Below are 132,750 nucleotides of genomic sequence, written 5' to 3' on the forward strand. Positions count from 1 at the left end.
GTGCACTGGGGGCAGACACCAAAGAAAAAAAAGGAAACTATGAACCTGCAGCCTGTGAAAAGGAGACCCCAAACACAGTAAGTTAAGAAAAGTAAGAAGACAGAGAAATACACAGCAGATGAAGGAGCAAGGTAAAAACCCACCAGACCAAACAAATGAAGAGGAAATACGCAGTCTACCTGAAAAAGCATCCAGAGTAATGATAGTAAACATGATCCAAAATCTTGGAAATAGAATGGAGAAAATGCAAGAAATGTTTAACAAGGACCGAGAAGAATTAAAGAGCAAACAATGATGAAAAATGAAATAAATGAAATTAAAAATTCTCTGGAGGGGGGCTTCCCTTGTGGCGCAGTGGTTGAGAGTCTGCCTGCCGATGCAGGGAACATGGGTTCGTGCCCCAGTCTGGGAGGATCCCACATGCCGCGGAGCAGCTAGACCCGTGAGCCATGGCTGCTGAGCCTGCACGTCCGGAGCCTGTGCTCTGCAATGGGAGAGGCCACAACAGTGAGAGGCCCGCAAACCACCAAAAAAAAAAAAAAAATTCTCTAGAGGGAATCAATAGTAGAATAACTGAGGCAGAAGAACGGATAAGTGACCTGGAAGACAAAATGGTGGAAATAACTACTGCAGAGCAGAATAAAGAAAACAGAATGAAAAGAATTGAGGACAGTCTCAGAGACCTCTGGGACAACATTAAATGCGCCAACATTCAAATTATAGGGGTCCCAGAAGAAGAGAAAAAGAAAGGAACTGAGAAAATATTTGAAGAGATTATAGTTGAAAAATTCCCTAACGTGGAAAAAGAAATAGTCAGTCAAGTCCAGGAAGTGCAGAGAGTCTCATACAGGATAAATCCAAGGAGAAACACACCAAGACATATATTAATCAAACTATCAAAAATTAAATTCAAAGAAAAAATATTAAAAGCAGCAAGGGAAAAGCAACAAATAATATACAACGGAATCCACATAAGGTAAACAGCTGACCTTTCAGCAGAAACTCTGCAAGCCAGAAGGGAGCGGCAGGATATATTTAAAGTGATGAAAGGGAAAAACCTAAAATCAAGATTACTCTACCCAGCAAGGATCTCATTCAGATTCAACAGAGAAATTAAAACTTTTACAGACAAGCAAAATCTAAGAGAATTCAGCACCACCAAACCAGTTTTACAACAAATGCTAAAGGAAATTCTCTAGACAGAAAACACAAGAAAAGGAAAAGACCTATAATAACAAACCCTAATGATTAAGAAAATGGTAATAGGAACATACATATTGATAATTACCTTAAATGTAAATGGATTAAATGCTCCAACCAAAAGACATAGACTGGCTGAATAGATACAAAAACAAGACCCATATATATGCTGTCTAAAGAGATCCACTTCAGACCTAGGGACACATACAGATTGAAAGTGGGGGGATGAAAAAAGATATTCCATGCAAATGGAAATCTAAAGAAAGCTGGAGTAGCTATACTCATATCAGATAAAATAGACTTTAAAATAAAGACTATTACAAGAGACAAAGAAGGACACTACATAATGATCAAGGGATCAATCCAAGAAGAAGATATAACAATTATAAATATATATGCACCCAAATTAGGAGCACCTCAATACATAAGGCAAATGCTAACAGCCATAAAAGGGGAAATCAACAGTAACACAATCATAGTAGGGGACTTTTAACATCCCACTTTCACCAATGGACAGATCATCTAAAATGAAAATAAATAAGGAAACACAAGCTTTAAATGATACATTAAACAAGATGGACTTAATTGATATTTATAGGACATTCCACCCAAAAACAACAGAATACACTTTCTTCTTAAGTACTCATGGAACATTTTCCAGGATAGATCATATCTTGGGTCACAAATCAAGCCTTGGTAAATATAAGAAAACTGAAATTGTATCAAGTATCTTTTCTGACCACAACGCTATGAGACTAGATATCAATTACAGGAAAAAAACTGTAATAAATACAAACACATGGAGGCTAAACAATACGCTACTAAACAACCAAGAGATCACTGAAGAAATCAAAGAGAAAACCAAAAAATACCTAGAAACAAATGACAATGAAAACACGACCACCCAAAATCTATGGGATGCAGCAAAAGCAGTTCTAAGAAGAAAGTTTATAGCAATACAATCCTACCTCAAGAAACAAGAAACAGGGCTTCCCTGGTGGTGCAGTGGTTGAGAGTCCACCTGCCAATGCAGGGGACACGGGTTCATGCCCTGGTCCAGGAGGTTCCCACACACCGCGGAGCGGCTGGGCCCGTGAGCCATGGCCGCTGAACCTGCGTATCAGGAGCCTGTGCTCTGCAACGGGAGAGGCCACAACAGTGAGAGGCCCATGTACCGCAAAAAAAAAAAAAAAAAGAAAACAAGAAACAAGAAACATCTCAAATAAACAACCTAACCTTACACATAGAGCAATTCCAAATAAGAAAAGAAGTAAAACTGTCACTGTTTGCAGATGACATGATACTATACAAAGATAATCCTAAAGATTCTACCAGAAAACTATTAGAGCTAATCAATGAATTTGGTAAAGTAGCAGGATACAAACTTAATGCACAGAAATCTCTTGCATTCTTCTACACTAATGATGAAAAATCTGAAAGAGAAATTAAGGAAACACTCCCATTTACCACTGCAACAAAAAGAATAAAATACCTAGAAATAAACCTACCTTAGGAGACAAAAGTCCTGCATGCAGAAAACTGTAAGACACTGATGAAAGAAATTAAAGATGATAAAAACAGATGGAGAGATATACTATGTTCTTGGATTGGAAGAATAAACATTGTGAAAAGAACTATATTACCCAAAGCAATCTACAGATTTGGTGCAATCTCTATCAAACTACCAATGGCATTTTTCACAGAACTAGAACAAAATATTTCATAATTTGTATGGAAACACAAAAGATCCCGAATAGCCAAAGCAATCTTGAGAACGAAAAACAGAGCTGGAGGAATCAGGCTCCCTGACTTCAGACTATACTACAAGTCTACAGTAATCAAAACAGTATGGTATGGGCACAAAAACAGAAATAGAGATCAATAGAACAGAATAGAAAGCCCAGGGATAAACCCACGCACCTATGGTCAACTAATCTATGACAAAGGAGGCAAGAATATATAATGGAGAAAAGACAGCCTCTTCAGTAAGTGGTGCTGGGAAAACTGAACAGCAACATGTAAAAGAATGAATTTAGAACACTCCCTAACACTGTACACAAAAATAAACTCAAAATAGATAAAAGACCTAAATATAAGGCCAGACATTATAAAACTCTTAGAGAAAAAAAAAGACAGAACATTCTATGACATAAATCACAGCAAGATCCTTTTTGACCCACCTCCTAGAGAAATGGAAATAAAAACAAAAATAAACAAATGGGACCTAATTAAACTTCAAAGCTTTTGCACAACAAAGGAAACCATAAACAAGACCAAAAGACAACCATCAGAATGGGAAAAAATATTTGCAAATGAAGCAACTGACAAAGGATTAATCTCCAAAATATACAAGCAGCTCATGCAGCTCAATATCAAAAAACAAACAACCCAATCCAAAAATGGGCAGAAGACCTAAATAGACATTTCTCCAAAGAAGATATACAGATTGCCAGCAAACACATGAAAAGATGCTCAACATCACTAATCATTAGAGAAATGCAAATCAAAACTACAATGAGGTATCACCTCACACTGATCAGAATGGCCATCATCAAAAAATCTAGAAACAATAAATGCTGGAGAGGGTGTGGAGAAAAGGGAACCCTCTTGCACTGTTGGTGGGAATGTAAATTGATACAGCCACTATGGAGAACAGTATGGAGTTTCCTTAAAAAACTAAAAATAGAACTACCATATGACCCAGCAATCCCACTACTGGGCTCATACCCTGAGAAAACCATAATTCAAAAAGAGTCATGTACCACAATGTTCATTGCAGCACTATTTACAACAGCCAGGACATGGAAGCAACCTAAGTTTCCATTGACAGATGAATGGATAAAGAAGATGTGGCACATATATACAATGGAATATTACTCAGCCATAAAAAGAAACAAAATTGAGTTATTTGTAGTGAGGTGGATGGGCATGGAGTCCGTCATACAGAGTGAAATAAGTCAGAAGGAGAAAAACAAATACCGTATGGTAACACATATATATGGAATCTAAAAGAAAAAAATGTTTCTGAAGAACCTAGGGCTAGGACAGGAATAAAGACGCAGACGTAGAGAATGGGCTTGAGGATATGGGGAGGGGAAAAGGTAAGCTGGGAGGATGTGAGAGAGTGGCATGGACATATATACACTACCAAATGTAAAATATATAACTAGTGGGAAGCAGCCACATAGCACAGAGAGATCAGCTCGGTGCTTTGTGTCCACATAGAGGGGTGGGATAGGGAGGGTGGGAGGAAGACACGAGAGGGAGGGGATATGGGGATATATGTATACATATAGGTGATTCACTTTGTTATGCAGCAGAAACTAATGCAACAGTGTAACGCAATTATACTCCAATAAAGATGTCAAAAAAAATTATTAGGATCCCAAATAATTTTTTTGTAGTTATATCTGTGATATATGATGTACTAGATATTAAAACTGAAGAAGTTAAAATATCTATTCATTTAAAAATAACTATAATAAACACATTTTAAATTAATATAAATAACATTATTGTGAAAAATAACTATATTTTCTAAAACAACAATTAGTGAAAAAGGTGGCATTGTTTTACATTTCTGCAAATCCCTTTCATGTCTGGCTTAATAGAAGATGCTGGATTCTCATATCAACTTCTGCAGTCAATCTGTTAGCATATCACATATGTAGCTTCTGGAAAACTGCACTGTTCTCTCATGAGAGAATGAAAATGAAAAGAGCAAATAACATTTTAGTATTGTTATGAAAAGTGCTTTGATCTCACAGACCCTCTGCATGGGTGCCTGAGACCCTTTATGGACTGTGGACTACATTTCAAGAACAGTCTTTTTATACAATAGATATTACCATATGTCCAGTTCAAAAATTTTTTGAAAATTTCAGCTTTATTGAAGTACTATTGCCAAAATTTTAAGACATTTAACGTGTACATGGGGACTTCCCTGGTGGCACAGTGGTAAAGAATCCACCTGCCAATGCAGGGGACACGGGTTCAAGCCCTGGTCGGGAAGATCCCACATGCCGCGGAGCAACTAAGCCCGTGTGCCACAACTACTGATCCTGTGCTCTAGAGCTCGCGAGCCACAACTACTGAGTCCCTGAGTGCCACAGCTATTGAGGCCTGCGTGCCTAGAGCCTGTGCTCTGCAACAAAAACAAGCCTCCACTATGAGAAGCCCGCGCACCGCAATGAAGAGTAACCTCCGGCTCACCGCAACTAGAGAAAGCCCATGCACAACAACAAAGACCCAACACAGCCAAAACAATAAATAAATAAATAAATAAATAAATAAATAATATTAAAAAAAATAAAGTGTATGTCATGGGAATTCCTTGGTTGTCCAGTGGTTAGGATTCCGCGCTTTCACTGCCGAGGGTGTGGGTTCAATCCCTGGTTGGGGAACTAAGATCCCGCAAGCTGCGCAGCGTGGCCAGAAGTAAAGTGTACATCATAGTGATTTGATACATGTTTGCACTGTGAAAGGATTTCCCACTCTAGTTAATTAATACCTCTATCACCTCAGGTATTTATTTTGTGTGTGTGAGAGAGAAAACACTTAATTTCCACTCTCTAAGCAAATTTCAAGTATACCCTACAGTGTTATCAACTATAATCACCACTATAGATCCTCAGACTTTATTCATCTTATAGTTGAAAGTTTGTACCCTTTTACCACCCTCTATATGTTTTGTTTTGTTTTTTCTTTCTAGTCTTCCCTTTAGAACAAGTAACCAGGCAGGCTCTTTGCCCCATGGTAGGGATGTGACAAGGCAAAAAAAAAAAAGAAGAAAGAAAAAAAGCTTTCATTTCTAAAAGCATATGCCTAAATCCTCTAAGGAGCTTATATGATGTGCATCAGAGGTAACATGTCACCGTAGTGCAGCTGCCCAACCTCGTACTTGTTTTGACATACACAGGAAACTACAGCATTTGTAGGGCACTCTAGGGAAAGCTAGTGCTTTGGAGGGAGTCTATATATACTTGGTGAAAAATCATTCCATTTTGTATATTATATAATTATGATAAGAAAAGTAAAATACAGAGCATATGCTTCTTAAATATTTGATTTGTACACAACTTCCAAATAGTGTCTCTTCCATTTTCTTAACAAAAGACTTGAGCTTGATTCCATGAACAGAAATTTTTAACATCCAATGTTGTACTTGAAATGGCTGACCACCATCTTGGTCAAAAGCTTTAAATGATGATCTCTTCAAATTCTTGAGAAAAACTTTACTCACACAGTATATAATAAAAAAAAAATTTTTTTTACTAGTTGTAATTCTATTACGAGAATCTTACAGCAATTCCTTTTCTTTCATGACAAAGATAATGTTGAAATTTCCTGTGATAAAGTGAATAGATTTTTAGATATAATTTAACTTTTCATAGTAAGTATTTCAAAATACTGATGAACCTGTAATTGTCAGAAAGGGCTTGCTGATGACCAAGAGGCAGATGGGCCAGTAGACGTTCCAGCTGACACCAGAGTGGACGGATGCCCAGAACCTCAGTCCCATCCATCACTTGCCTGCTCCCTCCAAATACCACACCTTGGCACTGTGCAAGCATCCCCAAACTCAGAATAATCCTACAGAAGAGGGAAAATTCTTTTTTTATTTTTCTTTTCCATTATGGTTTATTACAAGATTTTGAATATAGTTCCCTCTGCTATACAATAGGACCTTGCTGTTTATTCATTCTCTATATAATAGTCTGCATCTGCTCACCCCAAACTCCCTCCCCCTCACCCCACCCCACCCTACCAACCTCAAGTCTGTTTCCTGTGTCTGTGAGTCTGTTTCTGTTTCATAGATATGTTCATTCATGTCATATTTTAGATTCCATGGATAAGTGATATCATATCGTATTTGTCTTCCTCTTTCTGACTTGCTTTGCTTAGTATGATGATCTCTAGGTCCATCCATGTAGCTGCAAATGGCATTATTTCATTCTTTTTATGGCTGAGTAATATTCCACTGTACCACATCTTTTTTAAAAAATGCCATTTATTCTATGAGTATTATTTTTTTGTTTTGTTTTTTGGCCGCGTGGCATGTGGGATATTAGTTCCCTACCAGGGATCAAACCTGCACTCCCTGCATTGGAAGCATGAGTCTTAACCACTGGACCACTTGGGATGTCCCACCACATCTTTATCCATTCATCTGTCAGTGGACATTTAGGTTGCTTCCACATCTTGGCTGTTGTAAATAGTGCTGCTATGAACATAGGGGTGCATGTATTTTTTGAATTATAGTTTTGTTTGGATATTTGCACAGGAGTGGGATTGCTGGATCATATGGTAACTCTATTTTTAGTTTTTCGAGGAATCTCCATACTGTTCTCCATAGCTGCTGCACCAATTTACATTCCCACCAACAGTGTAGGAGGATTCTCTTTTCTCCACACCTGAAGAGGGAAAGTTCTTAATTGACTGAGATTGTGTCTACCCTTCCTATGGAATGGGCTCAAAACAAAAATTAAGTTGTCATAGAAAATGTGTTTAAAGTTTTTTGTGTTTTTTTTAAGGTGGAACTCTATTCTCCCATGTTCTTTTTTTTAAATCTTTATTGGGGTATAATTGCTTTACAATGTTGTGTTATTTTCTGATGTATAACAAAGTGAATCAACTATATGTATGCATATATCCCCATATCCCTCCCTCTTGAGCCTCCCTCCCACCCTCCCTATCCCACCCCTCTAGGTCATCACAAAGCATCGAGCTGATCTCCCTGTGCTATGCAGCAGCTTCCCACTAGCCATCCATTTTACATTTGGTAGTGTATGTATGTCAGTACTATGTTTAAAGTTTTATACTTAAGGCACACCTCAGTTTGTGCTCTGAGATTCATTTCTGTCACAGTATTTGTTTAGTATATTTCCAAGTGTTTTGCTATGATAAACAACACTTTGGGAAACTTCTTTCCACATACATTTTTTTCAGTTAAGATATGATTATTTCCTTAGATTAAGTTGCTGAACAGACTTGCTGGGTCTAAGGTTTGTGGTATCTATCTATCACCTATCATCTATTTATACTGTTTTTTTATTTTTTAAAATGTCCTTGATATATGTTGGTAAAATCATCTTAAAAGTTGAATAAATTGATCATTCGGGGTTTTTTTCATCATTTTGTTATAAAAGCTGCAAATATAAAGAAAAGTTGAAAGAATCATACAGTGAACACTCATAGCCACCACCTAAATTCTACTATTAACATTTTGCTATGTTTGTTCTATCGCGTGTCTATCCATCTAACCATCCCTCTATCCCATCCATCAATCCATTTTATTTTTCTCACTGAGGTACAATTCTCATATTATAAATTCACCCTTTTAAAGTGTACAATTCAGTGGTTTTTAATATATTCACAATGTTGTGCAACCATCATCACTATCTAATTCCAAAACATTTTCATCACCCCTAAAAGAAATCTTATACCCATGAAGCAGTCACTCTATGTTGCTATCTACTTCCTGTCTCTATGGATTTGCCTATTCTGGACATTTCATACAAAAGGAATCACAATCTGTGGCCTTTTGAGACTGGCTCCTTTCACTTAGCACGGTGTTTCCAAGGTTCTTCATTGTTGTTGCATGACTCAGTATGTTGTTCTTTTTATGGCTGAATGATATTCCATTGTATGGATATATACCACCTGTATTTATCCATTTATTGGTTGACAGACATTTATGTTTTTTCCATTTTTTAGCTATTATGTATAGTGCTCCTGTGAACATTCATGTACAAGTTTTTGTATGGACATATGTTTTCAATTTTCTTAAGTATATACCTTAGGAGTGGAATTGCTGAGTCGTATGATAACTCTGTGTTTAATATTTTGAAGAATGTTTTTCCATGGTGACTGTACCACATTACATTTCCAACAGCAATACATGAGGGTTCTAATTTTTCCACATACTTGCAAATACTTGTTATTGTCTGTCTTTTTTTTTTCATTATACTTATCCTAGGAGGTGTGAAGTGATATTTTATCGTGGTTTTCATTTGCATTTCCCTATTGAAAAATGATGCTGAACATCTTTTCATGTTCTTATTAGGCACTTGTATATTTTCTTTGAAGAAAAGTCTACTTAAATTCTTTGTCCGTCATCTTATTTTTTTGATATTGCAATGTAAGCTGCAGATAGTATACTTTAAAGACTTCAATATGCATATTATTACCTATAGTTCAATATTTGTTTATGGCTTTTTCATTTTTAGGAAAAATTTACATACAATATGTTAAAAACAACAGTCCTCAAATGGAGTCATTTAGGCTAAAACCCATGTCACTAAACCGAGATAGATATAGTTTCAGCATCTCCCAGAAACGGAATCTTCAACCAGTCAATCAGGAATCACTTGATCAGCACTAGTTAGGTAATCGGCCTGCTAGACCCCTGCCATCCCCTAAAGAAAAGTGATCTTGCAGTAACCAACCTGCTTTTTTGCCTAGTATAACTTCCTTGTTCCCACTCCCTTCTGCCTATAAAAGTCTTTCATTTTGTACAGCTCCTCGGAGCTCCTTTCTGTCTGCTAGATTGGATGCTGCCTGATTCATGAATCATTGAATAAAGCCAATAAGATCTTTAAAATTTACTCAGTTGAATTTTGTTTTTTAACAGGTGAAATGCACTAATTCTAAGTGTAACATCTGATGAGTTTTGACAATGCATGAACCCAAATCTCTATCACTCCAGAAAGTTCCTTCAAACTCTTCCCCCGTAAATCCCTTCTCCCATCCCCAAAGGCAATCACTGCTCTGACTATATTCATCAAATATTAGTTTAGCCTGCTCTAGAACTAAAAAAAGAATCACTAGAATCATACATTATGTACTCTTGTGTAATACTCCTTTCACTCAGCATAATGTTTTTTAAATTAATTCAGGTTGTTGCATGTATCAGAATTTATTCATTTTTTTTTCTAAGCAGTTTCTTTTTTTTTCTTCTTTTCTGTATGCGGGCATCTCAGTGTTGTGGCCTCTCCCATTGCGGAGCACAGGCTCCGGACGCGCAGGCTCAGCGGCCATGGCTCACGGGCCTAGCCGCTCCGCGGCATGTGGGATCCTCCCGGACCGGGGCACGAACCCACGTCCCCTGCATCAACAGGCGGACTCTCAATTACTGCGCCACCAGGGAAGCCCTAAGCAGTTTCTACTGTGTGAATATACCACAGCTTGTTTATCCATTTTTCTATTGATGGGCATTTTAGGTTGTTGCCTATTTGGGGCTATTATGAGTAAAGCTGCTTAGGACATTATCTTAGTCTTTTTGTGGACATATATTTGCATTTCTCTAGGGTACACAGCCAGGAGTGAAATTGTTGGGTCATAGGGTCATTATGAAACTGCCAAAACTTTTTTCCCAAGAGACTGTACCATTTCACACTCCCTTAAACAATGTTTGGGAGTCCTGGTTGTTCCATGCCCTCACCAACATTTAGTGTTGTCAATTTAAAAAATTGTACCCATTATATGCCCATACAGGGCGTATAATCCTATCTCACTGTGGTTTCAATTTTCATTTCTCTGATGACTAATTATGTTATTTATGTGCTTATTTGCCATTTGAATAGCTTCCTTTATGAAATGATTGCCCAAAAGTTTGTTAACTGTATAGCGTTTTAATATATGTAAGGGTTGTATGCCCTTCAAGGTAGTAACATTTTAAAAAGAACACAGAATTCTGAGAATTCAGACACATATATCTGAAGAGCCAAGGAAATGCAAAATGCATTTGGCATGAGGGGCCCATCTAGGTGGGATGTCAGAGTTCTGCAGATTGATTTAAGAATTAGGTCCTGATAGAACTCACACACAGGGAAGTGTGCTAAGTGACTAGAGTGCCATTATGACTTCATAGACTCTGGGCACTTTTGCCTTTATGGAAAAAAGATATTAAAATTTGTATTTTACTACTGCATTGGAATAAAGATGAATATAATCCACGCTTGATTTGATATATATTCATTACTGTTATACTAATATTTTTCTTCTGATTTTAAAAGATATTAAAATTAGAATATATTTGTGGGCACCTAAAAGTATTGTAGGTCCTAGACACTGTGCCACTCAGCTTAATGGATAATTCAGCCCTGTTGTTCATCGCCCCTTCCTTAAATTATGGCATAAAACACCACAGTGATTACAGATGGGAACTCAGCCTAGGCTGGGATTGTAAGAAAAGCTGGTCAGGTTGCAACTTCTGGTTGTTCTGCAACCTCTCAAGCATCTGAGAAGATAATTCCCTAAGAGTGTGGAATGACATCTTCTTTTCCTTGGTGGGTAAGCACCTCTCAAACTCAGAAAGCATTAAGTATAGGAGTTTAGGAAAATCACACCTATACATGAATATCTTTGGGTTAAAGAAATTGTACATATTTGATATTTAAGTGTTTAAGGGAATTTGGCCTCTTTTCTTAGTATTTTAGCTTTGTAACTCCCAGTTAAATGTATAACTGAGCAACTGATTTAGCTCCTGATTTTAAGTTGAGGTGTTATATAAATTTAATTTATTAGATTTTAACTCACCTAAGAACATAGGAAGGTTTTGTTTGTTTAAACAGTACGTGAAAGGTAAATCCAATATGTTAAAAGTATAAATATAGTTGGAAATATTTAAGGGAATCTACTCCATTTAAAAATCCATCTTTAAGGTGAGTGTTAAAATTGTCTAGAAATATAAAGAGAATTATATGTTTTAAAAAAACTGTGACTTCTTGTGTGGTGAATCGGGAGATTGGGATTGACATATATACGCTAATATGTATAAAATGGATAACTAATAAGAACCTGAAGTATAAATAAATAAATAAATAAAATTCAAAAACAAACTGTGACTTCTTAAAAGCTTAGGAAATAATCAGGTTTTAAATAAATGAGATACTAATTTTTTAAATGAAAATACCTTTCTGTGCACAGAAACTACCCATGAGGACATTAAAAAAAAAAAACGTGTTGACAATATATATTGCCACAGTGGAGGAAACTTGCTTTAGATGAGTGGTGAGGAGAACAGGTTGTATAAAGCGGGGGATGCCGGGAACACAGTGAGAATAAGAGCCTGCTCCTTTTACCCAGATCTCAGACTTGCCATTCTGGGGGCTTAGTCCTAAGCTCAAACATGTATCTATGAAGGCATATGTGCTAGATAATGACACCCTAATATCAAAGCCTCGTATCAATCAATTTGTATGGTCACCCTCCCACAAAACACACTTTAAATCTTTCCATCATTACCCGATCTCTCAAATATGACTTCCACCTTGGCCCAGACTGTCTGCTTTTGCTTATTTTTCTGCTTATTAATCTAGCTATTTATTCTACCCAGATTCTTCTTTGTACTCCCTGGGTGCAAATTAGAGCTTTTGGAAGCAGCCTCAAATTTTTCAGTCACTAGGGTCCTATTTACCCTCACTTCTCAGAATAATAATTCCTCAAATGGTGCCCTGGTGGCCTGAATAAATGGAGGCCCCTTCCACATGGCCTAATTTGCATCCTGAGCATGATTTAGCCACCCAGCAACATCTAGGATTCTGTTTCTATTTATCTCATTAGTTAACTTTCTACTTACTTTGATAACTATTCTCAGAGTAGCCATACCACACTGCTTGGATAAGAGAAATATTAAAGCCACAGAGCTAATCTGGGTCATTTTAAGTTGCTGTATGTGAATACACATTCATATGCAAAGAGTATCATTTTTTAAAAGTGAAGCATGATATTCCTATATGCGGGCAGTTTAAGAGTTACATCAATTCCACATTAAAGCTACAAAGTCCTTGTTCCTTGGGACATTGTTATGTACATACGACAGTGTGTTTACCTGCTCTCCATCCTCCAAGAGCTTCTCCTCCCACCCATCCACAGCGTTGATTCTGTGCAGTAAATTTGTCCTGTGTGATGGCCACTGTTTCCCGCCACAGTTGATTGACCAAGGATGGGAATGTAAACTAAACGTGGTCATTCTGGGAAATTAAGACTTAGAGAGCCAGGAAAGTGTCTACTGGTCTGCAGACGAGAGGTCCTAGGAACGAGGTTCTGAAGCTATGGCTGTGGGGCAACCATCCTGCACCACACATCTGTAGAGACCAAGGACTCTGTCTGCAGAGTGAGAGAGAGAGAGAGATGCAGAAGTGCTGAGCAAAGCAAAGGTAGATATGCGCTAGGCAGCATGGGAGAGACACAGAGCAGCTGTCTGATAGCTTTCTAGCCCCTGGTTCCGTCCCTTATGAACCTGAGGGCACATCCCGTCCTTGGAGTCTGTAAAGTGACCCTGCATTTTATAACAAATCCCCCCCCATTCACCCTACATTACTCTGCTTGGGTTTCTCTTACTTGTAACACAAAGAACTTTGACTAAGAAATAAAGGCCACTTACTGGGACTTCCTTGGTGGCACAGTGGTTAAGAGTCCATCTGCCAATGCAGGGGACACGGGTTCGAGCCCTAGTGCCAGAAGATCACACATGCCGCGGAGCAACTAAACCCGTGCACCACAGCTACTGAGCCTATGCTCTAGAGCCCATGAGCCACAACTACTGAGCCCATGAGCCACAACTACTGAGCCTGCGCTCTAGAGCCTGTGCTCCGGAACAAGAGAAGCCACCGCAATGAGAAGCCCGTGCACCGCAATGAAGAGTAGTCCCCGCTTGCCGCAACCAAGACCCAACGCAGCCAAAAATAAATAAATAAATAAATAAATAAATAAATAAATAAATAAATAAAAAAGAAAGAAAGAAAAGTCACTTACTAAATAGTAGTCACAGAATCTGAATATCATTGTAAAATTAACTTATTTGGTTAATTCAATCTTAAATGAAAGAGGTGTCACGGTTTCACCAGTTTAATTAGGTTCTACTGTGTAAGGATTTCCATTCTCAGCTTAAAGTAAATATGTGTGAATTCTGTAATACACCCTGTTCAACAGCTCAGTTCAGACCTTTAACAGACATTTGATGAGCATATAATAGATTGTGCCAATATTAGGGATACAAGATGAATAAGAATGGTCTTTTGCTTCTAGAGGAGTGTCCAACACAGAGGGACTGTCAATAAACATAAGTTCCCTTCCTTCCCCTTCTCTGCTGTCGGCTCCATGGGGAGGTGGGGCGTGATCAGCAACCCACCTTGGATCAGCTCCAACCATCCTTGGAGTCTGATCCAGCAGAAAAGCATTGAGCAGGACACCGGGTTTCAGGCTGGGCTTTACCCAAACTAACACAGCTCTGTGACACCTTCTCCTAAGCCAGTTTTCCTGTTCATTTTCACAACTGTAAATGGGAAAAGGGAGACTGAGAAAGGGGCTCCCGTGGGTAGATCACTCAAGATTCAGTTGTGGGAAACAGATGCCACTCCATGTACACTACGCTGGGCCTCTGCAATGAATCTCAAAAGCATGTTGCAGAATTGGCCCACCAGGGAATCAGAGGCTGAAGCAGGACCCATTGACTTCAAGGACACACTTCCCCTGCCTTGATCCATGACCAACTGCCTCAGGACACCTAGGAAGCTAATGATGGACACCAGACCCAGGCTGTAGAAAACCCAGGGCAGTACTTGGCAGAGAAAGTCAGTTACATAGCAGGAAGGTGGCCTGCACTGCACTTCCACCTTCAAAATAACCACCACAACAAAGATGATAATAGAGCTAACATTTATTGATACTATGTGCCAGACTAAGCAGTTTATAGGATTTAATTCACTAGTTCTCATAACAAACCTAGAGGTAGATGCTGTTATTTCTATTTCACAGACAAGGAAGCTGAGGTAGAGAGAGTAAGCATCTCCTGGTCACGCAGGTAGTAGTAACAGTAGAGGTGCGCATGCATTTTATGGTGTAACCTCTTTCATGTCTAGGACCCTAGTTGCAAAGAAGTCTAGGAAGCAAAGCATGGTTTTTGTTTTCCCACCTCTGGAGCTTTCACGATCACACTACAAGGCAGTCAGGCTATGCTGCGTCGATGTCCACGACATCCATGCCTCTGAGACAGCTGCAGACCCAGGGCTGAACTTGGTAAAAATGCTGCAGCAACAGTAATTCAGTGCAAATTGATTCAATACACCTAATCTCTTTGTCATCTGTTACCCTAAAATTATCTCACCACAAAACCCTAGCAAAGCAATACAGACAGCTTCTAGATTGTATCTGACCTGCATTCCTGTTTGAATAAGGCTTAAATTAGTGTGTTGCTTGTGTTTATTTCACTGATACAAAATTACAGCCTTAAGTTTGGTGCTTCAGATTTACACATTTTTTTGGCAAAATATGAAGTGTTTTTCTTTAAAAACAAGCAGACCAACTCTGAATAATGATTACAAGCTCATTGGGTGTCAACAATTCCCCTTTATTTTTCAGAACCAAAGTCAAAAGTCATCTCTTTTGTGAGGATTTCCATTCTGGCTTTGCATACTTTTATTAATTGTATTATTTTCTGTAAAATACCTGTACGTGTATGCGTTAGTTTGCTAGGGCTGTTGTAAAAAAGTACAACAGACTGGGTGGCTTAAACAACAGAAGTATGTTTTCTCACTATTCTGGAGGCTAGAAGCCCAAGATCAAGGTGTTGACAGTGATGGTTTCTATTGAGGCCTCTCTCCTTGGCTTGTAGATCGCTGGCTGTCTTCTCCCTGTGCCTTCAGGTGTCCTTCCCTTTGTATGTCTGTGTCCTAATCTCCTCTTCTTATAAAAACACCACTCATGTTGGATGAAGGTCCATCCTAATGGCCTCATTTTACCTTAATTACCTTTTCAAAGACTCTATCTCCAAATACAGTCATATTCTGAGGAGGAGTTAGGGCTTCAACATTTGAGTTTAGCCGGACACAATTCAGTCCATAACAAATCCTTTGCCAACTAAACTATTTTGCTCTCAGCATTTTTCATACCAAATACATTTTTTTCCAAATCTAATTTTATTCTTCCATGTAAGGGATAAAACATTTTATGTAGTCAAATATGCCCATCTTTCCTCCAATTCTTCAATTACAGTTTATTTTTTGTTCCGTTTATTTATATAACTTTAAAGTATCTTGAGCTTATTCAAGTGAGAACCTAGTTGTTATTCCTCTAAATTTTTAACTAATTATCCCACCATCACCTTCTGAATATGCCTTCCTTTACTCAGTTGAGTAATAATAACTAAATAAATAATAATAACAAATGAATAGTAAAATAAATAATAAATAAAGTTGTATTTTTATGTAACTCTGTTGTTTTGCACCCAAGACCTGTATATAGGTTCAAACCTTCACCAGAATGAATGGCAGAATGCTTCTTTATGTTTTCAGTCGGCACATCCCTCTGTCTGTCTGGAGGCAGCTGAGGATGGCCATTTGCAAGTGGCCCTACTTCCCTCCTTGCTCTGGTCTCCTCTGCTGCCCCCCTGGGGTCCAGACTCCACCTCACTTCACTGCTAGCTGCTGGGGTTGGTGAAACCATTTGCTCTTGGCATCTGAGACAGGTAGGATGGATTTTTTTCCCCATTGTCCTGGAGGGCGATGCATCCTTACAACCTTCAGAGATCTGATGGGTACGGAGGCTTGAAATAGCCGTTCTGTTGAGTGCAAGAGGGAGTTGATCAGAGAAATGCAGTGTGATTTCTGGGCAGGGCTGAGACCATTTGAGGTTGGTGATCATGAATTTAGAGTGGAAACCAGCAACTCCATCCTGTGCATCTCTTCAGTGGGGACTGGAGAGCTTTGAATTCTTTTGTGTGGGGATTGAAAACAAGCGGAGTGGAGAGGTTGAAATCAGAGGAGAGATGGAGACAGTGGACAAGAGAGAAAATACTTCACCCTCTTTGAGGAGGGAGGAGAGGAAAGGGAGTGTGCATGTACATGTGTGTACGTTTGTGTGTGTGTGTGTGTGTGTGTGTGTGTGTCGGGCAGGGGGCATGTGCAGAAACTGAGGGAGTCCCTGCCTGACATGTCACAGTGCCCTCCTTCTGACAGGGGCAGCTGAAATGGGAGGATACCTCTCTCCCATCCCTTTGCAACCAGGACCAGGTCATATGTTCCAGGCTCCCTCCATCTGATGCTGACCTGGGACTTTGAATCTGGAACAAGCAGCTGTTCTTTGCAACTGCAGTGATGTTCTGCTGAGGTGGCAACAGTGTCTGGTGTCACAGTGTCTCTCCCAATTGTTGCGGCTAAAAGATGACTTTATATACTTTCTTTTTTGTTCCCCAGAGCTGCCTTGGTTCCAGCTAATTTTCCAAGTCTGGTCCTCAGGCCTGAAGCCAATATCGTAACCCCCACTATCCTTCCGTTATAATAGTCAGTGTCAGTTTCTGTTACCTGCAACCAAGAACCCTGACTGTTGCTTGGGGGTGGGCTTTGGAACTAAGCACAAGTTTTCATCTCAGCCCTGGTACTAGCTTTGCAGCCTTGAGCAAGACACTTAAGCATTCTAAGCCCCAATTTCTCTCATTTTGTAAAATAAGAATATGTATCTTACAGAGTTGTTGTTAGATCAAATGAAACAATAAGTGTAAAATAGCCTCAAAAATACCTACATTTCGGTAAGGCCTTGATGAAGAACAGTTGTTTTTTCACAACGTGCTTTTATGTGTGTAATCTCACATGACCTTCATACAAGGCACGGTAGAAATCCCCATTTCACAGATTTGGAAACTGAGTTTCAGAGGGGCAAGGTGACACCCTCGAGCTCACACAAGGAGTGAGTGAATCTGAGGTTTGAGTCCAGGTTTTCTGATTTGTGGACCAGCTGTCTAAGAGCCCTGGCTGCAGGCTTGTAGATGGATAGGAGAGTTTCATTGGGTGTTCATGGAGACCTTTGGGCAAAGGTAATTTGGGGCTAGGAATTTGGAACTTAGGACCAGCAACAGGCATTGTAATCCTACGATTATAGTGAAGAGGGGGAGAGTGAGTTCTATCTGGTGTGCACCAGCTCAGAGGGTAAAAAGTCACAAATAGAAGGTATGGAGTAGCGCACAGAGAAAAGAATCGGCGTCTTTACAAAGCCTGAGAATAAATAAATAAGACAATGGGACTGCTTGACAGAATCAGGCATTTCAAAGAGGTCAAACAGAATGAGGACTGAGAACAGGCCATTTAACGCAGCTACCGAGACGTCACTGGTGTCCAAAGACTCCTCAATGTTCCCTAGTTTACTCACCAGACTTATCTATACCATCAGATCAACAAACGTTTTTTTAAATTGAAGTATAGGTGATTTACAATGTTTCCAGTGTACAGCAAAGTGATTCAGTCATACATGTATATTTACATATTCTTTTTAAACGGACATTTTAAAACATTTGTTTCATTCACAAAAGTAGACAGAAATAAATAGAATAACATCAGTGACATCTTTCATTAAATATACTGTATTATGGTTTTCATTAATTACCATTAATCTTCTAAATATTAATGTTCCCAGAAATGGAAGAATATAATAATAATAATTTCTAAAATCACTCCATTTGCTGATTTTCAGTACATTTTTCTATTGGTCCCTGGAAAAAAATGAATAGCTTTTCTGATACATGTAAGTGCACAATGAAAACATTTTAAAAAGCCAGCTATACAGGTAATGTAAATCTATCTCCTAGTATCTAGAAATAGGAAGTATGTAATACCAATGAGCAGTTTGGATTTTTTTTGCAAGGTTCAGGAATACAAATGAGCGCCGAGACTGACAGGTTCACTCAGCTCTAAAGTCATAAGTTAAAGACTGAGTGCAGTATTTGCAATTGAGTTTGGAGGTCAATCAACACAGACAAGCAAGAGGATGTTAAAAAAAAAACCCTTCTCTGGTGCTTCGCATTGTCTCCTCTATATCTTCTGGGGATAATAATGACACTGGTTTCTCTTTATCACTATGAAAAAGACATTATTTGGAGAATATAGTGTTATTCTATTTTCTTTTGCTAGTTTTTGAAAATCTATTTTCAAATATATTTTAATATAAAATATAAATATATTTTTACGAGAATGTATTACTCCCATGTTTGCATCATCAAAATTTACTATGTTTGGGCTTTGTTTAAGGCCAAAAGAGACATTGGCTACTTTGACAGCCTTAGACTCCAGGAAAGCCATCAACATCGCGGCCTTTGAGACCAAACACAGCAACCTAACTTCTTCGTTTTCTTCAATACAGTTCAAGCAGCCATCACTGTTAGGTCTGGTAGAATTTGGCTGTTTGGCTTCAACCCTACTTTTCCCAGCACCTCCAAAGGGCCTGGCTTTCAGGGCTGTGCCAGACGGTTTTCTTGTACTGTTTACCGTGCCACTTCTGCTCCTGTGGGTGGCTCAGAGCTTCCTAGCAGTGGGAAGACTGCAACACTGGCCCATCCTGCCAGCACTGCAGGCCTGAGCAAAAAGGCGAGGTAACGCAGGCTCTTTTGTGAATTTGAGGGTAAATATTATAAACACTCAGAAAGAACAGAGAGGGCTTCCCTAGTGGCGCAGTGGTTAAGAATCCGCCTGCCAATGCAGGGGGCACGGGTTCGAGCCCTGGTCTGGGAAGATCCCACATGCCACAAAGCAACTAAGCCCGTGTGTCATAATTACTGAGGCTGCGCTCTAGAGCCCGTGCACCACAACGAAGAGTAGCCCCCGCTCACCTCAACTAGAGAAAGCCCGCGTGCAGCAACAAAGACGCAATGCAGCCAAAAATAAATAAATAAATTTTAAAAGAAAAGGGATGGAGAAAAAGAAGAAAAGCCCAGGAAGGTTTAGTGTCCAAATGTGATCTTAGTGTGTGTGTGAGTTATCAATTTACTGCCCATCAGCTCGAAAGCTACAGTTATCTGTTCTGTGATAATGGGCTCGACCCTTGCATCACTTCTCGTTTGCAGAGTGCGCATTGTTAGGCTTTGTCAAGAAAAGACACACGGGAGGGACGCGCAGGAGGAAGGGGCTGCTCCTGGTTCTGGTTCTTCCATTTTATTTCCCCCAGTTACACATATTTGCTCACTCAGGCAGAAGCTGCCCGGACTGCAAAAGGCTTCCTGTGGTGGAGATGGCTGTGGGACCCAGATCCGCTTTGCCATCAGGTGCGCCCGCCCCCTGCTTGCTGGCAGTGGTGGCCGATAACACCCCACACTTGCTGCCTTCACCAGAGCATTGCCCTCGGCCACATAGGGCTGCCTCAGCCTGCCCAGGAGGCTCTGCTATCCTCTCACCTGCCCCTGAGCTGTCCAGTGACTGGCTGATGAAGGAGGGTACAAACGGCCTCAAAACGACGAATCCTGTGTTGCCATCTGTGCTCCCGAGCTGCTCTGTGGGATTAGACTGAGCTAGGCTCCAGTGGAGACCACATGCTTGCCTCGCTTTATTCCCCTCTCCTGCCCGGTTCCCCTCACTCTGCCTCTCCTGAGAGCGTTGCCCCCATACAGCAATTGTACGTGAATTCGCAACTGAGGTTCTGCTTCTGGAGAACCCTACAAAAGACCCACCTCCAAAGGGAGGTCAGCCCGATACCATTCACAGCCTGCAAGAGCTGAACAGGATGGAGGCTCCCTGAGGGCAGGATCATGCCAAAGAGGAAACTGAGAGAAGACAGATGTGGGATCCCAGCCCTGTTCCTTATGCCAAACTCAGCAGGGGGAAGAGTGAGTAAGGGATGGAGAAGGCAGGAGTATTCAGGAATGTTAGAATTTCAGTGCTCCCTCCTTCCACGGGAAGAGGAGACCAGGTGTGAGGAAGAAGCATCAACACCAACGTCATCAAACTATTATTTATTATTATTATTATTATTGGCCTCGCCAGGCGGTTTGTGAGATTTTAATTCCCTGACCAGGGATTGAACCGCAGCGTGGCATTGAAAGCGCCGAGCCCTAACTGCTGGACCGCCAGGGAATCCCCAAACTATTATTTTTTAAATGTTACACTGTTGTATTCGTTTCCTAGGGCTGCTGTAACTGAGTACCCCAGACTGCATGGCTTAAACCACCATAAATTTATTCTCACAATTCTGGAGGCTAGAAGTCAGAACTCAAGGTGTAGCAGGGCAATCCTTGGATTTCAGACGCATCACTCCAACGCCTCTGTCACAGCGTTCTCCCCCTGTGTCGTCACATCATCTTCTTATGAGGACATCAGTGATACTGGACTTAGGGCCCAGCCTTCTCCACTATGACCTCGTCTTAACTAGTTACTTCTGCAATAACCTATTTCCAGATGAGGTCACATTCTGAGGTACTGCAGTTAGGACTTTAGCATATCTTTTTGGAGGACACAGTTCAACCCGTAACAACTGTATAGATGCACATGAAGGCCAGATTCAGCCAGAAGGCTGATGCACATGAAGGCCAGATTCAGCCAGAAGGCTGTCAGCCAGCTGACAGGTACAGGTGTTCCTCCTCCGTGTTACTACAGCACCTGCCTGTGTGTGCAGGGTACCCGTCTCTAGCACAGCACCTGGTACACTGTACAATAATCTTCACTCTGCTTTGATTTCCTCTTACACTGCAATGCCTTGAAGGCAGGAATAATTTATTATTTGCATCCTCAGCACCAGTATGAAACCTGCCACATAGGATTCACTCACCAAATGTTTGTTGAATAGAAGAAGAATGGTTCTAAGACCCTCTAATATTACACTTTGGCTCAGATCATTGGGCCCATTACTTAACTTCTCTTAGTCTCTAGTTTGCTATTTTGTAAAATGGGATTAATCAAATCCAACTGGGTAGAACTTCTGTGAGTAAAGAACCAAGCCCAGTGCCATGATTCAGAAAGGGTTGGCGTACATCCTTTTGCTGCTTTTCCATTTCTGAAGGTGTGGGGACCCACTCAGAATGCTCAGAGTCGTTCTAAAGATTATTTTAGGCTGAAGACATTTGAGATTTAACAGATGTAGAAAGAAGCCTTCTCCAAGCTTTCCCTTATCTGACTAAAAGAAGAAACTTCTGAGAAATGAGGCTGCCCTAAAATCTTTCTTTGGCTGCATAAACAAACAGCACAAACTTTCTTATCTCCCATTTGATTTTTCTCCTAAAAATCCATTTGTCTGTCCTAAAGAAATATATTTGTTCTTCCCATAGAATCTGTTAGATATACAAGCCTCTAACTTTAACCACTTAACTAGCCAGCTGCTTCTTTTATTGGCTTCTGTGTGTATACCAATAAACCTTTTTTCTCCTGTTAATTGTCTGTCAGTTTAATTCACAAGCCCCAGGCACTAAACATAAGAGGGTAGTGAAAAAACTTTTTCCTTCCCTATAAAGGCTTTGGAAAAGAGCTATTTTTTCATTTGTGGCTGTGTGGCTTGACTATGTATAAATGCAAACATCCCAGCATATTATCTTAACAAGGATGGACGATTCTGCCAAAATAAGTGTGATCATTATTACTCTCATCAGCTTCTAGCAACTGCTAGATAATGTCTTTTTTTTAACATCTTTATTGGAGTATAATTGCTTTAAAATGGTGCGTTCGTTTCTACTTTATAACAAAGTGAATCAGCTATACATATATGTATATCCCCATATCTCCTCCCTCTTGCATCTCCCTCCCACCCTCCCTATCCCACCCCTCTAGGTGGTCGCAAAGCACGGAACTGATCTCCCTGTGCTATGCGGCTGCTTCCCACTAGCTATCTATTTTACATTTGGTAGTGTATATATGTCCATGCCACTCTCTCACTTCGTCCCAGCTTACCCTTCCCCCTCACCATGTCCTCAAGTCCATTCTCTACGTCTGCGTCTTTATTCCTGTCCTGCCCCTAGGTTCTTCAGAACCATTTTTTTTTCTTTTTCTTTTAGATTCCATATATATGTGTTAGCATACGGCATTTGTTTTTCCCTTTCTGACTTACTTCACTCTGTATGACAGACACTAGGTCCATCCACCTCACTACAAATAACTCAATTTTGTTTCTTTTTATGGCTGAGTAATATTGCATTGTATATATGTGCCACATCTTCTTTATCCATTCATCTGTCGATGGACACTTAGGTTGCTTCCATGTCCTGGCCATTGTAAATAGAGCTGCAATGAACATTGTGGTACATGACTCTTTTTGCATTATGGTTTTTCTCAGGGTATATGCCCAGTAGTGGGATTGCTGGGTCGTATGGTAGTTCTATTTTTAGTTTTTTAAGGAAACTCCTTACTGTTCTCCATAGTGGCTGTATCAATTTACATTCCCACCAACAGTGCAAAAGGGTTCCCTTTTCTCTACACCCTCTCCAGCATTTATTGTTTCTAGATTTTTTGATGATGGGCTGGACCATGTCTGAACAACAGATGTCCACAGTGACACCTCTCTCCTTTACACAGGACTAATAGGCAGCACATTCACTAACAGTGTTAAAATGTAGATGCTTGCAAGGGAAAAAGAAAAGAATACATACCAGCATGAGTTATTTCTGGATGAGACCATTTTTAAATTTCCTTTTTTGGGCTTTATTTTCTAAATTTTCAGCAATGAATATTAGTATTATAATTTTGAAAAGCTATTTTCTCCACAATAAATATTTAAAAAACAAAAGTAAGTGATCGGGACTTCCCTGGTGGGCCAGTGGTTAAGACTCTGTGATTCCACTGTAGGGGGCACGGGTTCGATCCCTGGTCAGGGAAATAAGATCCCACATGCTTCGTGATGCAGCCGAAAAAAAAAAAATGATAGTAAAATTTTATAAATAAATAAAAACAAAAATAAATGATTAAACATGTAAGATAGGCAATGTCCTCTAGATCACTCTTGTTTGCTGGTTTTTTGTTGTTGTTTTGTTTTGTTTTTGTTTTACCTTCTACCCAGATTTGACATTGTTTTTTAAGCATTTACTGCACATTCAGCACTCCTCACTCTTTGGATAGTTACATTAGTAGCAGAAGGTAAAGTCATTTCCTCTGGGATTTTGCAGTCTATGCAGAGGTTCAACATTTACCTCCCAAATCTGAAACTAGAGCTCATTTAACTTTATTTTATTTTTTTTTGCAAAAAAATACGCCAGCTAATCACTACTTCTTTCTAGAGCTCAGCTATGGGAATTATCTTTATTAAGTATAGTTCCTATTAATAAAGAAAAGGAGAAATTTTAAAAAGAAATGAATAGAATGATTTCTTGGAAAGGAATATGAAACAGTAAAACTTCCTTTTGAAACAAAGGTGATTGTAAGACCACATATAAGTTATTTGAAAATAATACTAACATTATAATTCGGTTAAGGAAAGCTTATAAGAACATTTAAACAACAGAGAACTTAATCTTGAATTGAATCAAGATGAAAAGAAAATCACAATGAATTGGTGTGAAATATCCTTATTAGAAAACCACGGAGAAATGTGTACGTCCACATGTCTGAGTTTTAAATAGTTTGCCCTTTAATCTCACTAATCAATTGGCATTTATTGGGGAAATATAATTAAAAACAAAATATCTTCACAGCCCAGAAAATCCGTCTACAAAGAAAAGGAAGAAAACAATTGTTATTATTGAATAAGCATCAACCAGAATGCGATTCACATGTCGGGCCATCCGCTAAGAGATGGAGACCGAAAGTCACCTCACATTCACAGCAGAGAGGGTGCAGCCCAGGGTGTTAGGTTGGGTTTGCAATTTGCAGTCGGGGACAGCTGACGTTAGGCCCACCTCCTCCTGGGAAAGTGGGAGATGGGGTGATATCTTCCTTGATGCAACTTTCTTAGATATGGCTCCCAGGTTCTTGGGAAATACTCCCGAGTTGTGAGACCAAGAAGAGGTTTATCTTAGCCATTAAAAGGATTTACATACAAAGTGTAGTGGAAAAACTGAGGACATGGAAAGGAGACGTGACCAATAGACCAGAACCCCTCTGCAAGGCAAGGGGCTGGCACCCCTTGGCAAACCGAGGGCGGGCGAATAAGCCAGGACTGCAGGCAGTCCTGGATACTTTGGGCACTGATGCATGAAATGACCTCAGTATAATCAGAACACAAGGAAACGTCCCTGTGCTACTTTAGTATAATCAGAATGATGGGAACACAAGGAGATGTCCTTGTGCTGCTTATGAGCTCAAGGACGAAGCATGGCATGTCTTCAAGAAAGCCCATTGTTGCTTGTATAATAAATAAAAGCATATGTTGCTGCTTTGGCATTTCTGGAATGTTAAGAAAACTAAGTCTTAAGATGTAAACATAGATAATGCTTAAATAAAAGCTACCACTGCAGGACAGACGGCGCTGTTTTGCCTGAGCGAGCGGCAGCCCTCTACTGCTGTGCTTTGGCACAGTTCATCTCGAGTGATGAGCTTGCTTTCGGAAACCCTGTCATAAGATAAACTGCAAAAACAAAGCAAGAAATTTTTAAAGAAAAGGGAAAAGTAGGGGGGTCTTTCCAGCAAGAATTAAGCCTCTTATTTGCCTTCACACATACTATGGGGTAATTTACCAACTCAATTTACATCCAGTAATGAGCAAAATTAAATAAATAAATAATTCAGTAATTCTGGTTTATAGTTTTTCCTTTCTTGGCAAAACAGAAGAAATACACTCTTTTCTGATTGCCCGGACCAGGGTTTTTAAAGTGTGGCACTATTAACATTTGGGGGGCCAGATAATTTTTTGTGGTAGGAACTGTCCTGTGCACTCTAGAATGTTTAGCAGCATCCATCCGTGGCCTCTACCCACTAGATGCCAGTAGGACATCCCCTCCCCCCAACCTATGACAACTAAAAATGTCTCCAGACAGTGGCAAATGTCCCAGGTGGCGTGGGGATGAAAACCATCCTCCATTGAAAAGTCCTGGCCTAGACAAATTATCAAGACACACAGCCCAGATAGTTGAGCCCAGACTGGGCTGGGATGCCAATTGAAGCCTTCTGCTCTCACTCCATGAGCCACACCTGTCTGATTCATGTTGCAGTAATGTTTGCTGTGGGCTGAGCACTGCAATTCTTAGAGGAACTTAGAGTCAGTCCTCTTAGTGGAAGACATCTCTGACCAGCCCAGAGTCAACCTCTTTTTTTTTTTTAATTAAAGTAAAAACAACACCTTAATTGTCTTTCTCAGTTAGTCCAGGGAGGGGGGTTATGACCCAAACCATTGTAGCTTTAGGGGTTGTCTCGTATCCAAGGCCTAGTCAATTGCTTATCCTTCTAGCCACCATGAAAAAGTGTGAAAGAGGAATTCTTTTTCTTAGCTGTGAGGATGAGCCTGACTGAGAATGGAAGCAATTCAGGGGAAAGCAGAATTAAGATAAAAGGAGACAGTATCCTGGGGAGAAATTTTGAGTCCTGGATCTAGCCATGCCTGAAGGCATCTTCTGAATTGTTTGTTTATGTGAGCCATCAAAGACATGGATTCAGTAAGCAGGTGGCACACAGCACTCACAGACTCTCCATGCTTTCCTCTTTTCCCAAATGAATCAGGGAGGTGGAGGTGGAAGAGCTTGGGTTCTTAACATCCTCTTCTAATCTAGCTCAGAAGTGTGCTTCTATCTCTGCTCTGAAGTTCCTCTCCTAATCACTTTTGTAATAGTTATTTACACGGATGGCTTCTCTCTGCTACTGAGCTACATGTTTCTTAAGGACAAGATCCTATCAGATTCACCTTTACATCCCCTGCAGCACACAGCTGCCCCTCAGTAGAAAGTACAGATTGTGTAAAGCAACTTCAGCAGGTACCAAACTCTGTGATCGACATGTCTCTTAAATTGATGGCCTTCTGGTTTCCACAGTAAGATTAGAGGGAAATTTTCAGCAGTGTTCAGATTCCGGAAGCTGGGCCTGTTTATTCCCCCTTAGCCCTCTGGACTCCATCTTTCCTTTCTGTCTGTCTTCCTTACTCATAGTTATGGACAGACACAATGGCCAAACAGCTCAGTTGTCACTTTCTTTGCCAGCCAGTCCATGTTTCTTTGCATTTGAGAGACCTCCACCATGCATGAAAACTATCAATATAATTTTATGTTGGTTTATAAGTAACATCAAATTGACGTGCTTAAATAAAATACCCAAATAACACTTGGAAGCCTCTTAACTCACAGTATGGATGTGACAAGTGGCCCCAGAAAAAAGGAATAGAGCTCATTCTTTTCCAAACAATTTGAGTTACCTATGGCACTGTTACCAACCAGGGTTCTTGGCCTTCCCCAATCAATAGAAATTGATAAGAGGCTGGACAAGACATTCAGGCGAGGCTTTAGTGGGGCCCCTGCTGCAGCAGTGGGGAGCGAGAACAAACAACAGTTTCCCTTGCTTGCTAGCTCCCTGGGGGAGGGGTGAGGCAAGCTTGTTTCTTATATGGGGTGTGAGTAGGGGTGTGTCCAGGGGTCAGGCCAGAGGGGTGGCTTAGGTGTTTTACCCACCCCTTAGGTGGTGTTGTGTGCAGGGGGCATGAGAAGTACCTTACTTTTGCTCCCAACACCCTGTTTTTGCTCCAGGCTCTTCAAAAGCGGCAGTTGGGTTTTTTGGTCTCTTTGCATTTTTTGGGTCCAGAATTTGGCATGCATGCAGTTGCTTTTAGTCCCATAGAGTTTCTTTGTATTTTGTTGCTCAAGGAGAGGTGTGTCCAGGTCCAAGCACTGCAGCACTGCAGCAAAGGGTCCCAGGTCCCAGGCTGTCTCAGAACAATTTCCCTACAGTTCCAGCAGAGGCCAGTCAGGGCACCTGTTTCCAGGAGGAGAATTCAAGCTTCTCATTCAACAGAGATCACTGAAGTTCACTGTGGAGGAGCAGAAATCTGGGATGGGATGCCTTGATCTTAGCCTGCTTGGTGGCCTGCCTCAGACACAGGAACCCAATTGACCACTGTGTATGAATGAAACCACTAGCCATTATGAATCAGGAACATGCCAAGTATGCATTTGGAATAAATAATGGGAAAGATGCTTTCTCTCTGCTGAATTGACAAGAAAGAGGTTTCAGCAGCATCTGCTAGAATCTGCTCATTTCGCAGGAAAAGATAACAAAAAGGTCACCACAAGTCAGCCTCCACCGGAAGTACGCAGTGCCCTTGGTAACAGAAGGGCAGACGCAGCCGAGCTTGTTCTTCTGCATGTGGGACCATTTGGTGAGGCAGCACATCATGCTCACCTTTTTCTATGTGTGGATTCATGTCCTCCTTATGTGCTTCTCTCAAGAACTTTCAGCTTCTCCTGCAAGAACACGTGTTCCTCCAGTGAACATCTTGGCAAAGGTGAGTCTTTTTGGCAGCGGGGCCATTAACGATAGTAGGTGCTGGCGTAAATCTAGGAAGCCAGGGCACAGGGGAAGGCTATGACCCAATTACTGACAGCTGTTAGAGCCTCGTTTCTCTGCATTTTAGTTTCCCCAGCAGAGTGGCACAGACACCACCATCATTAACATTTAATTTTGATTTAGTACATCTGCACAGGCTGGAACAATTAAAGTGCAGCCTGTTGCCTATAAAAGTTCAAGCCCCCTTGAGGTCATTCTGGACCGCACCTGCTCAAACCCAAGTGGTTGGCAGACAAAGCTTTTCAAGGTCACTCCAGTTTCTGAAGGCTTCCTTCTGCTGCAGGAGTTCTGAAAGGTGAACTTAAGAGCTATGTGAAGAGCTGGAATAACTCATGCAAAACCCCCTTCCTACTCCTCTGTGATCACGCTGAGAAAAAGAACCAAGAACTAATATTAAAGACCAAGGTCTAGGTTTCATAACATAGATTGAAGGAAACCAAATATCAATCTTAGTGATGGCATGTTTTAAAGTGAGCTAAGTGGTGCATGTGGAACAAACCTTGGAAAGTGACAAAGATTCTCTTCTTGACCAAACTTTAAACAGGCTCATCTGAGCCCTCTTTTCGACCAGGCCTTAACTCTGGCCTAGAAAAACTGAAGCCTCTCAGCACAAATGATTCCGTCCCCCCACTCCCCGCCCAGTCCCAAGCCCCCACTAAAAGATTTGAACAAACACTAACATAGCTCCTAACAGCTCAAGGCTGCACCCCTAGGATGACTCTACTCCCCCCTTAAACTGTCTGCCTGAGAAAACTGCCAGGAGGATTACTGTTTGTTCCAGCCCAAACCTGGTAATAGACAGGCCTCTGCACAGCCCCCATTCCCGTTTAGTAGGCTCTGGGGGGCTTGCTCTGACTTACACCACTACCTCCTGTCATACAGATACTAGAAGCTTGCTTCTCCTCTGGATAAGCACCAATCAATAAACCCAGGCTCTGCTGGAGGGCCCGCTCTTTCCCCTCCTGTCCCCCATTCTTCCTTGAAAACGCCCATCACCTCTGCACTTAGTACTGAATAAAGTCTATCCTTAACGCTTTACCTAGTGTCCAGCTTATGTTTGACAAAGCTCAGATCTACATTTTCTATCTGTCCTCGGCAGCGAGGACTAGACAGACAGATCACAGTGCTAACAAGGCCAAGCTTATGAACTTGATCTCCATATGGCTCTGTCCATATTGTGGTCACACGTGTCCACCCGTCAGGTGTTTCACCAGGGCCTTTCATTGATCACAAGGTGAACCAGATGAGCACATAGAGATGGCTCAGCACAAATCATTTGCTGCTGCTTTTTTGGTTCCTCATTACTGCTTTAAGAGTGCAAATATACAGATGGTGCTTGCAGCCTTCACTCTGTATAGCTCAGCTAGAAGAGAACCTTCCTGTTGTCGATCATGTTCTCCCCTCTCCCACCCACCCTTCTCCCTCTGTCTCAGACATTCCCATCACCTCCCACTTCTGTCTCTAGTGCCTATAAGCATTTATCTTTTGTACACTGTGCTTCATGATGTAACCATCAGTGGCTCATGGTTCATGTATTTATGCTTTACTGCTCCTAAAAGCAACAAGAACCAAATATTCCCTCTTGTTTTCCACCAGCGTCTAGCATCAGGCTAAGCACATCAAAACTATTCACTAAAATGCATGTAAATATTTTCATTGAGCTTTCAGATGACTTTGACAAATTTCAGCAAAATGATATTGAATTCCTTCATCATTTCTAGGATGGGCAGTAGACTCTCAAAGTGCTTACACATTTATAAAGTAAACTAGTGTTATTGTACTTCATGTAGAGTGAGTAGGCTTGTCTGTAGATTTTTTTCCAATTTTCTGTGTGATCATACAGTAATACTATATTTAACTACAAAGAAGGATCGTTTAGCATGCAGCATTACAATAGCTAGTTCTTTATACTTACATTGCAGTTAGCCTACATTTTCCTAGTTTTATACATATCTCTTTATCATGATAACATACTTTTATGCCCCTTTGAAGACAGAAAACAAGGTCTGGGGAAATATCATAGACTAGATGGCTCATAAAACTCCTCAGAAGTTAGGGATTCAAACTTCCAATCTCTGTGGTAATTGGATCTTTTTTGTTGTCATTTTGTTTTAGTCAACTAGGGATAGGACTTTTTTACTTAAGTTGTTGAAGGGAAAAATAAAAAGAAATCTTTTTACTGGAGAAAATGCAATTAATAAAAATGGTAGGGGTACTTCCCTGGTGGTGTAGTAGTTAAGAATCCACCTGCCAATGCAGGGGACACAGGTTCGAGCCCTGGTCCGGGAAGATCCCACATGCTGCGGAGCAGCTAAGCCCGTGCGCCACAACTACTGAGCCTGCACTCTAGAGCCCACGAGCCACAACTACTGAGCCTGAGCTCTAGAGCCTTCGTGCCACAACTACTGAAGCCTGCACACCTAGAGCCCGTGCTCTGCAACAAGAGAAGTCACCACAACGAGAAGCCCGTGCACCGCAACAAAGAGTAGCCCCTGCTCGCCGCAGCTAGAGAAAGCCTGCACACAGCACAGAAGACCCAACACAGCCAAAAATATACAACTAATATATTTATTAAAAAAAAATGTAGGCATTCACCACAGTTAATTTCTATAGTTTTCAGGAACACAAAATAATCCTGTCAATGGGCCTAACACATTTAACTGAGATTGCTCATATGCTAAGATCCAGAAGGGGTCCTGCAGAATGGTAGCTCCCCAATTGTGTTCCAGGCTATTTTCAGATGTGTTTGTTTCCTATTGCTGCTGTGACAAAGTACCACACATTTAGTGGTTAAAAGCAACACAAATTTATGTTACAGTTCTGGAGATCAGAAGTCTCAAAGGGTCTCAACGCGCTAACAGCTGGTGTCAGCAGAGCTGAGTTCCTTTCTGGAGGCTCTAGGAGAGAATCTGTTCCCTTGCCTTTCTCAGGTTCTAGAGGCTGCCTGCATGCCTTGGCTTGAGGCCCCTTCCATCAGTGTATTAACTTGTGCCGCCAGGTTCACATGTTTTAGCGCAGCCCTTAGACTAAAGCTTCTACTGCCCTCTCTGTGCATATGGATCATTTTGGGGAGGTTTAATCATCTAATACGTTTGGTTCAGCTGGAGCAAAATCACTCATTTCCTCTAAAGTGGTAGTTTTAATTCTAATAGCAAATTTTTTATACATTACAAAAATCCTGAAAGAGATGTATGTAATTCTCCTGAAAGAGAATTATCACATCTTAAGTTTTACTCCAAGTGACCACATATCACTTGGGAAACCACTTACTGAAGAAAAGGATCAAAAGACTATTTTAAAAATGAAAAATGAAGCATGCTAATTCATCACAGCAAATTTGTATTTTTAATCACTTCACAGGATTTTAGGCAGGACGAGGGGCTATTATATTGATACATGCTGTCTGCCATCTTGATCAACTCCTTTCCAAACACACATAGGGTAGCTTATAATGCAAATAAACACAATCAGAGAAAGAATTATCAGCATGACCTAGGTGTGACCTAGGCTCTGTCTCTTATTAATGGAGTGATCCTGGGCAAGCCACACTTTCTTCATTTGTAACATAGGGTAAAAAACATGTATCTCAGATGGCTGTAAGGAAAACAGTGTGGAATTAAAAAGCTGTAGTGATTCTTGTGTGGGAAGGTTCTTACAAATGGAAGCAGAAAGCCCAGGAGAGTCTTACATTAGCCCTTCCTGAAAGGACTGAAGAAATATCAGTTTTGATATTTGTTGAGAGGATAGCTGGGTTTGAAACACTTAAACTTGACCCAAAATTTGATGTACCCAATAGAAAAAAAAAATCCTTTTTTCTTTTTTGGTGGTGGTTATTTAAGCTTATAATGCAAATCCAAAGAAGCCAGGACATTATAAAGATGTTGGTGAAATTAAACATTCTAGAAATGGGCAAGCTTGAAAAAAATACAAAAAGGAAAATTTTTTTCCTTTTTCCTGGACTTGCTGAAATTTTAATGTCTTGAAGCTTGATACAAAGGAACTGTGGGTACACTCCTTGATGCTTCATGCAGTCAGATGATACCATCAAAAAGTCCACATTCAAATCTTTTCATTTACCTAGAATTTAACTTGGTTTAGGAACATAGGTAGAGATTCAGCTTAATATTTTCCTAAAACATGAGATAGCCACTGTTTGAATTCCATTCACTGAGTTATCCATCTTCTCCACTGTGACTCAAGTGTCAGCTGTAGTAGCTACTGATTTCTCTGCCTATCATCCCTCCCCTCCAGCTTCTGAAAAAACTAACACAAAACAAAAACTCTACACCCTGGCCACAGAGGTGGGCAAAGGACCAATTAGACCAATGAGAATCCCTCCCAGCAGCTTCTCTACCTGGAATGGCAGCAGAGAGCTCATTTTGCTTTGATCTTGAAGCTCTTGAGTCAGTCTAGAGTTGCCTGACAAAGAAGAGGTGGCAAGTCCTGAGGTGCTGAGTCTCTGGCTCCAGTTGCTCCAAGGCCAGTTCTATGACTGCTATGGTTTGAGAATGTGGCTACTAAATTTTCTTTTTTGTTTAAGCTAGATATACCTGAGTTTCTATCAATCAAAACTGAAAAAACATGTTTATTATATATTATATATAAGTTCTTAAATGTTTTTGAATCTATTTTTGCTCTCCACTCTGTTCCCACTAATCTACTTTTCTCTTCTTCTCTACAGCTGAACTGTTTCAATTTCTTTACGTTTTAATATCTTTCAGGGCTAATCGCCCATCATTACCCTTGGTTACAGCCTTTCAGTTGGATTGACCTAGAGAGACACTGATTGGGGGAGGGGGAGATGGTCCCAGACTGCAGGTACAGGTTTTCTAGTTTCCGTAAAGGTACCCCTCCAACTTGCCATCTCGAATCTTAAACTAATAAGTTGGGATTATTGATCAGTCTCTTATAAACTGGTTAGCAAGAATCAGGGCTCACTTAGAGACTTGCTCACTTGAGCAAACTAACCATACTGGGGTTTCTAGATTTTAAAACACCGAAGGCTTAACTATGGACCTCTGGGGCACACCTCAGTGGCTGCACCCAAGCAGCCAGTAGGTGGGCCAGCTGCTCTTTTACAATCTTTTTAGTTGCAATAAATGGAATATGTGCAGTACAGCCCAGGATTCTACCAGGACATTAGGATGCCATACTGTGCCTCATATGGAGGGGTGAGGTGTGACAATGTGATGTAATGCTAGGGACAAAATCAAGCAAGGTGAAAGGGACATTCAGGAAGGACAAAATGGGAAAAATTATACGAAAACAATACTGTATATTGGTTAAGTAAAGAGACTTTAGATTGGGATTGGCTGGGTCTGAATCCCTGCTCTGCCACTAACAGTACGTGACCTTGGGCAAGTTACTCTAATTTTATCGGCACCACTTTTCCAACAGCATTTGCTCACTTTGTGTCTTTATGTCACATTTTGGTAATTCTAACAATATTTCAAACTTTTTCATTATTATTATATTTGTTATGATGATCTGTGATCAGTGATCTTTGATGTTACTACTGCAAAAAGATTACAACTCACTAAAGGCTCAGATGACGGTTAGCAGTTTTTAGCAATAAAGTATTTTTTATTAAGATATATACATTGTTTTATTTTAGACATAATGCTACTGCAGACCTAACAGACTACAGTAGAGTGTAAACATAACTTTATATGCATGGGAAAACCAAAAAATTCATGTGACTTGCTTTACTGCAATAATTGCTTTTTTGTGGTGGTCTGGAACCGAACCCACAGTATTTCTGAGGTGTGCCCATATCATAATGGTCTATAATGGTAAGGCACAAAGAACTTAGACTGTGGATCTATTTGCAAAGTTTCCAATGGATGTCTCTCAGATAGGTGAGGAAAACTTTAAACCAGTTCAGTACTTATAAATATTGCTAGTTATTACTTTTTTTCTAGTTTAACCAGTCATCTACATTTGAACTATTAATCTGAAAAGGGAGGGGGGAGAGCCAATATTTAAGTTGTGTTTAAAGAGAATCTTTAAATTATTAATTTGAGTAGAATTCCGTTTTCACAGAGGTTCTTACTTTGTGCGATAAACTGGGGTAGGTGCTGTGTGGATACAAAGATGGTAACAAAGGTCTTGGCCCTCCAGGAGATTTCAAACTAGTCACATTAAAAAAGACATGGGGAAGGAGGAACCAAGACGGTGGAGAAGGACGTGCTCTCACTCCCTCTTGCGAGAACACCAGAACCACAACTAGCTGCTGAACAATCATTGACAGGAAGACACTGGAACTCACCAGAAAAGATACCCCACATCCAAAGACAAAAGAGAAGCCACAATGAGACGGTAGGAGGGGTGCAATCACAGTAAAATCAAATCCCATAACTGGTGGGTGGGTGACCACAGACTGGAGAACACTTATACCACAGAAGTCCACACGCTGGAGTGAAGGTTCTGAGCCCCATGTCAGGCTTCCCAACCTGGGGGTCTGGCAATAGGAGGAGGAATTCCTAGAGAATCAGACTTTGAAGCCTAGTGGGAATTGATTGCAGGACTTCGACAGGACTGGGGGAAACAGAGACTCCACTCTTGGAGGGCACACACAAAGTAGTGTGCACATCAGGACCCGGGGGGAGGAGCAGTGACCCCAGGCGAGACTGAACCAGACCTACCTGCTAGTGTTGGAGGGTCTCTTGCAGAGGCAGGGGGTGGCTCTGTTTCACCGTGGGGACAAGGACACTGGCAGCAGAAGTTCTGGGAAGTACTCCTTGGTGTGAGCCCTCCCAGGGTCTGTCATTAGCCCCACCAAAGAGCCTAGGTAGGCTCCAGTGTTGGGTTGCCTCAGGCCAAACAACCAACAGGGAGAGAACCCAGCCCCACCCATCAATAGTAAAGTGGATTAAAGTTTTACTGAGTTCTGCCCACCAGAGCAACAGTCAACTCCACCCACCACCAGTCCCTCCCATCAGGAAACTTGCACAAGCCTCATAGATAGCCTCATCCACCAGAGGGCACACAGCAGAAGCAAGAACTACAATCCTGCAGCCTGTGGAACAAAAACCACATTCACAGAAAGACAGACAAGATGAAAAGGCAGAGCTATGTACCAGATGAAGGAACAAGATAAAACCCCAGAGAAACAACTAAATGAAGTGGAGATAGGCAACCTTCCAGAAAAAGAATTCAGAATAATGAGGGTGAAGATGATCCAGGACCTTGGAAAAAGAATGGAGGCAAAGATCGAGAAGATGCAAGAAATGTTTAACAAAGACCTAGAAGAATTAAAGAATAAACAAACAGAGATGAGCAATACAATAACTGAAATAAAAACTACACTAGAAGGAATCAATAGCAGAATAACTGAGGCAGAAGAAAGGATAAGTGACCGGGAAGACAGAATGGTGGAATTCACTGCTGCAGAACAGACTAAAGAAAAAAGAATGAAAAGAAATGAAGACAGCCTAAGAGACCTCTGGGAAAACATTAAACACAACAACATTTGCATTATAGGGGTCCCAGAGTTGAAGAGAGAGAGAAAGGACCAGAGAAAATATTTGAAGAGATTATAGTTGAAAACTTAACTTAATGAAAACATGGGAAAGGAAATAGCCACCTAAGTCCAGGAAGAACAGCGAGTCCCATACAGGATAAACCCAAGGAGAAACATGCCGAGACACACAGTAATCAAATTGGCAAAAATTAAAGACAAAGAAAAATTATTGAAAGCAGCAAGGGAAAAATGACAAATAACATACAAGGGAACTCCCATAAGGTTAACAGCTGATTTCTCAGCAGAAACTCTACAAGACAGAAGGGAGTGGCATGATATACTTAAAGTGATGAAATGGCAGAAACTACCACCAAGATTACTCTACCCAGAAAAGATCTCATTCAGATTTGATGGAGAAATCAAAAGCTTTACAGACAAGCAAAAGCTAAGAGAATTCAGCACCACCAAACCAGCTCTACAACAAATGCTAAAGGAACTTCTCTAAGTGGGAAACATAAGAGAGGAAAACCCCCAAAAATTAAAGAAAATGGTCACAGGAACATACATATCGATAATTACCTTAAATGTGAATGGATTAAATGCTCCAACCAAAAGATACAGGCTTGCTGAATGGACACAAAAACAAGACCCATATATATGCTGTCTACAAGAGACCCAACTTCAGCCTTGGGGACACATACAGACTGAAAGTGAGGGGATGCAAAACGATATTCTATGCAAATGGAAATCAAAAGAAAGCTGGAGTAGCTATACTCATATCAGATAAAATAGACTTTTAAAAAAAAGAATGTTACAAGAAAAAAGGAAGGACACTACATAATGATCAAGGGATCATTCCAAGAAGATATAACAATTATAAATATATATGCACCCAACATAGGAGCACCTCAATACATAAGGCAACTGTTAACAGCTATAAAAGAGGAAATCTATAGTAACACAATAATAGTGTGGGACTTTAACACCTCACTTACACCAATGGACAGATCATCCAAAATGAAAATAAATAAGGAAACAGAAGCTTTAAATGACACAACAGACCAGATGGATTTAACTGATATTTATAGGACATTCCATCCCCAAACAGCAGATTACACTCCCTTCTCAAGTGCACACGGAACATTCTCCAGGATAGATTACATCTTGGGTCACAAATCAAGCCTCAGTAAATTTAAGAAAATTGAAATCATATCAAGCATCTTTTGTGACCACAACACTATGAGATTAGAAATGAATTACAGGGGAAAAAAACATAAAAAACACAAACATATGGCGGCTAAACCATATGTTACTAAATAACCAAGAGATCACTGAAGAAATCAAAGAGGAAATCAGAAAATACCTAGAGACAAATGAAAATGAAAACATGACAACACAAAACCTATGGGATGCAGCAAAAGCAGTTCTAAGAAGGAAGTTTATAGCTATACAAGCCTACCTCAAGAAACAAGAAGAATGTCAAATAAACCACCTAACCTTACACCTAAAGGAACTAGAGAAAGAAGAACAAACAAAACCCAAAGTTAGCAGAAGGAAAGAAATCATCAAGATCAGAGCAGAAATAAATGAAATAGAAACAAAGAAAACAATAGCAAAGAGCAATAAAACTAAAATCTGGTTCTTTGAGAAGATAAACAAAATTGATAAACCATTAGCCAGACTCATCAAGAAAAAGAGAGGACTCAAATCAATAAAATTAGAAATGAAAAAGAAGTTACAACAGACACAGAATACAAAATAGAAATACAAAGAAATACAAAGAAATACACAGAAATACAAAGCATCCTAAGAGACTACTACAAGCAGCTCTATGCCAATAAAATGGACAACCTGGAAGAAACGGACACATTCTTAGAAAGGTATAACCTTCTAAGACTGAACCAGGAAGAAATAGAAAATATGAACAGACCAATCACAAGTCATGAAATTGAAACTGTGATTAAAAATCTTCCAAGAAACAAGAGTCCAGGACCAGATGACTTCACAGGTGAATTCTATCAAACATTTAGAGAAGAGCTAACACCCATCCTTCTCAAACTCTTCCAAAAAATTGTAGAGGAAGGAACACTCCCAAACTCATTCTATGAGGCCACCATCACCCTGATACCAAAAGCAGACAAAGATACTACAAAAAAAGAAAATTACAGACCAATATCACTGATGAATATAAATGCAAAAATCCTCTACAAAATACTAGCAAACAGAATCCAATAACACATTAAAAGGATCATACACCACGATCAAGTGGGATTTATCCCAGGGATGCAAGAATTCTTCAATATATGCAAATCAATCAATGTGATACACCATATTAACAAACTGAAGAATAAAAACCATATGATGATCTCAATAGATGCAGAAAAAGCTTTTGACAAAATTAAACAACCATTTATGATAAAAACTCTCCAGAAAGTTGGCAGAGAGGGAACCTACCTCAACATAATAAAGGCCATATATGACAAACCCACAGCAAACATCATTCTCAATGCTGAAAAACTGAAAGCATTTCCTCTAAGATCAGGAATGAGACAAGGCTGTCCACTCTCACCACTATTATTCAACATAGTTTTGGAAGTCCTAGCCATGGCAATCAGAGAAGAAAAAGAAATACAAATTGGAAAAGAAGAAGTAAAACTGTCACTGTTTGCAGATGACATGATACTGTACACAGAGAATCCTAAAAATGCCACCAGAAAACTACTAGAGCTAATCAATGAATCTGGTAAAGTTGCAGGATACAAAATTAATGCACAGAAATCTCTTGCATTCCTATACATTAATGATGAAAAATATGAAAGAGAAATTATGGAAACACTCCCATTTACCATTACAACACAAGGAATAAAATACCTAGGAATAAATCTACCTAGGGAGACAAAAGACCTATATGCAGAAAACTATAAGATACTGATGAAAGAAATTAAAGATGATACCAACAGATGGAGAGATATACCATGTCCTTGGATTGGAAGAATCAATACTGTGAAAATGACTATACTACCCAAAGCAATCTACAGATTCAATGCAATCCATATCAAATTATCAATGGCATTTTTTACGGAACTAGAACAAAAAATCTTAAAATCTGTATGGAGACACAAAAGACCCCGATTAGCCAAAGCAGTCTTGAGGGAAAAAAAATGGAGCTGGAGGAATCAGACTCCCTGACTTCAGACTATAGTACAAAGGTACAATAATCAAGACAATATGGTACTGGCACAAAAACAGAAACATAGATCAGTGGAACAAGATAGAAAGCCCAGAGATAAACCCACGCACCTATGGTCAACTAATCTATGACAAAGGAGGCAAAGATATACAATGGAGAAAAGACAGTCTCTTCAATAAGTGGTGCTGGGAAAACTGTACAGCTACATGTAAAAAAATGAAATTAGAACACTCCCTGTCACCATACACAAAAATAAACTCAGAATGGATTCGAGACCTAAATGTAAGACCAGACACCATAAAACTCTTAGAGGAAAACATAGGAAGAACACTCTTTGACATAAATCACAGCAAGATCTTTTTTGATCCACCTCCTAGAGTAATGGAAATAAAAACAAAAATAAACAAATGGGACCTAATGAAACTTCAAAGCTTTTGCACAGCAAAGGAAACCATAAACAAGACAAAAAGACAACCCTCAGAATGGGAGAAAATATTTGCAAATGAATCAACGGACAAAGAATTAATCTTCAAAATATATAAACAGCTCATGCAGCTCAATATTAAAGATACAAACAACCCAATCCAAAAATGGGCAGAAGACCTAAATAGACATTTCTCCAAAGAAGATATACAGATGGCCAAGAAGCACATGAAAAGCTGCTCAACGTCACTAATTATTAGAGAAATGCAAATTAAAACTACAATAAGGTATCACCTCACACCAGTTAGAATGGGCATCATCAGAAAATCTACAAACAACAAATGCTGGAGAGGGTGTGGAGAAAAGGGAACCCTCTGGTACTGTTGGTGGGAATGTAAATGGATACAGCCACTATGGAGAACAGTATGGAGTTCCTTAAAAATCTAAAAATAGAATTACCATATGATCCAGCAATCCCACTACTGGGCATATACCCAGGGAAAACCATAATTCAAAAAGACACATGCACCCCAATATTCACTGCAGCACTATTTACAATAGCCAGGTCACGGAAGCAACCTAAATGCCCATCGACAGATGAATGGATAAAGAAGTTGTGGTACATATATACAATGGAGTATTACTCAGCCATAAAAGGAATGAAATTGAGTCATTTGTTGAGATGTGGATGGATCTAGAGACTGTCATACCTAGTGAAGTAAGTCAGAAAGAGAAAAATATCGTATATTAACGCATGTATGTGGAACCTAAAAAATGGTACAGATGAACTGATTTGCAGGGCAGAAGTTGATACACAGATGTAGAGAACAAACGTATGGACGCCAAGGGGGGAAAACCGCGGTGGGGTGGGGATGGTGGTGTGCTGAATTGGGCGATTGGGATTGACATGTATACACTGATGTGTATAAAACTGATGACTAATAAGAACCTGCACTATAAACAAACAAACAAAAAAACAACTAATACTAAACTTTTTTTGGGTTATTTGTATGGAAATATGTTAATATAAATATTTCAGACAGTACATGAAATTTCTAAAAATCTTATATGTTCTGGTATCATAAGTCATAATTCTAGTTATTACTTTAAAATGTACATCTCAGAAATAACTAAATTTCCTTGTCAATTGCATTATCATGAACTTTCATCAAATCTTTAACCGTGGTCATTTTTAAGTCTTTTGTCATTTGCAGACAGTTCTGGGTGTACTCTGATGCTTTTGCAAATATATTCCTATAAAAGGGTTTCATGTTCAAGGAATTCATGGAAAAGACTCTAACAAGTACAGGTTTCTGGTAACTGACTATACTGCTGAGCTGAATGAATAAGCATTTTCAGAACTCTAATGGAAAGCTGATGAATTCATAAAAGTGCTAACAAAATATCAAGATGAAAAAAATTAATTACATGGGACTGAGTGAACTGATGAGGATGATTATAATTTTTGTGACTTTCTGTTTGAATAAAAAAAATGGGGATTAAAAGAAAATAAAAATAAAAAAGACATGGGCATAAATGAGGGACTCACAATACTTATAGGAGGGTAAGAACCCATGATGTATGGGGTGGGGAGGAGGTTGAACTTGGACAATTTCTTAGAGGAGATAGTATTCTAGCATTCTTAGTTGAAACTTGAAGTATTTAGTACATTTTAAAGATAATTTCCCATGCATGGGGAATAGCATAAAGCAGTTAGGAAAGAGAGAGTTTGGAAATCCCAGGGAAAATTCTGGGATTTTAAATAGTCCAGTTTGATGAAAGAAATGGGTAAGAGGATAATGAAAGATCTGGCTACAAGGGTAGGCTGGGGATATGTTGAGAAAGTTGGATTTCATTTTGTGGTAAACCCCAGATTTTTGAGCAAAGAAATAATGCATAATTATGTATGCAATTATGGGTGACAGGAATATTCAAACATCATCCACAGTTCTTAATATATAATTAAAATATATTTTTTCACTCATAAATTACAGGGAATCTTTAATAAAACATATGTACAATAAATAATTCACACTTAAAAATGTTCATGTGACAGTTTCATGCCTTTTCAACAGAAGAGGCCACAATACCAGGGAAATCAGAAGGCAGTCTCAATAACTCTTCTACTTCTTCTTGCAAAGCCTCTGCTTTCTCATGCAACAGCAACTACAATAAAAAATCAAGACATGAGGCAAAAACACCGATTTCTAGAGAACTGCTAACATTTTACCACCATCTGTTTGACACCTGAATCCTTACATACCACCAAACTAGACATTAAAACTAATAATGAGATTGAAAAATGGCCACTTAAGAACAAGTGATTACAATTAATGAAGCTAAGACATTTAGTTAAAGCCATTTTAGCTGATCACTGCATTTGGTATACCAAAAATAAGGGAGCTTTAATACTCTCAAAGATTTGTTTTATTGAAGACTCAGCCACTTAAAAATTAACTTTTAATCTATAAAATTTAAGACAATTTTGCAAAAATTTAATTAGTTCTTGAAAATGTTATCCTTTATATATGGATTTTACTATTCCTCAAAGTTTAGTATGCTATCTTTTAAAAGCTTATCAGTGTTTCAAGGAAAAGTTTTATTCAAGCTCCTAAAATTAATATGGCTAATTTCAAAAGAAGCATAATGAGCAAAGAAAGTATTTCTAAACCCAGCGCATAGTGGATGTCAATGAATATTTGCTGAATAACGATTTCTCCCCTTTCTTTAAAAAAGCCAGAAATAAAATATTCGTATTTGTTGCATCTGGGTTTTGAGTATATTGGTGTGAAATATTTGCACTATTTCTCTTATAACATTTTTATGATAAAAAGGTCAGCAAAATCACACAGAGGAAGAAAACCACTCTCTACCAATTTGATATAAAGCATAGCATTATTTAGCACTATATAAAGGAGTCTAAAATGTAATTAGGATGTATATGTATAACTGACACTTTGCTGTACAGCAGAAATGAATACATTGTAAATCAACTATACTCCAATAAAAATTAATTAAAAAAAGGAAATTTCAAATATAAAAAAAAATAAAGCAATGAAGTCAAGGAAAAAAAAATGTAATTAGGTAAGCTTTCCAGTAACTGAGGTAATGGTGACCCTGCAAAATGAATCTGCCAACACATCCTGTAAGCACTCTACAGATCACAAAGGACAATAAGTAAACCATACAAAACTCACATGTCAACATTACTAGAATACAGAGAACACCACCAACATCAAATGACTTGAAGTGTTCTGTTTACCCCTCAGAGGCCAACTAGTAACCTCTGTTACTAATTCTTTTTTTTTTAATTTATTTTATTTTTATTTTTGGCTGTGTTGAGTCTTCATTGCTGACTAATTCTTTATATTAAGCTTTCCTGTTCAAATTACTGTGTGGTTTCTGTTCCTAATGATTAGACCCTGACAGATACAACCAGAAAGTAAGAAAGTACACCAATAATGATGGGGACACGCCAAAAAGACACAGGAGCCAGTCTGCAGGGGCTCTTCCTGGCCAACTCTGAGACCATTTGAGTATCAAAATAAGTATGAACCCATCATTCACTCTGATATAAATAAATGAATTAAAAGATAAATGAGGAAGGAATAGCTTTTCCTCATAGTAAAATGCCAATAAAAAATATAGAGGGAACAATGGAGCTAGAAAATCACCACTTGACAAACATCATAGAAATAACTGAGGCAAAAATCATCAATGAATGCTAAAACAAGTGTGTGAAAGTTTAATGAAGAATAGGATATCTACATAGTCTCAAAGTATCCACTCCAAAAATACTAATAAAAAGGGAAAAATAATAATTTTACAGTGGAAAAGCTTGCCAGATGACACCTCCTTAACCAAATGATCAAAGTCATTATCAGTAATGTGATAAAGTGACATCCTGTGGCTCCTTATCTGATGTACTAAGGACACACAACTTTTTTGTGGCATTCCTGCAAAAACCTGTTTAACCTCAGTATAATCCTAACTGTTTTCCTTACTTCCATCCCCTATTTGCAACCTCTAACCCACTCTTCTACTCAAAATCCTGCAAGGAATATCCATTTTACTCTTTCAAGCTTACTGGAAAAGCAGAAGGGATGGTGGGAAGGAGAGCGTGTACCTCAGTCCATAAGATGGAAGCTATATATTAAGACTGGCTGAGCAATGAGACAGGGGCAGTATGGGTCCTTGGACACACAACTGATTCCTCATATCAGCTGTGAACACTAATAAACCTTTAACATTTAAAGTCACTTATTTTGGCCATCGTTACCGCAGCTCCATTTGTATCCTTAATAACATATAGTGTAACTCTATAGTCCTGCTCTACTACTTACTGACTAGCTGTGTTTCCTTGGGTAAATCAATTTCTTTAAATCTTATTTATTTATTAATAGATTTAATTAATTAATTAATTTATTTATTTTTGGTTGTGCTGGGTCTTCGTTGCTATGCACGGGCTTTCTCTAGTTGCTGAGAGCGGGCGCTACTCTTTGATGTGGTGCGAAGCCTTCTCGTTGCGGTGGTTTCTCTTGTTGCCAAGCATGGGCACTAGGTATGCGGGCTTCAGTAGCTGTGGCTTGCAGGCTCAGTAGCTGTGGCTCGTGGGCTCTAGAGTGTAGGCTCAGTAGTTGTGGCGCACAGGCTTAGATGCTCTGCGGCATGCGGGATCTTCCCGGACCAGGGCTCAAACCCGTGTCCCCTGCATTGGCAGGCAGATTCTTAATGACTGCGCCACCAGGGAAGCCCCAATTTTATTTATTTATTTATTCAAATATTTGCTAAATATCTACTATAGGCTGAATACTGTGCTAGGTGCTACAGAAATGGAAATAACTATAACTTCATCCCTATCAACCCAAAGAACTCCTAATCTAATGGAACAAGTTTTAGTGTCTTCATTTGTAAATTGAATGTAACACCAACTCTGCCCACCTCAGAGGATTGTTGTAAAGATCAATCAAAGCAATACAAACAATGTGAGCACTATTCACAAAGTAAGATGGAAATTTACTTTTCAGCCATTTCTGATCTATATATGACAATAGTATAACGATGAAGTTAAAAAAACAAAAACAAAAAACTATGAGATTTCAGACCACAAGGACAGAATTATAGTTGAGATCAAGAAGGAAATAATCCCAAACTGTTGTGTAATGGATTTACCCACATGGAGCAGGAGGGTAATGACAAACTGGATTGCATCTAGCAAAGGGTAACCAGTATAGTGAATAGCCTAAAACTAGGTTATTTACTACAGGTGAAAGAAACAGAAAAGAGAAGCCCTTGGAGGCAAGAAGAGCCATTTTCAAGTATGTGAAAAGCTACCAAATGAACAAAGCAACAGTCTAGTTCCACAGGGTAGTACTCTATGATGCCATGGTAGACATTTTAACACAGCCTCATTATATTGGGATGCTCTTTGTAACACTAGGGGTCCAAAAATAGAACTACTTAATTTTTGAGGTTGTAGGCTCCTTGTCAGTGAAGGTGCTGGGGATGCTGAGGAAAGGACTTCTGTGTCAAGAGTAGCGGGAGGCAGAGTTCAGCGAGTTCCAGAGTTCCTCGTACTTCAATGAACTCTTGAAAGCGTCTTTATTTTTTAGGAGATCCTTTTCCTCCTTTTAGCAAATCTTGTATCATAACACGTGTATTATTTTTATCCAAATATTGTGAGTATAAACTTTTGCATATATAGTTAAACGTTTTTGCTTTTATATCTAAAGTATAAGGAGATTACACTACAAAATATCATAAAGATTGGGCTTCCCTGATGGCACAGTCGTTAAGAATCCGCCTGCCAATGCAGGCGACGCGGGTTTGAGCCCTGGTCCATGAAGATCCCACATGCTGTGGGGCAACTAAGCCTGTGCGCCACAACTACTGAGCCTGCACTCTAGAGCCCGCGAGCCACAACTACTGAAGCCCAGCGCCTAGACCCCGTGCTCCACAACAAGAGAAGCCACCGCAATGAGAAGCCCGCGCACCGCAAAGAAGAGTAGCTCCCACTCGCCGCAACTAGAGAAAGCCTGCGCACAGCAACAAAGACCCAACACAGCCAAAAATTAATTAATTACTTTAAAAAATATATATATATCATAAAGATTAAAAAATAGTTTGCTTACCTTGGCTGATGAAACAATTTGCTTGGCCTGGCGTCTTGATAAATGATCAATTGTTTTTATCAGCACTTCAGGATTTGCATTAGCTAAGTGCATTAGACTTTTATAACCTGCATTGTATAACTGTCTTGCTCGACCCTGAAAAGTATTACAAAAATCATTAGGATCAGAATTTGGGATTAGGAAAAAGTAATTAAGTGTCTTACTGAAGGGAAAAAATTCACTTGCAGAGACAGGAATAAACTAAGATAATAAATATGAAGAGATAACACATCAGAATCCCGAGGAATTTTAAAAGACGCATTTGGGTCGTTCCAATCTGACTGCAAGATAGCTAGTTTTCTGTGTAGCTTAAGTGAGCTGATGTGTGCTGCAATCAGAAATAAGAAACCCATTAGGGCACTTAGGCTAGGGGCATCCCCAATCAAATGTTTTAGTCCAGTACCCCTAAAATGTTCTTACCATCTACTCAGGGGACCTGAGGTAGGGGTGTGTGTCTGCATTCCCAAACAGAACTTCTCTGATTTAAGAACTGAATAACAGAGGATAAACTGAAATCAAGGGTTGGTGAAAAATAGAAAGCTAAGAAACCAGCTGAGGATACTTTCTCCTCACTCCCTTAGAAAACGTAAATGACCCTCACTGCCACCAAGTCACCACCACCTTCAACAAGCACTGTTTAAACTGACAGAAGGTGATTCTTCACTGGAGTAGAGGAAGGAAGGGATGTTAAGAATGACACATATACTTGGGAAGAGTCACCCCATCCCTACTGTTATTTTTTCCCATGAATGTGATTTTTCATCAGAACTTTTTCCAGATTAACAGGGATTTCTGGGAGACCATGGCAGCAATTAATTAAAAAAAAAAGATTCCCATGATAAATGAACAATAAGGCTATTGTCACTTACCCTGTGACATGACAGTAAAACCTGATTTTTCTGTTAGTTGAAATCATCTCAGGTGGGAAACTGGGAGGCTACTAACCTCTAAAACTCCAGTCACTTCCATGAGAGGGATTAGCTCTGCCTTTACACAGTAAGTCAACTTCTTGGTAAGTTCTACCAAAAGGGCTCTATAAACCCAGAACTCCTCAAGTTCCTGCAGAACACAAAGAAATATGCAGAATTTAAATCTGGTAAGTTATTTCAAAATCTAGTTTGCATGGTAGAGGGCTCAGAGAGGACGCTCCCTTCTGTAAATTCTGGAAGTTGGGTTAAGCCAGAGATGAACAATGACTCCAAGCAAAATTGTTACAAGGAAACATGGCAGAGACTGAGGAATTTGATGGAATGGTTTTAGGATGAGGAAAAAGATTGAAAATTGAAAAATAAACAACTATACCCCAATTAAAAAAGAAAAAGAAGTCAATAAGAAGAGTTCTATTCATTTTTATCAAAACATCAGCAAGTGATTGCATAGTTTTTCTTTCCCAAATGATTGAAAACAATTCCTACCTCTGGAAATTTATCCTGAAGACAAAATACTGAATATGGAAGGATTCAAATACAAGATGATGCTCAGTGCAGCAATATTTAAAATAGTATTAGAAACCATGAGTTGGTAATTCTTAAAGCTGGGTGGGTAAATGGGTATTCATTACATTACCTTGTCTTTTTAAATATAGGGTTGAAATTTTCTGTAATAGTAGTTTGGTTTTTTCTTTTTCTTTTTTTTTAAGTTTCCTTTCTAACCTTTGGGTATCACTGTGAGCATTTGTGACGCATGGAACAACATTAGCTAGCTACTTTGTGACCTACTACTTTCCTACTAGTAGGAAAGTAGTCAATGCACTAGTATGGCAGCAAAAAAAGAAGAAAAGAAAACCTTGAATAGAACTACTGAATCAATCAATCCTAAACCGCCTTAGCTCTGGCTTTACTGCTACATAAGATATTCATTTTTCCTTATTGTTTAAATTTCTATGGAATTTTTCTGTTACTTGCAGTTAAAAATATCTTAACTAATATGATCGGTGTACTATTTTATTCCACTTACATAACTTTTTTTGTTTTTATTTATTTATTTAATTTATTTATTTTTGGCTATGTTGGGTCTTTGTTGCTACACATGGGTTTTCTCTAGTTGCAGCGAGCAGGGGCTACTCTTCACTACAGTGCATGGGCTTCTCAGTGTGGTGGCTTCTACTGTTGCACAGCACAGGCTCTAGGCGCACGGGCTTCAGTATTTGCAGCACGCAGGCTCAGGAGTTGTGGCTTGTGGGCTCTAGAGCACAGGCTCAGTAGTTGTGGTACACAGGCTTAGTTGCTCCATGGCATGTGGGATCTTCCCAGACCAGGGATTGAACCCATGTCCCCTGCATTGGCAGGCAGATTCTCAACCACTGAGCCACCAGGGAAGTCCTACATAACTTTTTATAAAGAAAAAAATGCTTTAAAATATTGAAAATACATTCATGAGAGTTGTCGGGTAGACTGACCCTAGGATCAACCATCAAATTATAGTTGCTTTTGAAGTTCAACCTATAGATTCTTTCACTTGAACAATTGTGTAAGGCTCACATCCTTATAGTTCTAAGTAAAACAAAGGGATAGAATTATCATGGAACACCTTTTTAAATATGAAGAACAAACACAGTAAACTTAAGAAAATACATTTTAAAGGCCAGCTTCTCCTTATTATCCATAATGTTTGTGTACTGATTAGCTACCATGTAATTAGGGAATATACGCTAAAATTTAAAAATCAGCATAAATAAAAGGTATTTAAAAGGTAAATTTGCTAAAATAATTATCATTCAATCCAAAGCCAAGTAGTTTTGGATTATTTACTCCATTAGCATATATGATAGAACTAATTGCCCTATACACACACAGAATATGGAGGCTTAAGATAGGGCAAATGAAGTAGATTTTAAGTTTAAAAGTAGAATTCATTGTGGAAAAAATTAAAAAAAAATAAGTACAGAAAAAAAAAGTACAGAAACAAATATTACTATGCCACCCCAAAACAATAAATTTCAATGCAACAAAAATGGCTTATCTTATAAACTCATCAAAAACTGGGTAGAAAACTCTGGTAAGCTTTGTTGTGTTATTTAAGGAAATTCTGAATGCTTCTTTTAGTAAAGTCTTAAATAAATCGATCTCAAATGCATATGGCCAAAATTAAGTTTTCTTCTTTATTTTATAAAACACACATTTGATGTAGAAACTGACGTAGCTGCTTGACACTGGAAGCAAAAATGGGAAATTACTGTGGTAATCAAAAGAACATGGTACTGAGTAGTCAGGTATCTGCTGGATATTGGTAACATACCAATCAAACACTTTACATAGTTACCACTCAGGAGAAAGACACTCACACAGAATCTACATCAATGGAGAAAAGTTATTTTAAGAGTTGATTCCAGGGACTTCCCTGGTGGTCCAGTGGTTGGGAATCCACCTTTCAATGCAGGCAACGCGGGTTTGATCCCTGATTGAAGAACTAAGATCTCACATGCCACAGGGCAACTAAGCCCTCATGCCGCAACTACTGAGCCCTCATGCCACAACTAGAGAGAAGCCTGTGTGGCACAACAAAGAGCCCACGTACTGAAATGAAAGATCCCTCATGGTGCAACTAAGACCCAATGCAACCAAAAATAAAGAAAGAAAGAAAAGAAAAAACAGCAACAACAAAAAGAAAGAGTAGAAAAAAAAAGAGTTGATTCCAAATACTTGAAACTATTAATGATAGCTCTAAAAGTAGGGATAACTAAGGACTTCCTACTTGTTCATTATGTTTTAGTTGATTCTGTCATTCTGTAATACCTTTATTACATGCATGTATATAGTATTTTTGTAAGTGGATAAAAACAAAGATATTTTAAACAAATTTTGAGTGCTTTGTAATAACAGAAGAAACAAGAGAACATATTGACTAACTGGCTTTTGAGTTCAGTAACGGTTAAAACAGAAGATGCACACAGCATATATCATCTATTTAATGGAATTACCTCACAGAAGTGTAACACACAAGAGGAGAATGCGGCAGCTCCAGAGAGAAGGTTTTGTATATATCCTCGAGGCATATTGAATTTTTCAGACACACTCCAAATGTTGGTCTCTTTGAGCAAGGTATAAAGAACGAAAGACAGGTATAGTCTGTTGACAATATTCTTGTCCACCTTCTAGAAAGACACAAATAAGTTTATGTACTGGACCTGCTAAAAAATGTACATTACATTCAAAATGGACAAAAGGTAAAGAGCATGAAGTTGTACCACAGGAGAGCAAGGATAGAATGGTTCCACAGAAATAAATCTAAGTTCTAACAAACGTACTTTAGATGAGTTCAAATTACCGTTTTTCTGAGTGTAAAAAGAGATATGCCAAATTGTTCCCAATTTAAAGTTCCTTCTATAGGGAGTGTAGTGAGTTGAATTGTTCCCCAAAAAAGATATGCTCAAGTCTTAACCCCTGGTACCTTTGAATGTGACCTTGTTTGGAAATAGGATCTCTGCAGATGTAATTAGTTAAGGATCTTGAGATGAAATCATCCTGGATATACAGGGGGCCCTTAAGGGCCCATTATTCAATGACTGTCATCCCTTACAAGAGAGACGACACAGAATGACACAGAGTAGGCAATGTGAAAATGGAGGCAGACTTTGGAGGGATACATCTACAAGGATTGCCTGCAACCACCAAAAGCTAGGAGAGAGGCAAGATGGTTTCTTCCTCAGAGCCTCCAGAAGGAACAGCCCTGCCAGCATCTTGATTTCAGATCTCTGGCCTCCTGAACTGTGCCAGAATACATTTCTGTTGTTTTAAGACACCTGGTTTGTGCTAATTTGTTATGGTAGCCTTAGGAAAGAATACAGGAAGGAAAGGAATTGGGGAAACCTTTACATTTACTGTAGTATTTATAGGTGGTATATATATGTGTGACTGTGATTATAAATTAGACAAACGCATTTGTTTAGATAAATATGTTAATAAGTCTAAAAAGTAAACACTAGATTCTATGATTTCCACATGGTCATGGTAAATAATTAATGTTTCCAAAGTTAAAACACTGAAAGAAAAATGCTTCCTGTAGTTGACTATTTCTATTCTGTTATGTGCTTTTGCCTGTGCTGCCTAGTGATTATTTTTTGGGTAAAGCATTTCATAGCTAATATTAAGCTAACTCAGAAACTGAGTAACTCATGCTTAAAATCAGAGGAAAAAAAAGATGAATTTTAAAGAGAAAAAGTAGGTTTAAAATATAAAATTATATCCTTTACTACAGTAAAAGAATGTTTAAGATGAGAACTTAGGGTGGCACATTGAAGGATATAAGAATTACAGATTCTGCATGTTGTACTGGATCACCCTTTTAAAAAGCATTAAGCTGAAAAGCATGATAGCTGAAAAACAAGTAGGAAAAGTTTACCTTTTAATTTCCCAATTTTAGTGCATCTTCATTATTAACTATAAATTGAGTCAATGTAGATTTTGCTTAGAATGTATTTTCTAAGCCAAGAAAAACGATGTGATTATATTACATGGCAAGATAAGCCACATCATGCCAATTTCAAGATTTTTACAAAAAATGTTTAAAGGTCTTTTTCAATGTGAAGACATCAATTAGATTCTAAGTAAACATCATGTTCTGCAGAAGTTTTTTAAAAAGATACTTCTAAAGCACTGAACTAGTAACTAACCCATTTGTAATTGAGACAAATCCATGCCCATACTATTTTAAATATTTAATTATCAATTGAACAAACATTTATTGACTATATTTCATAAAGTGTAACAAAAATAAATTTTGATTCGTTTTAAAAGATACATTATTCTAATAAGGTTTTATAAATGTTTATTATTTGGTAATGAGTTGCAAACTAATATGATTTTGTTTTTATTTTATATTTTAGAGTTTGATACAAAAGGCTTGTTTTAAGAAATATCTTTAGTCAACATTTTGAAGGCCTAAACAACATAGCCATTTCTGAGGTAAAAGACCCAATTTAAATATTGACAACATGAATACTGAAGTGATATATATTTATAATTTTATGATACATCAATACAGGGGACAGCTGCACAATTCAATTCAAATATAAGTAAACACCACCTTCCATTTTTCAAAATGAAATCAGTAAAATCTATATAAATTTTAAAGATATAGGGGAAATGGTAGGTAAGATAATTACGTTTCAAGGAAGATTAGATTACCAAAGAAAATGAAAAATGAAAAAAAGTGTATTATGAGGTGGAAGATTATATGAACTTAAGGATTCTGAATGCATGTTTGCCACAGAATTATTTCCACTTCTCTTAAGGTTAGTGTGTACATTCAACACTTGCTTCATGTTTGTTGACTAAACTTTAAAACACAAAAATATAAGATATCACACAAGAGTATTGGCTTTTCCACTTCAACCTTCTAAAATGCTTTATGTACTTCAAGTACATTGGGAGTTCTTTGGGACAACAGCAACAACAAAAACAAAAATCCCAAACTCGTCCTATCTTAGAATCCCTGATACCAAGTAGAATGCTTAATAAAAGGTTTCTAGAAGATTTTTTTCTCCCTTTAACTGCACTTATTTCAGGATTCCATAATACTGTGAAAACATTTTACAAATATTTTACAATTTATATAATTTAAGCCATAATAAGTAGCCTAAGAAAAATAGATAAAATAAGGTTTACCTTTTCCTATGATACTTACATGTGCATGACTATTTTAGAAATACAAAGGTACACAAAAAAAGGGCCATCACACCACCCAGAAATAAATACTGTTTAAAAAAAATACCTAAATTTCTGGTCCTCAGATGTTTTAAATAGTAAAATGGGAATTATATTAAAGAGAAAAAAAGTGAACCAAAAGGATCAAGTCAACAAAGGAGATGATACAACAGCATTAATTTTGTTTTATGAACTTAAGTTATTTAGGAAGGAAAAAAAGACTATGGTACCTTCCTGATAGCTTGACCTGATGCTTTCTTCCCAATAAAGTTCTCAGAGACTCCAACCAGAACAGCCACATTTTGTTCTGCTGGGCTGAGCTGGCTGAACTACAGAGAAAAAGAGCATAAATGTATTGAAAAATTAAATTGTAACTTTAAAAAGTCTGCCATTAATCAAATCCAGTATTTAGTCATATCACACTTTCATTATTATAAAAGATATGAAAAAACCCACATATTTTGTTTACAAATATTGCAAGCTTAAAAGATACAGTATTAAAATATTTGGGTTGGCCAAAAAGTTCGTTCGGGTTTTCCCGTAAGCTGTTACAGAAAAACCCGAACGAACTTTTGGGCCAATCCAATATAACAAACTTTAGTAGAATGACTTAAAGACATGGCCACAAATACTGTGACCATGGACTATGATTTCCATGGACTATGGGCTCATGTTTAATATGGGAGATGTCTGTGGGAAGAGAGAAGAGGGAAAGCTTTTGAAAGTAACTGCATTGTATAATACCACTTAGAAAAACTTAGAGTAACAATTTTAAAAAACGACATTAAAAAGACAGTTAATTTCCTGCAATTAAAAGCTGCATATTGCTTCTGCCTAATATGTGTTCATGCATCTAGCCTGTTCACAGTAAAATCATAATAGACTGTACTCTACCACTTGGTTTTGTAACAAGTATGGCCAGTTCCACCTTGCTACTGTTGATAAAGATGATATTCCTTCTCAGGTATTAACATCACCGGGTTTGGTGTGACATGATGTGACATCACGTGTGACTGTAACAGAGCTTTCATGTAATTAAACTATCAATCATCAGGGATGGCTTTCATGGTTTTCTTTATATTCCAGGCATTATAAAATGTAGTGGTCACCAAATCATACGAGTAAACTACCTTTGGGGAAATGGGACCAGGGATGACCTTTTTTTCTTTTCTGCACCTTTCTTTATTTTTTTGATAATGAACATGTTTATATTTAACAGAAAATATTTAAGTGAAACAAACAAAAAATGTTATTGCCATATTACTACTTTAAAAACTCAAAAACAAAGGGCCCAATTTCAAATATATTTTAATAAAGAAAAAATGTGAATAATCACTTGACAAAAATCAAATCCTGATCCATTATTGTAGCCTGTATTGCAGAATCTTATTGTCTCACCTGCCTGAAGTATATCATCCAATCAGGGTGACACTGAGAAGCCATATCATAGGGAGTTGTTAGGTAAATTAGATGAAGAAGGCTTTCAAGCACAAGTCCTTCAAGACCTTTCTTCAAGTCTCTGTAGAGACTGTCACAATAAGCCAAATCTATAGCTCCTAAAAGAAAGACACAAATAGTTCATCTTTCATAATCACCAAAGGGGGAAAGAGGTGACTTTAAAGTAAGTCTAGTTTAGGAGTTAACTACAAAAGTCTTTAAAATCTCTTACTATGTAACTTAACACAACTATTTTGGAGGTCATTTTGATAGTATCCATCAGCATTTAATAAGTACATACCTTCTGACCCAACCCCTCTAATCTTGGGAATCTAACCCAGAGAAACATTTCCACACAATTCCAAAAATACATGAGCAGAGATGCCCAAGCAGCCTTGTTTATAATGGAGAAAAATCAGGAACACAGTAAATGTCCATCAATAGGGGAGTGGTGAAATAAATTATGGTATCCATACTATGGATGACTATTGTAGTAAAAGAAAAATGAGGTAGATTTAAAGGGATTAACATGTGAAGATGCTCATGGTATTTTATAAGTGAGAAAAGCAAGCTCTGTGTGTGTGTGTGTGTGTGTGTATATATACATACACATATACACGTACACATAAAAATGTTTGGAAGGATATATGTATCAAATTGTTATGAAATTTACAGATAATGTCTGCAAAAATATATACCAAATTGTTATTCTTGGTAAGATATTATGATTTTATCACTGCTGAGGGAGGGGAGCATGAAGGAGGGATGACCACCCTTTTCTCCATATACCTCTACAGTACTCTAAATTACTTGTTTCAAAACACTTTTCAACTTTTTAAAGTTGAAGTAGTCCAACAGTTTGTAAGATAAGATTAATATTATTAATATGAAATTACAAATCCAACTTAACATTACATAATAATTTCTATTTTTTCCAATGCATTTTCTCAGATTAGTAATGAGATTTAGGTAAACTCTTACCCTTAAAAGAAGCTCGTCCCAACTTTGTAATGTGAAAACTATATTGGAACTCTTCTTCCGACCCATGAATAGTGTCTTTTTGTAGAAGTCCTTTTTCTGTCAAAATAGTATCGTTTTGTAGGAGTCCTTTTTCTGTCAAGTATCTAAGTGATTCGACAGTTATTTTCCAGAGACTTCTTTCTTTCAACAAAATCTTCTGCTGAACACCAAAAAATGTACCACTCATAAAGTGATATATGTCACCGAGATTTGTTGCAATCTGAAACAATTCAGGACATCATTAGAGCATCTTCCCTAATTCAAGGTAACATTTTGAATGAATAATTAATCAAGATGATGACTCATTTCCAAACCGCAAAGCTATTTAAATAAAAAACTATTATAAAATCTACATAGTTGCATAAAGGTAATTTTATAACAACATTTTAAAATCAAAAGAAGAAAACAATTTAAGGGAAAAGATAGTTATCATATTCCTACTTTTTTTTTTTTTTTTTTTAATTTGCGGTACGCGGGCCTCTCACTGCTGTGGCCTCTCCCGTTGCGGAGCACAGGCTCCGGACGCGCAGGCGCAGCGGCCATGGCTCACGGGCCCAGCCGCTCCGCGGCATGTGGGATCTTCCCGGACCGGGGCACAAACCCGTGTCCCCTGCATCGGCAGGTGGACTCTCAACCACTGCGCCACCAGGGAAGCCCCATATTCATACTTTTAATGAAAACATCTACACATTTCTCATTCAAAAACCCCTTAGGTTTTTGAATAATTTTTCACAATACCTCCAAAGCTGTGCTCTCTGTTTACTCCTCAATTATCACTAATTCCCACTTAGCCTCCTTCAGAAATCCTTCCTCCACCCCTTTCCAGCCACATGTGAAAACATTCTTTAGCTTTAAAAATTGTATTAAAAAAGCAAACAAACATGGAAAACACAACTGAAAGCCTCCACTAAAACAGGATCAGGCAATACTTTCCCTGACATATTACTTAAAAATAGACAGCAGTTTTTTTTACTGCTTTTTGTCTCTCTCATTCCCATCTCCTTTTCCTGTTCTTTTGCTGCCTTTTTTTCTCCCCACTTACTCACTATTTAAAACTTATAATGGCAATCGTAAGTAATACTTAACTCACCACTTGGTATTCAGATGTAGAGCTGTCTCTGAATTAGAATAATTTATATTAGCCAATTTCAATGAAATCAACAAGTTATACTAAAATATAGTCAATCAATAAGCATATTTTTCTCTCTCACAACTCTGACGATATTTCAACTGGAAAACTTAACTAGTAATTTCATATTAAACCATTATAAGCGATAACAGAAAATAAAATGGAGCACAGACATTTCCTATTGTTTCTCCTTTTAATAAAAATCATTCTTAATATAGTATTCATTCAGGCCAAATTGTACTTTTAAGATACTCAGTTTGTAGATTATCAGCATACTTAGTTTCTATATTGTTTTTTGGTTGGCCGATTACAGTTAACCGTGGGAGTAAACAAACAAACAAAATCCTTTACTTGATCCTTCTGGCGACCAACAGGTTACCTTTCTAGCCCTCTGAAAACTTATAGACATAGTGGTTTAAACCCACTGGTAGAGACTCCGCTTCTGGCTTCTCAAAGCTGGGTTCTTCACTGTTGCCCCAACCTGCAAGTTCAGCCATGACCAACTCCAAAGTCAACCCATTCATTAATTCAAGTGTTTACCAAGTGCCAACCACATGCCAGGCACTGTGCTAGTCACTGGGATTCAGTGATAAATGACAATACATGTGGCTCCTGCTGTCACAGGGCTTACATTCCACTGGGGTAAAGTTATTAGCCAAATAATGGCACTAACAAGAATACGACTACAAACTGATAGGTGCTATTAAAGGAAAGAATGTGTTTCTACAAAGCATACAATAGACTGACTGGACTCAGTGGCAAAGAAAGGCTTCCCTGAGGAAGTGGTGGTGAAGTGAAAGTCTGACCGTTAAGTGGGAGTGGGTGAGGGTGAAACTGGAGACGGGGAGGTAAGAAGGGCGAGTCCCAGGCTTACAGAACACTGCAGTAGGAGCAAGTATAGAATGTTTGAGAAATGTAATAGAAGGCCAGTATGTCTGGAGTACAGAGTATACGAAGGCTGGTGAGAGATGAGGATGAAAAGACAGGCAGAGGCCAAATCTACCACAGTAGACCATGATAAGGAATTTGGGCTCAATCCTAACAGCAACAGGAAACAACCAGTGACAAATTTTAAGCAGAAGGGGGTGATACATTCGGATTTTATATTTTGTGAAGATCAGTCTATTGAAGAATTACTTGGAGGGGATGTGGGAAGGCAGGGCAGACAGAGTGAATGCAAGGAGACCAACTGGGAGACCATTACAGTGATCCAGGCAAGACCGCAGTAGTATGCACCAGCGTGTGCAAGCAGCCTACGTAACCTACCTTTTTGCCTTGGATTCTTTTTTTGTGAAAGCACAGTTATATTACTTTATTCAAAGGTATGCAAAGATCAGAGATAAAACATATAAAGTGTCTAGCAGAGCATCTGAAACATAGTTGTGAGAAACAATAATTGGAGGCTCCCTGTATCCCATGGCCCAACAACTGTTATGATCTCTTATTAATTCCTGGAGTTTCCATCTCTTCCACCAAACCCTGGACCTAGTCTCTCCAGGGATGCCCACCTCTACCTTCTGCCTCCTGACCTCACACTGCCCTTCTTGCCTCTCACCCCTATCCCACCTGGTTGTTCCTGTCCAGAGGACTTGACTTCTGCTTCAGTTCTAACTCTAAAGATTTTCCCACTTCTCCACCCGGTCTGTAATTCCGGCCTCTTTCCACAACTAGAGCCCTGTTGTGAAGCCTTACCCCAAGGAGTAGGAGGAACCCTGATGGCCTGTCCTCCTCAGGACGGGGCCCCGTAGTCTCCTATGGGCAGGCTTGAAACAACAGCTGCCTATAGGCTAATCTCCTGAGCTGACTCTGCCTGGACTTCTTGCTGCTGTACTTCAATTGTTAAAACAGAAAACAACGGTTGCATTGCCAGGCCCATAAAACCAGACTTTTGTGGCCAAGTCAGTTCCCCCAGGAGTCCTGTACCTGAGAGCACTGGTCTCAGTGCACAGGGAGTGCACTGAAGTCCCAACTCCCTCCTAATTCCACTGCCTTTTGTGGAGTCCTCACTCATGACATACTCATATTTGTCAGATGTATAAACATTTTCCTCCGCCTTTTCATTTGTTAAGCAGGGTCTTTTGAAGAGAATTTTAAAATAATGATGAAGCCTATTAAATTGATTTTTTTCTTTCATGGTTTACGGTTTTTGTTTCCCACGTAAGAACTCTTTGCCTACCCCAAGGTAACAAAAATTTTTTCCTAGATTTTCTTCTAGAAGTTTTATTTTAGCTTTTAGGTCTAGGTCTATGATCCATTTTGAGTTAATTTTTTTGGACAGTGGGAGGTAAGAGTTGGGGTTAATTTGTCTGTGGTTGTTCCATATTGGTATCTACTTGTTTCAGCACCATTTATTGAAAAAAAAATCCTTTCTCCATTTAAATACCTTGGCACCTTTGTTGAAAATGAATTGATCATATATGGGCCTAATTCTGGACTTACTGATCTATTGGTCTATATGTCAATCTTTGCACCAATATCACACTGTTTTTAATTATTGAAGCTTTACAGTAAGTCTTGAAGTCAAGTTCTTTTACAAAACTATTTTTGGCTATTCTATTCCTTTGCATTACCAAATAAATTCTAGTATCAGTGTGAAATTTCTACAAAAAAACCTGTTGAGATTTTGATTGGGATTGCACTGAATTTATAGGCCAATTTGGGAAGAAGTAACATCTGAACAAAAGTGAGTGTCCCAATTCATGAACATGCTATCTCTCTCCATTTATGTAGGCCTTCTTTAATTTCTCTAAGCAGTGTTTCATAGTTTTCAGTGTATAGGTCTGACACATATTAGTTAAATTTACCCCTAAGTATTTCATGTTTTTTTTGAATTTACTGTAAATGGAATTGTTTTTCCAATTATTTGCAGTAAGTATATAAAAATATAATTGAGTTTTGTACATTGACCTTGTATCCTGTGACACCACTAATTACACTCTGGTTTTTTGGACATTCCTTTGGATTTTTCTTGAATTCAATGCCATCAGCAAATAAAAGACAGTTTTACTCTTCCTTTCTAAACTGTTTGCTTTATTTTTTCTTCTTGTCTTATTGTATTGGGTACAAGTTCTGATATATGTTGATTAGTAGAGTGAGAGCAGATTTCTTTTCCTGATCTTAGGGGAAAAAACATTTAGTTTTTCACCATTAAGTGTGATGTTACCTGTAGTTTCTTTTTTTTTTTAAATAAACAACCTTTATCAGATTGAAGAAGTTCTTTTCTACTCCTAGTATGTTGAGCTTTTATCATGAATGTTGAGTTCTGTCAAATGGATAATTATCAATATACTGATGAACTTTGAATGTTAAACCAACTTTGCATTATTGGAATAAATTCTGATTGATCATGGTATATTGTTCTAATAATGTATTGTTGTATTACTAGTACTTTGATATGGTTTTTTTTTTTTTTTTTTTTGCAGCACGTGGGCCTCTCACTGCTGTGGCCTCTCCTGCCGTGGAGCACAGGCTCCGGATGCGCGGGCCCAGCGGCCACGGCCCACGGGCCCAGCCACTCCGCGGCATGTGGGATCCTCCCGGACCGAGGCACGAACCTGCGCCCCCTGCATCGGCAGGCGGACTCTCAACCACTGCGCCACTAGGTAAGCCCTGATATGGGTTTTTATATGTATGTTTACCAGAGACATTGGCTTGTAGTTTTCTCTTCTTGTAATATCTTCGTCTGGGTTTGGTATCAGCATAATGCTGGTCTCATAAGATAAGATGAGCAGTGTTCCATCTTCCTCTACTTTCTGAAAGAATGTGTGTATGACTGATATTATTTCTCCTTTAAATGTTTGTTAGAACTCACCAGTGAAGTCAGTTGGGCCTAGAGTTTTCTTTGTGGGAAAGTTCTAAATTATAAATTCAATTTCTTTAATAAATATAGGACTATTCAGATTTTTTATTTCTTCAGTCAATTTCGGGAATTGTGTCTTTCAAGAATTTTCCCCATTGGACTTCCCTGGTGTTGCAGTGGTTAAGAATCTGCCTGCCAATGCAGGGGACGTGGGTTCAAGCCCTGGTTCTGGGAAGATCCCACATGCTGTAGAGCAACTAAGCCCGTGCACCACAACTACTGAGCCTGTGCTCTAGAGCCCGCCAGCCACAACTACTGAACCCACATGCCACAAATACTGAAGCACGCATGCCTAGAGCCCGTGCTCCACAAGAGAAGCCACAGCAATTAGAAGCCTGAGCACCTCAATGAAGAGTAGCCTCTGCTCGCCGCAACTAGAGAAAGCCCACGCACAGCAACGAAGACCCAACACAGCCAAAATTAAATAAATAAAATAAGTAAATTAAAAAAAAAAAGAATTTCCCCCATTTCATCCAAGTTGTTGAATTCATTTTTCAGTATTCAAGGATACAGCTATTCAAGGGTAATTCCTTACTACCTTTACTATCTCTGGGATATCCAGTGATGACCTTCCTTTCATTCCTGATATTGGTAATTTATGCGACTCTCTTTTCCTTCTGATCAATTCAATCAATAATCTTACTGATCTTTTCAAAGAACTAGCTTATGGTTTCATTAATATTTTCTCTTGTCTATTTTTTGTCATTGATTTCTGCTTTTATCTGTTATCATTTCCTTCCTTCTACTTACTTTGGGGCTTTTTGTTTTGTTTTGTTTTAGTTTCCTAAGGTGAAACTTAGATCACTGACTTTGGATCTTCCTTGAATTTTAATAAGCATTTAAAGCTATAAATGTCCCCTTAAGCACTTCTTTAGCTGCCTGCCACTAATTCTGATATATGTTTTCATCTTCATTCCATTCAAGATATTTTCTAATTTCCCTTGTGATTTCTACTTTGACCATAAAAGTATGCTGTTTAATTTCCAAATATTTGGGTATTTTCCTGATACCTTTCTATTATTTATTCATTTTTAAATACTTATTTATTTATTTGGCTGCATTGGGTCTCAATTGCAGCGTGAGGGCTTAGCTGCCCCGAGGCATGTGGGATCTTAGTTTCCCGACCAGGGATCGAACCTGTGTCCCTTGCACTGGAAGGTGGATTCTTAACCACTGGACCACCAGAGAAATCCCTACCTTTCTATTATTGATGTATACTATAATTTTGTTGTCATTAGATACCATTCTTTATATGATTTCAATCCTTTAACTTTACTGATACTTATTTTATGGCCCAGAATATGGCCTATTTTGGTGAGTTTTCAAGTGCACTTAGTGAATGTTCCACATTCACAATGGCATACTGGAAAGAGTACAGGCCAGCAAGGCAGGAACCTGAATTATAATCTCATCTAAACAGAACACACTGAATGACCTTAAACCAATCACGAATTCTCTGTTACCTTATTCAATATATAAATGTAATAAGACTCAATGATCTTCATGATCTCTTTCCCTTTTTTATTAATTCCTTGGCAACCCTCCAATTGCAGGTCTTTATTACATTATACATGGATTACTACAGTTGCTTCCAAACTAGCCTTGCAATACTTCTGCATACTATTATTCCCATTTTACAGATAAGACAACTGAGTGAGGTTTAAGAGAGCGTTAGTAATTTACACAGGATAACAAGAGACAGAGCTGTGACCCAGACACAGATATGTGTGATATCAGAGCCCCTGCTCGAAACAACCACAGAACACTTTGACTATTACTCCACTGATAAGTGACTGTGTCACAACTCTTGAGTCTATATTTAAGCACTCTCTCCTGTCTTCCCCAATCTACAGCACACACTCTGCCCCAACTTTTTCCACCCAACCTTCTACTCTTTGGTATCTTCAGCCCTACTCTACAGCTATAATATCTATTGACTGTTACCCCACATCATCTTAAAGTTTCTCATCTTTCATTCTATTTTAAGTACCTGGAATGGCTCATTCCTTCCCTCTGCTTATCTAAAACCTCTATCTCCTTCAATACCCAGCATTAATTCCTTTTCTTTCTTGTAGCCTTTCACTCTTGTAAATGGCCAGGGGATACTGCAACGTTACACCATTCATCCGCAAGGTAATCAAAACCTGTCTCATATCTTTTATTTATCAATTAAATTTTGGATTTTCCCTTAAACCATTCAGGTTGATGAAGAGAGACTACATGATAGGTTAAGAACATTGGTTTTATCATTAAAGAAAGCTGAATTCAAACCCTGGCTTTGCCACTTTCGGGCTGAGTGATTTGGGCACAAAGTTAAAATTTACTTAAGGATAACCCTAAAAAAAGGTTTAGCTCAAGAGATATCCTAAAAAAGAGCGCCAATTTCTAATCTTAGGAAAAAAAGAGTGTTTTCCCATTATGCCCCACCCAACTATTTTTTTTATTTTAATTTTCTGCCTGATAAAGGCTATACTGATCTGACAAATGTTTATGGTCACAGGACTACAATGAACCTTATTCTTAACAGTGGCAGAGATGCAGGATTATCCCACATCAGGACCCATGTCTTTAGAGCTCCTTCTATCCCCCATAGTATACACCAAAGTTTCTTACTTGTAATGGATGCCCAGTTATGATTTGTTGATTTTTCACATTCTTTATAATTCAAAGGACTAAAAATGCACATATAAATCCAGACTCAGATTTATCATGTCACAGACTGTTCTTTTCCACATTAGATTAGAAGTTAACATTTTTTTCATACCTTGTAGTTTTCAAAACTTTTTAACTTCCATTATCTCAGGTAACAGCAATAAGATATAAAAATATTAAAAAATACCTTCAAACCAATCAAAGAGAGAAACAAAGTATGGATTCCCTTGGTGAATTCTTGAACAAGTTGGCTATAACAGTTTTCCAATGGTCTGCTTATTAACTCCAATACCTACAAGAGTTAAAGCATTATTATAAAAAATAAATTTATGTTTTGCATTACTATAAAAAATAAATGGTGTTCCATATAAATTTTATATTTTGCATAGATTGTGTGAAGGCTGGGGGAGATAAAAAACATAAAGACAAAAAAATAAGAATTTAGCAGGTGTTCTCATGAAAATGGAAGAAGATAAATAAGGAAAATACTTTTCATTGTTTGCCTGAAATAGAAAAGTATTTGAACTACTCTTTCTAATTCTTAATCATGGGAGAGAAGGAAACATTAGTTAAAGGAATATTAATAATTAATTTTTAAAAGACAATCTCATAAAAAGGCTAGACCAAAGTCCAAGAAAAGACAACAAAATGACCAACCATCCACCAGATTATTACCTGTTGCTTGTCTTTTTCTTGCAATATAAGAATACTCTCCCCAGTAGAATCTATTCCAGCACGGCCAGCCCTGCCAATCATCTGTTTATATTGATTCTTCTTTAAAAATTCTTTAGCAACATAGGGGGCTCTTAAAATAACTCTATGGAATTGATAAAATTAATTAAAAGTGGTATTCCATCTATAGCAATAGCTTCTATTTTTTAAAGTTTTCATTATATTTATGTGATATTAAATTTAGTAACATATTAACTCAAAATAATAGGCAACTACTGTTTACCAAGAATCTATGATGTCCTAGGCTCTTTATGTACATTATTTATAATCTTACAAAACTCTTGGTGATAACATTCTTTCTTACCTATTTATAAAGGAGTTAACTAAAGCATATATATACGTTAAGTCATTTAGCAAAACTCACAAAATTAGTAATTACCAGAACCATAACTTGAACTTAAGTCTGCTTAGCTGTAAAACATATGGTCAATCCACTAGAGCAATAATCTCAAAATAGTTTTGATTTGATACTCCATAAATGAAAAATCTGACCATGGACCACCAACATATGCATATTCATTTATGAGCTTACAATACTGTCAACATAAAATTGTAGATTTCATCTGATTTTGACCTACAAATATGGTGATTTCAATCCTGTTCACATATACAGAAGTTTGTAGCCAGCTTTCCTATTCAAAGGTGAGAGAAAACCTGTCATTTACCTAAAACAATCAGCCTACCTCTTTATTTATAAATCTCAATGGACAGCCAAGATTACCAAATACATGAAGAAAACCAATGACATAAAAGAAAAACAATGAGAGCATACAGAAAAAATGTCTGACAGAAGCAGATAATATGCAGAACAGAAAAGAACTTTAAAAAATTCTAATTAGTATCCACAGAAAATTCTAAAGGGTACTGTATTCACACTATGAGAGCAGACTCTTATAAAGAAAGGACAATAAAAGAGAGTTCTTAGAAATTAAAAAGAATTAATTAATTTAAACAATTTAATAGAACAACTGAATAATGAATGAAACACAGTTAACGGAATACAATTAAAAACTTATTTTGTTATATAGAAAGTAAAGGTGGGCTTCCCTGGTGACGCAGTGGTTGGGAGTCCACCTGCCGATGCAGGGGACGCGGGTTTGTGTCCCGGTCCGGGAGGATCCCACATGCCGCGGAGCGGCTGGGCCCGTGGGCCATGGCCACTGGGCCTGTGCGTCCAGAGCCTGTGCTCTGCAGCGGGAGGGGCCGCAGCGGTGAGGGGCCCGCATACCGCAAAAAAAAAAAAAAAAAAAGAAAGTAAAGGTGAAGAAATCACATAGCTCATATAGATTGAAAAATGTGTAAGAACAATTAAGAGATGCAAGCTCAATTTAAGAGGTTTCAACTGTCTAACTGAAGTTACAAAAGCAGACAACAGAGAAAACAGAAGAAAAGAAATAATAAAATAACTGAAAAAAATTACTCTAAGATGAATAAAGGCATAAAACTTTAGACTGAAAGCATGTACCAAAGGGCTAAGCCCTATGAATAAGAAGTAGCTAAACTGGGAGAGTTAGGATTGCAGAATTAGATTTCTCAGTTTCTTCAGTTTCAAACCTTGGCTTTGAAACTCATTTGTTGGCCGTGAAGTTGGGTAAGTTACTTCATTATTCAGTGCCTCAGTTTTCCCTTCTATAAAATGTGGATAATAAAATACGACCTTTCTCACAGAGCTGTTGTAAGGATCTATTAAGTCAACGCATGTAAAGCTGTTATGACATGAGTGAGGGCATGTAATAACTGTAATTATTATTATACACTATGACAAAATGTTAAGGTTAAAGAGAAAAGTCTAAAAGCTTCTGGAAAGGGAAAAACAGCACGCCTATGCAAAAACAAAAATGACCAACACTAGCGCCTAAAAGACATGGAAGAATACTACAAGGGCCCCAAAGAAAAAAAACTGAACCTAGAATTCTGCTCCTAGCAAGGTGTTCAAGTGTGAGGCTAAAATAAAGACATCTTCAGCTACGCAAAGATTCAAAAATTTTTACTCCCAATGCAGCATTTAAGAAATAATTACCCAAGGATGGCAAAATAAAAAATGGATCATAGAAGGAAGATGTGAGACACAAGAGGCAGTGGTAGGCACACACACACACACAAAAAGTATAATTTACAGGTAAGTTTAAAGAACTATTGATTATAAGATGAAAGAAAATTTAAAATCTAGAACTAAAATTCCAGGTAAATGCAACAATACATGAGGCAGTGTAGAAAAACACACAAATGCTAAGACTCTTGTTATGTTCAAGCAGAGGATATAGTTATTGATTAATTCTAAAATGACAGAAAAACACAGTTGCGTTTTTTAACAGTTTTACAACTGTTAAAAAATTTAAGAGTAACCATTGAAACAAGAGAAATAGGATACATAACTTCCTTTTTTATTTCAACAATTGTCTGAAAAAATAGAAAACTTAACCAGTGACAGAGTTTGAAAATAAAAGAATAGAAAAAAATATACTTGGCAAAAAATGTAGTCCCAGCATTCAAAATAAAATCACTAAATGAGGAAAACAAGGATGTATTCTATTCATAAAAGGTATAATTCAGCAATAAGATATTTGCAGTAAACCTTTATATACCTAGTTTTGAAATACAAAGCAAGAACTTTTAAAAATGTAAAAAGGAGAAGTTGACAACTCCATCATTACAGTGGGAGACTCTGAAACTGACAAATCAAAGAATCACAAAGAAAAGGGAGGAGCTGATGACTAATAACTGTTATACATTGAGCTATATGAAACTACATACTCAACAGAAAATACATATTTTTTTAAATCTCATGGATGATTTATAAAAACTGACCATTTATTTGAAAAAATGTCACAAATAACAAGGAGTAGAAATCAATTATACTGGTAATAACCAAAAAGATAATCAAGGATCTACTCTTTAAAAAAAGATACTAGACTCAAAAGTCTTTCTGGATGAGTTCTCTAAAGTTTCAAGGAAATCTGTTAAATAAACTCTTTCAGATCATAAAACATGGTCAAAAGCTTGCCAACTGTTTCTACACAACCAGGATAATAAACCATAACATCAAAACCAGATAGGGAGAGTAACAAAGAAAGAAGGAATTCTAACAGCAAGAAATCTACTAGTGTTATTTTTCATTAAAATATTAAAGTAAATAAACCGAACAATCAACTAAGCAAATGCTGAAAAAAACATTTGATAAATTCTCACCCACTACTGAGAAAGAATAAAACAACAAAAAAAACTGTTGGCAAGCTAGGAACTGGAAAGTTTTGAGACCGGCCAACAATGACTTATATCTTACCTTCGAGCTGGTAGGTTAACACCTGCTGCTAGGGTGGATGTGCAGGTAAAAAGACAGAGAACTCCTGCGGAGTACGCCTCTTCCAAGAGCTTCCTTTCATCACTCGTTAAACCACCATGGTGATAAGCAACTCCAAATGGGATGGTGTGCTTTAAAACAGGACACAGGTTGCCATTGCTGATATTCTTCAAGTTCTTAATCACCTCATGTTTTTCTTTCTCTTTGTGTTTCAGATATTCCCTGGGAAAAAGACGTTAGACGTGAACCCTTGATCTTATAGTGACAAAGTACCTAAAATTTTAATTTCAGTAGGTGCATGTAAACATTCTTTTTTTAAAAGAACTTATTACTTTTATTGATATAAATACATAGAATGTTCTTAGAATTTTGATTTGACTTCATTAGCTATTAGGCAGTTTCTCTGAACCTTTTTGTGGATCACAGAGCCCTGTGAAAATCTGCTTAAAACTAAGGAAAAAAATATTCACATAAACACAACACTTTGCATATAATTTCAAGGATTCATGGACTTCCTGAAGTTCAATACTGTACCTCCTATGAATACATGAACTCCAGGTGTAGACCCCTGCTCTAGATGTTACAATTATTTTTTCACAAGAACATATATCTTTAGTGAAGATGATTTGTTTTAAGTCATAAATTTTCTTCTCTGAAGATGAAAACATATATTATTAAATCATATGAATTATATGTAAAACTGTCTAAACTCTAGCATTTTAGAAGCCTCAGTAATATCCTACAATGTCTTCTTACCTAGAAGCACCTATTATTTTAAATTCCCTTCTAGAAAAGAAAAAAAGGAAAGAAAGACTAAGTACAACTAACTACTAACTGACTACAAAGCAACAACTTCTGAATACCAGTAGCAAACAAATATAGTCCAAGATATAAATATAATACACACAGCCCTATGTTGTTTTAGCATGCTTCATGGAAAGCATAGAGAGCTCTGGCTGGTGCTAACTGCACAAGGACAGTCATTTCACACGAAGTTGAGAAATGGGAGGCCAGGAGACAGTGAAGAATTGGGAAGAAAGTGGTCAAGATTCATCAGTGCAAGAACTAGAAGTGGCCGCTGAGTAGGGAGCAGCAGACTTTATGTTACTAATTTCCGGCCAGTGTTTGAGGTCCTGAAAGGGACAAATCCTTCTCAAGGAATTAAGACTTATGGATAATCACCTTATAATTTTAGAGAAGGGAGACATTATTTGTAACTGACCAGATAAGACATAATTATATGGAGAAGGGTTTTGTGGGAGAAGTTGAGATGTGAGCTGGGCCTTGAAGACCAGGTGTTAGAGAGGCAGCAATGAGGGGGCAGGAAAGTGCAGTGTTGGCAGAGGGTAAAGCAGGATTGTAGGCATGGAAATGGGAAGTTCAAGAATAAACAAAGAAGACAAGTAGTTCAGTCTGGATGAAGTGCAGGGTGGATAAAGAAAGGAAGAAATAAGGATGGAAAAGTAAGTTGAGTCATTATCTTAGCATGAATTCTAGGCTAAGAAGCACTGTGGTATCATTTTCAGGGACATTTTTAGGGAAAGTGATATGACCAGAGCTCTGGCAGTTGTCAGCAAATAGTGTTTAAAAGACATCCTTAACTTAGAAGTCAAAGGTGGTAATAGCTATAAAAAAGATAATTTTCCTTGAGATTGAGACAATCACTTGGGAAAAAATCTGCTTCAGTCTTTGCACTTAGACATACAAGCATATTCTAGGTGATTTTACTATACCTGCTTCAAATGAAATGTCTGATTAGGAGGCAAATCATTAAGACATAGGCTGATATTCCAGGACTCTCATGAAATTACGTTCTAAGGACAATACTGAGATCAGAAACCATTTAGCCCCAGATTTTACTTCATCTACATGTAAACTATAGAATAATATGAAAAAGTATGCTCTAAACATGACATTTTAGCCAACAGCCACCAAAAAAGGGGGCTAAGCTATACTCAGAACATTCACCTTATGAAAGCAGCAAGTAATATGGAAAATGTATTTTAGAGGAAGTTTTCCTTCAGAAAGAGTTTAAGAAAGTATCAAGTGTCCATAATAATTCATTAACTAAGGGTTCTGGAGAACCAAATTTTTAAGTAATTCAATATTAAACATCAACATTTATGACCCAAATAAACTGTTATCACCAAAAAGCAAAATAAGTCAAGGATATAACTTGACTAATAATAAACCTCACATCTCCCAGTCAAAAGTTTGTCTCTAAATTTCCCCATCACTTAGTGCTACACTACCTTATTCTAAGAAAACAACTGATTTACTGAGAATATCTCAATGATAATTTAATTTCCTTAGGTTTTTATAGTCTACATCACCACTGTAAAGGCAGACTCTGTTACTGAAATCGGAAACTCCTGAGCTTTATTCCGAACATCTGCATCTCTGTACTAGTCAATGAATTTAACTCTATATTAGATCAATCCATGATGACAGCAGGATTGGAAGGGGAGGCGGAGGATGACTAGATTAGAATCCATAGTACTGGTCTGTGAACAGTGAGATAGCACTGGCTCAGGGGCCAAAAAGAAGTCTGAAAAATATGATAAAAGTACACATGGGACAAAAAGGTACAGAAAAAACTAAACTGTTTATACTTAAGTTCATTTTATACTTATCTCTATGACATAACAGAACCAACATTAACATTTTATAGTATAAAATTACAAACTAATACATTTCTTAATTACTTAGGAAATTCAATTCAAATGTCCACACAACCTAAGTGTGAAGTTTACTAAGAAAACAAAGGCAACAGTACTTAATTAAAAAGAAAGTTAAGCTGAAGATATGATTCATCCACACAGTGATTAGTGATCAGTCCTCTGATCATGTAGGCCAGCAGCTGACCTTGGCTGCATGCTGGACTCTGCCTAGGAGCTTTACAAAATAATGGTGCCTGGGTCCCACTCCCATATATTCTGATTTGTCTTGAATGTAGCTTGGGCACTGAAATTTTAAAAAGGCTCCAAGATGATTCACTGTGCAGCCAAGCCATTATATTAGTCAGCGTTCTCTTACAGGTAGAATTTTTCTCTGGCCATTTCACATATGTGAATTTCACAGTTCAACTTTCTTCAAGGTCAGGGCCTTTAGAATCTATTATAACAACTTAGTATAATGTTCTGCAAGAAGTAATTAGTGCTTGCTGAATAAACAGAACATACAGCATGTAAATCATAATAAAAATGAAACAATATTTTTTAAAAGAGTAACATACTTGCTTAAAATTTTGCATATCATTTCTGCTACATTTTCACAGTTCTTCTTAGTGGGACAAAAAACTAAGCAGGAATAATTGGGAATAACTTCTGTCACCAATGCTACCAAGTGATCAGGATCCATCTTTTTCAGAGTATCAGAATACTGCACAACAAGATTTAGGAACAAAGTAGTTAGCAACCATGAAAGCCTTTCATTTTACCAGTGTAAAAGGTAAGTAAAAAGGTAAGCTTTGAAAGGTAAGTAAACCAACCATAATTTTGAACTTCTCATTTAAAATATGATCATTTAAAAGAAAAGATACAACCTATATTAAACAGCAAAATGTTAAGTCCCACTTTTCTCTTGGGTTATTAGGGTTTCGTTAGGTATATTTAGTTTTAAATAAAGGAAGTGAAAATAGTTAATGTTATTAATAACCCCACTGCACACCCGTCTCCACTGAAGCAGAAGAAGTCCACAGAGAGAAACACAGATTGATCCTAATAATAGTCAAAGAACTGCATAAATAAGCTAAACCTCCTGCTTTACTAACAGTTTTCAAAAACATAGATTCAATCATACTACAGGACATATTTTCAGAAATAAAAAATATATTTATCAAGCAGATGCAAAGAACTCAAAGAACATGAAGAAAAATGTAAAGTTATTTAAAATCTCCTCACTTCCTTCGACTTTACTGAAAACTAATTAAGATACAAATTTAGAATAATATACCTTTATAGAATTCTAAAACTGTTGTAAAATCCCTTTCTTCCTTTTAATGTCCTTCACATAAATCACAGAACATTAACATAGTATACATTAACATTTTCATACACCAGTATCTGAGCTATACAGCCCACAAATATTTCTTCTTGTTTTGCTGTTGTTGCTGAATGAATAAACATTTATGGGAGAGGTCTCCAAACGTTCTTGGTTCCTGGAGCCCCAAGGTCAAAAGAAATAACTAACAGTTCTGATTCTTAGGTAGTTAGGTCCAAACAACTTAATAAGTATGTATTTCCTCACAAATTAGTAGCCATCTAAATAAATAATACACATCAACTGAATAAAATTTTTTTTATTTCATTCTTAAATAACCATCAGAGCCCACTAACAGGATGTGCACACAACTGGGCCCTGCAGTCTTTCAAATCTTAGAAATCCTCATTTCCTGTCCCACATTGATTTTCACATGGTATTTGCTTACAGTAAGTGCAAAAACAACCCCCAACTTCACAAAGATACAATATCGTAGAAAGTAATGTAGTGTGATCTAATGTTGACATAGGAAACTGCCTATCTTGAACCAGTAGTTTGTGTGGTGTCCAAGAGTTGTCAAGCATCAGCTGTTTCTCTGAAACAACTAAACTACCCCATGGTACCCATGCAACTCTTTTGTGGTGCCCCAGGGAAGCCGGGCACAAAGTCTGGGAACCTCACCTTTAGGGATTATCAAGGTTACCTTATAGTTAAGGAGACGTGAAAAAGTCATGCCATTCTCAGCTTTGCTGTCAACCTCATATATTGTGTCCTTTATTTTCAGATATTCTTTTAATTCAACCTCGAATTAAAAGGACATTTGCAATTAATATCACATGTAAATTCCTTTTTCCAGAGTATCAAATTTTGTAAAATATGTTGTAAAAAGGAAAGATATACAAAAATTTTAGCTTTTCTAAGGTATGTAGAATGCTTCAACTTAAAAGTTACTTCTTTCCCATTTAAGTTTATTTTTCCCTTTAAATCAAAACAGGGATTAATATCCTTGAAGAAATACTTATGAATTGAATAGCCACATACCTAAAAGAAAATCAGATACTTGTATGTGTCACAAGAGGAAGTATAAATGAGTCAAGTGTTCAGACTCTATCTTTTATTAAGGAGTTATTTATGGTATTCCTCAAGATTTATAGCTTCATTAGTCATCAGTTTTAATCTAAAACTGACCAAATTATTAATTTAACTATTTGTAGACAAAAAAAGCTTGTAAATACAGCTCATTGAATTTTTAAAAGAACAGCATCTAATTTGACAATTAAGGTCAGAAAATGTCTCTTGAAAATTCTCATATTTGGTGCAAATGTAAAACACTAAATTTCAAATTAAAATTTGGTGATTCTAAAAAAATTATTTTCTGAAAACCTATTTAGACACAGAAACTTCAAACAGAGTATATGTACATTATAAGTTACTTTCGAATAACTATGAACTACATTTATTTACTTTCTTTCTTTTAGGAATACTATTATTGGGGAGTTTAAATTTAAATCCATGTGAAGTCTTAACTTATTTTAAAAAAGCATTAAAACTACCAAAGCATAAATATTTGAAAATATTTTAACTTTTAAGATAATTTTTTTTATGTGCCAATAACTTGAAACATGAGTCACTAAATTCTCACTGAATGAAAAAATTTACCTTACAGAATATAAAGTAGAAAAGCAGAATGGGTCTGAAAAATTCCATTCAATAAATATTCATTGAAGGCCCATGGGTCACGCACTGTTCCAGGTGTTCCCCATACAGTACTGACCCAAGCCAAGATCCCTGACCTCTACACACAAACTTGCTACCATTTAGCCATGGTGAGTGGCATTATGTTCCTTCACTACTCTTAGAATTTTTATACAGTACATTTGCTACTTTTCTTTCTAAATAGAAGATGATACATAACAAACCAAACCTTAGGTACATACTGGTCTAAACTGACTCGTGTAATATTCTGCTTGCAGGAACTCTTGTAGGTCTTCAACATTGTTTAATGTTGCACTCATACCGATAATTTGAGTTGTTTCTAAAAAAAAAAAAACCCAAAGTATTGATGAAAATGTGTTACTTAGTATATCATAACAATAATTTTAGCAACCTTTTAGTGTTCTTATTCTTCCTGAGTGATTTGAGAAAGAGGGGACAGGTAAGAAAAATACCAACACAGTTGACCCTTGAACAACACGAGGGTTAGGGGTACCAACCTGCTTCGCAGTCGAAAATCCGTGTAAAACTTATAGTCGGTCCTCCATATCCTCAGTTCTGCATCCCTGGATTCAACCAACCACAGATCATGTGGTACTGTAGTACTTACTATTGAAAAAAATCCACATATAAGTGGACCCATGCAGTTCAAACCTGTGTTGTTCAACGGTCAACTGTATAATACCAGAGTATTAATCTGGCAGATGATATTACTCAGAAGAGAGGTATAAGCTGGTAACACAGATTGGGAGCCATCAAACACAAGGAGCCCTTGAAGTCATGAGTATGGATGAGAATTAGCAGAAATTGTATGAAGTAAGAAACAAGAGAAGAGTCTAAGATGAATCTATGGTAACACCAATGTACATGATGAATACGCTTAGAAAGCAGTGTCACAAAGGAGAACAAAAGGAGAAACTAAAGAGATTCCTTTCATTCAAATATCTATTAAGTGTAAGGCACTGGTGACAAAAGGACAAATAAGTATACAGCAGTAGCAAACACATGTCCATTATGTGCAGGTACTATGCTAGATGCTGTACAAAGACTGACTCGTGCTATCTTCACAGCAATTCAGTGAGGAAGGTTCTATTACTATCATCCATTTTTGATGCATAAGGAAAAAGAGGCACAGTTACTATAACTTGCCCAAGGTCACAGACAAAGTTAAAAGTGAGCCAGGATTTGAATCCAGCTCCAGAGTCTGCCCTTAGCCATTATGCTATGCTATCTCTCAATGCTAACACATGATCAGTCTTACAGACAGATAGTAGGGAAACCAAGACAGAATGATGTTTAAGCATCCAAAGGAAAAATGAATGATAAATAATCAAATGCTGAAGAGAAATTAAGACAAGGACAGTCAGTGTACACTGGATTTGACAAGTAGATGATCATTTTCCCCTCTTCCTCTGTTTTATATTTTTCCATAGAATTTGTCACCATCTGACACACTGTATGTTTTCTTGTTTATCTGCTTATTATCTGTTCACTTTCACTAAAATATAGGTTTGATAAAGGCAGGGCCTGATGCACAGGGGGTACTAAATAAATTTTTTTTAATAAATGATTATAAAGTGCTACAACCTGCCTAAATACCACTGTTATCAAAATTTTAAAAATAATTCTTAAGATCTGATCTTTATGATTAATAATTTTCCGTATATAAACTATTAACAATATACAACAACTAATAAGCTATTGCAATAGTATATCAAAAAATAATAGAGAAGATATTTAGAATATTTCATATACATTTAAAGACTATCTGATGTTGTAAAATAGCTCCTTAAAGTGACTATTTATATACAATGTTTTCTTGGTATGATGATCATACTGATGGTGGCAACAACAGCAAACCCTTATTGTGCTACGTGCTAGGCATGGCTGAATGCGTCCGTTACATGTGTTAACTCATATAATCCTCACAATAATCCCATCTGGTTGGTACCATTATTATCCCCATTTTACAGATGAAGAAAGAAAGGTTGAGTCACATGCCTAAGCACACATAGCTAGTAAGTGGAGGATACTGATAGGGGACATCCTCAAATGTTAACTTCATTTATCTTCACAATTCTACTCACTCATCCATTCTTCCAACAAAAATTTATAAGTTTACTTTAGACATAAAAAACTAAGGCAGAAAGCTTAAGTACCTTACTCTAGGTTACATAATCTAGCTAGTGACAGAATTAAGTCTTTTATAGGTCTCTTGATTATAAATCAATTAGTGACCACATTTGAAAGAATACTTACTGCTAGTGTAGAGGATTTTTGCTAGAGTCATTTCCAGTATAGCCCCACGGCTTCCTTCACCAATCATGTGCAACTTCGAGATTTAAAAAAAAAAAGGGAGAAAAGTAAATCTGCATAAAATACCTAAATAAAACAAGCATACATTGGATGAAATGAAGAAGCCATCTTTGCTTTATAACTCAAACATTTTCGTTATGGCAACTAGAGTACATATACATTATTTCACTGGTATTTTAAGTTAATGAGGTTGTCCCGAGTACAACATTCTGGCATCTGGAATTCATAAATACTATTATAAAACTGAACATATATACATATATTCACTCTTCAAGAAACACTTGACACAAAACTGAATTTAAGACTACCATGCATGGGGGTTTCCCCCGTGGCGCAGTAGTTAAGAATCCGCCTGCCAATGCAGGGGACACAGGTTCGAGCCCTGGTCCAGGAAGATCCCACATGCCGCGGAGCAACCATGCCTGTGCACCACAACTACTGAGCCTGCGCTCTAGAGCCCACGAGCCACAACTACTGAGCCCGTGAGCCACAACTACTGAGTCCACGAGCCACAACTACTGAGCCCACATGCCACAACTACTGAAACCCATGCACCTAGAGCCCGTGCTCCACAACAAGCGAAACCACAGCAATGAGAAGCCCGTGCACCACAATGAAGAGTAGACCCTACTCGCCGCAAATAGAGAAAGTCCGCGCGCAGCAACGAAGACCCAATGCAGCCAAAAATAAATAAAACAGATACAACATTAAAGAAATAAAAAATGTTTTAAAAAGAAGATTACCATGCATGAAATGTCTTTATCTGTGTTATCTATATATTAAAATAAATTACTTATTTTCATAAAGGTATTAAGCAGATCCACATAATAAATGTTAGTATAATAAAAATGTTGATAAATTAATAAATGGAGTAACCAACCTCATCTACAACAACCAGACCCAGACTGTTAATCCTTTCGGTTTCAATCAAAGAGTTCACCAGACTATGTCCTTTTTCAATAGTGGCAATATATAGTGATTTCTTTTCCCTTCTTTTAATTGGAGGAAATTTTCCTTTGCTTCCAGCATATTCTTCAACAAAGAAACCCAGTTCTACACCAAAACTTGACAAACCTGAAATCTAGAATATTAGTTAAAATAAACAAAAAATATCAGATAAGAACCCTAATTGTTAAGTGTTCACAGGGATTTAAAAAATCTAAAATAATGTTTAATACTGACAATGGGAACAAGGTCACAGATAATACATACCTACATATATATAAGAAATGTCATAATTACTGTATTAATCTTTGCAAATAAATGCCACTTTTAAACTAGATAATATAAATATAAATTTTAAGTGTCTCCTCTGATGTTAAAAAAATCAGAATAACTCATTTATTTTGATAAAATAATTGGTTAGTTTCTGCTTGAAAAAGCAGGCTAAATATCAATACAACATGTAAAATGGAGTTTAATCCACAGGTTTAGAAAAAAATAAAACCCCTTCTGAAACAGAAGAGATTTTCGATTAAGTACTCCACACTGTATTTGCACATCCTAAAAATAATAATTCTCCATCATTAATAGAGATACCTTTTCTCAGTCAATAAAAAGTTGTTACATTTATGCTAGTTTTTATATCTGAATGTCGAAATTACATTAGCAAATACCACTTGTTAAAAAAAAAATCACACCTTTTCTTGAACAATTGCCACATATGGTAGGATCATTAAAACATCTTTTCGCCGGCAAAGCAGTTCTTGCAGCATTAAAATCTCAGCCACGAGGGTTTTTCCACCACTTGTTGGCAAGGAATATATTAAATTTTTTCTTTCTTGCACAGAATTCAATGTTAAGCAAGCATGTTGCCATTCTGTGGAATTGAAAAAAAAAAGCCTTATTTTCCCCTTCTACAATCTCAAAAGTTTTCTAAGAAGATAGAATCAAATCTTACCCTGTGTAGCATCTTCTCATAGTGATAAATGTAACTATATATCAATGTTAATTGTCAAAATCCCCAACGCATGGTGTGCATTCTAGTTCAGGCCTGGTCAGTGAGGTGGGCAACTAGCCCACCTATTTGCCCACTGCAGGCTGAGGTCTAAGATTCCACAGGGCAGACAGCACCTGCTGGACAAGAGATGTCACCTGGGACATGGAGGGGCTAACGGGCACTTCAAGGATCTGTGTGAATTCTAAGGCCTTCCTCTTATGTTCTGCAAGGATACTGTGTGAGCTTCCCTTGCTCATTCACCCAAATACCATCTTAGAGAGAAACAGGGCGAGGAGGAATAAAATTTATGAGGTTTTACACAAAGTAAGAAAGACTATTCAACCAGCTCTCACAGGGAGCTGAAGTTTGAATGGCCTGAATACCACCTTAAACTGATTGATGAGACTGTTTAAACCATAAAAGACTAGGATCATTAACTAGGACATCCAGGATTTCTACAACTTAGCAAGGTGGAATGTATGAAAAGGATCACATCAGATCCGAAACAATGTGAAAACTAGTATAACTACTCTGTAGGAAAATCTGACAATGTGGATCATCAAAAGTCTTCAAACTATGCATCATTTTTATCCCTAGAAAAATGGGCAAAAGATATGACAAGACATTCACACCAGGGAGAAATGCAAATGGCTAATAAATACACGAAAAGATGCTCTATTGTTACCTATTAGGTTGGCAAAATAAAAAATGTTAAACAGCTACCAAAAAAAAAGCCCCCACACATAAAATCCAGAGTTTACTAGACTGGACGTGAACAGGCATTTCTGTGTGTGGCTGACGAAAGCATAAACTGCTACAATTTTTTGGAAAGCAATCTAGCAGCATCAAAAATAAAACTGCACACTGCCTTTGATCTAGCAGTATTGCTTCTAGAACTCTACACCTACAGAAATAAAAGCAAGGGTATATGTGCAAGATGTTCACCATAGCATTGTTTATATATAACAAAGAGCCATCAAGGGGTAAAGACTGAATTATTGCACAATCATATGATGTAATTCTTTGCAGCCTGAAATATTTGCAGATGACTATGTATTTTTACTTTAAAAGTATCTCAATATTTTACAGGCCAAGAAAATACAGCCATTATATTGTAATAACTTTATTTACTTATTTTTTTATCTTTTGGTTGTGCTGTGCTGCATGTGGGATCTTAGTTCCCTGACCAGGGATCGAACCTGTGCCCCCTACAGTGGAAGCATGGAGTCTTAACTACTGGACTGCCAGGGAAGTCCCCTGTAATAACTTTAAATGGAGTATAATCTATAAAAATACTGAATCACTATGTTGTACACCTGAAACTAATATTGTAAATCAACTATGCTTAAATAAAAAAATTTCAAAAATATTTAAATAAATTGAATGTTTAATACTTAAATATTAAAAAATACTTCAGACTAGTATCACCCACTAGTTATCAAACTGCAGATGTTTGTGTGAAAACACAACTTGACCATATCCACATTTTATCCAACTCAGACTTTTAAAGTATAAAATGACCAAAATAATGAATATTTAGGAATAACATCTATCTTCACACACTAAAAAAAAAAAAAAAAAATTACATTAACTTAGTTCCCAACATTTCTATAAAACAAATTAAGCATAATTCTACACTTAAGAGGCAAAAATAAGTTTAAGGTTGAAGTTCTCTAGCTCAGTAGCTCTCAAACGTCCCACACATCAGAATAACCTGGAGGACTTACTAAAGCAGATTGTTAGGTCCCACCCCAAGGTTCTGATTCAGGAGGGCTAGGGTGGAGCCTGGGAATGTGCATTTCAACAAATTTCCAGGTGATGCTGCAGTAGGAACTGCACTTTGAGAAGCATTGTTTTAGCTCAATGAAAAGTAGCACATATATTTATGCTTTAACTTGGTCATCCTTAAGCCAGATTTACAAATAAAAAGAGATTTTAAAAAGTTATTTACTGGGACTTCCCTGGTGGTCCAGTGGTTAAGAATCCGCCTTCCAATGCAGGGGACGCGGGTTCGATCCCCGGTCCGGAACTAAGATTCCACATGCCACAGGGCAAACTAGGCCAGCGTGCTGCAACTAGAGAGAAGCCCACATGCCACAACGAAAGATCCCGCATGCTGCAACGAAGATCCTGAGTGCCGCAGATTAAGACCCAACGCAGCCAAAAAAAAATAGTTATTTACTGAAGTTCTTACTTAGAAGCAATCAATATAACTACTGACAGTCATTACCAACGTCTAACTTGGCATGTCCTTGACACAGAACTGGAAAAACAACTATTATTATTATCCCTTTTTAACAGAGCAGGAACTAAGGCTCAGAGTGCAAAACCTGTGTTTAAGTGACATGGCCAGAATTCATAACTAGGCTGACAAACCCCAGCAGTTGAGAACCTACCAGAGTGTACCAGGCACAGTGCCAGTCACATAAGAAAAAGATGAGTTAGATAGAGCCCTGTCCTCAGGGTACTCATTCTGGCAGGAGATGCAGATTAGACAAAAAACAAGGTGCTAGGAGAAAAGCAGAGGGAAAAAAGTTAACATCTACTTCAAGGGCAATATACACCTGTAGCTCTTAAACTGCAAACCTTGCAATTTAGAATTTGTTAGACTCTTGTAGAGCCTTATATTAGACTTTGTTTCCTGTAGTCCTATTTCTCCAACCTGATTGTCTTCTCCCGAGATGCGAACTCGAGATGTTTTCATGTGGTTCATAAGATACTAACTTAGGAGTTTCAGAAATAATTTTGAAGTAATTGGATGATAGGCTGCTCTTCAGGGATGGAAGCAAGTGTCCTTTCTGTCTAAAATGACACATATTTGAAATATATGCAAGGACCCAGGATTTTTGAAAAACGTTACAAGACAAATGAATTATTATCTCTATTTCTTTGCACTTAAATCCTAACGTTAGTTGTCCTTAAAAATGTTTAGTTTTCATCAAACTGAACAGTTCAGTCAGTTTTACAAATACTGACTTCTTTCACTCAAGACATATTAGTAGTCAATGTAATTTCAGGAACTAAGTTTTGGTAGTAAAGTAAGAGCCAGCTAAGGAAGCATTAGCTAAGAAAACTGAGCAGCAGCTAGACAACCAGAGGAAAAAAACCAAGAGTGGAATGCCAAGAAGTCAATAAATGGGTGTTTCAAGAAGAGTTTGGTCAATTTTGTCAGGTAAGCAACTGTCAAAGAAGGTAAGAACTAAAAGTATCACTGAGTTGCGACACCCTAGTCATTATATCTTAAGTGACAGCACAGAACCCAGAGTTGGAGTGGACTGGGAATTATCTGAAGTGAGGAAAGGGAGGCAGCAAGGATAACACGTTGGAGAAGTGTGACCACGAAGGGAAGGAAAGAAGTTCAATAGTAGCAGGATAGGAATGGAAGGCTCAGAGAGGACTGATGTTTTGATTTGTTTTAAGGGGAGAAATATGACGATGGAAGCATCGGTTTTCTTTTGATTTGCATCAATATTACAGTGATGATGGTAAATTTTTTTCATTCCAGGAAAAAGCATTACCATATAATTTTTCAATTCCCTTGAACTGAACATAAAGGTCTCTCACTTTGCTGGGTAATGAATAAAAAGGACCAAGGTCATCTAATGATGACTCAATTGTTTTCTTAGCAACATTAATTTCTTCAGATAGAAGAGTCTCTTTGAGCTGTTTAGTCCTAGAAAATACTGGTGTTTGAGCCTTGGCATTTCCAGTCATGGTATTTTTTAGATGATCTTTAAGACTTTTTCTCCTATTCGCATCTGAACTAGTTCTGACTTTGGAAGAGGATTCATCAGTTTGCTGTGGTTGCTCTACGTTATTAATGGGCAATTCCTCGTTCACAGTCTTGTGAGAGGATGAGTTCCAATCCCTCTCTTCAGTAGATGGATCACCCAAATCATTTGAAGAGTTATATAAATTTTCAAAGAATAAAACCTGTGAAGAAGGTATATCATACAAAACATCAGCTTCAGGATCAATAGGGACATCTTCATGCCCACTCTGGTTCTTCGTGTGCTCATCTATTTTTAATTCAGTACAGTCGCCTACACTAGTAATGCTGAGTGTGTTGTGTTTAATGCTTTCTGAACAAAGATCTTCAGTGGCATGGTCTGTAGCATGTTTCCTATGTTCAGGAAGTTGCAAATATTTTTGTTCCAGGTCATCAACTTGAGCTAAAAAAGAGTTTTCAGCAAAGCTATCATAGTCACCAAACATGTCCTCTTCACTGTCAATATTCTGGAAAGAAGACAAAAAGATTTATGGTCAATTCTAGCTTCATTAAGAATAAAAGTTCCAGCTGAGGGCTCTATCAAGCATATAATTATATGGTCACTTATGGATCACAGACCTAAATGTAAATCAGCCTATAAAATAGATACTATCATCCCATTTTACAGATCAAGAAATGGAGGCCCAGAGAGGTTAAGTGACTGGCATAAACCGTCCTCCTAGTGATGCTGGGATCCTAATTCTTAAGCTAGTGCTAAATCCTTTAAAATGGCAGCAAGACCGATAACCATCTACTGGAAGGGGAGAAGTTTCTGATAACCGCAGTGCTGTTTCACCTCCGATACTCCATTCTGCAGAGACTGGCCTGTAATAAAATCATGCTTGTACCACTGGACACTCCAAGGAGACTGTTCTTAGAAACCTGGAATTGAAAGGGAGTGTCTGACTTGGTATGGTCTATAAACAGAAGAGATGGAATTTGGAGGTAGCAATATAGGGGAGTGATTAAGAACCCAAGATTTGGAGTAGGAAATGTAGTTTCTTAACTTCTCAGGGCCAGATTTCTGTTGTAAAATCTAGATAACGTAAATAGTTTAACAAAGTACCCAGCACATAATAGGTCTGCAATAAATGGTAGATTTTTAGTACAAGGAGCAGCAGAAACTTGGAAGTCTAGGTTTGCGTCTGGTCATGCCACTTACTTGCTGCATGTACAACTTCTGTCTCGGGGTTTCATATCTATATAATAATGGGGCTAACAGTGCAACACCTCACAGGTGAGGATTAACAGCGATAACAAAGACGAGGTAAGCCCACGAAGGCTAGTAGATAATTGGTCAATTGTTTGCACCTGGGAAGGGAACTGCCAAACTTCTTGGCGTTCCAACCACGCCTTCTTCAGCTGGTCTCCCGCGCCTCTTTCAGTGAGTATGCGCAGTGGGAGACCTGGCTTTGTATCATCAACCCACAGGTAGGAAATGGAACGTGGAACTCAGGGGAATTTGAGAGGTGACGGGGCTGTACCTCGACCGGCTGCACGTCCATGGTTTTTCGCCGCCGGCTCCCAGCCACCGTCTCCTCGTCCTCGTCCTCCTTCTCCTCATCGCCGGGCTTAAGCTCGGCCGCGGTGAGGGCGGCAAAAACGCTCTCCAAGCTACGATGGTTCCTTTTGCGGACCGACACCCGCCGGCGGATGCGGGAACAACCTTCATCCATGGCAGGGGCTGGGGGCCCTGCCCGGATGTCGTTCTGCGTGACCCAGCTGCCAAACCCCAGTGAAGGGGTGCGCGCAGCAACAGGGGGAGGGTAGCAACAGGCGGAAACTGCGTTCGCCTTTCCCTCCACCTTTGGGAAGGATCACAAACCAATTGTCAGGGCTTTGAGACCGGAAGCGGAAGCACAGACGTAGGAGCCCGCCCTCTCTTCGTCCAATCTTGCGGCGCGGCAAGAGGGAGAGGAGGCGAACGGGAAGGTACTGCGCAGGTGTATAGAAATCCCCACCTGCTCTTTCCTTGGATTCCCAGCGCTCGCCTTCGGAACCTTTGAACCGAGTGCTTGGGCTAACAGGGGAAGCATACCGGAAGTGGCTTGTCCAGACGATTTGGAAAAAGGAAAGGAAGAGGAGGAGCAACGAACCATGGCAGCTATGGTAGCCCTTTGCAGTGGGCTAGGAAGGAGAGCGTTAAAGCACTTCGTAACGGCTGCTGTCTGCCTCACAGATTCTGGGGCTCATGCAGGTAAAGTCTCCATATCCTAGGTTCGTTTATAGCATTGCAGCCGTTTGGCTTAGCCCTAATTAGGTCGGTGGAGTCGTCACTGTTAGCTAAAGGACTCCGGTGTCTAGGCAGTTTTCTCCAAGGTAAATGGGAATCTGTAGTGGCCCGTGACTAGTATTTTAAAGCCGAAGAGGGCGTGAAATATAGCCCAGTACTTTTTTTTTTTAAACGTACGAGGAGAGTGATGGGGTGATTCTTAAAAACAGGCAGGGACTTGCCCAAGATCTTCGGGTAGACTTGGTAAGGAAGGAGCATTTTCAGTCACCTAGCAGCAAATTCCAGATGTCTGAGGGCCCAGATCTGGGCGAAATTGTGACATGGGCCCTGGAATCTATCATTTCTGCACTTTTATCTACTTTGTGCTTGTCTGTAAAAATCTTTTCACTTTCCTTTGGTATGACAATGCCTTTCAGTTTGCATTAAAATCTGTCTCTTCCCATGGAGAGAAGGGAATATAAATTTCCGGAACAGGGAGGTTATATGGGTGGAGATATATATGCCCTTTTCCCAAAGCCCCAGAAAGCACATTTATCCTAAGTCTAACTCTGCCTCAAATCTGAAGACTTTTAACCTTCATTTAACCTTGTTAGTATAATTAACATAAAACCTTTCTTTTCTGTTAGGTCCCTTAATTCATCTCGCCTCCACAGAAGCAAAATCTTTCCTTAGCTGCTCAGCTAACAAAAATAATTAGTTCGTTGCTGTTTCTGTTTAATTGCAGTGCTGTGGAGAAGTTGTTCACAATATAAACAGGTAACCAGCAATGAGGACCTGGTAAGAATTTTTTTCTTACTTGTAATAAAGCATTTGCAAATACGACCAAGTTCTTATGTCTTTGCTATTTGAATAGAGTTCAGCTGAAGGACAAAAACAATTAAGATGATAATCATTAGTCTGTGTTGGAAAATTATAATTTATTGAGTAGTTACTTAAGTGAATTTTGAAGTAAGAGAATCCCTAGATTCCTAGCAAGAAGCATGGCTTCTGTAACACCATATTTTGCTTCCTAGATATGTGCTTTGGGAATTTAAAAAGGTAGTTTTGGTGCATGCAGTAATTGCAGAAAACCTAACAAAGGGATTGTACAAAGTTTACATATACCTTGGCTCTCTTCCTCATTTCAAATTCAATTCTGTCTTTCTCCTATTCATCACTTTGGTTGGGTGGCGGCTGCTTTAATCAATGCGGGATCAAAATTAAAGTTTTATACCAGGACATTAAGTACAGTCTCTTCTAAACTGTAGATGTATTTTTATGGGTTTCAAGTACTATCATTGGGCTTGGGCAGTATAGGTTTTCTTGCTACATGCAAAGATAATTTGACACTAATCAGACCATATAAAGCACTTTGCACAGTGTAGAGAAGGAACACAGTCATTACAGGTAAGCTGAATGTAAATTGGATTAAGAACATTTGAGGAGTTGGAAAAAAACAGAAGAACCCCTCTAGTCCCTCTGAGCGTCCATCTCGGTCATCTAATTCACACCATAGTCAAGAGAGTAAAGGAAATTACTAGAGCTCCTCTTTAGGTCATTAAACCCACTAAGACTAATGAAAGCTATGGGCTCTCCCAGAAAAAGGCACACAGTCCCATTTATTTGAAAATTTGCATACAACTACAGCGGTTCAGGGACTTCCATAGCCATTTCTACATTAAGAATCTATACTGGAGACACCTAAACTGATTTTAGGAGGGAGGCCTTTGTGATAGAAGCATTAGAGGCAGTAGTGAACAAAGAAAAACGAAAAATGCTGACAGAAACTTACAAAACAGTCTGGGGCCATAAAATTGTAGTCAAAGAACCTGATAGTATTACGCTAAGCCTTGTCTTTTTTTATCTTATTTATTATTTTTGGCTGCGTTGGCTTTTTTTGTTGTTGCACGCAGGCTTTCTGTAGTTGCTGCAAGCGGGGTCTACTCTTTGTTGCGGTGTGCGGGCTTCTCATTGCGGTGGCTTCTCGTTGCGGAGCACGGGCACGCGGGCTCAGTAGTTGTGGCTCGCAGGCTCAGTAGTTGTGGCGCACGGGGTAGTTGCTCCACGGCATGTGGGCTCTTTCCTGGACCAGGGCTCGAATCCGTGTCCCCTGCATTGGCAGGCGGATTCTTAACCACTGTGCCACCAGGGAAGTCCTGCATTGTCTTTTTACAAGAGAAATAGTGATAAAACATCTGAAGAAATATGGGGATGGATTTAGGGATTATAGTTTAAGAATTGCATATGGTATCTGTTGTGCTTAAGTTTTTCTTGATTTAAATCTGAGAGTTTTTAGTCACCTACAGTCTGGACAAAGCATTTGAGGAGAGAATCATTTATCGAAGATTTGAATTTTTTTCCCCCTCCCATAAGCCCTTTTTTCTCCAAAGATTGTATTTTATCCCAGAATCCTCCTCCATGACTTAATTCCTCCTTAGCCAAACTTAAACAAGACACTTGCACAAAATATGTTTGAGTACACTGAAACCTTTAAAATAGTGAATCTTTTTCTGAAATACTCGATTTTTCTTTTACAAGCCTAGCTGTTGTATTCTCTTTCACAGTAAAAAGGTACAACTAATCCCTTGGAGAGATTTAAATGTGGTAACCTAAAATTTTAAGTTTTTTCGATTCAAAGTTAATACAAACTATATTATCATATATTTTTTTCCTTTAGCCTGTTCCAATGGAAAATCCTTATAAGGAGCCTCTGAAAAAATGTATCTTGTGTGGAAAACGTGTAGATTATAAGAATGTACAGGTGAGATCTGGTTTTACTTCACTATGATACTTGATTTTGGGATTTTGGCTCCTTTATTAATACAATAGAGAAGCAAGTCAGTTTTTATAACAGGCTTTGTGTAGGGTGACTGTTTTAGCGACTTCATAATTTCAGATCTCGTTATACTTCTACGTATTGATACAAGGCATCTCTTTTATTCAAATAAGAGCCCCTTGGCTGTCCCTCATTTACTGTTAATTCAGCTTAGCATTCCTCTTTTTTCTTTGCCCAAAATGTCTTTACAGTAGCTCGCTGTGGCAGTGATTCTCAGTTGGTGGAGTTCAGTAGTTTGGGAAAAGCTCCTCTGGTGAAGTTGATCTCTGTACCTCACCACCAATATCGCTATTTCAAATGTAATTTTATCTGTTGTCGAGCACTCAGCAAATTAAAAGTGGCAAATTTAGGGGAGAGAATGGTGCTGGAGCTAAGTATACTGACAGTAGTATAAAGTGATAGCTGCCTTGGTGGGAGAAAAGCCAAGGAATTTTAAAATGCAACGTATTAGGATTATGCATAGTGCCTAGAATGATGCCTGGTACATAGAAAGTGCTAAAGAATTTAAATTAATAAAACCTAAATAACAGCAAACAGCCTGATGTACCTGTGCATCTTGAAGACCTCATTGTAGTCTGATATTATGTGATAGCCTATCATGATAGATGAAGTGTTTTGTACCTTGTTATAAAAGCAACAGTATTTGAGAAAAGTTATCTGTGGAAAAGTCAAGAGAACAGCTTTAGCACTGAAAGAATACGCTCATTAATCCGTTGTATAGACTTTGACACACTGGATAAGAGATGTCAACTTTAGTGATTACTTTAGTTATTTAAAAAGATGACCTATTAATAGAATGAACATAATTCAGTGTTTTTATTCATATTTTTGAAGTTTGTCTGAAATGTATTAATAAACCTTTACATAACCTGAAGGTGTGGCATAAGGTTTTTTTTTAATTTACCATTCAAGATTGAATAACAAGTGTATTAATGTAAATTTTTTTCCTTTTCAAATATAACTCAAAACAGCTTTTATCCCAGTTTATTTCTCCATTTACTGGATGCATTTATGGAAGGCACATAACAGGTATTTTGTTTTCTATATATTATAGCAACTTAAATGTAGGTAAGAACTTATATAAAGCTACTTCTGTTATTTAAGGAAACTGGCAGATTTTCAAATAGTGCTACAAATTACTATGACACCAGTTACTATGGCTAGTTTGAGAAAGCCTCTTCTTAGGCCAAAGGATAATTATTTTGCATGTCTTCTTATACTCAGTTAACTATAGGCTGACAATATGTAGAAAACTTGGGCTTAAAAAAAATTGCTTTGCTGTTTGGGAGTATACTATAATCATCCCCAGGCTATTATTTAAACCAGGGGCCTGTTGCCTACAGGCCAAATCGGATCTGCCACTTGTTTTTGTAGATAGCTTAGTTTCCATAGTGTCTGAGCTACAACAGCAGAATTGAGTAATGATGATAGAGACTGTATGGCCCACAAAGCCTAAGATAGTTACTATCTGGCTGTTTACAGGTTTTCCAATCCTTCCATGACATAGACGTTTGTTATGCATTTTGATTACTGGCATTTTTTACGAATAAGAAAGCAATTTCTTTTATAGGTCTTTGTGGGAAGAAACAAAAAGAAATCACAAAAGCAATTAAGAGAGCTCAAATAATGGGTAAGAGCATCTGAAAAACTGAATTATGCTAACCAAAATTTTGCTCATTATCTTTTGTGAAGAACTTTCATTATCTCTTTACAGGGTTTATGCCAGTTACATACAAGGATCCTGCATATCTCAAAGACCCTAAAGTTTGTAACATCAAATACAGGGAATAAATTCTATAAAGTTATCATCAATAAATTTATTTTATAGTTGTGTGGTATTAATACTGGCTCAAACTGTAAGATTTAATAACCTTTGAGTAGAGAACTGATAGGCTAAATCTTATCAAACTATAAAGTATTATGTTTTTAATTCTTAATAATTTGAAATTATATGAGGAAAAAGTGTTTCAAGTGTGAAGTTTCCTCTCCATATCAGAATGTTCATTAAGTAAATCAGATTATTTAAAATGTTAATACTTGTTATATTTTACATACATATGAATTAAAAAAAGGTACTATGGGATTTTCACTTATATCTGGCCCCCAAATAGCTCATACAGCATACCACTGATAATGAGATGTTAAACATGGAAGGGATGACGTGTATTGGGATTTTACTTTAGGCCCAGATTCTGTGTTGTAAATAGTATTGTAGGGATATGGGTGCGGGAAAGTGGAATGCTTATATAATGTACAAATCCCACATGATAGGGTGTGGATTTGAAATTGCTAAGGAAGATTTTCTAACACGTAAATAATTATGCCTGGCTAGGACTATGGGTCTTCCCTCTGTAGAGATGTTATGTGGGGATGAACAGTGGTGCTGTCTGTCACAGGACCTAACACTTACTCCTGGACTAGTCTATCATGAACTGGTAGTGTCCTGTAAATAAACCGATCCATAGGCAATCTGTTGTATCATCTTCTCTTACTCCAGTGATACAAACTGATCGCCAAAAGATGGAGAATAACTGAGAAAAAATGTCCTACAAGGATTCTTTTCCTCCTTTTCATTTAGTACCCTGAAAGTTGGGACATCAAACTTAATTATTTTAACATTAGGGTTCAGAATGAACCCCATTTCCTCTCCTGCCCTGTGCTTCTTATGTAACTAGTAAAGCAATCCCAACAGCAACTCATTATTTGCACAAATCATCCCTGGTATTATGTGGGCTTCATAAACACCCCATGGTAACTAATGCATGTTAACACATAGATAAAAGATGATAGTTTTTGATACTAGCTATGAATTTGCTCTATCATTTAGGAAATAAGTGATGGAAGAGCAGTGGTCAACATGTGGGTTCAGCATTTCACCCAGTGAGTAAAGCATGAAGGCGTCATGTGATGTGTATGCTTTATGGGAAATTCTGTTATGGAAAGGATAAATAGAAAAAACAAACAGTAAAAGCTCTCTTAACCAACCTCCACTTAACCAACTCACTGGATTAAACAGGGGCTTTACATCCTCCTTAAAAATCACACGGAAGCCCATGACTCTTAACCTGTTGAGTTCTACATTACCAAGAGTCATCTATTTTGTTCCCAGACCTTATCAGTTGTATTTTTGTAGTGATGAATATGAGCATTAAAAATAAAGTTTCAGTTGCAGTGAAAACCAAGTAAAGGCTCTGAGAAGACTTGATAAAGATAACTAGCTTTTTAAAAAATAGTTGTCAAATTAGGTGTGGTTAGGACAAATAAGATTGGGAATGGAAAATGAAAAAACCTAGTAGCATTTTGTACTTAGGTTGCTTTGCAAATTTCTTTAAAGAAACTAAAATTGGGGATTATATAGGGTAAGTAATGGGTTTGATTTACATAGGAACTCCAACACATTCGTAAAAAAGTTCCTGGCCCTGCAACAAAAGTTTGACGAATGTACACTTCTGCTTTATGTTAAAGTGAAATCTCTGATAGACACCTTATTTATGTATCATTTGAGTCCCACTTAACTGGCCTTTTCACCTAACTAACCAACTGCTGATCCCAAACATTGCATTACCAGGCTTTGTTCTGTACTCAAATTCTGAACTGACTCAATTTAAAGTACTTTATAAAATAAATGAACTAGAACTTACCTATGTGTTATTGCAAAGAGCTGAACATAGTAAAAACAATAGGCATGTTTGGCTTTACCCTTCTTCTGATGAAAAATCTCCTTTCGGCCTAAAAGAATCAAAAGGTAGGAGACTGTGGGTATTCACCAGAACCGTTCATTTTCTCAATCTCTTCATCTGTTTCTGGGCTGCTCACTGTGGATGCCTTTTCTTGGTTACTACTATCAGTATCTGTTTTAGATGGTTGGTTCTGTATCTCTAACAGCCGTGACTTCTTGAATTGCCATCCACCATCTGTACCTGAAGCTTTACGCTTAATCATTTGCAGCGCACTACCAGCTGGACTAGCTTCAGGACTGTCAGTATATTCCACCATTAGGGTCAGGTTGTCTACCACATTGAGATGGTGGTTGGTATTACAGCTACTTTTAGAAATATGTCTATTTTTCAAGGAGATAACACATGAATGAAGAAATTCACAATCGGGAAAAAAGGTCTGTAAAGCTTGACAAAGAAAAATGTTCTCCTGAGGGTCTTTCTGGACATTCTTCTCTCCTAAAGAAACAAACAAATATTTCAACATACAGTATTTATACTACAAAGGTTTTATAGTTATCTATTTGTTAGTAAAGTCAGAGACTTTAAAGAATCATATTGAATTATCTAAATTAAGAGAAATGATAATCCCAAATTTATATGCCACAATATCCTCAGAGAAAATTAAAGTTGTTATATTTTTTAAAATCAAGGTAGTATATCTATAGTAGTACCATGTTCTCTGTTCAGTGGGATTTAAGAGTATTAATGAAAGTTATTTTTAATCCTAAAGTGAACAAATTGATCAGTTAGTGCAAGCAGCTCATCCATAATTCCAATCAGTGAGAATTTTTCTTCAAAGCACAGAAAGTAGTGATATGTGAACTTTTTACTTACGTGTTGCTTGAATCTGTGCTTGCTTTCTTTTTTTAATTTCTCGTTTTAATCTGTTTATATCCTTTAGTAGTTTCTCTACTGCTCTCTCACTGTGTTCTACTTTACTGCATGTACTCTGGAAAATAAAGTAATTTAACAGCATAGATAAAGTTCCAAATTGTAATACTACAATCTACGTTCACAAATAATATAAAATCCTTCATGGTGTATAACATCAAATATTTTCCTTTATAAAAATTTTATTTTATTTTGCTATTTTCTGGAGGAACTCACCAACAAGCATTTGTATGGTGCTTCATAGGTTACAAAATGCTTTCCAGATGTATTAACTTCCTATTTACACAAAGTTTTATCATTCAAGTTATTTCCTAGATAATACACAGAAATAAAAAACAAAAATATTTAACTGCTTCAAAACAAAAAATACTGTACTATTTTGAGATGCATACTTATTGCAAACATTTAAGAAACTGCCAATAACAAAGTGACTTTCACTATTACAAAAGAAAACTACTGAAGATTTTAATTCCTGTAAAACTACTTTTGAAAAGCAGAATGGCCTTATGTGTCATCAGTTTTTAAGTACTAATACCCTTTGACTCAGTGATTTCATTTTGGGAATATATCTTGGATCAGTAACAAAAATTTATATAACATGATGTTTCTTAGAATAGTGTCAAATCAGAAGTAACTAATTTCCAATTATAGTGTAATGGGTTGTTAGAGCCAGTTTTAGTGGATACTTCATGGAACATCTGCCCAGCCTATTTCTCATGAACTTGTTCATCCTGCCGTAAGAGTTCACCAGTAACCCTTTCACCAACTTTCACCCTAGCTGACCCAAGCAGAGATAATTACAATAGCCAATTGGCAAATCCTAATCTCTTGAATAGAAGAGATTAAATGCAGAAGCTATAGGTTAGCTCTTTGGTCAGCCAGTGGGTGAATAAACAGCAAGATCTGTAAATACTATGAAGGAAACAAACAGGCAGACACAAAGGGAGAGAGTTAGTTTTTTTGTTTGTTTGTTTTTTGGCCACTCAGTGCGGCTTGTGGGATCTCAGTTCCCTGACCAGGGATTGAACCCTGGCCATGGCAGTGAAAGCGTCAAATCCTAACCACCACCAGGGAACTCCCAGGAGTTAAAGTTCTGATGGCATTCAAGCTCCTGGTTCCAGTTCCTTCCTAGAGCTCAGTGGCCTTCTGCCCACAGTTCCTCTCACATACCTCTACATTCCCTAATTTAGCCCAAGTTGGTACTTTTTTTTTTAAGTTAATTTATTTATTTTTGGCTGCGTTGGGTCTTCATTACTGCGTGCAGGCTTTCTCTAGTTGCAGCGAGCAGGGGCTACTCTTTGTTGCAGAGCACGGGCTCTAGGTGCGCAGGCTTCAGTAGTTGTGACACGCAGGCGAACTAGTTTTGGCTCGCGGGCTCTAGAGCGCAGGCTCAGTAGTTGTGGTTCACAGGCTTATCTGCTCTGCGGCATGTGGGATCTTCCTGGACCAGGACTCGAACCCATGTCCCCTCCACTGGCAGTCAGATTCTTAACCACTGTGCCACCAGGAAAGTCCCCAAGTTGGTACTTTTCACATTAGAGTTCTAACATACTGCTCTAAGAAATATACTGCTATTAAAAAGAACTAAAATGTGGAAGGTGTTTAATTGTACATCAAATAAAAATCATGACACAAATTTCTATGTCCCCATCACTGTCAACAATGTAAAAGCATGTATACATTAGGGGGAAACTGGAGAAAACTGGAAAGTGCAAAGAGTTAAGTTACAATGGTAGGATTCTGGATGTTTTCCTATTTTCTAAAATTCCTGTATTATATTAAAAAACAATGTGCAATATTATCAGTGTGTAAAATGCATTAACCCCATTTCTCTTAGTGTGCTCTATTGGTGAGTATGGTGGCCATGGAATATACTACTCAGATCTCCATTTGCAGGAAGCAGAGTTGACTGACAGTTCCAGGTGCCATCGTTTTGGGTCCACTACTGTGCTTGTGCTTAGGTCATGCTTCCCCTAGGTTGCTCTTAGCCACCGACTGAGCACAGTGAGGATATCAGTATAGTTCTATTCCTGTAGGATGCCTTTGCTCAAAGACTCTCCATCAGCCTGGCTGAAATTTTTCAGGCCTTGCAGTCTAAAGCTCTTCCTACCCAATCATTCTCCTTTCCCTGTCTCCTTCCTCAGGTGTCAAACTTACATTGCAAGTCTCCCTGCCACTCCTGCTCCCTCCCCTCAAGGGACCTGAATGGACACAATGAGGTAAAACTTAGTACTGTTGTAGACTTTTTTGTTCCCAAATATTTGCTCCCTTTTTTATCCTGTAAAAGGGTTATATCTCCCTGCCTATTGCCATGACATCCTCTGGCCAATGAAATGTGAGTGGAAGTGACAGGCCAGCTCTGAGCAGAAATTCTAAGAGCTGTTGTGAATTTACACCAGCTTTCCTGCTCTTTTCCTTTTGTCATGAGAAGAGCATGTCCCACAGATGGGCTGGATCCTAGAATGAACATGACATTTAGAACAGGAGCAGAGCTGCCGCCAAGATATAATGTGAGTGAGACAAAACTTTTGTTTTCGTAGCCCACCAAGATGGAGGCCTTTGTTACTGAAGCTAAACTAATAAAAAATTTATGTCTAATCAACTGTCAGGTTATCCATAAACATATATTCAGTGAGCAATGTGATATGAACTCTATAGGTGATCTTTAAATGTTTTTTTAACTTACCTTTAATTCTTCTTGTAAAGAAGCATACAGTTCATTTATCTTATGTACCTCCTTTAAAGATCCATCTTCTTTAAAAAATTTAGAGCTGTAAAATATTATCATTTCCTCAGGCAAATGTACAGAACTCATTTAATGATAAAATGAAAAATTTATTTGTAGTTGAGGAACAATAGATGATTCTTTTTACTGGCTTTGTAGGGACCATGATTTTGTCAACCTACTTATTTACAGAATAAGTAAAACCAACCAGAAAACCTAGTTATCTATCTTCACCTCAGCAAACTTTTTAGCCTCCTAAGTACTATTTCCAGGACTCAGAAAAGAGGTTCAATGAAAACAGATAAAGACTGAAGGGGGGGTGGTTCTTTCTTGGCAATAGGATCAGTCAATTATTTTACTGAGTTTAAGTCATCATTGATTGAAAGAGGCAACATTATTTTATATACCACGAAGAAAAAAGAAAAACAATTCTAAGGCATGTTTTGTAAAAATCTCAATTTGAGATAAATGTAAAACTGTGTCTTAGTATCAATGAAATGTGGTATTCAATTTCTATAAGACACTGTTAAGCACTGTGGGAACACAAAAATAAATGAAATCTAGTCCATTATTCTCATAAAGTTTACACTTAGTAAGTATCCTGTAGTACCAGTGTTGTTATTTCTGACATTAATTATTCCCTTATTGCCCACAAAAAAGTTATAGCTCAGCAGTCTACAGTGTGAGTAAGTCTTGGCTAAAGCCTCATTTTTTGTCTTTATTTCATATCCAATCTAATTTCTTGCCTTTAATCTGAACTGCTGCCTTAGAAAATTACTATTTTGAGGCTAGCTCCTTATTTTTAGAATAAATATGTTAAAATATGTAGGCTATACAACAATGCCCCTCTCTTTTGTATTTTATAAATGGACAGGTGCTAGAAGGAAATACTGAGAAATTAAAAGTCTGGTTTACTTGAGTAATGTCATTAGTCAGTTTTCCTTTCATTTTTATTCTTGTGTAATAAAAAAAATTAACTTCAAAAAATGAATAGGAGTTAAGTTTAGTGGGGAAGCAGTTGAGAAATCTCACCTGTGTGTTTTTACTGCTCGACTAAAACCAGTGGACATACAGGAATCAGATACAGTTTTATAACCCAGTTGTTCAGACATGCCCAAATTGGCCACCACTAAAGGTATCCTATGAAAAAGCCTGAAGAAATAAAATTTTTAAAAATAAATTTAAAATAAAGTGAAAGATTAGCATCTACTTATTAGTATATAGACTACCTTTCCCCTACAAGATTAAAAAACAAAACCCCATTCCTTACTACTTATCCATGACAGAATTTACTGACTTGAGGCAAATAGCTTTTAAAAACTGTGAAATGTGCATAGTGTAAGATAACTGTGAAAAAATACTTTAATGGTTATTTTAACTGATCACCACATGTAAAAATAAAGGCAGTATTGTTGCCATTCATCCTGTCTTTCGTGAATGATAAAACTACTCTTCCTTGGTACTCTTTTTTTTTTTTTTTTTTTTTGCTGTACGTGGGCCTCTCACTGTTGTGGCCCAGCCGCTCCACGGCATGTGGTATCTTCCTGGACCGGGGCACGAACCCGTGTCCCCTGCATCGGCAGGCAGACTCTCAACCACTGTGCCACCAGGGAAGCCCCCTTGGTACTCTTTTAACTTCATTCTCATACTCCATGAAAATGTTGTCTATATAACCTGTGGGGAGTCCTATTAACTCATTTTGGTGGATCCTCAAGAACCACCCTGCTTCCTGGCAGAGGTTAGAGAAAAGCTGCTCAGGTATGCAGGCTTCAGTTCTACATTATATTCCTTAGCAGCCAATACCTAAAGCATGCATATTTTTTCCACCTTATGGTAAATAAGAGCAAATCCTCAGTGCCAGAAACACAAGTCATCATTCCATACTGGGCTTCTAATTTCCTTATCTGACCTTCATTCTCCCATATAAAGAACCGATGGTAAGAAAGGCTAAAAAGGGTTATTGTGACAATCTAATGCAACAAGATACGAAAATAGTTGGTAAGCCATAAAAAGTACAATAAAAATATTGAGTACATTTTTCTGTTAGCTGAAAACAGCCAGTGACTGGCCAACATTTACCCTTTCTGAGGTTTGTATAAGGCATGCTCCAGCCGATGAGTAGAGCAGCTTTCTGTTATTATACTCGGTGTTAATAACAGAAAAACAAGTTCCTGGCTTGAAAGATGCTGCTGTAAGTTTTTGTGAAGCAGTCTCTCTCTGAATGTCATGATCTGGTCTGAATGACGTCGGAATTTATACCAACCAACCACATCCTGAAAGAAAATATAGAAAAACATCAGGCGAATACCTTAATGGTTACAGTTATTATGTATCTTACTGTCATAATCAAGCAGTAAAACTGGAAACCTTAAAAGTGACTTTCTTGGGCTTCCCTAGTGGCGCAGTGGTTGAGAGTCCGCCTGCAAAGCAGGGGACACGGGTTTGTGCCCTGGTCCGGGAAGATCCCACATGCCGCGGAGCGGCTGGGCCCGTGAGCCATGGCTGCTGAGCCTGCACGTCCAGAGCCTGTGCTCCGCAATGGGAGAGGCCACAACAGTGAGAGGCCCGCGTACCGCAAAAAAAATAATAATAATAAAATAAATAAACTTTTTAAAAAATGGCTTTCTTGGGACTTCCCTGGTGGTGCAGTGGTTGGCAATCTGCCTGCCAGTGCAAATGCAGGGGACGGGTTCGAGCCCTGGTCCGGGAAGATCCCACATGCCGCGGAGCAGCTAAGCCCGTGCGCCACAACTACTGAGCCTGTGCTCTAGAGCCCGGGAGCCACAACTACTGAGCCCACGTGCCACAAACACTGAAGCCTACGCACCTAGAGCCCACGCTCCTCAACAAGAGAAGCCACCGCAATGAGAAGCCTGCGCACTGCAATGAAGGGTAGCCTCTGCTCGCATCAACTAGAGAAAGCCCCCGCGCAGCGATGAAGACCCAAACAGCCAAAAATAAATAAATAATAAAATTTTTTTAAAAATTAAAAAAAATGGCTTTCTTAATATTTACCAAGATTTGGGGCCTATATTAAACAAAACGTACACTTAAGAATACACTTTACCTTTTATAAAGCATGCAAACTGACTTGCAGTTAAATTACTTTCCATTTACTTACCAGGCTACAATTTTATTCAATACAGATTAAAGAAAATAAATTCTTAACTTCCTCTAGTTTCTCTTAATGGCATTTACTGTCTTAACATTTTTAACCCTTAGTCAAAATTTAAATGAAGAAAACACCAATGAAAACTAGTTAACTTCCTGTATGGATACTTGGTTTGCTAAGTAAGTAAACTGAACCCAATAGCTTTTAATTGAAATTTATATGGGAATGTTATCACCTACCCCACAGAGCTGGTTCCAAGATTAAGATCATATTAAAGGGTTTTGTAAACTATAACACGCTAAACAAATGTGTTGTTAGTATTTTTTATTTATCTTTGGCTGCACTGGGTTTTTGTTGCTGCGCGTGGGCTTTCTCTAGTTGCGGCAAGCGGGGGCTACTCTTCGTTAGGGTGCGCGGGCTTCTCATTGCAGTGGCTTCTCTTGTTGCAGAGCACGGGCTCTAGGCACGTGGGCTTTAGTAGTTGCAGCACACGGGCTCAGTAGTTGTGGCTCACGGGCTCTACAGCGCAGGCTCAGTAGTTGTGGCGCATGGGCTTAGTTGCCCTGCGGCATGTGGGATCTTCCCAGGCCAGGGCTCGAACCCGTGTCCCCTGCATTGGCAGGCAGATTCTTAACCACTGCGCCACCAGGGAAGTCCCTCAAAAAGTTTTAAGAGGAAAAAAGTACCAAGAAAAAATGTATTTGGAAAAAAAAAACTATTTTGATCATTCAGCAAGTTTTAACTGAACACCAAGTGGGCTACAGAGGATCCAGATTAGGTGCTGTATAGGAAATCATCCCTGCACTAGGAAAAATAGTAACTTGTAGCTAAGTAAAAGAACAGCAATGGATTAAGTCCTAGAGTACGTGAGATCAATGTAAATCAGAGTAGTCAAGAGGATGAGAACAAGATGAAGATTTTTAATGACTAGCTTTGCTTTCAGGGAAACCCCTTTGAGTTTCTGGAAAGAACAAGCCTTTCCTCACCTGCTTTACATAGGACATTGTGAAGACAAATGCTGCTTTAAAGTTCTGTCAAAGTATTACATGTTTTTACGAGCTGAAAATAATACATATAATACGAAAAAAAGAAAGGTAAATCAGGGAATACCTTTTTGACACTTGATAATATTTTCTTCAGCGCTCGCTCATTTACTTCACCAGAAGAATTATAAAAGCTGTAAAAGCCAAAATTAAAGGCATTTCAAATAAGCTAAAAATATGAATGATTTTATTAGCACTTTTAATTGTAGTTACTCCTAGCCTAACTACCCAACCAAAATCCATATACTTATTGCCTGTTAGATGAAGTTCTAAATTAAATAGGAGAGAAAGTTCTCAAATTAACAGACTTAAAGTGCTAGAAATATGCGGTCCATAAGCAATGAAAAAGGAAAAGGAGTGGAGGAACTTTAAAGGATAAGTTTGTGTAACACTTTTTTTTTTAACGTAAAACAAAACAAACTCTCCATTAAATACAGGTATTTGTTAAGTTCACATAGCTAGTTCACAATTTATTCATTAAAACTTTTTTTACAATAATGATACATACAAAAGAATGTAATGTGAGTAATGAAGCAGCACAATACCATAAAGACAATTTATTCATTGCTAATTCCAAAAGCTATCCTTTTCTTTTATAAATTTATTCTATGATTTTATTTATTGTTTCTGGCTGCATTGAGTCTTCATTGCTGCACGCGGTCTTTCTCTAGTTGCGGCGAGTGGGGGCTACTCTTCGTTGCAGTGCGCAGGCTTCTCATTGTGGTGGCTTCTCTTGTTGTGGAGCATGGGCTCTAGGCGCGTGGGCTTCAGTAGCTGTGGCATGTGGGCTCAGTACTTGTGGTTCGTGGGCTCTAGAGCGCAGGCTCAGTAGTTGTGGCTCATGGGCTTAGCTGCTCCGTGGCATGTGGGATCTTCCCGGACCAGGGCTCGAACCCGTGTCCCCTGCATTGGCAGGCGGATTCTCAACCACTGCGCCACCAGGGAAGCCCTCCAAAAGCTATTCTTAAATTAAGAGAAGTGCTTTAGGAGTTGGGTTTTTTTTGTTTTGGGGGGCTGGGGGGGTGGAGGATAGGTATTGGTTTAGTTTAGTGACTTCTGTTCTGTAGTTGGAATGTCAAAGATTTAGGGAGAATTGAAAAATAATTCTAAAAGATTCTAAAGCATTTACTTTCAGCTTTCTTTCCCCTCCAGGGATTACAAATAATATTCTCTTTTTTAACATTCATCAAGATCAACAATATTCTTTTCTATGATGTAATATCTATTATGCAAAATCTCTGACAAATACTATTCATTATAATAGGTTTTTACTGGTAATTCTAATCTACACACTGAAAAAATTTAGTTACATAAAACTGGAAAAAACATATCCTAATAGGCAATATATTTTTTCTTTTTAACTTACAAAGTGTTCCACCTACCAAAGGGGGATAATTCAGCTCATCGAACAGATCCTTCCATCTTACCTATTTATTCCAACATGAAAAATCTAAATACAAGAGTTTATTCCTGTGTTTCTCTAGGATGGTCCACTCCTGAGCTCCTCAAACTGGGAGATAATGCAATACACCAGGGTATATAAAACAACAGGATAAAAGTGTACGTCTTCTGTGCAAGCACTGATTTTTATGTGAAGCTTCTGGGAAGGGGGGCAGTTTTTTTTTTTTGTAGAAATAGATATACTGTACAGTAGAATTCATGTTAAACTGCGCAATTTTTTTAAAGTGACTTTAAGTTTTAGGCTTCAATGGGCTGTTTTCCAAATTCCCCCTAGATTTCTGAGATAAGGGAAACAGTGTATTTCAGTGGCAAACTTTGCAACCAATGTATCAGAGCAGGATTGACAAACTTTTTCTATAAAGGGCCAGATAGTAAATAGCTTAGGCTTTGCTGGACAGTCTCTGTTACATATTCCTCCATTGTTCTTTTTTTTTTTTTAACTCTTAAAAAATATATTAACTATTCATAGAGGTCCATATAAAAACAGGCCATGGGGCTGTACTCTGCCACCCTCTGTATCAGAAACATAAACCTGGTTATTAAAGCTTATCCAGCTCGGATTCCATGAAGTATGGTATCAGAAGACTTTGTTTTTAACATGTTCCATCTACATCATTTAAAAGAGTTGCCCCCAACCTTTTTGGCACCAGGGACGGGTTTCGTGGAAGATGGTTTTTCCATGGATGGGGGTGGGGGGTGATGGTTCAGGTGGTAATGCGAGCGATGGGGAGCGGCAGATGAAGCTCTGTTCACTCACCCACCGCACACCGGTACCAGTCCAGGGCCCAGGGGTTGGGGACCCCTGATTTAAAACAAGAAAGAAACAGCATAGTATGCTGTTGGATTAGAGCTCAAGAAATCCGGATTCTACTAATTTTACCCTACCACTAACCAGTTCTTCCCCCCATCCCCTAATTTTGTAAAGCTAAAAGGCTGAGGGACTTCCCTCAGCAGTGCAGTAGTTAAGAATCCACCTGCCAGTGCAGGGGACACAGGTTCGATCCCTGGTCCGGGAAGATCCCACATGCCGTGGAGCAACTAAGCCCGTGCGCCACACTACTGAGCCTGCGTTCTAGAGCCCGCGAGCCACAACTGCTGAAGCCTGCGTGCCACAACTACTGAGCCTGTGCGCCCTAGAGGCCGCTCACCACAACTACTGAGCCCATGTGCCACAACTACTGAAGCCCGTGTGCCTAGAGCCCGTGCTCTGCAACAAGAGAAGCTGCTGCAGTGAGAAGCTCACGCACTACAATGAAGAGTAGCCCCCACTCACCGCAACTAGAGAAAGCCCATGTGCAGCAACGAAGACCCAACGCAGCCAATAAATAAATAAATAAATAAAAGGCCTAGGTATGGGTTTCTCATCACTGGATCAGATGGCTTCCTCGGCTCTAAGACTCATATTAAGTTGGTCTAATTATTTAAGGTAGTTGCCAGAAGGTATTGAATCACCTTTTTTTTTTTTTACTTTCCCTCCTTAATCCATTGCTGGCCCAGAGTCCCTCAAGAAAGTACTATTTATGAGTCTCCACCAAGAGTCCCTCATTCAAAAGATATTTTTTATACGCATTGTCTATTAGGCAATATAGGAGCTGTGCCCCTTTCTGGTACAGCAGTTTAAGACCACACTAAGCCTTCTGTCACACCTACCAATGGTGTTTCTCACCTTAACACTATGTTCCATGGCAACTCTTACACAACCTTAGAAATGGTACATACAGTGTGACTGTAAGACAGTAATGCTGATTTTTCATGTATGGTTTATATAAATCATAAAGCTATTTCACCAAAACTACACTGTGTTGTTTATGGTTACAGTTGTTTGCTTTATGAAACATCATTGATTTATATACTTTTCTATGTAAATACCTCAATTAAAAGTTTTTAACAATATCATAGCCTATCAGGGCTAAGAGTACTACTACTATCTGTAGGACTATGAGTACAAGTTTACACCCTGGAAAAGTAATAGGAAGCGGGTTAGATAAAGAACCTAACCAGTTAATAGACAAAAGATAACATTAAAAAATATAAGTGAAGAAACAGATGATAAAATAAACTGGAATAAAAAGAAAAAAGGGCTGCTGTTAATGTATGAGAACGTGTTGCTGAGTTTATAATATGCGATGAAGTGACTGGGTGGGAGAAGGAAAAGCAATCCTCAAGGTAAACTGGTACCTGGGAGAGGCAGTGAAGACCAGCTAAAGGAAGCAGATAAATACAGAGAAAGAACTATTAGGGTTGAAATGAACAGGTGAATTTCAGGTACTTAAAAAGAGTCTTTACATTTTAATCTGTACCACCAGGTATAACTAAGATACTTTGTTAGTTTCAAAAATTCACTTGCAGAGAATAATTTTCACAATGGATCATTTACTTGCTCTTACTACTCACCTAAAAAGCTGATAACATGAAACGTACTTCTGAATGTCTGGAAAAAAAGAATTTTTAGTTATGATTACATTAAGTATCATCTGAATAACATATATTGAGCACTTCATGCCAGGATGTACTTTACCATTATCTCGTTTATTCCTCACAACAAACCTATGAGACAGATGTTATCACTCCTTCCACTTTAAAGATGAGGTAACAGGCAGAGAGATTAAGTTGGTGGAGGCAAAATTCAAACCCTGAACCTCACTCATAACTACTGATAGAATGCTATACTCCTTCTAAATAGGTTTAGTAATGGCCACACAAAAGATTAAGTCACACTTGCTATAGTCATTGAGTTCTGAAATTGTGATGCTGTAATTTTACCCAACTGATAAAAAACAGCTGCTAAAGGAATTCTTTTGTTATTCCAACTGGTTCTTTCATAAAGGATATGTCAATGTTAATTGTAGACTAAAGAAAAAAAGTCCAACATCTCTGAAGAGGTGAGTTTTATTCTCCTGTCAATAGAAATAATACATCTAAATACATCTAACTTCTGGTTGCTGCAGGTGCTGTGCAAACAGATTAAATTCTATCACAAGACATCATTACAAATCATGAAAGTATCAAGATGAATATAATGTTTCCTCTATCATCCCAAACTTTCAGATCCCTCAAGATTCAGTAGGGACGGCTTCCCTGGTGGCGCAGTGGTTGAGAGTCCGCCTGCCGATGCAGGGGACACGGCTTCGTGCCCCAGTCCCGGAGGATCCCACATGCCGCGGAGCAGCTGGGCCCGTGAGCCACGGCCGCTGGGCCTGCACGTCTGGAGCCTGTGGTCTGCAACGGGAGAGGCCACAGCAGTGAGAGGCCCGCGTACCGCCAAAAAAAAAAATCATTTATGGGCTTCCCTGGTGGCGCAGTGGTTGAAAGTCCGCCTGCCAATGCAGGGGATGCAGGTTCGTGCCCCGGTCCGGGAAGATCCCACATGCCGCGGAGCGGCTGGGCCCATGAGCCATGGCCGCTGAGCCTGCACGTCCGGAGCCTGTGCTCTGCAACGGGAGAGGCCACAACAGTGAGAGGCCCGCGTATTGCAAAAAAAAAAGATTCAGTAGGGAACAGTGAAAGGAGTGAGACATTCACACAGAAAGTCATCAAGACAATACATATTCTTCTAGGCAGCCCATCTTTATGTGTCCCTGTGTCAACAATCAAATTTTGTCAGATACCATTTACAGGATCACTCTAGCAGTAATCACCTATTTCAGATAATTCCTGTGACTATGATGTTCTCTTTCTTGGGGAGATCCTACCCAGAGTACTAGCAATTTCATTTGTCACCTAAATCAAAGACATCAGTTTGATTATGGAGAATCTGTGAATCTTCATCTAGGTGAGGAAACCCAATATCAAACTGCTGTTGAAGAATCTTTTCAAGTAAACATCTGAAGAATGCAGACATCTTTGCATCTTTGTACATGCAAAGGCTATCTTTAAGGAGAAAACTACATGAAGTCACCATTTCAATAACTTGATATGTATATAAAGTTATTGGTATTATACTACTATATATATATATATATATACTACTATAAAAGTAATTCAGCCTATTAAAAAAAATGGAAAAGTTATCATCCTCTTCAGATATTTTCCTTCCAGCAAACATATGTTACCCTCAGATAAATCTCTCTGAACAGAAACAGTCTGTAACTGATAACCGGCCAAACATAATCTGGTGTAGATAAGGCACAGTATAATAAAATGATGAAAATCTCATTAACCAAAGCAATGTAGTAATTTGTAGATCTTGCCACCTGTTTTAAAGTAATCCAACATTTTAAAATAATTTAAGCAAATACTTGAGTGCAACTACAGCACTTGCCAGATACCTTGAAGCTTAGCACTGCTCCTAGCACAGTGGAGTTGCTCGATAAATGGTTGCTTATTTAAACTCCTAAAATATGTCAGATACTTTGGGCAGCACACCAATTACAACTGGGGAAAAAAGACTTCCTAAGGGCTTGCTTTTTACGCTCGTGTGAACAGAAAGAAAAACATTAAGAAAAGAAAATTATAAACAATATAAACATGTGTAACACATGACAAAAGGCCAATTTCCTTAAGTTATGATATAGCATTACAAATCAATAAGAAAAAGCAAAACAGCCTAGCAGAAATATAGTCAAAGCATGGAACAGGTGTGTTCTTTTCAAATAAAAAGGTCTCCCCAAAAGTCAAACACATAACCTCATTTGTAATTTAAAAATGCAAATTAGAAAGGGGGAGGGGCAAGATGGGGCAGGGGATTAAAAGGTACAAACTACTATACATAAAGGAAATAAGCTACAAGGATATATTGTACAGCACAGGGAATATAGTCAATATTTTATAACTTTAAATGAAGTATAATCTATAAAGATATTGAATCACTATGCTGTATACTTGAAACTAATGTAATACTGTAAATCAACTATACTTCAAAAAAAAAGAAATGCAAATTAAAATTTTTTTTTCTTCACTTATCAAGTTGGCAAAGATTAAAAGATTTGATAATACCCAATGGTGATAAGGGTAGGGGGACCCTGGTACTTTCACATATTGTAGAGGAGTCTAAGATGACATGACTCTTCCAAAAGGTAATGGCCTACCTCTAGGAATTTTGCTTTCAGATATACTCAAAGGCACAAAGATATATGCACCATAAAATGTGCATTGTTACATTGTTTTGTATTAATAAAAAAATAAAAAGTCATCCATAGCTGGTTAAGTACGTTGTGGTACATTCATACAACGGGAATACGAAGACATCAGAAAGAATGACAAACTATACACATTCATACTACTCTGCACTAACGATATCTTGGAGATATTTATACATGTATATAGTATGATCCCACTTAGAATATAAAAATACACATACATTTATATGTGTGTATTATGTGTAGTATTAATGAGTGAAAAAATACTCATGAAACCAAGTCATTGCCACAGAGGTGACTTTAATGGGTGAGTTTAAATTTATATGTTTACTTTATACATATGTACTAAATTTACATATATACTTCAATTTTTACCTTTTTAAAGTAGCAAACAAAAAGTACAGTATGAGTATAAACTGATATAATCTTTCTGGAAAGCAATTTGCTAATACAGATCAAGAACCTTAAAAATGTTCACACCCTTTGACACTGTAACACCATTTCCAGAAATATACCTATAATAGGTGTAGAATATTTATGTACCAAAATGTTCCCTGTAGTATAATTTATGATAATGAAAAACTGGAAACTCTGATTATAATTTATTTATTTAAAGGACAACTAAAATCACATACAGTCATAAGAGTAAGACCATAGAGAATAGAATGCAGTTATAAGAAATAATATTTAGAGGATTATTTACTATAAGAAATTGATCATGACACCAAATTTTTTATAAAGTATACCACCAATTTTGTTTTAAAATATATATATATATATGCTTAGAAAAAAAATGCATATGTTAGAGAATCAGAAAACTCCCTATGTATTTTAAAGCTCCGTTTCCCTTTTTCTCTGAAAGAACAGCTGCCACCAGCTGCAGTTGCTTCACCACCCACTTCTCAAACCCTCTGCAGTCTGGCTTTTTCCCCATTACACTTCTGAAATTATGTAAGGTTTCCAATTATTTAATCACTGAGTTTTTTCAGTTCTCATCTTCCAACTTTTCTGCAGCATTTTACATTTCTGTTGAACCTGTTTTATCTTTTTTCTTGGCCTTGCTTATTATTGGTTCTTTCTTTTGCTGGATCACCTTTCTGCCACTCACATATACACAGGAGCTATTTCATCCTTCTTTCCCCCCAGTAATCTTAATCTGCTTCCTATGTCTCATATTGTTTCTTGCTTTAGACTAGGGCATAGCCATAACTTTAACTGAGAAATGAGTGCAATATATTCCTTTAAAATTTGATTTCTGGGACTTCCCTGTGGCGCAATGGTTAAGAATCCGTCTGCCAATGCAGGGGACATGGGTTCGAGCCCTGGTCCAGGAAGATTCCACGTGCCGCAGAGCAACTAAGCCCACGTGCCACAGCTACTGAAGCCGGCGCGCCTAGAGCCCGTGCTCCACAACAAGAGAAGCCACCGCAATGAGAGGGCCATGCACACCAACGAAGAGTAGCCCCTGCTGGCTGCAACTAGAGAAAGCCCACACGCAGCCACGAAGACCCAATGCAGCCAAAAATAAATAAATAAATAAAATTAAAAATTTGATTTTAAAAATTCATACCTATTTCTGGTGTTTTTGTTTCTTTGTTTGTTTTAGTTTTTGGCCGCACCACGCGGCACGTGGGATCCTTAGTTCCCTGACCAGGGATGGAACCCGCACCCCCTGCAGTGGAAGCGCAGAGTCTTAACGCTGGACCCAGGGAAGTCCTGATATCTATTTCTTAATAATTTAAAAAGTAACTTATACTGACCCCTTTCAGCATAAACTATCAAAATAGAAGACACAGAAATAAGTGACTCACCAATTGTATAAATAACTTCAAAATCATCCATTTGAGAATCAGTTATGTTGTTCTTCGCTTCACCTTTCACTTCCCCAAGGAGAAAACCTTCCTATAAGGATAAAAATAAGCAGTATATGGAATACACGGATAGAATTTCCAAGTTCAGTCACTTAACTAACCAGTATTTCCCAAGAATTTTACAACACGTACAAGCGTGTGTTACCAGCTGGAGCACACACAAAAGAAAGACTAGGTGCATTCCAGTTTACCTGGGCAACATAACCAGGTTAAAAAACACGAGTAGAAGAGATTGTAAATACCACTGTGACTTTAGCACTCTTGGAAGTATAAAAGGCTTAAAGGCAGAAATGAGAACACAATGTTCAAGGAACAAGGAGTAGAGCAGTTAGCCTGAGAATAGAAGCCTCCCATCTGTAACGAAATCTTAGGTTGCTATGAACAGCACCAATAATGGACCATCCTGAATGACTGGCCAAGGAGTCTGGATTAATGGCACATGCTTCTGGGAGTCAGTGGAGGCTTCTGATCTATGAAATGACACAGGATGGGCTTTTAGATTAAGCATGTGCACAATATCAAAGACCTGTAATTCAATATTACAGTCTGCTGTATAAAAGAGGAGCTGTGAGCCCCGGTTCTTTTTAAAATGCAGGCATTTTGCCACCATAGCAGTGATCTCTTTGAGTTTCAGAGAATTCACTTATTTCTCTTGGCACATTTAGAAACCCAATGAGCTTGACAATGAATTTTTTACAGTCTTTATAACTTCTTTAGTTAAAAATGCTTTAAGAAATGTTTTTTTTTTCATTAAAAGAAAAACACAAAAGTAATGTTTCCACAATGTGAGTCTTTGCTGGAATCAAAGGGGAACAATACAGAACTCTACTCTCTAGCGTTCTATACAAACCCCTGGAAAAGAGACAATGCAAGTACAGCTCTCCATCAAACCACCTTTTAAGGACTTTAGGAAAAAGATCTAAGGAACAGAGTCCTCTCTAACACTACGGTACTTTGCAAGTGCTAATCCTTTAAGCTACAGAGGACTTACAGTCCCACTCTGGTTATGTTTACACTAAGGTATTCCACAGTAATTTCTACAGCCACACACATTTTAAATCATCATATATTTGCTCTTTGCTACGTGTTAGTCTACAAGCGTATTTAAAATTGCATACATGAAAGATAGCAATTCCAGCCTTATTAGGACTACGCCAAAAAACTGTTTTGGATAAGGCAAGCCTTTATTATAAAGTGAAGGGCACAAAATTTAGCAGAAATCACTAGGTTTTATTCAGTATGATATTCTCTAAACCGTATTAGCAAGTTACTACACACTTACTCTAGGACACTACTTCTCAGACTCAAAGTTTTAGAGTGTTTTTTAATTTCATAAAAATGAAAGTTTTTAAAAATAGGTACTGTATTTTTTTAAAAAAAAACTACTTCACCTAGAGGTTTTGAACCTAGGCGAAAGTGTGAAATAAGCATTTAAATATCTAATATTTCAGGATAAACTTAAATGTTTAAATTACAACCGAAAGTATCCGACAAGGAACTAGCTCAGGCCTTACAAGCTAATAAATTTGATACCAATGCAAACAAAAGTCAGCTATCCAATATACGAAATTAATCTTCTTCATCTACTAAGATTCCCCCCAAAATAGCCACTGGATGCATCATTTCTCATTCCTTTACAAGTCTTCCATTTCAACAAACGTGCACAGTAGCTGCTCTGAAGGGGAAAATTGAGTTCTTTGCGAAAACCGCTGTCGGTAGTTAGGAGAAAGTTAAACGGCAACCTTCCCAGCGAGCGGTAGCGGGAGAGCGCTATGTGAACCTTCTATTTCTTCACAACCAAAATGAACCAGAAAAGGGGGACTACTGAAAAAGAGAAATGAAGGTGTGCGAGACACTCCGAGCAGGGCGCGGAAATAAACACTGGTTGCGAGAGGGATGGCTAACTCTGGAAAAGGCTCACCACCGGAGGCACCTCCGGGGCCGCCCGGGAGCGGGAGAAGGCAGCCCCGACTGCACAGAGCCGGCGCGGCGGCGGCGTCGGGAGCCCGCGTGCGGGACCCGGGCAGCGGCGGCCGGGACGGCGCCCGCGCGCGCGCGCGCGCGCGCGCGCGGGTCCTTTTCTGAGGTGACGCCAGAGCCCGCCCCGATCCTCGGCTCACCGTGTCCGAGTCGGTGTTGAGGTGCTGGAAGACGAGCGCGCCCAGCACAAAGCCAGAGAGCACCGCCGACGTGCTCTCACCCTCCATGCTTCCGCCGCCGCCGCCCCCGCGCTGCTCGAGCTGACAGTGCTCGGCGCAGGCCGCACCGGGCGGGGTCCTCAGCAGCGCGTCGGCGAGGCGGCGAGGCGGGGCCGAGCGAGGAGGCGGGATGTGCGCCGGCGCATTGGCCGCGGCTCGCTCCCCCGAGGGGCGGGGTTGGTGGGGAGTCGCTGGGGCTCTCTGGTGCGGAGCTGGCAGCTCTGACGAGGGCTCTGCTTCGTCCCTCTCGGTGTTGGGCACCTCTGCCCAGCGCCAGGCCACGGACAGCGCTTTTGGTGGCTAGCTGCTACTGAGGGACCCTGGCATATGTGCAAAAGTGGAATAAATGAACACTTCTGACAGAATAGAGGCATTGCCTAGTGGCATAATATCACAATGGAAATGCCACGTTTGGAGTTTTCAGAGTGTCAGATGCTGCCGATTACTCATTGAAACTTCTGGAATACTAACGACCGTTTCAGAGAATGTCTTTTCTAGATCTCTCCAGCGATGTCCCGTCCCATGCAGTGGGGAGGAGGGGAACGGGTTTCTTTGAGAGTTTGCTTGCTTTTAGAAAATTGAGGACTCAGTTCAAAGAATATACAGACTTTTTAACATTGTTCTGACAATTTAATGATAGGTGTAAACGTACTGTGATGGATCATTTGATATAAACGTAAGGGGAATAGGAAGACCAGGGCTTGCCAATTTTCCACACACTGTATATAAAGCTATGGTTTTTAAATGAAAGCCAGCAAAATATCAGACTGAATTGAATTGATATTACATATTTCTGGGTTTTGTTGTGTAGCAGCCATATTTCACTAACACACTGAAGACATGTGTAGAATTAAAGATTATGTGTTTATTACCTAAAATTGTTTCGTGCTGTCGTTTCAGCATAATCACTGTTAATATGAAGAGATTTTCACGTAATTTGTGTTTTATGGATAGTAATGATCTAAAGGATTAAAAAATAAAAAACGTTAGTCCAAGAGAGTGGAAGTAAACCCTCACATGTAAGGTCAAAAGTTTTTTGTTTTTTTGTTTTTGCGGTACGTGGGCCTCTCACTGTTGTGTTCTCTCCCTTTGAGGAGCACAGGCTCCGGACGCGCAGGCCCAGCGGCCATGGCTCATCAGACCAGCCGCTCCGCGGCATGTGGGATCTTCCCGGACCGGGGCACGAACCTGTGTCCCCTGCATCGGCAGGCGGACCCTCAACCACTGCGCCACCAGGGAAGCCCAGGTCAAAAGATTTTTGACATGGTTGCCAAGACAATTCACTGGGGAAGGACAGGCTTTTCAACAAATGCAAAAGAATGAAGTTAGATCCTTAACTTATGCCATATATAACAATCAGCTCAAAATGGATAAAAGAGCTAAATGTAAGACCTAAAACGATAACATTCTTAGAAGAAAACACTGGGGAAAACTTCATGACACTGGATTTGGCAATGATTTCTTGCATGTGACACCAAAAGCAAAGACAAAGGAAAAAATAGACAAATTCTACTTCATCAAATTAAAAACTTTTGTCCATCACAGGACACTATCAAGAGAGTGAAAAGGCAACCTACAGAATGGGAGAAATATTTGCAAACCATATCCAAAATATATATAAAGAGCTACAACTCAACGACAACAGAAAAAAAAAAACAGTTAAAAAATGAACAAACATCTTCTTGAATATACATTTCTCTAAAGAAGCTATACAGAAGGCCAATAAGTACATGAAAAGATATCAATACTTAACATCACTAATCATTAGGGAAATGCAAATCAAACCATAATGGCATACCACTTCACACCCATTAGGATAGCAATGGTATAATAAAAAATATATTTGGTCTCTGTCCCTGCATCCAGGAACAGAGTTCCTAAAACCCTTAGAGTCTCCAGAGCGATAATTATGTCTTCTGTATGCTAACGTGACTGTTGGGGAAGGAGGGTGGTGGACTAGATAGCTTAAGGATGGGAGTTAGTTTCCAGAAAGACCAAGTCTTGATCAGAGGATTGAAACTTTTAGCCCCACTCCTGACCTCTTAGGTGAGAGGGGCTGGAGATTGAGTTTAAATTGTTGCCAAAATCTCAGCTTCTCTGTGTACCGATGTGGAACAGAAATACGGAGACAGAGGTTTTGGAGGAAGAGAGAGATGGCTTTATTTTTCTGCCAGGCAGAAGGGAAGACACAGCAGGCTAGAGCCTCAAGAACTGTGCCCCCCCACCTTAGGGAATTGGAGAAGATTTGTATATGTGGGGCTCACAGTCCAGGGTATATAATAAGGATCAAAGTAGTGAAGGTCTTACATTCTTCTTCTTCCTGCATTATTTCAGAACAGTTGCAAATGGCTTCAGGCAGCCTGGTAATTGGTAATTGGGTCCGTTTGTCTCTGGGTTATAAAGACCTGCTACCTTTTTTCTGAAATGCAAATGCTACAAGGGGTGATTTGCTACAAGGGAGTGCAGGATGTAATTCACATAGTGTTAAAGAGTAATAGGTTAGTTTTGTGAAGTACAAATCTAGTTACAGACACTACAGATTAGTGACAGTTAAAAAAAAAACAAACAGCAAACCTAGGAGTGATTAACTCTTTCAGGCCAGGTTATGTTTCTTCTCTAGCCTGTTCACTGTTCCCTTTATTTTCCTTGTTCTCAGGAGAGGGAAAACTTCATTTCTATATTTGCTGCAACAAAATCACTGATGGCCAGTGATTTAATCAACCATGCCTAAGCAATGAAACCTCCATTAAAACCACTAAAGAATAGGGTTCCAGATTAAAGACTTGAATGTAAGACCTGAAATCATTAAACTCATAGAAGAAAACATAAGCAGTGCACTCTTTGACATCAATCTTAGCAATATTTTTCTAGATGGTCTCCTTTGGCAAGGGAAACAAGAGCAAAAATAAACAAATGGGACTACGTCAAACTAAAAAGTCCTGCACAGCAAAAGAAAGCATCAACAAAATGAAAAGACAGCCTATCAAATGGGAAAAAAATATTTGCAAATGATATATCTAATAAGGGGTTAATATCCAAAATATATAAAGAACTCACACAACTCAACAACAAAAAGACCCAAACCATCCAATTAAAAAATGGGCAAAGGAGCTAAATAGAAAAATTTCCAAAGAAGACATACAGACAGCTAACAGGCACATGAAAAGATGTTCAACATCACTAATTAATAGGGAAATGCAAATCAAAACCACAATGAGATACCACCTCACACCTGTTAGAATGTCTATTATCAAAAACGCAAGAAATGGGGACTTCCCTCGTGGCACAGTGGTTAAGAAACCGCCTGCCAATGCAGGGGACACGGGTTCGAGCCCTAGTCCGGGAAGATCCCACACGCCGCGGAGCAACTAAGCCTGTGTGCCACAACTACTGAGCCTGTGCTCTAGAGCCCCCAAGCCACAAATACTGAGCCCTAGTACCACAACTACTGAAGCCCACGTACCTAGAGCCCGAGCTCCACAACAAAGAGAAGCCACCGCAATGAGAAGCCTGCACACCGCAACGAAGAGTAGCCCCTGCTCGCCGTAACTAGAGGAAGCCCGCGCACAGCAACAAAGACCCAACGCAGCCAAAAATATAAATAAATAAATAAAATTTAAAAAATAATAAAATAAAATGCACCAAACAAGTCTGCTCTATTTACCCCAGTTTGGAAGAATTTTTTAAAAGCTGGAAAGCAAAGAATACAATGAGAAACCTGAACTGGCATGGCCTGGGGCAAGAGTCAAGCACACAAATCAAGATGAAGATTGACTAAACGGGGCCCCTTGACTGAGGACCCAAAATCTAACGCACAAGAGGAGGTAAAACGTGTCTGGGGATGAGGAAGTCTCTGAGATACCTTGACACAGGAGCCTCATGCACTGTGGCACCAACACCACTTGGTGAAGCTCTAACATGGGCTGCAATTAGATTGAGAGAATACTGTATAGAAATGGAAGAGTTGATATCTTCTTGTTTATATCTTACTGACTTAAAAGTACTTATATGTTAAAGATATTGACCTTATGTCTGTCAAATATTGAAAGTGTTTGCTTTTCCCCAGATGGCTTTTAAATTTTACATGCATTTAAGGTAAATTACTTTTAATACAGAAGCTTTAAAATTTTGTATTTAAAGCTTCTATTCATGCCCTTAATCTTTCTAATGTATCGTGTTTAGGAAGACTTCCCTGTCTTATGATTAGTAACAATTATTTTTAAATTAGCAGGGGACATGTGTTTGAGCCCTGGTCCGGGAAGATCCCACATGCTGCGGAGCAACTAAGCCCGTGCGCCACAACTACTGAGCCTGTGCTCTAGAGCCCGTGAGCCACAACTACTGAGCCCACAAGCCACAACTACTGAAGCCCATGCGCCTAGAGCCCGTGCTCCGCAGCAAGAGAAGCCACTGCAATGAGAAGCCCGCGCACCGCAACTAAGAGTAGTTGCCCGCTCGCCACAACTAGAGAAAGCCTGCGCGCGGCCACGGAGACCCAAAGCAGCCAAAAATAAATAAATAATTTTTTTTAAAAAAAGAGGCAATTACTAATTAAGACTAATGCCATTTGCGGAATGGAACCTTAACGGAGATCATTTACCAAAAGTCTAAACACCGGATCCATAAAAACAATAGAATTGCTTTAAAACTGTTTTTTTAATGGTAATTTGTTTCTTTCTTCACTAAAAGGAACTAGTACTCCTTAGAGAAAAGGCTGATTTTGAAAGCTGGAGCAAGAGAAAATACAAGATGAGCCTGAAATATTTATTTGGTGTTGGAAAATAAAGATGGACTCAAAAAATGAGGTAAACATGTCAACCTGACATAAGAGTCAGGTGGAAAGGGCTGATACTGATGAAATCTGAGGCAAAATATCAAAATAAATAACAATAGTAATAAATTATGTCCCATTAAATAGAGTAAAAATCTTAGAGTCCATAGAGATACAAATGAGAGGATGAATAAATAAATGGGGTAAAAGAAAGCTCTTCCTTACAGTTGAATACCAACTAATAAATGTAGAAGGAATCACAAAATTAGAAATTCCCTTTTGGCAACTCTCATCATCATCATCATAATTAATACGGGCAACAGGTACTAAAACTAAAGGGGAAAGTTTGAGCAACAGCCTATTTATGTAGTGTCCAAGTATTTCCACCAAAGATATTTATGAATAACAGGAGGAAAGGTAACTTTACAAACCCCACCTTAATGAAATAATGAAAGTTAACATCACCAGTAAAGAGGCAAATCAACATCAGATGGCTCCTGGTATGAAGCTCTGAGAAGACAACATCAGTTCAGCCATATTCTTGCTAAAAGTGAATTTTCTCATGAGGAAACACCAAACTCAAACCGAAGAACATTTTATAAAATAACTGACCTGTACTTTTTATAAATGTCAATGGCATGAAACACAAAGGATGAGAAAATGTTCTAGATTAAAGAAAACCAGGGGACTTCCGTGGTGGGCAGTTGTTAAGAATCAGCCTGCCAATGCAGGGGACATAGGTTTGATCCCTGGTCTGGGAAGATCCCACATGCCACGGAGCAACTAAGCCCGTGCGCTACAACTGAGCCTGCGCTCTAGAGCCCACGAGCCACAACTACTGAGCCCACACACCACAACTACTGAAGCCCGCACGCCTAGAGCCCATGCTTTGCAACAAGAGAAGCCACTGCAATGACAAGCCCTCACACCGCAACAAAGAGTAGCCCCCGCTCACAGCAACTAGAGAAAGCCCACACGCAGCAATGAAGACCCAACACAGCCATAAATAAATAAATTTATAAAAAATAAAAAAATAAAGAAAACCAAAGAAACAGGTAACCAAATGCTGCAAGGAATAACCCAAAATGACAGGGACAAATTGGATCAATTGGTGAAAATAATTTTACTAGATTTTATTTTGCCTTCTCTATAATTAACATATGATAACTCAGGAAAACCTGAGTAATAGAGCACCTCTGAAATCTTCACTTCAAGAACTATTTTTAAAAGTTACAAATAGATTTCCTCCAGTTACCCAAATTGCTTAGCTTTGAATACGTTTGAATAAGAGTTTGTAAATTTTCTGGCCAGACTGAAACTTTCCCTGCCATACCCGAAATTTTGCTAAAAAAAAAAAAAAAAAAAAAAAAAGCATGGATTTTATTTTTCCAATCTGGGGATTCCTTTAATACATTCTATTAATTTAAAAAAAACACCTCATTTTACAGGTGAAATACTTAAAGAACTATACAAGATACTTTCATGAATCAGTGATGTCATTATCCATGTCATTCTGAGTCCCCAAACTCAGAAGATAAGGTGAGATAATCTATTATAAAATCCGAATAGTTTAAAATTTCTAGAAAGCATAATCTCCCTTCAGCCCAAGTTTTACCCCAACATAATGATAATACAATCTTTACCTCAAAATCCCCATAAAGTCCCACCATACGAAATTCTTATAGGAAGGCTCATAAAGCTTGGCATGACTCCTACTGTGATTGATTCCTCCTACAATATTCCAATCTTACCAAGAATTTTCAAAGTATCATTTCCACAGTAGATGTCCAACAGGTACAAGATATGTTTCCAAAAAGAACATTATCAGACATACCCTTCCTTGATGTACCACCAGGAGATCTAAGAAAACACACCAAGAGAAGTCAGCCTTAGAACATACTAGAAAAGAACATTTTAGATCCTAATTATGTTTCCTAGCACCAATGCATACTCTTGTGGGAATATGCTTCCCAACTGTATTAGTTTGCTAGGGCTACCATAACAAAATACCACAGACTGGGGGCTTAAACAACAGAAATTATTTCCGGTTCTGGAGGCTAACAGTCCAAGATCAAGGTGCCAGCAGGATTATTTTTTTTTTCTGAGGTCTCTCTCCTTAGCTTCCAGATGGAGGCCTTCTTGCTGTGTCTTATCATGGTCCTTCTTCAGTGCACAAACATCTCTCGTGTATCCAAACTTTCTCTTCTTTTCTAAATACATGTTTTTAAATTTATTTATTAATTATTTATTTATTTATTTTTGGCTGTGTTGGGTCTTCATTGCTGCACACGGGCTTTCTCTAGTTGCAGCGAGCGGGGGCTACTCTTCATTACAGCAAGTGGGCTTCTCATTGTGGTGGCTTCTCTTGTTGCGGAGCATGGGCTCTAGGCCCGTGGGTTTCAGTAGTTGTGGCGCGTGGGCTCAGCAGTTGTGGCTTGCGGGCTCTAGAGCTCAGGCTCAGTAGTTGTGGCGTACGGGCTTAGTTGCTCCGCTGCATGTGGGATCTTCCCGGACTAGGGCTCGAACCCGTGTCCCTTGCATTGGCAGGCGGATTCTTAATCACTGCGCCACCAGGGAAGTCCAAACTTTCTCTTCTTGTAAGGACATCAGTCATTTAGATTAGGGCTCACTCTAATGAACTCATTTTAACTTAATTATCTCTTTAAAGACCCTACCTCCAAATAAGGTCACAGTTTGAGGTACTGTTCGTTAGGGCTTCAACATAAGCATTTGGGGGGACACAATTCAATCCATACCGCTAGCCTAATGCAGTTAGAGTTCCAGATATCTAGTTCACTGGAGATCTGATCCCGACGTTCATTAAATGGTCTCCATAAACAGATGACTTCCAGAAGTAGAAAGCTTTCTCCTGTAAAAAATTAGTAAACAGAAACCTCAATTAAATAAAATTGGGAGACCAGAAGGGGGCGCTCTCACACCCTGAGCCGGCAGCAGAGCTCAGCAAGAAGAAAGACCATTCTTTGCTGGCAAGGACTCAGCAAACGAAAAGCCATGGATGCTTTGTTTACTATCGTCCTCCCAATTTCCATTTCCTCTCTATAAAAGTGTGCTCCTTCCCTTGTTGTTTTGGAACTTGCATGTGGCTTGCCATGGCTGCAGACCACCAAATTGTATTTCTCTGCCGATCCCGAATAAACCCATCTTTGCTGGAGAAATACCTGGCAGTCTGTTTCAGGTCTACATGCCAAACATTTTATGTATCAAGAAGATGGCATCGGATATTGTCAAAGATAAACAAAGTTGGATATTAGTTAAAGTGGTAAAAAAAAAGATTTTATTTAGTAACTACTACCATAGGAGAAAGAGCTGAGCTCCACTCCAATTTGTGCAGAGGTGACTGGGCATTTTCAAGGAAGAATGAGGGAGTAGGAAGGGGGAGTGAGTGGAGGCTTGAGCAGAAGCAGGGAGGTGAAAAATTACCAGAAAAGAGTAAGAGAGTTGGTCAATGTAAATATGATTAAACCTAGACTGTCTGTGCCTGCTAATTGGCATTTCTTCTAGGCTTCTACCCTTCCAAAGAGACTGGGAGACAGAGACACTACCCCTCCCAATGATTACATTTCAAAGGAATAGTTTTCAGGTCCTTGAGAAAGACACTCTTGGAAAAGGGACAAAGGAAGGATTTATAATTGTAAGTACTTTTTAGTAAATGTTCTAAGAAAGGGAAGTCAGGGGCCTATCATCCGGTATTGGCTGGAACAAACAGCAAATTCTTTTGGCAGTCTTCAGCTTTTCAAGACAGAAATTCAACGGGCAGCAGGGTCATCCCAGGGACATGACCTTAATCTGCTAGAAGCCATTTAGTTTGATCAAGTCTCTTAGTGCATGGGTTTGGATGGAGTCTTTTGTGCCAAGAGTTTTTGCAGTTCTCAGTACAAACATCTTTCTCCCACAACCTTTGGATCAAGATCTATGATCTGATGATGGACTTTAAAATCCCTAAATATGATTTTCAAACAATCAAAGTGACTGCAAATCTTTCTAAGGATTGGACTTTCCAACCATTGGACTTTGCAACTATTGGATTAACTGACCCTGGAACCCTCTGGAATATTATCGACTGCAACATATCTACATGGTCAAGTGTGCTCTAGGCCTCCAATAATTAGCTGCTATTACTATTATCTTCCAGAGCCTTAAAGAAACCCAAGAGACATCAAGAATAGAAAGAGACAAGGGAGTAATAATGGAAGCTGTTATCTAATTATTTTCTCACCAAGGCATATAGAAACGATTATGTGACTTATTTAATACAATTCAGGGCATTTGTTCTCCACAATCAGACCAACGAAATTCAGACAGCAACTGATACTTTAAACTGTACATTTTTGTCTCCTGAATGAGAGAATCCCTGGGACAGTTCTTCCTGTGATTACCTCATCAAAATGCAACTTGTAATTTAGACATGATTCTGGTGAACAAGATTTACTGTTTCAGCTGCCAAGGTTTCTCTTAGCTCCAGGAAGCTACCTTGTCCAAGGACCTGCCCTTTCTAGAGTGGCTGACATCTAACTGATCATGCAGGGGTATAAAGGCCTGGCCATTTTGGCCCAATGAGGGACAACTCTTGTGAGTCATATATGTCCCAGAGTTTCCTATGGATTTGGTTTGGCTGAGGCTTTGCCAGGCTTGCATGACTCTTGGATTTCACCTTCTGCCTAATCCTATTCCCCCACACCACTCCCCAGCCTCCCAGGTGTTGGTGTTACTGAACCAAACTTGAGTCCCCTTACCTGACATGCAGTAAATTTAATCTACTGACACTGGCTTATGGTGAAGGAAGGTGCAGCATTTTTTGCAGGGCACCAAGCAGGGATAATGGAAAGCCAGTGTTCAAAAGACCCAAGCTCCCCGATGGCTTTTAGGAAAGATTGTTTTTTTTAAAATTTATTTGTTTATTTTTGACTGTGTCGGGTCTTAGTTGCGGCACGTGGGATATTTCCTTGTGGAGTTCAGGCTTCTCTCTAGTTGTGGCGTGAGGGCTCAGTAGTTGCGGTGCACGGACTTAGTTGCCCCATGGCACGTGGGACCTTAGTTCCCCCGACCAGGGATCGAACCCACGTCCCCTGCATTGGAAGGCAGATTCTTAACCACTGGACCACCAGGGAAGTCCCAGGAAAGGATTTTTAAAGGCAACAATGGGTCACAGGGTATCTGATCAGCTTGTGGGCATTCTTCTGATTAATTTGTGGTGAAGTAACAGGGTGATGTTTTGGGAATCTTAACCATTAGTCTTCTGCTTTCCACCGGTCTGTGGTCTACGTGCTTGTGGTCAGCTTGTAGTCACCATCCTCCACAGGGTGGGGGGTCTTATTTTCTGCAGAACAACTCAAAGATATGCCTCAGATTATTATGTCTGTCCCTTCAGGAGGAACTAGGAGTCCTGTGACTCTGCTTTATGACTGAATTGTTGTTTCTTGACTGCTTTTCCTTTGTTTCTGTATTTCCTTGCTTCTCTAATTATTAACTGCTTGAGTCTGCTCTTTGGAACTTGGGGAAGTCCTAGGAGGCTAAAAGTTTTCTACAAACAAGAAGTGGGGCACATGGAGGGGCTTTTGTACCCAAGAAGGCCCCGCAGGGTCCTGCTCGGTTTCATTGGTCCTTAATAAATGCCCTACAGGCAAAATTCCATCTCAGCGGCGGCTTTCAAAGAACACAACATGCACCAGTGGTCAGTTGTACTTTCCAAATATTCAAAATAAACCCATCAGTTGCTCATATTTTATTAAGATGATAAATTACCAGGGGAGGTCTAAGACGCTGCATGTCACTGGTTTGTGCAAGGATTTTTGACCTGACTACAAGTTCTTGAACAAAAATCTGTGATACATAATTTAACCCTGACTATGATCCAAATTGGCTAGTCCTAGGCTGGCTAAAGAATTGGATATAAAAATAGGTTCAGAATATTTCTTATGATATTGGTGATTGTCACTGCACTTTTTGCCTTTCTCCATTGTTTGACATTCAGGCACTTAATGTTGCTATGAAGTCGTTACCCCAAGGCAATTCCAATTAAAAATACTGTGTCAAAAAAGCAGACCTGGGCTTCGCTGGTGGCGCAGTGGTTGGGAGTCCGCCTGCCGATGCAGGGGACGCGGGTTCGTGCCCCGGTCCGAGGGTCCCACAGGCTGCGGAGCGGCTGGGCCCGTGAGCCATGGCCGCTGAGCCTGCGCGTCCGGAGCCTGTGCTCCGCAACGGGAGAGGCCACAGCAATGAGAGGCCCACGTACCGCAAAAAAAAAAAAAAAAAAAAAAAAAAAGCAGCCCTGGGACTTCCCTGGAGGTCCAGTGGTTAAGAATCTGCCTTCCAATGCAGGGGATGCAGGTTATATCCCTGGTCGGGGAACTAAGATCCCACATGCCACGGGGCAACTAAGCCAGTGCACTGCAACTACTGAGCACGTGAGCCACAACTAGAGCCTGCGTGCCGCAACTACAGAGCCCACACGCTCTGGAGTCCGCTTGCCACAGCTACTGAGCCCGCGCCACAACGAAGAGCCCGTGCACCGCGAAGAAGATCCCACGGGCCGCAACTAAGACCGACGCAGCCAAAAATAAAATAAGTAAATAAATATTAAAAAAAAAAAAAAAAGCAGCCCTTATGGACAACTTGGTTCCTTTAGGAGCCGACATTGACCAAAAGGGTGGAACTGAGAATCTCTGGTGAGGAAAGGGGTATAATCCTGGTTTAACAAAGATAGAGGTGCCAACAGAAGAACAAAGGCAGACATTACACACTACAGATAACGCTCTCACGACTTTTCAGAGCAATCATTCTCCTAACGTGATTCCTGGAGCAGCAGCATCTGGGAAGCTGTTAGATATGCAAATTCTCCAGCCCCACCCCAAACCTAAGAAATCAGAAATTCAGGTGGTGGAGCACAGCACTCAGTGTCTCAACAACCTCTCCAAGTGCCTGCCCTAACATTTGAGAGCTGCTATTCAAGACAATCTGCAAGTAACTGAAATTGTTTTCCCTCAGGACTCAGTCAGCATGCCCCAGGGTGGACTCCTAAACAGGTCCTCAAAGATGCTTTCCAGTCAATCAGATGACTTCAGCAAAAAAAATAGAGCCCACTATTCCTAGACTATCTTTTTTCCTCCCATCTTGTCTCCTCCTTTATATATTCTCTTTTTACCTTTGTTTAATTGTAACCAAGAGTAAACTCCTAATATGCTACCTAAGTGAAAGGTCTCTAAATTAGTCCCAAGAAAAGCCAATTATTTCTTAATTTTTCTGAAAGTACCATTTTGAGTCTGAGAGAGCTAAACTGGGATTGCCAGGCTGATGATATAATCTGGACCAGCATGCAAACTCCCAATGGTGAGTCTAGTGTAATTGACATCTGGAGCAAGTATGTTGTTTTTTTTTTTTAACATTCCTTCCTCTATACAACAAAATTATTTTCAGTAATAATCACAAAATGAAGTAAATAATGATAAAGTCCAGAAAAGAATTGCAAACATTGAAACTTTTTAAAAAATTGAACTGTATGTATAATTATTCTAGGAAAAATAAGTAAACATCAAATTAATAATAAAATAAATATTAGAGTACAGAAAAAGACAAAATAGTAGATTAATACTTTTTAATTCCACTGATGTATTATTTTTTTTTTTGCAATGGGAGAAACTCATATCTACACATTGGTCTATGTAATAATCAATAGTAATATTACAGTTTTTCCACCAGGGACATAAGTAATGAGGATAAGTCTCATTCTGTTTGGAATTCCTATGAAACCCAGGGATTTATGTTCACTACAATATAACAATTTTAGGAACAATGTAAGTTATTGACCTAGTAGTCAAATAAAACCAGCACAAAGAATAACAATAAAAATAGGGAGACACTTTAGCTGTGTTATTAGAATCATGTTAGTTATAGGTTTGATGCTTCAGAGGTATGTGCTTGCTTGCTTAAATTGGGACCCAATAGTATTCATCTCTGTTAAATATCTGTGGCATTTTAAATAGATGAGTTAATGAAAACTCAAATCATTTCAAGGAAAGACTGCATTTTTTTACCTTTCTATTTGCATTTTTAGACATCTATTTTTCTCATAAAAAGGATCATAGCAGGAATATGGAAAGCAATGATTGCACTTGTGACATCAAATTTTGAACAAATATGCATAGAGATAAATGAGTATCATAAAGGAAAAAATAAGTTATCTTAACAGCATATCATTATTTATATAGTTTCTTCAAAATGAATGGAGTGTGTGATGGCCATAGACGTGCTCCAGTCAGGTCTTCTTCAAGAGAACCCACTGCGGGAGCACAGTTGGTGGAAAGCCTCCACCTGCAGCCCCTGTGGATTCTGTGGCCATCCTGCCCCCACCCCCATCCTGACTGCTTCGAATCAATCCATGAGATGTTGGAGGAACTAATGTAGGCCCATTCTTAAGAGATACCAGAGTCCTTCAACAGGGGATTGTGGCTCAAGGACTCCCCGTCAGCCTGGTAAAGATTTTCTTAGCTTGCCCTGCAGCCTGAGACTCCTCCTCCACTGTCTTCCTATCTTCCGTTTCTCTTTCCCAGGTGTCAGAGAGCTGGCATTCTGAAGCCTCTGCCCGCTTACTCTCACTCTCTCTCCCCATTTATCTTTCACGGGCATTTTCCCCAATGTGTCTCTTGCACATTTAATCCTATCTTTGTGTCTGCTTCTCAGCAGAAGGACCCACAAGGACAGAGTACCTGTGTTTTCATACACCTATGAAGGTTTTTCTGAGCCATAAAGATCACAGTTTCAAATTTGTGCCAGTTTAAAAAATAATCTCCAATCACTGATCCAACATGAATATTCATGCTGATCATTTTACAGGTCGAAACAAAATCATTCTCGGGTTTTTTTTTTCCAGCTTTATTGAAGTATAATTTAAAAACAAAATTATATAAATTTAAGGTGTACAATGTGATGATTTCATATATATATATATATATAGTGAAATGATTACCACAATAAAGTTAGTTAATACGTCCATCACCTCACATAGTTGTCATTTTGTGTGTGTGGGGTGAGAACATTTAAGGTTTTCTCTCCTACCAATTTCAAGTATACAATACAGTATTATTAACTATAGTTACCATGTTGTACATTAGATCCCCACACTTATTCATCTTGTAACTCAAAATTTGTACCCTTTGACAAACATCTCCCCATTTTCTCCACCCCTCAACCCTTGAAAACCACCATTCTACTCTCTGTTTCTCTGAGTTCAACTTGTTTAGATTCTACATATAAGATTCTATATATAAGATCATATGGTATTTGTCTTTCTCTGGAACAAACAGTAAATCTTTTGGCAGCCTTGAACTTTTTTATATAGTAACTCAGTAGGGGCCTGGATGGCCTCAGGGAGTGGGCTTAGGCTGCTAGAAGCCGTGTAAAAGTTTGGTGGAGTTTCCTACTGCAGGGGATTGAATGGCGTATTCAAGCCAAGAGTTTTTTCAGTTCTCAAAAGTTTTAGTCAACCAAGTCCTTATTTCCTAGAGACGCAATGTTGTAAATTGGAATTTCATTCCTGGGAACCCATTTCATACTACAAATATATCAGAACTGAGGAAGAAATGAAGTAGGGAGAAAACAAATGTAAATCTTTGCTTTTATCAACATGAATTAACTAAATACAAAATATGATTCATAACCACAGAAAATGTTTTGAAGCACTTATGAGTGAGGTGTACTGCTAATAGGTTCCCACATCAGTGGCTCTCAAATCACTTAAGAATCACCTAAGATTTATATTTATTGTCAAAAGAATGTCATGTAAAGAGACAGATACGCACACAGGGAGTATGCCCTGTGAACATGAAGGCAGGAATGGGGTGATGCAAATACAGGCCAAATAATGTCAGGTTGCAGGCAAACCACTGTTACAGGAATGGGAGCCCCTTCCAGGGCCCGAGAGTGGGCTCTTGTCTAACACTCAGAAATAAATTGTCCGAGGAGACACGCGTACTGACAAAGCAAGAGACGTTATTGGGAAGGGGACCCCAGGCGGAGAGCAGCAGGGTAAGGGAACCCAGGAGAACTGCACTGCCACGTGGCTCACAGTCTCGGGTTTTATGGGAATGGGATTAGTTTCTGGGTTGTCTCTGGCCAATCATTCTGAGTCAGGGTCCTTCCTGGTGGTGCACGCATGGCTCAGCCAACATGGATCCCAGCGGGGAGGATTCTGGGAGGTTGGTAGGACATATGGACTGGCGTCTCCTCTCTCCTTTTGGCCTTTTCCGAATTCTTCTGGCTGGTGGTAGCTTGTTAGCTCCGCGTTCCTTACCAGGACCTCCTGTTCTAAGAGAACTCACGTAAGTGGTTACTATTGGGCCTGGCCAGGGCGGGCAGTTTCCGTCAGCGTTTCCCCTGACACCACCAGAAGCCAGGAAAGGGGCACAGGACAGAGTCTCCCTCCTGGCTCTCAGAAGGAACCAGCCCTGCCCTGCTGAGTTTGCACTTTTAGCCTCCAGAACTGTGAGACAGTGAGTTTCTGTTATCTAAGCCAACTGGTTTGAGGTAATTTGTTAAGGCAGTCCTAGCATATTAATTCATTTCCTAAAGCAGAAGATTATCCTGCTGTTTAAAAGCCTCATTGTGTAATACACCTAATCTTCTACCACCCTAAACCACAACCTCTTCTCCACTCTCCACCAAGATCATGCCCTTTCTCTATAACATTATTTTCTTATATCCCTGCTTTAGTCTGTTTAGGCTGCTATAACAAAAATACAATAAACTAGGGAGTTTATTAACAACATTTATTTCTCACAGTTCCAGAGGCTGGGAAGTCCAAGATTATAGCGCCAGCAGATTTGGTGTCTGATGAGAGCTTCTTCTCACTGTACCCTCCCATGGCAGAAGAGATGTGTTGGCTTTCTGGGGTCTCTTTTGTAAGGACACTAATCTCAGTCTTGAGGGCTCTGCTCTCCTGACTCAATCAGCTCCCAAAGACCCCAATTCTAGTACCATCACCTGGGGGTTAGGACTAAAACTATGAGTGGTGGGGGGACACACACACAAACATTCAGGCCACAGCAATCCCTTTCATGTCTTCTCGCTTTTCTATAAATCTACGTTCCACCTATTGGCGTTCTAGTTTTTCCATTGTAGAAAGTTATTTTTGCTCCTATAGATTTTTTTTTATCAATATCAACCATTTTTCTAAAATGTGAACGTCATACAAATAGAGATTATTTATCTCTCCCCAAACTCCCACTTTATTTTCAATCCCTAGAATAGGCCCAGATCAAAGTTGACACTAAATAAATATTTGAGGAATGAGTACAATTTGGTTCTTAATTATTGACTGTTGGGCTAGTTAGGTGTTTCTTGGATTTTTTTCTTCCTTCAGAAAGATTCTAAGTTCTTGGAGGGCAAGAATCTTGCCTTATACTTTCCTTGTATTCATGAATTCACTCCTAATGAATACCTGCTTTAAATCAGGTACCCTGCTAGCTACTGAAGGTACATTGAATAATAAAAACAGATATGGTGTCGGCTCCAATGTAATTTATAATCTAGCTGGAGACAGAAACGTTATAGACATAATCTTATATGATGACATAATTACAATTCTGATCAACGCTTTGTAGGAAAAATATAGAAAGCTAGAGGCAAGGATAGCTAAGGTACCTACTCCCCCTAGTGTTGGGATCAGGAAAAGTCTTCTCAAGGACCTAGAAGATTGGAAGGAAAGGGGTCGGGGAAAGAACCAGTGCTCAGGCAAAGGAACGTCAGGGGTGTGGAAGTCCTGACCAAAACTTGGTGAAAGGGTTACCTGAGTTGAGAGAGAAAACTAATATATATTTTGGAATCTTATTTTGACTCAACTGTGAAATGTTTCTTTATTCTGGGATATCACCTGAATGAACCCTTTGATTACACAAATGTAAAGCAAGTACTTACCCTTTGCTTTTAGGAGAGAACTGAAAGAAAAACAAGGATGTAGATGTTTTAGACGGAAGTCTTAGTCAGTGCTTGGACTCTAAATAGTTGTAGATAGTTGAATCATTACTGCATACTGAGACTCATCTGCTTCTGTGGTGAGAAATGTTTCTTGATTTTATTTATACCTAGAGTTGATGGTTACAGCAAAGGGGGCTTACCCTTGAGGAGGTGGGTGTGGGCTTATTCAAGAATTGCTTGCAGAAGATCCAGAGCTTTTGTCCCAGGGCCAAAGAGCCAGAACCTTCACCTTATGCTAGAGGAGACAGTAATGGGGAAGAGGCCTGGACTTAGTACAACCTTATCTGTGCTGGAATGCTGATACCATACACACGACTCTAAGACTGCATAACCCCAAATATGCTGATGACTGCTTTCAAAATGACTGCTCCAATAGCAGAGCGGAGAACGGATCGGGAGGGACAAAAGTGGATTCATTCTCGCTTATTCTGTACTTATGGACCTTGATAGTTAATTTCTTCGCATGCACTGGACTATTTTATTCCCCCTCAAACTTCCAAGATTTATCATACTATCTGGCATATACATAGTATGCCCTCCATATTTGCTTATTGAATGAATGGACTTTTTCATTAGGAAATTATTTTAAAGGTCATTATGTAGAGTATGGAGTAAGACATCCTCAGATCACCAGAACTTGGAAATAAGAACATCCTTTGAGAATGAAAATAATGTGTATATATATATATATATATATATATATATATATATATATATATGTATGTATTTCTTTGCTCATCATTTTTTTTCTTGATTTCTTATTCTCACTGTTTTCCAAAAATGATTTGAGGGGATGAATGAAACCATGCATAGTGAGCCATTGGTAGCGGGGAAAAAAAAAAGATAAATCAGAAAAAAAGAAAAAAAAAAACAGTCAACGTGTTGCCAAAGAGATGTGGGGAACATCCATGAAGGTGACTAGAGTAAACGTCCTAGAAGAATGACCAGAAAATGACTAATGTGAAAAGAATCTGTGACCTCACTGACTATTGAGAAACAGGTTTAAAGAAGGAAGGCAAGGAGTCCAGGTGAAATCAGGAAAAGAAAAGAAACCAGAGAGGCTGACTTGGGTGTCATCACGTAGCTATCATGCAGCTTGACCAGAGGGGGTACTGGATGGTGGTCACTCATCTTTCAGCTCCACAGTAGTGATTCTGCTTCAGGTTTCTCTTGGCCCTGGATGAAAAAATTTTCTACGCTATACTGCTCTCTTGCTCTCATTTCTTTTGATTGTGAGTTTGGCCTTCCATCCCTTTGACACATTGAAGCAAGAGGCACTATATTTTGAAAATGTTCTGGTTACTAGAAAAAAATATATAGGATCGTACATGGCACTTGGCATTCAGATTTGTACCTCAGTCTCCTGTGAATCTGATTATTATGAACTGGCCACAAAAGCCCAACCAAATCAAGCTTTTGACTTTAAAACCAAAGGCCATTTTAGCTGTCTCAAAAGGAGATGATCACACTAAGGTCGTGGTGGGTCCCCATTTTTGATATCCTGTCTCATCCTCTCTAACCCCATCGGAGTGCTATGGGAAGAGCCTGCCTCCTCAGGGTAGCTCATTCCCAGACTCTCTTGTTGAATCTCTGCTGTGGAGTCATTGGCGTGGCTTTGGCTTTAGGAAGTCTGGGGAGACTGGGTCATGGTATTTTCCAGGTAGGAGTCATGGAAAAAATCCCCACCAGATGTACTTTTGTAAAGACAGGTCAATAGGAAAATCTAAGAGGCTGAAGCTTCAGTCAAAAGTAAGCAAGATGATGTTCTCTTTAACTCATTCAACACACGTGTGTAGGTGAACCATCTGCTTTTTAAGGTCTTTAGTGACAGACTCATAGGCTGGGCTTTCCCTGGTTCCAAAGAATACTTCCTCTGGTTTTAAGTTCATCAGACTCAGAACCATATCACCATCTTCTTGGGGTACTCAAACCAGAGAATTCTCAGATCTCTAACATGTTTGTTTAGGCTAATTTAAGAAACGTTGAATAAAAGAGTGGATGGAGGGCTTCCCTGGTGGTGCAGTGGTTAAGAATCCACCTGCCAATGCAGAGGACACGGGTTCGATCCCTGGTCCGGGAAGATCCCACATGCCGTGGAGCAACTAAGCCCGTTTGCCACAACTACTGAGCCCACATGCCACAGCTACTGAAACCTGCATGCCTAGGGCCCATGCTCCGCAAGGACAAGCCACCGTAATGAGAAGCCCGCGCACCACAACAAAGAGTAGCCCCCGCTCACCGCAACTAAAGAAAGCCCGCAGCAACGAAGACCCAACGCTGCCAAAAATAAATACATAAATAAATTAATTAAAAAAAAAAGTGGATGGCCACTACTTACTCACAGAGGACTTATGAACCCCTGAGAATATGTCTGTGTCCCCTGTGGGTTCCAGGGACTCCATCTGAGAAACACTGGGGAGACGATGGTTTTCACCTGATTGTTTACTCATGGACAAAGTTGAGTGACCAGTTTTCTTTGCATTTAGGTTGAAGTTCTGCCCAATGTGTTGTTAGTCTTTTAATGAGAGCAACGTGTGACAGACTAAAATGTAAATAAAACAAAAACGTTTTGGTTTGTTAAAATAACAATAAGAATTGTGGAGATTATTGAAGCCTAGAAATCAATCAGAAAGTGCTTGGCACCATTATCTCTATCAAGCTTTGCTCAACTAAACTCTGATTTGATAAGGGTCGTGTTTTTCTTCAGGACTCCAGGGAGGGGACAGATAAAGAGTAGTGGGTGAAGCATTATAAATAATCTGACTGTGTTATAACAGTCATCATGGTAGTTGAAAAGATTTTATTTTTAACAGAGGCCAGAGTGCATTGAAGCTATTAGTTAGTCAGCAGGTTGTTTTCTTTTTTATTGTCTTTGTCAGCCAGTTGCTCTCTGCTCAAAATGCAGAGGTGAACTTTAGCACTATATATTACAGGGTGGTGACAGCCATTCATTAATTAAAGGAAACGTTCCTGATTTGAAAAGGTTTTAACTTATGAACATGCAGAATGGAAGACTCCAAGACTAATTCTGGGATAAGATTGACAGTTTAACTACTAACCTACTTATTTTTATTCTGCCTTAGTGAAGGGAAGGTATGTTCCCGAATAATATTTAAAATACTAGTTTCCATTTATTACCACTTGCCCAAATATATAATTCAGAGCTGCCTTTGGTCTTTTAAATTTTTTATTTTTAAAAGTTTTAAAAATTTTCCCTGACATGTGAATACTTTAAGGAAAGAGACAGAAAATCAATCTCTATGACAAGTTTTCCAGTCATGAATGAATTTCAGTGTGGGATTGATTAGACCATTAGAGAATTATACATCATGAAACCATGCCTGGAATCACCAAACAAGCAAGACCTATGTACATGCATATATGTGTGTGCATGTAGATACGGTGCAATACTTTCACCAGAGAGATGAGTACTTTACCCACTCTCTCTAGAGAGTAGCTAGATGATGTATCAGCATCTGAGCAAAATGTTGTTATTATCCAGAAAATTCAAATATAAAGTCAATTTAAAAAATCTGTTAAAGGTTTTAGTGGTTATTATAATAATATAATGATCCTTACAAAATTGGAGCCATATTTTGGGAAGATTGATAAGTTATGGATACTACTGGGGATAAAAGTGATTACAACTGTCTGAGGAAGAAGACCCTCCCTAAGTGAACCATTTCTTAATGGAAAATTTTGCCAACATTCTTATTATCCTCCACTTTTATTTTCCTTTGTTATCATCTCTCTCCCCTTCCCCAGAGGTGCCAAATTCTATGGTGAGATCTTCTGTCTTAATATTGTTTTGGAGACACAGGGCACTTGGCCATCAAACTCCTTCTCTAATCTTTCTAACAAAAAATAAGATAAGAAAGAAAGGAAGAAAGAAGAGAAAAGAAAAAAAATAATGAAATCTAAATAATGATGAATAATGAAATCTAAATAATGATGAATACTGAAATCTAAATAATGGAATCTAAAGCTTTGGTGGTGATGGGGTAATAGAATTCCTGGTGGAAGAAATTCTGACTAATCAGGAATAGCTGAAATTTAACTATATTCAAATTTAAATAACTACTGAAAGAAGCTGGGCAGGTAATGAAAATGAGGAAGTAGGCTGGGATTAAGAAAAATTTTGATAAGTACTTAAGTAAAAAGTACATGTCATTTTCTTCTTAAGTCCACTCTACTATAAGAAATACATCAGTGCCATGGTGATGACAAAAGACCACAAGGGGGATGGACATAGAGTACACAGGAGAGGTTATGTCCTATAGGAATGGCTCAGTGCTGCCTGATTCTAAGAGAATCCAGAAATTCTAATCTTAGTGTGAATATTTTAATATGTGGGCAATCAATTCAAATTTTCTAAAAAACATTGTATGGATCATTGTAAAGGTCCTCTGATTTCTGACTGCTGATTTACACATAACCAGTGAATAAATGGATTGGGAAGAGGAGAGCCTGGGCTTTCTTGTCAGAGACTTTTTTCCGTCAGTGTACATAATCCTTGAAGCCACACTCTTGTCCTTTTGGGGCATCCTGTTCAATTTAGCAAGTGTGCATTGAATATATCACTATATCATAACAGTGTGCCCTGGGATGAAACATTTTTGTCATTGGTTCTTACTTTGGAGACTTGATCTGAACATTTGTAAGTTCAGATATCACGTCCTATCACAGTGGTTCCCAATCAGACTGTAGATTAGAATTCAGAGGGTCACATCCTGGATCCAAGAATTAGGTTCTAAGGCCATCCATAAAGAAAAAGTTGGGTATGTCAAAATTATCCCTGAAAAGTTACCTGGGAATGCTCCATCATGGAGACTGATAGACTCTATCACCGTGTCAGTTTTTCCTTCAGTATTGGAATAGGTTCATTGTTTCCTGGACTGAGCACAGATGAACTAGTTGCTTGACTTTCAGGGCTAAGCTCTTAAAAACATGCACTCTAGCAGAATCACAGTCAGTGGAGGAAATGTTCACACTTTTAGAGACCTCCCAGGAACTGAGAACTTCAGAAGGAAAAGCAGATTTATGTTCCTCATCTGAACATGTTACCTACTATTCAATTTTGGCTCTTCTCATTATTTTAGTCATAAAATTTAATTCAAATAAATTAAATGAGACATAAAGTACGGCATGAGGTATTAGGCAGCTTCACTTTAAGTAATGTGCCTCCATGCACTGTCATGTTTTTGTTGGAGAAATACTTTTATGTAGGTCAGTAATTCTCAAAGGATAGCTCAGGGACTCCAGAAGTCCTTGAATCCCTACAGGGCATGAAGTCACAACTGCTTTTATAGTAATATTTAGAGGTTATTTTACTTTTTTACTCTTATTTTCTCACATGTGTGATTGACGGTCTTTTTGATGTGTACACCTGGTCAGGCTCCTCAGTTACTTAATCAAACACTAATCAAGGTGCTGCTGTGACATTTTTTTTTATAAGTGATTAAAGTACATAGTTGACTTTAAGTAGGCGAGATTATTCTAGATAACCTGGGTGGGTCTGGTTAAAGAAGAACAGAATCTCAAGAATGAGTTTTCTGGAGTTCATTTTCTAATTCAACTAGACTTAAAGACACTAATGCCTCTATTTTCAGTGCTAGAAAGGGCACTGGTAGTCCATTTCATAATATGTAAGAGATACCCAAAATATGGCCATTGGATACTTCTAATCAATAGCAGGAGAAGGCAAAGTTCTGGGTGATCATGTATTAGCTATTTTAGAACATTTTAGTCAAACTGAGGAATATAATGAAATTGGCTAGTTGCTCCTAACTGCCCTCCAGCAGGGAAGAGAAAAAGCCTTCAAATTCTCAGGTTGAACTTCACATAAATGGTCTGAAAGCTTCTTATCTGCCCAGAAGGAAATTCTTATCTCCTATAGACATTGGCCAAGATTTCTGAAAACCAAACCTAGAGTCTCATCCTTCAGTGGCTGAACTACAACACAAAAGTGAGGGCATTGATTGGGAAGAAACAGGATCCTGAAAATTGGCATGGGGACATCTATGGGCAGATCCTGATGAAGCTAGGAACACTGAACTCCTCCCCTGAGTCATCTTTGCCAGTAGAAGCAGCTTTCTACCTCTGTCCAAAGAACCTGTAATGGCCTCCCCTGAAGTACTTGCCCTGCAAGACACTGCTGATCCTCCTCAGGACCTAACTCTGTCACTCTTTGCTTCTAGAACTGTAATTAAACTCAAGTCCCGGCAGGCCCTGAAAGGTGAGGTACAAAGTATGAGGTACCTCCATGAGAAGGTGAGCTATGCTCCAAAAGAACTGAATGATTTTTCCAGTTTATACAGGCAGAAATCTAGGGACTCTGCATGGAAATGGATATTAAGGGTGTGAGAGCATGGTGGGAGGAATAGAAAGTTGGATCAGGTGGAATTTATTGAGATGGACCCACTAAGCAGAAATTCTAGATTTCGCGTTTTAGCTCAAGGGGTTAGAAAGAACTCTAACAGTTTGATTTGTTATTGAAACATGGATCCATAAGTGGTCTACACTGAATAAGTTCAAATGCCAGAATTGTGTTGGTATACTGTAGAGGAAGCATCCAAAGGCTTAGGGAGATGGAATGTTAGAGTGGGTTTATCATGTAAGACCTGATCATTCACCCTGGGAAGGTCCAAAGACATACCTTTTACCTCAGCTTTGAGAAACGTGTTTGTGAGAGGAGCCCCAGAATCTTTGAAGAGCTCGGTGGTTGCTCTTCTCTGTAGGTCAGAATTTACAGTGGGAACTGCTACTATTCAACTAGTGTCCCTAAATGCAATGAGGATAACAGGACTCCAAGAAGCCAGGTACCAAGTGGCTGTATTTGATTACCAAAGACAAAGTGAGTACGATTGTAATGGGCAGCAGAGTCAAAGTATAGAGTAATCAGAATAGTCCGACTCAAAGAAACCTGTGGCGTTGAATAACTGATCAAAAGAAATAGATGGCAATCAACTAAATTCTCAGTTGTATAAGTGGAAAAGTTCTAGGTTAGTCAACAGATGTCTAAATCAAATCCCCAAAGAGTCACAATCTCTTGATTAATTCACAAACTTTAGCCAGTTTACAGACCCAGAACCACTTGAAAGAAGGGGAGGCCGGGTCTCCTTGAAGACTGCCAAAGTTTTATAATGTTATTCTTTTTCCCAGTCTTCTACAAAGGGACCTAAGGCCATTTATCAGGGTGACTCTTTGAAGAAAGGGAAATAATCAGACTTTTCAGGGATTACTGGACACTATTTCTGAAGTGACACTAACTGCTAGAGACCCAAAATGTCACTCTGGTCTATCAGTGAAAATAGGAGCTTGTGGATGTCAGGTGAACAATGGTGTTTTAGCTCAGGTGCATCTAACACTGGGCCCAATGAATTCCCGAATCCATCCTGTGGCTATTTCCCCAGTTCTGGGATGCATAATTGGAATAGACATACTCAGTAACAGGCAGGATCCCCATGTTGGATCCCAAACTTGTGGAGTGAGAGATTTGGATGAGAGGTCAGGAGACTGGTGTGCAAAGGGCAGGGTGTGGGAGGATGAGAGTGGGGCTGGGGCACTGTGATGTGATCAAGCAACCAGATAAGAAGCTCTGCAGAAACCAGGGGAAGGTGAGAAAGGTTTTGCCGGAATGTCAGGGAGTTAAAGTTGGAGTGCTTTAAGATCCAGCCTAAGATATTTGATATATTTGGACTTTAATTTGTGACCATTAGGGAGTCACTGCTGGCTTTGAACAAGAGTGTGGCATGAAGTAAAACTCTGTGCAGGTGGAAGGGGCAGAAGAGTGGGAAGGAGCTACAGATAAATGACACAGTTCCTGGTATTAAGCAGTTTACAGTGGGATGATGAAGCAAATACACAAATCAAGGTGGGGTATGATGAAGGCCCAAGAAAGGTGTGAAATGAGAGAAAAGAGAGGTCTCACACAGAGACTGCAGACAAGAAATGCAAGACTTGTCTGTTCAAAAAATGCTTCAGCAATCTGCTACACCCCCAGATTTCTCCTTTGCCAGTGTGGATTCCTCCTTCTTAAATTAAATCAATATCTGCCATTTGGCTCCAACTATGACATCTTATTTGCCATAGGCATCTATTCATGAGAGTATTGACATTCGCTCAAAGCTTTGTAGCCTAAACTCCTCTGTTCACAATTGCTGTCAAAGCAGGGGTATGGAAAAAGATGCAGATAATACAACAAGTCCTCAGGTAAGGAGGAGCTCTTCAGAATCAATTCTTCTTACGTTGGCTCCTGGAGAATTACCTGGACTTCCACGGTCTTTTCCTGTTTATTTATTTATTTAGTTTTATTCATGAAGTAACTAACAATGTTGTGTTAGTTTCAGGTGTAGAGCAAAGTGTTTCAGTAATATATATATATTTTTTCATATTCTATTTTCATATTCTTTTCCATTATAGGTTATTACAAGACATTGAATATATAGTTCCCTGTGGTATACAGTAGGTCCTTGTTGTTTATCTATTTTATATATAGTAGTGTGTATCTGTTAATCCCAAACTCCTAATATATCCCTCCTCCCACCTTTCTCCTTTGGTAACCGTAGGTTTGTTTTTCCCATGGCCTTTTGTCATTAGTTAAATATAAAACTCCCCTCTTGTCTGAACTCTAAGGGCTTGCTACTCAAGGTGTGTCTGTACATCAACGACATCAGAATCACCTGGGAGCTCTTAGAAAGGCAGAATCTCAGGCCCCATCCCAGCCCTAGGAAGAATCTTCAATCCCA

The 132,750-nt window shown here is 38.7% G+C and overlaps 3 protein-coding genes across 14 annotated transcripts; 1 reads left to right on the top strand and 2 right to left on the bottom strand.

The window, feature by feature from the left end:
• Positions 1-41,384: 41,384 nt before the first annotated feature.
• Positions 41,385-81,942, bottom strand: HELQ (helicase, POLQ like). Of its 6 annotated transcripts, none has more exons than XM_067736450.1 (18): positions 81,583-81,929; positions 79,848-80,565; positions 76,031-76,209; positions 75,271-75,471; positions 74,334-74,406; positions 72,299-72,396; positions 71,065-71,163; positions 69,616-69,761; positions 66,363-66,602; positions 63,023-63,164; positions 62,535-62,639; positions 54,669-54,867; positions 53,649-53,806; positions 52,481-52,579; positions 49,526-49,699; positions 46,552-46,665; positions 45,568-45,702; positions 41,385-41,602 (listed from the first exon to the last, which is right to left on the bottom strand). In XM_067736450.1, exons 1-18 carry the CDS (start codon positions 81,772-81,774, stop codon positions 41,495-41,497), a joined length of 3,180 nt encoding a protein of 1,059 aa, XP_067592551.1. In that variant the 5' UTR covers positions 81,775-81,929; the 3' UTR covers positions 41,385-41,494. The 6 variants fall into 6 exon arrangements, with proteins under 6 accessions (XP_067592551.1, XP_067592550.1, XP_067592552.1 ...); XM_067736449.1 differs by having other exon boundaries at positions 54,669-54,927; XM_067736451.1 differs by lacking the exon at positions 41,385-41,602 and having other exon boundaries at positions 46,476-46,665; positions 54,669-54,927.
• A 216-nt stretch (positions 81,943-82,158) lies between these two features.
• MRPS18C (mitochondrial ribosomal protein S18C) lies at positions 82,159-104,696 on the top strand. Of its 5 annotated transcripts, none has more exons than XM_067736460.1 (6): positions 82,159-82,295; positions 83,056-83,108; positions 84,988-85,071; positions 86,118-86,175; positions 86,717-86,776; positions 104,480-104,696. In XM_067736460.1, the coding sequence occupies exons 1-6, from the start codon at positions 82,196-82,198 to the stop codon at positions 104,533-104,535; spliced, it is 411 nt and encodes a 136-aa protein (XP_067592561.1). In that variant the 5' UTR covers positions 82,159-82,195; the 3' UTR covers positions 104,536-104,696. The 5 variants fall into 5 exon arrangements, with proteins under 5 accessions (XP_067592561.1, XP_067592559.1, XP_067592560.1 ...); XM_067736458.1 differs by lacking the exon at positions 104,480-104,696 and adding an exon at positions 101,146-103,727; XM_067736459.1 differs by lacking the exon at positions 104,480-104,696 and adding an exon at positions 86,861-86,966.
• On the bottom strand, positions 83,230-107,350 carry ABRAXAS1 (abraxas 1, BRCA1 A complex subunit). Of its 3 annotated transcripts, XR_010943109.1 has the most exons (10): positions 107,167-107,350; positions 104,987-105,077; positions 100,492-100,528; positions 96,704-96,770; positions 94,561-94,754; positions 93,514-93,633; positions 92,443-92,527; positions 89,700-89,814; positions 88,788-89,321; positions 83,230-84,475 (listed from the first exon to the last, which is right to left on the bottom strand). XR_010943109.1 is itself a non-coding variant. In XM_067736456.1 (9 exons), exons 1-9 carry the CDS (start codon positions 107,251-107,253, stop codon positions 88,885-88,887), a joined length of 1,233 nt encoding a protein of 410 aa, XP_067592557.1. In that variant the 5' UTR covers positions 107,254-107,350; the 3' UTR covers positions 88,746-88,884. The 3 variants fall into 3 exon arrangements, 2 of the variants coding, with proteins under 2 accessions (XP_067592557.1, XP_067592558.1); XM_067736456.1 differs by lacking the exon at positions 83,230-84,475 and having other exon boundaries at positions 88,746-89,321; XM_067736457.1 differs by lacking the exons at positions 83,230-84,475; positions 100,492-100,528; positions 107,167-107,350 and having other exon boundaries at positions 88,746-89,321.
• Between the last annotated feature and the right edge of the window lie 25,400 nt (positions 107,351-132,750).

This window comes from Pseudorca crassidens, chromosome 4 (genome assembly GCF_039906515.1).
Source record: "Pseudorca crassidens isolate mPseCra1 chromosome 4, mPseCra1.hap1, whole genome shotgun sequence".
Lineage (NCBI taxonomy): Eukaryota > Metazoa > Chordata > Mammalia > Artiodactyla > Delphinidae > Pseudorca > Pseudorca crassidens.

Excerpts from the sequence above, each read along its gene's own strand:
- HELQ (XM_067736449.1), bottom strand. The coding sequence starts at position 81,774 with ATGGATGAAGGTTGTTCCCGCATCCGCCGGCGGGTGTCGGTCCGCAAA. Across the intron at positions 66,603-69,615 it reads ATATGCAAAATTTTAAGCAA|GGAATATCTGAAACACAAAG; the intron begins GTATGTTACTCT and ends TCTTTTTCCCAG. Across the intron at positions 53,807-54,668 it reads GGGACGAGCTTCTTTTAAGG|GAGCTATAGATTTGGCTTAT; the intron begins GTAAGAGTTTAC and ends TCTTTCTTTTAG.
- MRPS18C (XM_067736458.1), top strand. The coding sequence starts at position 82,196 with ATGGCAGCTATGGTAGCCCTTTGCAGTGGGCTAGGAAGGAGAGCGTTA. Across the intron at positions 85,072-86,117 it reads TAGATTATAAGAATGTACAG|CTTTTATCCCAGTTTATTTC; the intron begins GTGAGATCTGGT and ends AACTCAAAACAG. Across the intron at positions 86,176-86,716 it reads TTATGGAAGGCACATAACAG|GTCTTTGTGGGAAGAAACAA; the intron begins GTATTTTGTTTT and ends TTTCTTTTATAG.
- ABRAXAS1 (XM_067736456.1), bottom strand. The coding sequence starts at position 107,253 with ATGGAGGGTGAGAGCACGTCGGCGGTGCTCTCTGGCTTTGTGCTGGGC. Across the intron at positions 94,755-96,703 it reads TATTATCAAGTGTCAAAAAG|GATGTGGTTGGTTGGTATAA; the intron begins GTATTCCCTGAT and ends ATTTTCTTTCAG. Across the intron at positions 89,322-89,699 it reads AGCACAGATTCAAGCAACAC|GAGAGAAGAATGTCCAGAAA; the intron begins GTAAGTAAAAAG and ends TTGTTTCTTTAG.